Source organism: Balaenoptera acutorostrata, chromosome 15 (assembly GCF_949987535.1).
Source record: "Balaenoptera acutorostrata chromosome 15, mBalAcu1.1, whole genome shotgun sequence".
NCBI classification, from domain to species: Eukaryota; Metazoa; Chordata; class Mammalia; order Artiodactyla; family Balaenopteridae; genus Balaenoptera; species Balaenoptera acutorostrata.
The window spans coordinates 80,193,510-80,337,688 of record NC_080078.1 but is presented as its reverse complement, the minus strand read 5'-3'; the positions used below and the strand labels follow the sequence as shown (position 1 = coordinate 80,337,688).

Here is a 144,179-nt window from a genome sequence, read left to right as displayed (position 1 = left end):
ATTTATTGAGCACCTAATATGTGCAGTGTGAGGACATGGAATTGAAGAAAACAGACAAATTCAAGTAGCTTATATCCTAAGAGAGGGAGTTAGAGTATAAACACATCTGTGTCTTATATAACATCACGTGGTGATGAGGCTATGAAGAAAAATAAAGTAGGCTGAAGGGGATAGATTGTGAGAGAGATGGGGAAAACATGGCTTCTATTTTAAAGGGCAATCAGAGGAAACTATATTTGAACAGAGAAGCTCTGCAAAAGTGTTCCAGGCAGAAGGCAGAGCAAGTGCAAAGGCCCTGAGGCAGGAGCCTGCTTGGTATGTTTGAGGAACAGAGAGGAGGAAGTCAACGTGGCTGGAGCAGAGGGATGGAATGGACATATGATGGATGAGAAGGCAGGAGAGGTGTCAGGAACTGGATCAAGTCAGATCAAGCCACTTACTAAGACATGAGGCAACCATTTTAACTTAATCCCTCTGGCTGCTGAGTGCAATGTAGACTGAGGGGGAAGACAGGGAGACCAGCGAGGAGGTGATGGTAGTATTTCAGGTGAGAAATGATACTGCCTAGAATCAGGGTTGTAACTGTGGGGCAAATGGGAAGTAATCAGATTCCGTATATATTTAGAAAGTAGAGCTAACCAGGTTTACTGAAGGACTGGATGTGAAGCGTGAGAGAAATAGGAGAGTCAAGGACAATTCCAACATGCTGGCCTGAGGAGCCATTTACTGAGGTGCAGGACCACAAGAAGGACCAGATTTTTGGTAGACGGGGTGACGTCAGACATTATGATGGCCGTCATTACTGTAGGTCTGTTGTGTAGCTCTCTGGGGCTCCCTCTCGGAAAGTCTGGTCCCTCAACCTTCCCACTGATTCAGGGCTCCCGGTATCCTGCCAGTAATTTGGCTTAAATTAACCAGAGTTAGTTTCTGTTATTTGCAACCAAAACCCTGTAATCGATAAAAGGGGCTCACTTGGCTCTTAAGTGTCAGCACAGGACCCTAAATACCATTCTTACTGTGTGAAAAACGTGTTCTGAGCAACAACCGACAAATTCACAAATGAACTTTCGGACGCCACCCATTTCTCCACGGGAGGCTGACTTTTCCTCTCCTGGCATCTCTCCTCAGAGAGACAGCTTCTGCCAGTACAAGGTGGGGAAGTGTCAAATACTATTAAAACCTGATTGCTAATTCAAATGCTATTGTGCTTGATATGCTTGTCATGTAAAAGTGCACAATGTAGCTTAATAAAATTGATAGAACTCCCTTTGAAGATATTTTTGTCACAGAGGCACTCAATAAAACTGTTTCCATCAGGCTCTTCTGCCTCTTGGATATTTTGCTAGTGACACATTTTAGTCAACTAGTCCAGGGCCTAGCAAAGCATGTTTTGCAAAGAATGTTGGAGGGGAAGAAGGAGTACTCAGATTTTTCTTTTTTTTTTTTAAATAAATTCATTTATTTATATATTTTTATTTTTGGCTGTGTTGGGTCTTCGTTGCTGTGCGCAGGCTTTCTTTAGTTGCAGTGAGCAGGGGCTACTCTTCGTTGCAGTGCATGGCTTCTCATTGCAGTGGGTTCTCCTGTTGTGGAGCACGGGCTCTAGGCGCAGGCTTCAGTAGTTGTGGCATGCGGGCTCAGTAGTTGTGGCTCACGGGCTCTAGAGCACAGGCTCAGTAGTTGTGGCGCAGGGGCTTAGTTGCACCGCGGCATGTGAGATCTTCCCGGACCAGGGATCGAACTCGTGTCCCCTGCACTGGCAGGCAGATTCTTAATCACTGTGCCACCAAGGAAGCCCTCAGATTTTTGTTTTTATTTCTTGTAATTAGGAAGCCCTCTATCAACTGCCTAACAATACAGTTCATCTGGTCACTGGGAAACCATATCAAAGCTGTTTTGCTTCAGAGTCGTGTGCAATCCAATAAATAACCCACAGAGGTTGCTGTCACTAACTCAAAACTAGCTAACTGTAAATACTAAGTCCATCAATCTGTTCAAGGAAATGTTTCTTTTCTTCTTGCCTATGTCCAACAAGTGTTTTCGGCCTGGGATCCAAGAGAATCACAGATTTGCATTCACTAACAAGATGGTGGACCTTCACTCCCAGCTTTGGACACAGCCAGCATGGAACAGAAGTAGGTAAGTGATTTCTTAGTGATAAAACTGACCAGCCTTGGAGGGATACTGACCTGAGTTTAAAGCTGGGCGGTCTTGGACAAATTATATCATCCTGAAGCTCAAGTTTCACATCTGTAAAATGGGGACGGTATACTCTTGAGTGAGTGGTAGTACTCTTTTGAGTGTAAGTAATGGGAAATTCCATTCAAATGGATTTAAGAAAGAAAAAGGAGATTAACTGACTTCAGTATTTGAAAATATTGAAGCTGGCTTCTAACCCAGCCACATTTGGAAGCTCAAAAATCTCACCAAGACCTGGTGGCTCTGTTTCTTGGCTCTGTTTTCGCCTGTATCAGCTTCACACTCAGGCTGACCAGCTCCATATGGGAGCAGGATGGCAGCCAGGTGCTCCCGGCTTACATATTTTTCTAATGAAAAATAGAATACCCCTCTCCAGCCATTTGACCGTTGGCCCAAATTGTGTCATGTGCCCATCCCTAAGCCTATCCCTAAATCAACGATGCTCTGGTTATCCACATGCCCATGATGGAGCCATAATGGTGTCAACAGTACTCAGATCACATGGATAGACTGTGGGAAAGACATTGTTTCCCCAGAGGGAAATTGTGTGCTGTTACCAGGACATGGAAGAAGGTATGCTGGATAGAAAATGTCTAGTACCAATATCCACTTTATTAGGACTGTTGAGCATTCAGTAAGACAGTATTGGTCTAACACCTGTGTCAATTAAGAATTCTTTTGGTTCGGGGGTGATAAAAATGTTTTGGAACTAGATAGAGGTGGTAGTTGCACAACACTGTGAATGTGCTAAATGTCACTGAATTGAATTCACTTTAAAATGGTTAATTTTATGTTATGTAAATTTCACCTCAGTTTTTTAAAAGAATACTTTTGATTGCAAATAAGAGAAAACCCTGAGCCACTAGCCTAAAAAATAGAGATTTATTTGTCTTATACAACAGGAAGTCTGAAGGTTTATAGGCCAGGGCTGGTCAATGAAGCCCTCAGACCTTTCCTTCTTTCTGCTCCATCACCCTCAGCATAAGGCATTTATCCCCATGGTCACAAGAGGGCTGCTTCTCTTCCGGCCCTCACATCTGTATTCCAGATGGGAAGAATAATAAAGGCAAAAGGACAACAGGGGGAAGGTGGGAAGGGACTGCACGTGTATCAGGAAACTGAAGTTTGACAGAAAGACCAGCTCAGTCTTCCTGACTAGAACTGTGGTAGATGGCCACCCCTGGTTGCCAGGGAGATGGGGGAAGAGCACTTTTTTTATCTGGACACATTGCGTGCTTAAACAAAGTTGGGGTTCTGCTAACAAGGAGGAAAAGAGAACAGATATTAGATAGACAACTAACATTGTCTTCCATGTGCCTGCAACAAAGTAGGACTTCAACAGAGGCCAGTGGAGGTAGAAGGAGCAGGTGTGGTATTGAAATTCTGAAAACAAAAGATACAGTCCTCCTTGTCATTACCTCCTAAAGCTCACTGATTTTTCAGGTGTGAGTTTAAATAGGTTTATTTTTAGTCTTTAATACAAGCTGATTGAATGGGGGAAAATGAAAAGGTAAGTGAAAGAGACCAATAATCCTCTTATACCAATCACTTGCCTTTTTTCTTGTCTTTTCTTTTCTTTTTTTAGTTTTCATTTTAATGAACTGCATCTGAAACAGCGACCCTAACAAAATCTGGGAGGCAGGTTTACCAAATTCCAGATTTACTGCCTTCAAGTCCCCCCAAAGAATCATTATTTGTAAACACTTTATTTTTCAATCCTGATACCTCCCTGTGACTCGTGTGTTCCCACAGTAAATTAACGTACTGAGAATGACTTCTCACTCAAGGTACAATGAAAACGTGAGAAATGGGTTTTAATAAAGAGGGTTTGAAGCGGGTGTCTGAGGGATAGTAGAGGAGGGACTTGGTTTACATCCAAACATTGAAAGGACAGCAGAGAACACATGAAGAATCCCAGTCATCACTCTCACCGTGGAACTTGTATAGCTTGATTGTCAGTGTTTAGCTAACTATAAAAGATGGTTACTGTATGACTAAATGTCATTTACATAAAGTAAGAATTACACTCAGTATGAACAGAAACTTCATTTTCTAATAGAAACGTATTTCAGCTTTTTCTCATGAAAAATAATTATTGTATATTTTTGAAAGTCAAATAATAAAGAAAAACTAAAGATCCTCCTCCTAGTCCCAACCCACAGGGAAAACTGATCAAACATCCATCTCAGGCTTATTTTTTTATCTATTTCCACAAACATACACACATTTTTAAAGCAAAAATGGAATCACATGGTGATGCTGGGCAGGGAACATTTATTTTCTGTGTCTCACATCTTCCCTAAAGAGGGACCACAATCACAGTATCACTCCTGCTCCCACCCCACAGAGGAGAGAGTTACTTGATAGATGGGTGATAGCCATTGGTCCACATTGCTCAGATGGACGGGCTAACATATTAAAAGGCTAATTGCAACTTGCTCCCTTTCTTCTCTGTCCCAGAACCGTGCAATCTTTGAGGCAACAATCTTTGACAAACATAGCTTTTCCCTGGGTGGGCTGTGCCCAGGTGGACGCACTCCTAGAAACATCCTCCAAAAAAATGTTATCAGAAATAAAGCTGACGTTTTTATCCCCATCTACCTGAATTTCCTCTGTACCCATCTAATTATTTCCCTAGGTAAATTTCTAGAAGTGAAACTGCTGGATCAAGGCACATGGACATATAAAGTTAGTGAATTACTTAGCTAGTTATTGCCAGGTTTCTTTCCAAAATATTTATATTGATGGAACTGCAAATGTCTATTTTTCCACATCTTTATCAGCACTGAGCATTTTTAAAATCTTTTCCAGCTCTCTGAAATAAAAATAATGTTGGATTTTATTTGCAATTTTGTTATTACTGAGGCTACATAATTTTTCATGTGCTTAATACATTCTTTTCTGAATTGTCTGAGAAATTAAATTTTATTATTATATAGCCAAGTCCTAATAGACATTTGTTCAATGTCAAATTACATGACAAATACCTCACGAAGCCTCTTCTCCCACCACTCTCAAATGCACTCATCCTAAAGTCAGGATTCAGAGTTGCAGTAGGAACCATCTCTGGCTGTTTTGAGTAGGAAATGATATTTTGTGGTCAGAGAATCTTCATGAGAGACTGAGAATCAGGCTTGGAGGCAGCTCAGCCAGGAAGAATGCCCACAATGGCACGGCAGAACTGCTCCAGGGGGACACTGATGGCCCCTTGCGGACTCAGAGCCTACAGCTTGCACCACCTGCATCACCCTGTATGCTCTGGACACCAGTCCTAACGTCCCTGCAGCTGCTGCCTCCAGAACCTGGATGGGGCTCCCACTCCAATCACCAGAATGCATTCCACGTGGAGCCTGCTTTGTCTCCCTGGCAGGATCTCAGGATCTGCAGTGGCTGTCTGACTGTGGCTGTACAAGAGCTGCCAGGGAGGCTGGCAAGGTGAGCCTTCTATGGAAGGTGACAGTTGTTACAACGTGGAGAATCTCCTGTGCCTGGGAAGGATGCAAAAAGGGTTTGAGCTGCCAAAAAAATGGAGAGTGTCTGCCACAATTCTCGAGGACCTGATCCACATGTTACGGTGCCTTTGGACCTTCAGAAGTTTCCATCTGTTGCATCCAAGTCAGGCAATTCAGAGTCACTCCCATCCCCCAGTACACCTATTATCCCATTTTTATACATGCTGATACCTCTCTCTGGGATGCTGTTTCTTTCTTCTGCCTGTCAAAACCCTGCTGGTCCAGGCTACACTCCATTAAAAATTACGCATAAAATATATTGCAGGATCTGAAGTTTCAAACTGTCTCTGATAAGAAAAAAAAATCAACGTGTCTTCTGCTTCTTTCTTGCTACATTTAGAGGAAGACATTTGGCCCATTCTTCTGGGGAGGATAACTTTCTCCAGGATGGAAGACAAACACCATAAAGAGACCCCCTAAAACAGAGGTACCTGTCCTCCTGATGCTTACGTTATCTTTTTTAAGTTTGCTTAATGAGCAAACAGAAACTTCTTCCTTAACCTGGAAAGCCTGGAATCCTCCCAGCTATCCCTTACCACCATTCCTGCACGAGAATGATGGAGCCCTGTGGAGAAAAATCACCTAACAGTGTTGATTGACATCTCGACAAGTGTAGAAGGATGTAACATGTTTTGATGGGTACATTCCACCTTTTTGACTTTCTCTTCACTACACTGGATGGTGCCTTCTAGAAATGGTGATCAGCCACTTGTATATCCCAAAGACTGAGCCTGAGGAAGGAGGATCTAGTTTCATAGTGTTAGCAATTGGAGCTCCTTTTAACAGGCAATCAGGCCCTTCCCAGATGCTCTCAGGGTAGCGGGGAGGGGCCTCTGCATCCGCTCTTGTCAGCTGAGTCAGTCTCACTAAGGACCCCGACAGCTGAGATGAGTGGACCCCGCATTACAAAATATGCATTGGAAAAAAATACCCAAAAGAAATATGTCAAAACTATAGCAGTGTTTGCCTTTGGGAGGGCAAACTAATAGGATTTCTTAAAGTGTTTTCTGTTTTCTAAATTTTCTACTAGATGCATGCATTTCATTTTCAAACAACAGTTCATCCACTCCAACTACTCCCCACCTTGCCCTTCATCATCACGTGTGAAAGGTCTGCCCATCTCTCAAGACCCATCAGGGATGCCACCTCCTTCAGGAGCCTCCACAGCTGGGTGATTCTCTCTCTGTCTCTCTGTCTCTCTCTCTCTCTCTCTCTCTCTCTCTGTCTCTCTCTCTCTCTCTGGCCTGGCCTGCTCCACCGTCTCCCACTCTTCTGGCTGGGATTAGATTTAGCTGGAGTCTCAATTTACCCTGCCTGCTAGCTGCCCTCTGTGAGCACAGACTCTATTTAACTTATTTTTTTTTAATTTCAAGCCATGACTGGCACAGCAGCTTACACAGATCAGGTACTCAACAAGTATTCAGAGTTGAATTCTCATTTTTTCTTTAATGAAGGTTTACCTCATCAGATTAATGGTCTCAAATGCCACTTCTCTCTGAGAAACTGAATCAGCTTGGGCGCAGTCATATCCTTGAGGAACCAGAGGCTGAGATTTTTCACAAAATCCACACATGGAGGCTCAGGGCTTTCCCAAGTTCTCACAAGCTTCAGGTGATCCTGGAGACCCCCCTCACCAGAGATCCATTCAACAGACCCACCAACATGGGCACCAAAGATATATAAACAAAGGTGTCCCCTGCAGGGTTGTGTGAAATATTTTAAAAATTGGATTCAACCTTAATCTTTGAATATAAATGAAAGAACATCCACAGAGACTATGGAATATTCTCCAATGGTTGTAAAGACTATGTTAGGTCCACACATAGTAAAATAAAAAGGTCGCCAAGACACACTGTTAACTAGAAAAAGCAATATATCAATACATAGGCTATAATTACATAAGGTAGAAGTAATCAAAACTAACAGTTCATTATTTTTTAACATCTTTATTGGAGTATAATTGCTTTAAAATGGTGTGTTAGTTTCTTCTTTATAACAAAGTGAATCAGCTATACATACACATATATCCCCATATCTCCTCCCTCTTGCGTCTCCCTCCCACCCTCCCTATCCCACCCCTCTAGGTGATCACAAAGCACCGAGCTGACCTCCCTGTGCTATGCAGCTGCTTCCCACTAGCTACCTATTTTACATTTGGTAGTGTATATATGTCCATGCCACTCTCTCACTTCGTCCCAGCTTACCCTTCCCCCTCCCCATGTCCTCAAGTCCATTCTCTACATCTGCATCTTTAAAACTGTCCTGCCCCTAGGTTCTTCAGAACCTTTTTTTTTTTAGATTCCATATATATGTGTTAGCATACAGTATTTATTTTTCTCTTTTTGACTTCCTTCACTCTGTATGACAGACTCTAAGTCCATCTCCCTCACTACAAATAACTCAATTTCATTTCTTTTTATGGCTGAGTAATATTCCATTGTATATATGTGCCACATCTTTATTCATTCTAACAGTTTATTTTTAAAGTACAGATACACATAGGAAATGTCTGCAGTCTATACATGTACATGTGAACGGTGATTACTTCTGAGGAAGGAAGAGGATTTTCAGGAAGGGATGAAGAGGGACTATAATGTTTACCTCTATGTTAAAAATTATGTCATGAAATGATTATTGTTTGAATTTTTATGAAAACATATGTTCCTACATTATATGTGTAATTACAAAAATTAAAAAAGAATTGTAATTTCAGGACAAAGTTAGAATTCTCAAGCATATGCAGATGAAGTCTTTTGTAGAACACCATGGAAATCAATTTATAAAACTTTAAATAACTAAATTTTGCATGTCTGCATTATGTCAATATCATATTAAACTATAGCCTTAAACTGTAACAGTTTAAGAAAAATGTAATGCAGTGAAACAACTTAAATTGAGAAGCTCCTATTGATTAATTTACTTTTCTGAAAATCAGGAGGGAAAGTCATAATTTATTTTTAAAGGCGGCATACCTCAGTGTGGTTTCAAGAATACCAGCATCTCATACAGCGTAGTTTGAGAAGCCCAAATCTAAAGAGAAAGGGAAAGAATCTAGAAGAATAGAAAAGTAGGCCATGATTATCAGAGAGCTAAGACAATACAAGCTAAACAGACTGAAATCCTGAAAAACAAATTAAAAGAATGTCCTGGAAAATTGGCTTAGATAACAAAAATCACTCTGGAAAAACCGGCAGAATCACCCACCTAGACCACACTGCCTCTCTTTGTCTTTTCACAAAGGATCTAAGCGGACGGTATTAATATTTACAATAAATTTTCTTTGTGCAGTAACATATATAGAGAAACAATAGTCAAAAGACCTATGGGATTACAGTAATTTAGACTTATGTCTTTGCTTCTATCGTACCATAATACCATGGGGATTTTATACATATTGAAAGACTCGGGATCATGTTATACTTCTTAAAGTGGAATTTCACACATATAAGCTGAAAATAAAACAATGTCTGGGAGAAAATTTCATAACATGCTCAAGAAAAATTGTATCAGAATTCATAGCACTGTAGTCATTTTTTAAATTATTTTTACAAAAAGGAAGAGAATGTTAAATATGCAACTAAAGAGCGCCCTCCAGTGGGAGATAATGTTTATACAAAATACTCAGAATTTGACCTATTTCCAGAAAATGTTGCAATTCAGATTTGCTATGGATAAAAACAGACTATGCTTAGAATATATTGCTTCAAATCACAGTATTCTTTGTTAAAATCATTACATTTCACAATGCTTTTTTCTCTTCAACTATTAAATTAAATGCAATTGGTTAGTCTAAAATATCTTTCTTTTTCTCAAAGCATATCAAGATTGGAAACAATCACTTTTTCTTATTAAAATACCCTTCTTTGTTTAGAAATCCTTGAATCTTGCAAACATGACTTCAAATGAATATAAGATGAGGACACATTTGCCCCTCTTAAAAACTTCTCTTCTTTGGCCTTCAGTACAAATCTGCTGATGCTGACTTGTGGCCTGATGCAGACAGTGATAACGACCAAATTAAAATCCCTCTTTAGGCAGAATTGAAAGGTGCTGAGGAAGCCTACCACAGCATATTTCAGAAAAGTACCCAAGGCTGGCCATCTTTATACAACCATTAATCGCAGTTTTTCCCTATTCGGTACACCAAAGAACTCATCACACAAGTTAACGGGGAAAAGATATTAAACCCTTAAACACTGAGAAGGTTTAACATATGATCCAAAAGACCAACAATAAGAGTTTCACCAAAACAACAAGGTTCTCAGAGAACACAGAAACACTGAACTTTTGAATCAGGAGAGCATTTAGAGTTTGTTTTACTCAGTATCTCACTCTCATGATTTTTACCATATTAACATCCCATCTGTACAGTTATTAGCTTAATATTTGTCTTTAATCAGTTTGACTTTCATTTAAAGACCAAGATCACATACCATAAATAGAAACTAACCATAAAAATAAATTAAATTAAGAAAACAGTAGTATTACATTCTAGAAACTGGGTTTTGCATTGGGGTTTGCTCTCTTTTATGAAAAAGAGGAGGTTGCAAGAGAAAAGAAGTGTTTGGGACAAAATAGCACCCAAGGTAGACTTTCCCATCCATGTTTCTGGAAGGGCTGAATGAATCAGGATTCAGTGCTATTTGAAGCTATGTCCGTGTAGCACTACAATCATCTCTCATTCTGGCAGTGGTCCATGTCCACAGTTTTAGGAAGCTTTCCTCAAACTCTAGCTTCTCACATGATTGGCGAAAATAAAACTCAAGAAGGGAAACTGCCTTGCCCAAGGCTGTTGGAGGGACCTGGCCGGTGTCTGCCCACAGCCCCTCAGGCATTTCCATTGCTGTGCTCTCTAGAGCAGCTTCCCACTGGCAGCGTCCCATCTCTTTGCCTAGGGGCTCCTTCCGGTGGAGGGAGCCCATTCTGCACGTGCACTCAGGGCAGGCCAGAAGTCCTGGAGAATTAACATCCCCAAGAGCAGTTCTCAACAAATGACCAACAGGAACCGGTGTATAAATACCCCAGCTCCCTCTCCCTCCTGTCAGGGAGGCATGCCGTCCACTCTAGCTCCTGGGGTTCCCACAAGGGCTGTGGCTCCCTTTACTCACAGAACTAACTTGCTTGATAGCGCGTCTTTTATTGGCTGTTCTCAGTCCTAGTCTCACTGCCCCATTCCTTTATGTGTGTTTCCGGGGGTCACCTCCCAAATAATCTACTTGCACTTGGATCTGTATCTCAGGGTCTGCTACTTAGGAAACCCAAATTAAGACAATTAAGTAGTAAATGAGCAATAGAGTCTGTTTCTTAAGCCCAGTTTTCCTACCTCCACATCTAGGATGGTCTTTATTTGTCTCCTCCTTGCCATTGCTTCCTTGCCCCAAGGTCTTTGGACTAACTGAGCCAAATCTAAAAAGATGGTGGCCCTCAGTCATGAGTGTGCCAGTTAGAAGGTGCCCAGGGCTCAGGGGGTTCCCAGGAGATGGAACTCGCAGTAAAAAGTCCTAGGCAAACCAAGACCCATTGGTCACCCTAGTCAGCTACCACCTTTCCTGTGTGGAGGGGGCTACAGTTCTGAATTTAGAGACCCCAGCCTTCTGTGTGTAACAAATAGGTACAATCCATAAAACATGACTTCAGTAATGAAGCATCTGGAGTTCCCCAAGTTATGCTACATATTCAAGTGGCATCATTGACGATGCTATACTCTACTAGGTATGCGTTTATTTTCCTGTGTATTAGAAAAGTATTAGGGAAAATTTAGCATAGTAAATCTGTGATTTTATAGACATTCATGTCAAAGAAGATCCTCAGATAGTTATTTATTTTCTTAAGTGAGTTCATTAAATAAAAATAAATAAATGATAGTACACATTTTATGTACCCATGGCAAAAAGTCTTGTACAAGTTTGGGGAAACTGAGCTATCTAGATAATTCTAGAAGTCATATATTTATAATTTTTTAGGTAAATCAAATTCAGTCTTTTAATCTGGTAAGTAACTATCAAATCAATTGTCCTTAAGTAACCATTCCTCTTAATCTATTAAAACTAAGGATTCCTAAAAAAAAAAAGAAAGAAAAAAAAGGATCCCTATTTGTCAGAATCACAGACAAATGAATCCAACAATCTCTATCAGGCAGCATATATCAAAAAGCACATTTCAACTACCCTATTTGGGGGACCCTTACTATATGCAGACAGAAAGATTCAATTACTGAGTGAGTTTCAATTACTGAGTAACTGCTGGGTGCCAGTCATTGGACAATCAGAAAATACATACTGAGCACACACGCTTTGTGGTCCTTTATGCAATAGGGAGGGAAGCAAACACAACCCCTGCCCTTGGGGAGTTAACAGTCAAGAAGGCAAGATAGATGTTAATTCAATACTAGTTACACAAATAAATATGCAATTATTGTAACTGAGGTAAAAAAATAACATTCAGCATGCTGTGTTCAGGTACACAAGGGAAAATGTATCTTTATTTTCTATAACAGACCCCGGGTCAGTGGGGTGGCCAGATGAGGGGGACATGCAGAAATAAAAATTAAAGCTTGCTCATTAAGGTATCTCTGTCTCTTCTGGTTTAAATGCAGCCTCGTTGAGTTCAAAATAGTATATTTCAAGTAACCTTCTCTCACTTTTGGCTAAATGTTGCATTTTTCTGGGTTTCTCCCCCACCTGCTCTGTAAGATCAACTTTCCTCTCTGCAAAAAGGTGTAGTACTCTAAAAAAATTAATAACCCAAGAAGGGACCCTGTCTTAGTCTATTCAGGCTGCTATAACAAACCATAGGTTGAGTGGCTTTAACAACAAGCATTTATTTCTCATGGTTCTGGAGGCTAGAAATTCAAGATCAAGGTGCTGGCATATCTGGTGTCTGAGATCCTGCCTCCTGGCTTGCTGCCTTTTCCGTGTGTCCTCACATGGCTAAGAGAGAGGAAAACAAGCTTCCTCGTGTCTCTTCTTATAAGGACATTAATCCCACCATGATGGGTCCATCTTCATGACCTAATGACCTCCCAAAGCCACCATCTCCAAACTTCATCACACTGGGGATTAGGATTTCAATATGTGAATTTGACCCATAGCAGACTCTATTGATCATTTTCTGTGGCTCTTCTTTCTTGCTACAGAGGGCCACCCTTCACCCTTCTCTACCCACCATTTCCATCCCAGCCTCATGGTCCATGGTCTGAATGTATGCACTCCCCCCAGAATCTCAGAAATAAGGCCACACCGCTTACGTCACAAGGTCACTAATTTAAACTCTACCACTCAATGTAAATAGAGCATCGTTGTTTTCTATAACTGGCCTATTCTTCCTCTAGAGCTTAGCTTTCCAGTATAGTAGCCATGAGCCACATGCGACTATTTCAATTTAAATTGTACTTAATTAAATTTAAATAAAATTACAAATTGAGTTTCTCAGCCACACCAGCCACATTTGAAGCTCTCAATAGCCCATGTAGCTTGTGGCTACTAAAATTGGACATGAAGATACAGACCGTGTCCATCACCACGGTCTGTATTAAACAACCCAGGTCTGGCGCACACAAGAGGGAAAAGCAAACAAACTTGCCCATCACTGTATCTTAGCCTCTTTTAGTTTTAAGACAGTCTCTTCCCATTTAAAGGAAGTTTTTGAGTAAACTTTGTTTTTCAAGGTTTCTCCTCTCTCATCTTCCAGCAGATGGTGTCTGGATCAAAGTCTCTCAGGGATTCAGCAAAGTATTGAAGGTAAAGCTAGACATCCGCAAACCCTGGAACCTGAGGAACTGAGGTGAAAGTTTCTCCAGATGTGGGATAAGGAAGCCCACAGATGACAACTGAGTTATGCCCATTTTATAGGTAAGAAATTGTTGCTCAGAAGTGTAAGCTATTTGCCTAAGGTCACAGAACCAATGAGAGGTGGAGTCGGAATTCAAACTCTGAGATCTCAGCTCTGTCCACTCCATTGCATTGCCTTTTATATTCTTTACAGTGCATTCAATCTCCTTGCTAAGGGCACGACCCAACAAAGTCTTGGTTGATCAATCCTCAAGAGGAAAAATCTGTGCCAGTTTTCCCGTGGTCCCCAGAGTCCAGGACGGGGAGATGTGTATACCTGATGACTCCTGGAGAGCTCAGAGCACAGGCAGCTGGGGTAGGAATAGCCCAGCCACCTGATCACGCAATCCGCTTAAACCCAGTTAGGCCTGTTGTTCTCAGGGTGCTTCTCCATCTCACCAACTCTTCTACTGCTGAGGAGCTTTAAGTGTATTAGACTTGCCCATATAACATCTAGAGATCCTGAATTTTATGTTGTCAACTCCTCATTTTGGAATAGTATTAAATGAGCACAAATCACATGCCAAGCACTGTGATAAGTACTTTCCAAGGTCATTATCTTCTATGGTCGTCACAATAGTCCTTAGGAGTTTATATTATTATTCTCATTTATAGCTGAGGGAATGAAGCTTAGTTTCAGCCACTGACCAAGATGCAAACACAAAGCTGTTTGGTATCTAAGCCATGCTTTGCCACAGAAGGAAATCAAAATTACCTTTGAAGACATACCTCTGAAGTAGAGATCAAAACTGTGGGAACAAATTATAGCTCTGTCAGGCACTCACTGTGAGATTTGGTGCCAGTCACTTAGCCTCTCTGAACCCACAATTCCCAGTCTATAAAATGGGGGTGGGGATGCCTGCTCCCCACTCCAGTGTGGTTAATGAGAAATGTATATGCTCTTTCCATTAGAGTTATTTGGTGGCAAGCAACAGAAACTGTTTGACCACTGTTATTTGGCCAGCAAAAGCAAAAAGGGAATTCACTGGAAGGAGATTTGGGAGCCTCCAGAATTTATGGGAAGGCTGCAAAATGGGGCGTGAACAAAGGTCAGGAACAAAGGCAGGAGCTAGTGCAGAACAAGAGTCAGGGGTCATTACCCTTGGACCATCTTTCCATCTCTGAGTCACTTCACTCACAATTCAAAGTCCTGGGTTAAGAGAATCTGATTTACTGACCTTAGGTCACTTGTCCACCCTTGGCTGCACTGGAATAATTAGAAGTTTCTGGAAGAGACCTCTTTGGCCTCCACAGTGGGAAGTGAGAACCCTTTGATTAACCATGCTCATGAGGGAAAGATAATATCTGAAAATGAAAACAGGATACTGTTGGAATAGGGGGAAAATCCTGGGGTTGACTATAAGATAAACGGTCACAGAAATGTAAAGTAGTGGTAATAGTACCATTTTTCTTATCCTTACCTGGAAGCCCTGCTGTACACATTTGGGGGGGAGGGGGATTGGGGAGGGGCAGTATTTGCTCCCCTAAAGGACTTCTTCACACTCTTTTTGTTTCCAGCATTATTGCAAAAATTTATATACTTAATTGCAAACATAGGCTCTAAGTTTTGATTTATACAAATACAAATTGTTCTCCCAAAAGTATCAACCATAAATAGCAAAAAGATAAGTAAATAAGAGCATGTTAAGCATGAGGAAATCCATGGGCTTCATGACTCATGTATGAAATTCCTGATGATAAAAACATGATCATATGATCATGCATTTTTTAAGGCAAAAATAGTAGATCATGTGGCTAGAATCAATGTGAGCCATGACCATTCAGTTGGGAAAGAAATGTTCTTTTTTAGGTTCAAAAGAGAATGAATCATGGCCTGAAAGTCCAAGAACATAAATTTTACCATCATCATTTACAAAATATTACTATTGAAACCTAGGCCATTATGCAAAAAATACAGGTAGTTCCTCAAGGGGAAATACTTCAAACATTAATGTAAATAATAATGTTTTAAAGTTAAAAATGTTACCAAGAATGCAAGACTTATATACATAATACTTGACTTTTTGTTTTTTTTAAATGCCATTCCAGGAAAAAATGTCTTCTCTTGGGCACATATATAAAGGTTAAGAAATATTAGCAGATCATATGTATTACTAGTTTTGTTTTTCTACCATAAAACAAGAAAAAATGTAAAACAATTAAAAATTTTTTCATGCTTCATCCAAGTGATATGTCAAAATATGCCCAAAAGAAAATATTTTAAATAAACAATAAAGTTAATACAGAAGGCCTCCTACTTCTGTGAATTTGTTGAAGAAGGAAGAAGAAGAGTGGCAGGGGAAAAGAAGAAAGAAAATGAAAAAGAATAAAAAGAACCCGAAGTTGTAATGCTAAAAGAACACCTTTACAACTCAAAAATTCATATTTGGTTACACTGTAAATATTAGAGCCAAACTGAAGTAAGTCACCTCTGAGAATTTTTTTTAATGTTTGATTGACGGTATTTGAATAATCCATTTAAACAAACGCCAGGCCAGTTGAATTTCAAAATGATTCAGCATTGCGTGAGGCAAAACTGTAAGAGGGATTTACTATTTTAAATTATATGATATGTTACTATCAATAGAAGTGTATCCAACATGTGTCTAAATTTTGCCTACACAGCTAGAAAATAATAGATAACAAAAGCTTTTAAGAAGTACACATTCGTATACATATATCCCCATATCCCCTCCCTCTTGCGTCTCGCTCCCACCCTCCCTATCCCACCCGTCTAGGTGGTCACAAAGCACTGAGCTGATCTCCCTGTGCTATGCAGCTGCTTCTCACGAGCTATCTATTTTACATTTGGTAGTATGTATACATATAGCTGATTCACTTTGTTATACAGCAGAAACTAACACAACAATGTAAAGCAATTATACTCCAATAAAGATGTTTAAAAAAAAAAAGTACACATTCATATAAGTTCCATTTTCTATTATCTATTGATACTGTATCTCATGTTCTAATACAGTGGTTGTTCTGATGACACAAATTACACAGAAACTCACTATTTTCCCCCAATTTTACCCATCATTCAAATTCCAAGTCAAAGAAAAAGTTCCTCTAAATGAATTTTAGGACCTCCTTCCCCTTCTGTTAATTTTTTTTCAAGGCATTAGGCAGCTAACAAGAGAAAAATACATTCTATACATTTCACAGTTATTTGAAAATATTATGCTAGTGGAAAAAGCTGTACAGTACTGTCTTTTTTTTTTATTTAAAAAAAAATTTTTTTTTATATGAATGGCTGGATTTTTATTTATTTATTTATTTATTGGCTGTGTTGGGTCTTCATTTCTATGCGAGGGCTTTCTCTAGTTGTGGCAAGCGGGGACCACTCTTCATCGCGGTGCGCGGGCTTTTCACTGTTGCGGCCTCTCTTGTTGTGGGGCACAGGCTCCAGACGCGCAGGCTCAGTAGTTGTGGCTCGCGGGCCTAGTTGCTCCGCGGCATGTGGGATCTTCCCAGACCAGGGCTCGAACCCGTGTCCCCTGCATTGGCAGGCAGATTCTCAACCACTGCGCCACCAGGGAAGCCCGACAGTACTGTCTTTATCAATAAATATCACCCAGTGTAAACACCACAGTGCTTTATCTGTAATGCTTGGACTGGAGGAATAGCATAAGATTTGTAGAGTAAAATCTCCACCAAGAATATTACACTGGGTAAGATTTTGGTGTGTATGAATTAATAAATTTCTTGTCAGTCTGGCCCTTAGGATTACTCTTCTGTCTGAATTTTGGTTTTGTTTTCTCTCTGTCCCTCCCTCATGGAGTTGAACCTGGAAATAGCATCACTCTTGAGCTCGTTAGTTTGATAAACTGGCCTAAGTGTGCAGCGATAGTGGGTACCTCCAGCACAGGAGCATTTATGGGTCTCCAGGGAATTCTGAAAAACACCAGGAAGTGTTTAGGTACTGAATCACAGCCAAGTGTTCTGAATCTTTAATTTTTTTTTCCTATGAGGATGTCAGCATTAAAACATAGAACATGCTTTTCCCACTTGGTTTCTATTACTTGTAAAGCATTCAAGACCTTACAGGCTAGAATTACCTCCTTCCCAGGCAAGAAAACAGGCAAAAATTCTAAGATGCCTTAACAGTCCCTCTGCTGGTCTTCTTTTACATTTTTGACCCAACAATATAATAAAAATGACTAAATACTAAACCTGAGCATTGTGCTTCTGAATCCATCATATTTTTTATCATATTTATCCATGCAGTGTTCTCATCTTTGGTGGTTTAGGTAATGCATGTTGAAATAAATTTCACACGATAACTAGTTTGTTTTCAGATATGACACGTCCATCATCCAAATAACCAGGCAATTATGTCATTGCAAACCTTTGGAATAAATGATTTGTTTTAAAGATGGTTTAGGTTACAGTTAAAAATTAAACTTCACAGCAAAGGCTGGAAAAAACAAGACAAAATTAATGTTTGTAAATAAGAATTTAAAACTGAAATTTGGGTGGAAATGACTTGTTTTGTTTTGTTTTAATTAAGCACATGTATTATTTATGTTGGAATACCTCAGACAACCGCTGGCGGGGGAAAGAGGGATTACAACTGTATTTTCTCAGATCTTAGCTTATCTATCTTTGCTTGCTGACTGCATTAGCATTTTTTAAAACTCACCGCAACAATTGAACATTGAGATAATCAATTGAACATAATCAAATAAGCAAAAATGTAGGTACAAAGATGTTGAATTAACCAAAATATAATATTAACAAATTGGAGACAACTGTCCATCAATAGGGAGTGACTAATAAATTTTAATTAGAGTCATATAATCGGGATATAGAATGCTTTGCAGACGCTTTGAAAAATTGAGCAGATCTGCTTATACCAGTGTGGAAGTTTATCCGTGACACAGAGTTGAAGACAAAAAGCATTCTGCATTCAGTAAGAATAGTAAGATGTCATTTTAAAATAAGCATTCATAGATATATTTGAACATTGCTTGCATTTTTATAACAAAAATATATTATTTGCTCACTGTATTATTTTTCAAATGATTATTTAAAGGGTCCAGAGGATACCAAAAAACCTGTTAATAGTTATTGTAGTGAGCAGGATGTGAGAGAAACACATTCACTCTTTACTTGTGTCCATATTACTCTTTTTAAACAAAAGACCCCATATTGCTTTAAACAACACTCATTTTGTCTATACCCTGGTTCAGCAAAGAATGAAAAATATGTAATTTATGTGAGGTATAAGGGGATAATATTAAAATAGGTGTGAGTAACAGGGACTAGGGAAGGAAAAAGCATGAATATCTAATGAAAGAAATGTAAACTAATATAATAATAATATCTAACTTGGCAAAAAGGGTATTTAAAGTATTTCAGTGGACGGTAGGAACAGAAGTTGGCACAAATTTATAGAAGGCACCTCAGCATTACATAGCATGAACTTCACAAACATTTGTGCTCTTGAATCCAATGTTTTAACTTCTAGAAATTTAGCCTAAGAAAAGGGTTGATGCTAACAGCACTACTTTAAAAAGCAAAGAGCAGGAAACGACCTATATATCTGGTCAGAGAGGATTAGATGATTTTATTATTATTATTGTTATCATTATTGTTATTCCCTTACCTTTATTGATTATAATATACTAGGCATTGAAATATGCTAGGCATTGTTCCAAGGGTTTAATGGACCTTCTGCCATGTACTCTTGTAACAATCATATGAGAAATTCACTGTTTCTTTCTACTTTTATAGGGAAAAAAAACAGACATGAGCTGTTCCATAACTTGCCCAAGATCCGCAGCTAGTGAGGAGTAGAGGAGGGACCAGAACAGATGGATAAGATGCCACAACCTGTGTTCTTAACCAACACATTAATCTATATTCATCTGATGGAATACCAGGTAGCCATTAAATATCGTGGAATATTACTGACCTGGAAAAATATTCATGATTTCTTTCCATAAAAAGGTATAATTCAACAATGTGTATAGTATGATGATACTTTGGAAGTGCACACTCACATACAAACATAGTTTTCTAAAATTAACATATATCCCTTTTATGATCAGAATTAGACATAAAAGAAGTTATTTTTAATCATTTTATGAATGTTTAATGACATAGTAAGCAAAAATAGAAGGTGCCAATTGCATATATTATAAAATATGATCCCAAATGTTGAAGCCCCAAACCCCCATGCCAGTGGGCCTTTCTAATTGATGTCTTCATCTGCCTCTGGCTGATATCTTATACATACACACAAACATACACACCCACGCATGCATACAGACACACACACACACACACAAAGGCAAAAGATGGGAGAGCAATACATAAAAACATTATCAGTGGTCCTCTGAGAGGTGGGATTTAATCTTTTTCATTATACTTGCAAAAATACTTTCCAAATTTTTACAATACAAATGTAGAATTTTTAATATCAGAAAAATGTTATAATTAATACTTATATTTATATATATAATATATATATGTAAAGCAATACAACAAAGCTTTCTCTATTACACATCTATTTGTATTATATTCATAAAGTTGTATTTTGTATTGAAAAAATTCAAACATACACAGTAGTATGACGCCCCATATACTCATTATCCAAATTCAAGGATTATCAAGAATTGTTAAGACTGTGCTGCATTTACTTCAATTTATCAGGAAAGAGCTCAGGAGCAGGGCCGAGTTTAGGGTGAGGCAAGTGAGGCACTCACCTCAGGTAAAGAATTTAAGGAGGCACCAAAAAGCTCAGTAATCAAGATAAATAACATTTTAATGCAATATTTTAAAAAATTAATCCAAAAAATCCATGATGAACAAATATTTAAAAATTAAATAAGGACAGGATGTATCCCTCCACTTGCAAGACTCATTCACCCTAGTCCCAGCCCCGGCTTTTAGAAAGGGCAATGTGAGTGGAGGAGGGGGGGAAGGAGGAGGATGAAGACAGTGAGGGAAAGAGAAAGGGCTCAGTATTCAGAGGCAGGTCCTAGTGCGGGAGAGAGAGGAGGGGCTTGCCCAAAACACACCCAGAAGACTGGAGGTGAGCTGGCCCCCCAAAAAGGGAGGCAGGCTTCAAACCATCCAAGGATTAGGGAGGCGCCCTGAGAACAGTCTGAGGTCTCTGGGCTCTGGTAATTTCTAGTAAGAAATTTTACAGTACTATCAATACCATATCACAGTAGAGAGGAGTGTGGGAGCTAAACCTCAGTCTGCCAGAGCCCCCATTTACATCCACGATGCTTTTCACCAAATACATCTCCAATTAAGGAGCACTATGGAAATACACACATGAAAAATTATAAACTAAGTATAATTACAAAAAGAGAGAGAGATTCAGTTCATCTCTTTGTATCATCTTAGATGATGGCAAAGAATACTATCAAAATTGTGAAGCCTAAATTAGGAAGGATTCTTTGAGGATATACATTTAAGGTAATATTTAAAGAATGAAAAGAAGCACATGTGCTTTCCATTTTTAGCTGCATAGATATCCTGGCAAACAAAATTAGAAGATGGTACAATCCTTATCATGACAGACAAAAACCCTGCCCCCTCTCCCACCAAAAAAATAAGTTTTCATGAACAGAAAGTTCTGGTGATGTGGCCATTGACACCTCCTAGCCACTGGTTGGAAATCTAAGATAGTCTGGAATTTCCCTGAAACTTATGGACCACCAAGTAACAGATGTGGACAAAAAGGAAACTCCCAAATAATACATTTCAGAAGAAAAATTAAACATCACTTCAGAGGTTGAACCTCAGCTCTGACAATATCCTTAATATTTCCTGCACACTTCCCCCAAATTAATAATTATACATATTAGGAAGGAAGCAGACAAATTACTGTTTTAACATAATTAATTTGACATTTATTCATTGTTGTAAAATTATTATTGTCACATAATCATACTTTAATGTGCACATGTCAATAAGGCAGACCAAGGATGAGGATTTTAAATAGTTTTAAGAAGGAAGACAGGGCTTCCCTGGTGGCGCAGTGGTTGAGAATCTGCCTGCTAATGCAGGGGACACGGGTTCGAGCCCTGGTCTGGGAAGATCCCACATGCCACGGAGCAGCTGGGCCCGTGAGCCACAATTGCTGAGCCTGCGCGTCTGGAGCCTGTGCCCCGCAACGGGAGGGGCCGCGATGGAGAAAGGCCCGCGCACCGCGATGAAGAGCGGTCCCCGCACCGCGATGAAGAGTGGCCCCCGCTTGCCGCAACTGGAGAAAGCCCTCGCACGAACCGAAGACCCAATACAGACAAAAATAAATAAATTAATTAATTAAAAAGAAAATCCTTAAAAAAAAAAAAAAGAAGGAAGACAATTAACTTTTATGATTGTTGCATAAACATTGCATTAAGTGTCAAAGTAACACATTGGAGGAATTCAAATGGCTTCATAAAATCGAAGAGTAGGAAAGTCATAATTACACATATCAGAGAATGATTGACTATTCTTTCTACAGAATTCCTTTGCTGAAGATTAACAAACTTAGTTTTTGCCAGAATGTTCCAAAATTTGCACCATCAGTGGGACAGGAGATAAATATGATTCTATTTTAATTGTTCTGTGTTTATTTTAATTTATCATAGAAATATGACGAGCGTGCCAAGCCTGAGACGCCACAGTAGTATTACTTATGATGAACATTTGTTTTAAAAGAAGTGCTTATAAAAAAAAAAGTTCTTATAAATGAAAATAAAACTGTCATTGTATAAGTACTACACAGACTAGAACAGATGGTGTTCAGATATGACAGATATAATGTCTCTGAGCACCCCTTTCCCGTTTTCCTGCACACGGACTCTCAACTTGTACCTACTTCCGGTAGCCCTGCACGTGGGTTTTTTGTCCACTTCAAGCTGCCAAAGGCAGTTTTGCCTGGGATCAGGCAGAGCTAGAAATGCCTTAACCACGCCTTTAACTAATGACCAATAGGCGCAAGGGTATAAACCAGGTTCATCCAATAGAAATATAATGCCATCCACCTGTGTCATTCAAAATTTTTCTAGTAGCTACTTTTCCCAAAAGCACAAATAAACAGGTAGAAATAATTTTTTTTTTTTTTTGGGTGCCTTGGGTCTTTGTTGCCGCGCGCGGGCTTTCTCTACATGCCGCGAGCCGGGGCTACTCTTTGTTGCGGTGCGCGGGCTTCTCATTGCGGTGGCTTCCCTTGTTGTGGAGCACGGGCTCTAGGCACGCAGGCGTCAGTAGTTGTGGCTCGCGGGCTCTAGAGTGCAGGCTCAGTAGTTGTGGCGCAAGGTCTGAGTTGCTCCTTGGCATGTGGGATCTTCCCGGGCCAGGGCTCGAACCCGTGTGTCCTGCACTGGCAGGCGGATTCTTAACCACTGCGCCACCAGGGAAGCCCCGAGGTAGAAATAATTTTAATTATGCATTTCATTTAACCCATTACAGTAAAAATATATCATTTCAACATGTAATCAATATTAAAAATTACTAATGAGGTATTTCACATTCTTTTTTTGGTACTGAGTGTTCAAAATCTAGTGTGTATTTCACACTTACATTTCAATTTGGACTAGACAACATTTCTAGGGCTCAGCGGCCACATGTGGCTAGGGGGCTGCCATATTGAACAGAACAGATCTAGACAGGTGCTATGGAATGAATGTTTGTGTCTTCCCGTTTCTCTTTTTCTGTGTGTCTCTCTCTGCCATGTGAGAATACAGTAAGAAGGCAGCTATTTGCAAACCAGGAAGAGAGCTCTCACCAGAAACTGAATTGGCCATCATCTTGATCTTGAACTTCCCAAACTCTAAAAGTGTAGGAGACAAATTCATGTTGTTGAAGCCCCCCAGTCTAGGGCATGTTTGTTACAGCAGCCCACGCTGACCAAGACGGCAGCTGGGCATGAGCAGCATGCCCCCAGAGCTCCCTGGGGGACTCAACCAACATAAATTTTGGAGGGTACACAGTTCAACCCACAACAGAAGCTGGGCCCTAAACTAAATTATTTGTGTGTCTCTTTAAGCATTTCCCAGGTGGGAAGCCTTGAAGAAAAAAAAAAAAAAATGTGCAACTTGTGCCAGAAATGAGCTGTTATGAGACCTTATTGAAATCTTCTTGATCAATTCTGCTCACTTTTCTTTCTCCTTTTAACTCTAGGCCCGGTCAGCCAAGTGTACACACCAAAGTCATCCTTTTCTTTTTTTTAACTTGAGCCAAATATGCTAGGACACAAGACTAAAGAGTAATGACACCTTGAAGTGCTGAATAAGTTTTTTGGAAAAACAGGTCACATCCCCGCCAACAAAAAAACAAAGCAGACAATGAAATCTCTGGTAAAAATCAAAAAGGAAGTCAGTTGTGATGTTTCAACCATTGAGTCCTCTTTGCAATGTGGTAAAAGAGATTAAAGTCAGTAACCATCACTGTATAACTTTCTTCTGTCTCTGACACCTCCTGGACGTGGCCTCATTAACACCAACTTTATTTCCTATGACTACAGGAGGTCTCAAGAACCTTTTATGTACTGTGGTCAAACAGAAATGCTGACCCAACATGATCTTTGTTTCTCATAATTTTAGTTGAATTTCTGTTACATTAATAGGAGCTTAGGGATTTGAATGCATTTTGAAAACCACATAAGTGATCCTGATATAATAAAACCTTATTTTAATTCAGGCTGCAGGCTTCATTTTGAGTTATTATGTTAGTGAGTTTTTCAAGCACTTCTCCACACCAACCTTTTCATCTGAGGCACAGGCACTAAAATTCCCTTTGTGTCCCAAAGCAGAGAGAAGTTTCCTCTTGCTGCTGTACAAAATTACCACAAACTTAGTGGCTTGAAACAACACAAATGTACTATCTTACATTCATGGAGGTCAGAAGTCCAAACTCAGTCTCACTGGGCTAAATTCAAGGTGTTAGCAGGTCTGGTTCCTTGTGGAGGTGTTAGAACCAGTTCAAAGGAGGATCCAAAGAACAAACACATTCACAGACCAGAGATATTGAATGAATGTGTGAAAAGAGGTGTATTGGTTTCCTAAAGCTGCTATAACAAATCACCACAATTTAGTGACTTTAAAACACTAAGTGGCTTATTAGCTTACAGTTCTGGAGGTCAGAAGTCCTAGAACCAAGGTGTCGGCAGGGCTGCATTCCTTCTGAAGGCTCAATGGGAGAATCCGTTTCCTGGTCTTTTCCGGCTTCTACAGGCTGCCTGCTTTCCTGGGCTCGTGGCCCCTGTCTCCATCTTCAAATCCAGCAGTGTAGCGTCTCCGAATCTCTCTCTTTCTCTGACCTCTTCTTCTATCACCACACCTCCTCCTGCCTCCTTTTTATACGGACCCCTGTGGTTACACTGGACCCACCCAGACAATCCAGGGTCATCTCCCCAACTCAAGATCCTTCATTTAATCACATCTGCAAAGTCCTTTTTGCCAAGTAAGGTAACCGGTCCATGGTTTCCAGGAATAAGGACTTGAACATCTTGGGAAGGGGAGAGCATTACTCTGACTACACAGGAGGAGAGACAGGAAATTTGAAACCAACTTGCCCCTAATACGGTGTCAGAAAAGGAGGGGCGTGTAGAACTCCATCAACACACACACTCCCTCGCTGAACTTCAAATCTCACCTCTACAGAGCCCAGTTCCAGGGGTTCAGATTATATACCTTTCCAAGGGTAAAGCCTTTCCTTAAATTTTTCATTAATTAATACATTTAAAATTTGTTTTAGTTTACAATACAGATAACTTGATCTTCTTCCTTTAAATGTACAGATCTACATATTTTAACCCATGTATAGATTTGTGTAAGCACCACCACAATCAGGATACTGAACAGTTCCATCACTGTCCAAAAAAGACCCTCATGCTGCCCCTTGGTAGTCACACTCTCCCCCCACCCTTTAAAATCTTAAAATCTTTAAAGTGTGTTCACTTTTCTACCAGTATGAGAGTCATGATTTTAGCTTTTCTGAGAATTCTCTTGCAACACTGAGAATGCAGTGAACAAGTGGTAACTGAATCAGCAGCTCCAGGAAAGCCAAATCCTGAGCCGGCAGTGGGAACGGCCAGGAAGGAGTCCGTGTATCCTGCAGAGCCCTGGAGATGCTCAGGAATTAGTGGCACCAGATACCTCTGCAAGCTGGAGGTGAAAGTGTGACCAAAAATAGGAAGAGTGCGCGAAAATCTGAGAAAGAGTCCGATCCCCATTCTCCCCTCCCCCATGCCACATGCTGGGCATCCGACTCCCTTCAAACCTGGTTAAATGACTGGACTTTGTGCCTTTGAGAGGATAAAAGAGAAAGAAGGTCTCTGGACAGGGACTAAACTGAAAATAGAGGGGACAGGGGAAAGTTGACATTCTAATTGCTGAGATCCCGGCCTTCCTCCCCACCCTTTCCAAGACCAGGCAAGAAGGCTGAACTCCTCCAGGCAGGTGAGTGGACAAGAATTCCCTGGAAATTTTGCCCATAAAGAAGAAAACCTAAAGATACTGATATGTGAGTGCAGGGAGGTGGGTGATCGGCAATGACACAGCCCAGCAAGGTCACTCCACAGCGATGCTCAGGCTGCCTCTTTCTAGAAGACAATCGGAGAGCCAAGGAGTACGAGACCTTTGAGGAAAACTGAAAGACACAGGCTAAAAGAACCAAACAGCCAAAGGCAATCCACACGGAGGAAAGCAAAACTCTCTCTCCCTAAAACATTAACATTGTCGATAAGAGAAAATACTGCAGCCACAAAATAAGAATCAGAGGTCTTTTTTTTTTAATTCAGATAACAAGGAAGAGTTCTGGGAAATTAAAAATATGAGCACAGAAATGAAAAACTAAGTTGAAAGCTTGGATGACACAGTTGAAGCAGAAAGCAGAGCAAAAAAAATAATAATAATAACAAGACATGGAACTTGGAGAGAAATGATAATTAAGAAAAGGAGAGGACCAGTGCAGGATTTCCAATGCCAAATACTGGGAGTTCTAGGAAGAGAACAGAGGAAACAGACGGGATGAAAAAAAAAAATCCAATAAAATTCCCAGAACCAGAGGACATGAGTTATTAGACAGCAGGGATCCATGCAATGGGTGGAAATAGACCCAACCAATAAATATCATCATTAAAATTCAGATTACAAAGGGACAAGGAAAGGTAGAAGCTAGTGGAAAAAAATACGAAGTTTGCATCTAGAAGTACAACAATCAGAATGGCATCAGACATATCCTCAACAACATGGTAAACTCAAGGACAGTGGAGCAAGGCCTTCAAATTTCCGAGGGACAATTATAGTTGATCCTCATTATTAGCGGATTCAGTATTTGGAATTTATCAACTCGTTACAATTTATTTTTATCACCAAAATCAATACTTGAGAAGCTTTGGGGGTCATTCAAAGACGTGCAGAGCAGCCAAAAAAATTGAGTCACATGAAGCATGCATTTCCAGCTGAGGCCAACCAGGGCAATGCTCTACCTTCTTGTTTCAGATCTCATACCTAAGCAAGTGGCCTCTTCACAGTCTATTTAGGGCCACATTTTTTGTGTGTGCTTTTTGTTAGTGATTTCAAACTGTTTAAAACAGCCCCCAAGCCTAGTGCTGAATTGCTATCTAGTGCTCTAAGTACAAGAAGCCTGCCATGAGCCTTGTGGAGAACATCGGTGTGGTAGGTAAGCTTTGCTCAGGCATAACTACGAGCTCTATTGGCAGAGAGTTCAACGCTAATGAAGAAACAATACATATTAAATAAGCTGTCTTTCAACAGAAACACACATAAAGTTATGTATTGATGTGTTGATGAAAATGTCATGACCAGGGACTCAAAGGAACCCAACTCTGTATCTCCTCTAGAAGCAGTTGTTCGGTTTTTGCTAATTTGGTAGTCATGGTGACTGCAGGACACAACTAACTCAAACACCAAGAATCAATTAGAATTATAACCTAGGATGTTTCTTTCATTTTTGTTTTATAATACAGGTAATGACTTTTTTCTATCAGTGTACAGTTCTATGAATTTTAACATGTGTATAGATTTGGGTGACCACCACCACAATCAGGATACTGAATATTTCCATCACCCCCAAAATTTCCCTGGTGTGGCCCATTTGTACTCAAAGCTTCCCCTCACCCTTAAACCCTGGCAATGATTGATCTGTTCTCCATCACTCTATCATTTTGTCTTTTACAGAATGTCATATAAATGAAATCCTACAGTAAGGAACATTTTGAGACTGGCTTCCCTCATTCAACCTAATGTTTTGGGATTCACCCAAGTTTTTACAAGTAGCTATCATTTGTTCCTTTACGCTGCTGAGTAATAGTCTACGTAGCCTAGAATTTTAAACTCAAATCAATAAAGTGTGAAGATACACAGATCTTAAAATGTACCTTCCTTATACTTTGTCACAGGAATCTACTACACACACACACACAACAAGGAGAAGTTAGGGAATAAACCAAGAGGTGAAGACATAAGATCTATAAAACCAGGGGATCTGCCATAAGGAAGAAACATAAGAAATTCCCAGGATGATGGTGAAGACAACATCTTAAAACAATAGCTCTTTAGCTGCTCCAATCCACATTGAAGAAACTTCTTCAGAAGATAAAATCGATAGAAGTTGTAAAGTGTTTGAATACATTGAGAAGAGATTTACACAACTGGTGGTGACTAATTCAGATGAATTAATACACGGAAAAGTAAGCAGACAAGCAGAAAAGGAAAATTATTAACTCTAATGAAAACAAAAAGGTGTGCAGAACAGGAAAAGTAATCAGAATACCCTATGGTGTAACTATGACCACTGAATATTTGTCTAAACATAATTACACTGTAATTCCTTCGGGGCCTGGGAAATAGGGGTGGGGAGATCACTCGTTCATAACAAGCCTTGCAGAATTATTTAACTCATTAAAATATGTGCCTTTATAACATAGATAAAAATTAAAACTAAACTTAAAAATTTAACTTGATGAAATATATATATATTTTTTATATAAGGCCCGAGAGAGAGAGAGAGAGAGAGAGAAAGCCATTCCTGATAATACCATCCTTGAAGCGGAAGTCAGTAATTCCCTTCTTTGTCTAAAGCCAGTTCAAATTTGGATTTCATTAACAAAAGAAAACTGACAAATACTAAAGCTATGGACCCTCCACACCAGGAAGCACCATGTCTTCATTGTGGTCCTCCATTGAGCAGCTGGGACGGTGCAGGATGTGCTGAATGTGGTCCAGAAGGTGCTCCACCAGCTGGACGTCCACGTCAGCTGCAGAGCTCGCTGCTACGAACAGTGGCCAAGGCGTCCTGGAGCTGCTGGAGGAGCTTGTGTTCCAGATGCCCAAGGAACATGGTGCCCAAGCCGACCAGCATGGGGTTGGTTGGGGGTCTGGCCAGATCTCCTAGCTGGTCCATTTCCAGGTACGTAGTGGTCCTGATCTCTGTCTTTATATAAGTTGGTTACTTCACTGCGTCCTCAGTTGTGCCTGTTTAGTGGATGCAGGCTACCAGCAAGTGATAGCTTGAACCACACCTTTGTGTTCTGCTGGTGGTAGTTCATCATTATTGTAAAATATACGATATTTCACCTTTAAGTCTGATTGGACTTGAAAGCCATTTGCACTATCACAAGAAATTCCAACATTTACCAGTGACAGGAAAGGATATGCTTGCTGTTAGAGCCTTTAAATAAAACGTTAGTATTGGAAATTTCTGAAAGTTTGTTATAAAAATAGTGTATGTTTTGGGCTTCCCTGCTGGCGCAATAGCTAAGAATCCACCTGCCAATGTAGGGGTTATGGGTTCGAGCCCTGGTCCAGGTAGATACCACATGCGGCGGAGCTACTAAGCCCGTGCGCCACAGCTACTGAGCCCATGTGCCACAAGTAGTGAAGCCTACGTGCCTAGAGCCCATGCTTGGCAACAAGAGAAGCCACCGCAATGAGAAGCCTGTTCACTGCAACGAAGAGTAGCCCCTGCTCACTGCAACTAGAGAAAGCCCGCACACAGCAACAAAGACCCAACGCAGCCAAAAATAAATAAATAAATAAATAAATAAAATTTAAAAAAAAAAAAAAAGACACTTTCATCCACTCTCGTCTCTTAGGAAATTCCAAGGGGTTTTAGGAGCTCCATGCCAAGAAAAGTGGAAAACCAAACACATATTTCTCATTATAAATCACATCATACATGTCCACTGGTAGACTAATCACTAGTGAAAGGAAATGAGTATTTTCATGTATAGCTTAGAAGGAGGCTGGACACAGCCCGAGACAAAAGCTAGTCCTGACCAATGTAACCAGTCCGGCAGCTCCAGTAAACCCACTCCTGTCCATCTACTGAGAGGACTGATGTTATCTATGCCTTGAGGCATAACTGAGAAAAACTCTATGTAAGATGTTGGCAGCCAAAGGCGTCCTAACTGAAACAGGCCAACAAGTCAACCAGTGGTTACAAAACACTGTGGTAAGTGCTAGAATATGGCCACACAGAGGGATCTAGGGAGAGGCTCTTAAATCGACCAGGAGATCCTGAAAGAGATTCCGTAGATGGGGACCTTGAGCTCAGATTAAATAAGGAGATATGATCCTGGTACATAAAGTGAGAAACAGAATTTCAGATGGGAAACAGAATAGAACGCATATGGTACAGAAACTTGGATGAGCTTCAGATAATTCAGTATGGTAGGAGATGCTGGCTTGGTCTGCGTCACATGACCACCTTTGTGACCTTTGGGCTGGGGGGCTGCGATTAACATTCTGTGGAGTAAGGGGAACCTTTCTCAAAGGAAGTCATGGAAAGAAGCAATCCTGTTATCAGAAGTAAGAAAAGGATACTAGGAAGACCAAACAAAAAAGTCCAATAAAGTTAGCTAAATAATAATACACTGAATTAAAACCTAGGTCTACGTATCTCCTGGGTGATACATCATCTGAGAAAAAGTAGAGAACCTTTTCTGTGGCAGACAGCTATCCATCCATCAAAACTTGCCCCACTCCCACTCTAGAAGGTCCACATCTCCTTCAGGGAGACCCCCTTCCACTGACAGCAACACCCATCTTAGAATGGGGAATGAGAAATTAGTTTCTATGACTTTGGGCCTTTGTATTTTGGGGACTATTGATTTTGTTAGCAAGTGTAGCCTAACTAAAATACTTACTGGGACACTTTAATGAAAATCTGGATTATCAATACAATTGTGACATGACTACCTTCTGAATTGGCTGTGAACTTGGATGGGTCAAAAGCATTTAAAAGTAACAAACATTTCAAGATTTTTTTGGCAAGACAAAAAGAATATGATGTTATCACTGGGGTGGGGAGAAGGTAATGTGAGAACTCTGTACTGTTTTTGCAACTTCTTGTGAGTCTTAAACTATTCCAAGAAAAAAAGATATTAAAAAGTATTCAAAAAGGTAAAAAAATAAATAAATATTTTCAAATGTCCACCAGCAGCTTTGGATTCCCACAAGGGAAGGACCTCAGTTTCCCATTCTGTAAAATGAGAATTACAGCAGTGGTTTTCAAACCACAGGGTCACTGAGGGTGTTTCAAAAGCTCAGCGAATATCTGATTTGAATTTTATCTTTAACATATTAAAACTATTTGAAAACACACAGGCCAAAGCATTACATGCTAATTTTTAACACAATGGGGACCCCCGGAAGTTCACATGAACTGTCACATTAGCTCTTTGACATTCAGACTTTGGAACAAAGTGTCTTCTTTGCCATCTATGCATTATATTTGAACTTCTACTGAAACAATAATTACGCATTTTGTAACTACATTGTTCTGTTTTGTTGCAGATAGGTGTTAGGAGTTTGTTTCGTTTTGTTTTGTTTTGTTGCTTAAATTCAGAACTGTATCATAATTAGAGAAATGCAAGTTAAATTTACAACATAGCATTTTTTTTTTAACCCACCAGATTGACAAAGATCAGAAACTTGATAACACTGTGTGAGTTAGGATGTAGGAAAGAGGTGTCCTAACAAGTTATTGATGGGAGTTCTAAGTGCCATTGGAAAGCATCAAAACTTTAAATGCACATACCCATTGACCTAGCAATTCTATTTTAGGAATGTATCCTACAGATATACTCTCTTCTGTACAGGCATAGATACAGATATATATTCATTGCAGCTTTGTCTGTGGTAACAAAAAAACAAACTAAATGTTCATTAACAGGGAATGTTTAAGTAAATTTTAGTATATGTATATACACAATGGAAACCTGAACTCTTCCTAAAGCAATGAGGCAAACCTAGATCCACTTGTAAGCAATATTTTCCAAAATACATTGTTATGCAAAAAAAAAAGCAGGCCGTAGAGTGTTGTTTGCATTATGGTATTATTTGGAAGAAAAAGAAATGAATGGATATACATATACCTTTCTGAAGAACACCCCAGAAACTGGTAATAGTGACTATTTCCTGGAAAGGAAACTGGGGGGCTGTGAGAGGTTGAAGGGGTGCCCACTTCTCACTGTATACCTTTTAATACTGTTTGAGTGTTTTCATGTTAAGATATTAACTATATAAAAGAGTGAAAAAATCGAGCATGTGTATGCTTGCTCGTATGAAATTATCTAAGTGAATATACTATTAAAACACAGGTGTGCCACCCTCAGTTAGATGCCAGGCAAGACTCAAAGCCAGCTCTCATCAAAATAATTGGTTGTATAATCACCACTTAATGCCTGACAGGTTGAGTCTTGATTATATCCTATTACAGTAGGTTTTAGCACTTATTTAACTTTCAAGTGTTTCTTTATTGACCTTCATGTTTATGTAAGGACTGCACACAGTTGTTAAATATTGTTAGTGAATCAATTTTGGAATATAAAAAATTTGCCCCTGGTCTGCTCCAAGATTTCAGATCAGGTTTCAGCGAAAAGGTCAGGAGGGGCTTGCTGGTGTCATCCACGACGTGTCTCCATGCTACATGCCTGGAGCCCACGCCCCAAGACTCTATTCCAATGCATCTGGGTGGTGCCTGAGCTTGTGTGTTCCCAGCAAGTTCCCTTGGAGACTCTAAGGCACTCTCCAGTTAAGAATCACCTGCCGCATCCAGAAAAGCAAGAAGAAAATTATAAGCCCCACAAACCTTAATCCAAACCTTACATCAGAGCCCAACCAGAAAGAGAAAGCAACTTTGAGGATTTAAGTAAAGTTGATGTCAGGAATTGATTCACAGGTGATGAAAGGGCTGAAAGGCCAAATGGGAATGGTTAGGCAACCAGAGATTAGTAACGGCTGGAAGTCACTACTCCTGCTCCCCAGGGAGAAGGCTGGGGACCAAGGGAGGAGGACATATTTTCAGACACCAGGAACCAGTCACCTGCCAGAAGCTGAGGCCACAGTGGGCCCTTCTGGGATCTGGGGCCATAGCAGAGACACAGCCACTGCCACCCAGATAGGGAGAGTGGGGGAGAAATACTCTGGTTTCTCCCTTCCACCCATTAGGCAAACCCAACAGGAAGCTAGAAGCCCCAGGAACCTGGAAATTACAGGGGTCAGCTCCCCTGACATGCAGAGCTGAGCGGAGTGGCAAGGAACGGATCAAAGGGCAACAGACTCAGGGCCAGCTCACCAGCCTCGGTTAAATTTACAGGTGAAACTTTAGGCCAAAATTTTCTGTAGCACTTTTGAGGAAACTGAGTGGAGAGGTTGCTGACACAAGTACTTCTGAAAAATGCAAAGCTAGCCATTCTCGTTAGCCTTTGTCTGGGAAAATAAAGGAGACTAAAAAGGTATTTGCATACCAGTTACCACACAACTTAAATGGAATCTATAATTTTTCTAGATTCTGTCATTGTACCACACTTTTGTCTGTATGTTTACTGAAAAGGGAAAAATGCTCTTCTGTAATAGTCAAAGGTTTGCTTCAATAGTTATCTTCCAAAGTAACCGTGATACTAATCACCCACCCATCCATCACTTTTTAGATACCAGGCACTGTTATAGACGCTGGTGTACAACAAGGAAGAAAATAAAAGTTTCTGCCTCGAGAACTTAAATTTTAGTCTATTGTGCATGGTTGCCATAGGAAACTAAATTTGTTAAAATGTCTACTATCAAAAAAATTTTTGATCACTTGAAATTACAAATGATTTTGTTAAGAGAAGGATATCTTTGCTCACAAAACTTATGACAATTAACCTAGTGACTATGGCCTCATTATTCTTATTATGATTAATATTACCGGAATTTTTAAAATATTGTGTATTTTCTTAGTAATTGAAGAAAGTATCTGGAAATCTCCTGCCAGGAATCATTTAATGAAGGATATAATTCTAATTGATTGACTTTGAAGCATATGCAAATCTCTGTTCTTCTACAGTTTCTGATACTTGCCCTCAAGGATTCTTAACTGAGCTGGTCCTTTATTGGCCTTTTGACTGGAGGAAATTTATATAACCTTTAAGAGGCTCAGTTTCTACATCTATAAACTAGTACGATAGTGTCTATCTCTGTGTTGTTCTGAGGATTACATGACATAGCACAGGTAATACAGGTAATTCCTTGGTAGAGATTTTTAGTCAAAAGGAATATTTAAACCATAGGGGGGGAAACCCCTTTTTCTATCAGAAACATGTTGGAAATTTTGTATAAATACATTTTATTTGAATGTAAAAATTCAAATACATGCAGCACAAGGGCAATGATCTAGGGGAACTGATACTCAGTCTTGATATCAAGAAGTAATAAGGAGGAGTGGAGACTGGGGTAAACTGGAGAAGTCAGGCTTCTCAGACCTAGCCAAGCGCTACCATGTGATATTCCAAGCCCAGATTGGAGTGCCCACTGAGGCAAAGAGATTTTTATTTTTAATCCCACGTTCATTAGGATTTATTGAATGTAAGGGGCAAGGGAAAACAGGTAATAAACAAGTAAATTGTCATCTATCTCTATAGACAGATATACAGATACACTGATGGATTGATAGATAAATACAGATAGAGATATTCCAGATATACAATGTTAGATGTTATAAATTCTAAGAAGATAAAGCAGACCGGAAGGAAACAGGGAGCCACTGGGTGGTGGAGGAGGGACTGCAGGATTAGAATGGGCTAGCCAAGGAGGGCCTCTCTAAGGATGGGAATTTGAAATCAGGACCTGAAGGGGTTATGGAAGGTGGCAGGTGGATACAGAGGGAACGGTAAGCACAAAAGCCTTGAGGCTGGAGAGCGCTTGGGGCTGCGCCTGAGGGAAGGAGAGAGTAGTAAAGAGATGAAGTCAGGCAACCGGTCAGAAAGCAGCGTCCACCAATAGCAGGAACTTCACCTTATAACTTAGAAATGCTCATCCTCGGGCCTCACCCTAGGCGCACTGAGTCAGAAACTCTGGGGTGGGCCCAGCAGTCTCCGTCCTAACAAGCTCTCCAGGTGACAGTGATGCACAAAAAAGTTGGCAGACCCCCGGAGCAGGGGGCTTACAGCGATTGATCCCAGTTGTTACTCAGGCACGTGATCACGGTCCTCCTTATTTCATTAGCTGGGCAGGGGACCCGCCCAGCGCTCTGCTGATTTGCCGGGCGCTGACGCTCAGCCGGGGTTCACCCCAAGCCCGCGGCGCCCCGCGCACCCACCCAACTGCAGCCCGACTCGGTCCTCTCTGCAAACCACCCAGGCGACCCGGGGGCGACACGGCTGCCCGGCCACAGTGGGGACCAGACGCCCAGGGCTGCAGGTGCAAAGGCGCCAGAGCCGGGGAGGCCAAACGCGCCGGCCCAGACCGCAGGGGTGTGAGCGGGGCGCCGGCTGCCGCAGCCCGGGGTGCGCATCCCTCTCCGCCCGTGGTCGCCCAACCCGCGGAGACGCGTGTGCGCCATCCGGCTCCCGGGGGATTCCGCGGGTGCAGGGCTTCGCGGCCCGGGCATCGGGATTGGCCCGCTGCTTCCCCCGGGAGCCGCTGATGCAAAGGCAGGTTGGGGCGGCCGAACCCGGCCAGCGCCCTCTAGGCAGCGGAAGTGGAGCTTGCTTTACATCCGTCCTCCCCGCCTCTCAGAGTTGGGAGAAGGAAGGCTGGGGGGTGTGGAAAAATAAAAGGAAAAGTCCTTGCACCATGTAGACCCGCGCCCCCCTACCCTGGCACCCCGGCCGGCCGGGAACCTCCCAGTCTGCGGCCATGAACGCGAGCAGCGAGGGCGACAGCTTCCCGGGCTCGGTGCAAAGTAAGTGCTTTTCCGGGCGCAGCGCGCGCTCCGGGGCCCAGTGCGCGCTCCGGGGCCCGGGCCCAAGCACGTCTGCGACGCAGCTAGCAGGCCCGGGGCCCCGAAATCAGGGTGACGGCCCGGAACCGGCGTCTCGGGGACCGCGGCGGGCGCGCCGTGCGGGAGGCGCCGGAGAGGGCTGGGGGGGGCCCCCAAGCCGGCGTGAGGGGGGGGCCGCTCTCCAGCCTCCGGAGATCACTTGGAAGGGAATGGTGGGGGAGGGCATGCCGTTCAGTCGTCACCCCCTTGGGGCATTCCCCGCCCCCCGGCGGAGTTTGGAGGTAGATTTGGGGTAACCGCGGCAACGCTGATGGGGAAACTTCTGTCTCGGCGGCCCCAAATTCTGGAAGTCTGAGGCTCGGGGACTTTCACGAGGTCTGCCGGCTTATTGCAAAGCCTTTTCCACATTAAAGGTGGAGATCTGAATGGGGAACGGGGCCGTGGTCGTTTTGAGTTTAGGGTTCATTTTAATTTTCTTGTTGAGGACAGCCTTTTTCAAGCCCATGGTTTCGCCCGGAGCATTGTTTCCCAAAGTGTGGACCAGGGACTGAGAGCAAACCAGCCACCTGGGAGCTCGAGCGCTTATTGAAAAAAAAAGAAAGAAAAAAAAAAGCTCTCTGCGCCCCACCCATCAGGTGGAGGGGTGGGCTTGAGGGGAGGAGGGCGGCCTTATCCTGTGCGATTCTGATGCACATAAAGTTTGAGAACCCCTGGCACCTAGTAAGCGCTTAGCTTGTTAGCTGTTACTGTTTACAATTTTGGAGACATTGTTTCCCAAACTTGGCTGTGTATTCCATGCATAACTTGTGAAAAGTGCAGATTTCCCTAAACCTCAGCCCGCATTCAGCCCACCACCATTGTGACTCAGTATCTCCGAAGTGGGGCTTACACGTGACCATATTTAAACAACGCCCCCCGCCCTGCCCCCTTATTCTGATGCGGAGACAGGTTTGGAGAACTTTTCAAAGATAAAGGAATTCTTTTTGTTGGTGATACGCACAAATTGTGCCCATTGTTTGTTACTGGGTCTCAATTAATACAGATTTTCAGAGGGGATACTTTCAAACTCAAATAGGGCACCTCAGTAATAACCCCACCAGGTGACATGCTGGGGGAGGGGATCCCTGTGCTGGCCTTTTACAAACACCATCTCATTTAATCCTCATAGCCATCAACCATCGTATGAAGCAGAAACTTCTCCCCATTTCTTCCTGGGTATCAGTCCTATTTGATCATTAAGGAATCCTCAGCGATGCAATCACTACATCTCTTGGTTCCTTGTCTTCCTCTCAGCTTGGGCACCTTAGTAGCTACAGGAAGGCAGTGTTCCAGAGGAGAAGAAAAGTGTCCATTCCTTCCATCCATTCCTTTCGTTGTTGGCAAGATGGCTTATAAAACATTACCATGGGGCTTCCCTGGTGGCGCAGTGGTTAAGAATCTGCCTGCCAATGCAGGGGACACGGGTTCGAGCCCTGGTCTGGGAAGATCCCACATGCCGCGGAGCAACTAAGCCCGTGAGCCACAACTACTGAGCCTGCGCGTCTGGAGCCTGTGCTCCGCAACAGGAGAGGCCGCGACCGTGAGAGGCCCCCGCTCACCACAGCTGGAGAAAGCCCTCGCACAGAAATGAAGACCCAACACAGTCAAAAATAAATAAATTAATTAAAAAAAAAAAAACAAAAAACATTACCATGCTCTGCCCAGAGGATCTCTTCATAGCAAGTCAACCAAATTGTATTTCTGCACAGAGATGTCTTGTCTTGGTTGGAAGGGGGAAATTGGACGTAAAGCAAATATTTTACAAATTTTCCAAAAAGATTGTGATGCATGGATGCCAACCATATGTGTACAAAGGTAGTTCTTGTACTGTTTAGACTGGGGAAAATTGGGAATAATATACAAACCTTATAGCCACTGAGAAATTATGAGGTTTGGAAAACATGGAATAATGTGTTGTCATTAAATAATTATTTTATAGAGATTTTAGTGACATAGCACAATGGTTGTACGATAGCATGTGGGAAAAAGATTAATTTACAATGCACTAGGATCTTAAACAATGTTTAACTGAAAATGAATGGAAGAAAATATTTTGTAATGTTCAAGGTACGCATGGGTGGAAAGATTGTGAGTGATTGCCCTCCTTGCTTCTTCTCTTCCAAATTTTCTGTTATAAACATGAGTTTCCTTGTAATAAGGCAAAGAAATTTTTAAAAATAAAAATTAAGGTAGTCATATTAGTTAGAGACTTATTAATTGTATTTCTTTATTTAACAAACATTTATATAGCACTTTCTAATATAGTGCCAGGACTGTGGTAAGTGCTTTGCAAATGTTAATACAGTATTAACTCTTTGTATTATTACTATTGTGAAATAACGCCTCTGTCAGTTAGGAATGAATTTTGCTTACAAGTAACAAAACTGAACTATACTGGCCTAATGAGAAGTCTAGAATTGGTTGATTCCAGGGTTGATTCAGGGGATCAGTGAAGTACGCTTTTGTAGAGATCTTAGCATTTATCTCATGGTTACAGTATGGCTGCAGAAGGTCCTGGCATCACATCTGCATTCAAGGCCAGAAGAAGAGGTGGACAGTGTTAACCATGTCAGATCCCTTTTTATCACGAAAGCCACACTTTTCCCAGAAGCTCCTCCAGTACTGTGCTGGAGGGTTTCCCAAGTATGTAGTGGACCAAGATTATTTAGACTAGTGGTTCTCATAATGGGGTAGGGGGTTGGAATAGTGGGGGCATTAGTTTTCACAATGACTGGGAAGTACAACTACCTTTTAGTTGGGATAGGAGATGGCTGCTGGTCCTTTGACCTGTAGGGTAGCCCTGCACATTGGAGAACCTTCTCACATAAAATACCACTAGTGCCCCGTAGGCAATGATCAGGAGCATCACTTGGGTCTGGGTACATTGCTGCTAGGGCAGAACTGGGATTCTGTTTGCAAGAAGAGGGGAGTGGAACAGATATTGGGCCAGCAACTAGCTTTGTCTGCCACCATGCCCTTTTTTCTTACCATGAATCTGGTTTGTGTTGTAATTTCAAGCTGTTTGGAATTAATCTGTGACTTCCCCTATGTCCCATGGAGTTCCAGGTGGCACAACAGTGCTGGTTGAGCTGACTCCCGACATCCACATCTGCGGCATCTGCAAGCAGCAGTTTAACAACCTGGACGCCTTTGTAGCTCACAAGCAGAGCGGCTGCCAGCTGACCGGCACATCTGGGGCGGCGCCCAGCACGGTACAGTTTGTATCAGAGGAGACGGTGCCTGCCACCCAGACTCAGACCACCACACGAACCATCACCTCGGAGACCCAGACGATCACAGGTATGGCTGGGGGATAGGGGAGTCACTTAGAGTTGGCCTGGCTATGTCCCAAATGCCTCCATAGAACTTGTTAAAAATATAGATACTCATGGCCAAGCCCCTAGGGTTGCTAATTCATTATTTTTAACAAGCTCCACTGGGAAGCCAGCTGCCCAGCCAGGTTTGGGAACCGCTAGGTTAAAACATTAAGTGGTAGCAGTTATAAATTGTTGTCATGTGGTAAACAAAACAAACAGACAAAAACCAGGTTTCTAAAACAAAAACCTATATACTACGAAAAAAATACTCGCAGGAAATAGTAAAAAGGAAGAGGTGGTAAGTGGTAATTTGGGGTGGTGGGAATATGTGTGTGATTCCTGAATTTGCATTATTTGTCTAAAGGGACAAAAAAAAAATGTTTAAATGTTTTTTTTTTAGTTTTTAAATCTATAAACAGGCGTTGATGCCTCCCCTCCCTTGTGCTACCAACCAGGAAAACAGAAAAGTTCATCCTAGTTCTTGGTTGTGTCCAAAATAAATTGCAAATGGATCTAAAATTTAAATGTGCAGCATGAAACTGCAAAAGTACTAGAGTAAAAATTATACACACACAGAGACCCAAACACTTAAACACACACACACACACACACACACACACGCCTATACTTATACCTACTTATACCTAGTAATGTTAATGAGAGAAGTAAGCTGTGCATAAGGCATTAGGGAATGGTGAGGACTGTGGTAAAGTAGAGAAAGCTGCTCTTTGGATCCAGTCAGATATTTGGGTTTTTCTGAGAAACTGAAAAACGTAAAACTTCCGAAATTTTAAAACTTTGTTGGCCAAACAGAATACATCTGTGAGCCTGACTGAGCACACCAACAGCTTCTGGCTTGTTCTCAGTGTCTTGCAAGCAGTTAATCTGGAGCTGAGGTGTGGAGAACATCTGAAGTGGGGGTACCAACTTTCGCCCTATCAGTTGTACATTGGTGTGGTGTCTGAATTTTTCAGCAACAAGCAAAGTTTTGTGGTTGTTTCCTTAATGCCTCCAAAATAATGTTTCTGCTGAATTCCTTAAGCATTGAAATATAATTGATCACCTCACAAACTTTAATAAGATTACCTTGAGGTCTTCCCACTTTCTCCCGAATTTATTTTAATTCTCATTTTAAAGGAAGTCACCAAGAAAATGTTAAAACTGAAAACCACCTTAGAGATGAGCCTGGTACAACCTTCTCATTTTACAGCTGGACAAAGTAATGCTGCAAGTGGGGATGAGACATGGCCAAGGTCCCACCACAGGTTCAAGACGGTCCTGGGACTTAAGTGCTTTGGCCCTTACCCTCGTGGTCTTCTCCCTGAAGACTTCGTGTTGGGTTTCCTGTCCTCAAACACAAACACCCAGTAACCCCACACACTGGGTGTGAAGCCTGGGACACAAGGCCCCAGCGTGAGGAGACCTCAAGGCCTACAGTTTATTTGTGGCCATTGCATCTTTCTGGGTTCCGAGCCTTCACTTATGCTGTTCCCTCTGCCTAAAATACCTTTCCTGCCTGGCTGACACCACTCAACCTCAGAACTTTAAGGTTCGTGACAGACTGCACACAGAGGATCTGGCTTCATCTCAGGACGTTCCCCTCCCCTCTGAATTGCAATAGCCTTGATGATGTCCTTTCTGTTTTCCAAATGTGCCACATTTCCTCAAGCCTGGGAGCCTTTGTAGGTGTTGTTCCCTCTGCCTGGAACTGACTCAATTCTTATGCGTGTGTCAGAGCTGGGCTTAAAGGCATTTCGTCAAAGAGCCCCTCTTTGACAACACACATGCACGTGCACGGTTCTCCCAGACCAGGTCAAGTCCCAGTACTTAAATGATTATTTGCAGAACAAACTTCAAGGTCTGTCCCATCGCTGAACCTTAAGCACCATGAAGTCAGGAGCTGCACCCCTCGTGTTTACTGTGGATCCCCGGCACCTTATTCTAGGCACTTATTCTTTGTGGAGTGAATGCACAGTTGCCCAAATCTCACATCCATCAGTGAAGCTGACCCCACACCAAATAACTGCCCCTTCTTTTGTCCTAGTTCTTTGCTCAGAGATGTTCACCCTCCTCTTAGCATTTCCACTACCCTGCCGTCATTCTCTCTGGCCATGCCTCAGTTTTGCCAACTGCCCTCTACACTCAGGCCAGGCCTGGAGCCCTCTTTGTGCCCAGCTCATGGTGGTACCTACTGCACAGAGCTGACAGGAGCTCCAAGCTCCAGAGACGGACTGCTGGACATTTATCCCAGTCTGCCGTCCTGGCCTGTGGACAAGTCGTTTACTCTGCTTAATATTCCTCACCTGTAGAAACGGGTTATAATGGTACTTAATACTATTAGGTAGTAGAATTAGGTTCCTAATACCTAATATCACTGGGTTATTGTGAGGACCCTGCAATAATCCACATAAAGGACCTGGGACAGTCATCTCAATAAACGACCGCTTTTATTAATGCAGAGATGAATGCGTGGGGTGAGGTTTGCAGGATGCCAAGTCTCTGCCTGACCAAGATTTGCAGGATGCCGAGTCTCTGCCTGATCCAGCTGCTCTCCCTGATTGCGCCTGCATTTCTGCCACAAAACAAGCAGAATCTTGCTTTTTTTCCCTTTCTTTAACACTATTTAGTTTGGTTTTCTGGGCCCAACTTCCCCCAGGTTTGGGCTTCAATGTTGCACTAGCTGCAGTTTCCAGACCTACCTGTGGACCAGGATCCCCAGGGAGCTTGTTAAAGATACTGGTGCCTGGGCTGCACCTCTGAACCCAAATTGCTGAGGCTTAGGCATCTGCATTTTTAACAAGCTTCTGGGGGATTCTGGGCCTCGACCCAGTTGGAGAGTCGCTCACTGCCCGAAGCCACAGTCTGACCCCTCACCCTGGCAGATTCCTCCAGATACCCACACCCAGATATTGTCCAGGGCAGTTTGTCCCTCTTCAGTCCTTGATTAAACCAAACCCTTCCTCACTCAGCTCATATGTCTTGTCTCAGCCCAATAATAGTTGGATGTAAAGTAAAATTTATTCTCTGTCTGCTAGCTTTGAAAGCTGCCTACTGTTTGGCAGTTAATTTAAGAACTTTTCTATAAAAGCAGTAAAATTAGATATTGATGCTGGCAAAAAAAAAAAAAATTAGCATCCTACATGCATTTTCTAAGTTCACGGCTTAAAATCATGGGGCTTTGGAGTCAAGTCCCCAAGTTTGAGTCTTGGCTGCACAGGGCCTTAAGAGCTGTGTGACCGATGCAAATTATAATAGCTCTTGGTGTCTCATTTTTTAAGTGGGGACAAGAATAAATAGAAAGGCCACAGAATTTGGTAGTGAAGAGTCTAAGGTCCTGAGCCAGACTGCCTGGGTTCAAATCCCAGCTACATCACTTGCTAACCAAGTCAACCTTGGGCAGGTGACTTAGGGTTTCAGTGTCTTCGTTTCCCCAGCTATAAAATGGAAGTAATGATGGTTCTCACCTCAGAGGGTCCCAGCCAGGCTGCCATGGGCACCTACATGGAAGACACTTAGAGCTGTCAGGGTTTAGCTCTCATTACTTACCGAATCAGGGGCTGTGAAAATTAAATGAAACAGCACACGGAAAATTTTGCACAGGGCCTGGCTCATGGCAGGCCCCCAGCCAATATGAGTTGAATTATCACTGGACCTAGAATGATCTTTCCCACCTCTTCTGTTTAATTCCCACTTTCTTAGGTCCCAGGTTAAAAGTCACCTCCACCTAGAAGCTAGCTATGATTTCTCCCTCCCCCCCCACCCCACCCCCCTAAGGTTAGGTTCTTCACTGCTTCCTCATCTAGCATGTATCACAGTTGCAATTGATTTGTTATTTCGTAACAAGCAGTCTTTAGCCAGAGAAGTGAATTCAGATGCCCCTGGGGATCAGGCAGTGGCAGCAAATGCAGCCGCAGATCCACTGTGATGGAGGGTGGGCGGGGCTTTGGACAATAAGGAGAGGAGGAGGAAAGCAGCCCCTGAGAGCCAGGAAGCAGCGTCAGCTGGGCCTTGGTGTTGCTGGGAGCTGGGCTGACTCGCTGGTGGGCCGTGCTGTTCTCCTGTTGAACGCAAACAGGTTCACAGAACGTCTGCGTGAGACAGGGCCACTCTGACTGTGGTGGGACAGGATGAAAACAAAACCCCTCTGTCATCATACCTGAGCCACAGAATACCAGACATCCCCTCCTCCCCCACCGATCTGAGTGACACTGCTGCTTTACCTATTACAGCTTTAGCCTTCTCTGCTTCTCGGTAATAGTTGCTGAGATGTCAAATCATAGACTTGTCCCCACTTCCTGACAGCCTCCAATGCAGGCTTCCTTGAACTGTCCCCCCAAAATCATCTAACATGAGCCCCAAGCCTCTAATACTCTTTAAGTCTTTTCTAGCACCCTCTTTCTGAGACCCTCCACAGCTCCCGTGGTATGAGGTTTCCTTCATTATAATGACTAATCAACCTATCCAACTACAGGTGTGTCCCTGGTGGTCTTTGGCCAGAGGTCATTGACCTAGGGAAGACCCAGCCCACCTAGTTGATTTTGAAAGCCTGAAAAAAAAATTCTGAAGGCTCAGTTTGGCCTGTGGGCCCCCAACTAGTAGTTTAATATCTAGTTTACTAGACTGTAAATCTCCCTGGAGCAGGAACTGATCAGTCTTGTTTTCCCGCCACCCAGCACCAGGCCTGGTACATCCTAGGCACGCAATGAAAGAGTTACCAAGTGGATGCAGGAAAGGGCAGCTGTAAGGATTAACTTCGTTAAGGTGCATGAAGTTCACGGCGTGGCGTCGGCCCCATCATCAGGGCCCAGTGAGGGCAGCTCTGGGACTGTCGTGTGTGCCAGATGCTGGAGCCGAGATAATGGAGGTGCTTCCCTTGGAGAATTCCAAGCTCATCAGGGAGGGGAGGAGAATTTAGCTGTAAGACATACAAACCCAGCCATCTGTGACAAGTACAGCCTTGTGTAGAGAGTTCATGCAGTAGATTGGTCCCAACGGGGAAAGCCAAGGGAAGAAATGATGAGTGAGATCAAATGTATAATAGGCCTCGAAAATCTCACCTGCCTTGGGGAGGAAGATGGGGGGCGGAGGGCGGGGAGCATTTCCTCCTGGTGGTCTGGAGGTGGAGAAGCTGATCTTGCTTCTGAAGGCGAGATGTGATAACAGTGGCAGGAGATGACACAGGGCGTGTGGGGCAGCAGCCCTGCTTTGATCTGGCCTTTATCGTGAAGGAGCTGGGGAGCCACTGAAGGTTGCCGAGCGTGTGAGTAATTTAGTGAGACAAACGATGTGATGATTTGCTGGGAGAATCTGGCAATAATAATGATAGCTGGGCTTCCCTGATGGCGCAGTGGTTGAGAGTCTGCCTGCCAATGCAGGGGACACGGGTTCGAGCCCTGGTCTGGGAAGATCCCACATGCTGCGGAGCAACTGGGCCCGTGAGCCACAACTACTGAGCCTGCGCGTCTGGAGCCTGTGCTCCGCAACAAGAGAGGCCGCGGTAGTGAGAGGCCCGCACACCGCGATGAAGAGTGGCCCCCGCTTGCCGCAACTAGAGAAAGCCCTGGCACAGAAACAAAGACCCAACACAGCCATAAATTAATTAATTAATTAATTAATTAATTTTAAAAAATAATAATAGCTAATTCTCATGTACTGCTCATTATGTGCCATGTACTTTTTAAGTACTCTATATGAAGTAGTTTTTCACGACTTAAATTGTTATGAATTTAAATTTAACATTTCATTTTAAAAATTAAATTTTCACAACATAAATTAGGTACTGAGAATTATTATCCCCATTTTACCCATAATGAACTAAAGCACAGAGGAATTTAATAACTTGACCAAGGTGACAGAGCCAGAAAGGGGCAGAATGGGGCCTGAAAGCCAGGCTACCTGGCCGAGGAATCTGTGCACTTGACTTCACCACCTCACCCCTTAGTAAAGTCCTCACTGCAGTGTTTCTCCAAAGAACCACATGGAGTTTTGGTGAAAAATGCAGACACCCAGCCCCCTCCCTTAAGTATACCATCTGAGTGGGTCTGAGCAGGGTCCTGGGAATCTGGACCAGTCAGTGAGTGCTTGGGTCAGTTCAGATGCTTTCAGTTGCTCTTAACAGCACTAAACTACAAGAGGGCTGGATTGTAAAACATTCCTTATCTCAGGACAAGCACGGCAGGGCAGACCCCGGGTCTTTGCATCTTCTTGCTGTCCTCGGCAGTAGTCCTCCTCATGGCCACAAGGTGGCCGCTGCTGCTGCTTTCAGCCTCAAGTCTTCACTCGGCCCTGCCCATGGATGGGGAAAGGGGCGGCTTCGCTTTACCGGAGAGGAAATGCTTCTCCAGAAATTCTAGATCCCATTGGCTAAGATGCCCCGTTCCACTGTCTTGGAAGAAGCCAGGCCAGCAAGGGACAAGGAGGAGGGGCTTAGCAGTGGAATCCAATCCCAAGGCCCCTCTGGACAGCCACACTCCTGCCACTACCCTGTTAGAATAGTCTAGAGCAGGAGTTCTCAAAGCTGGTATGCAGAAGAATTACATGGAAAACTTGTTAAAAATCAGCTATAAATATACCCAGACTGTACCTAGATCTCGGCATCAGAATCTTTGGTACATGGTCAATTTTGAGAACCACTGGACCAGGAGGAGAAAGGCAAGAAAGGATGGAAATCTTTCAGTGGCAGTGTCAGGCACATAGGTGCTTCTTTTCTCAGAATGAAAGTCCACGCCAAGCCGCATATCTTCGCCCCAATTCCTAATTCCAGGACGGGGGACAGATGGGCTGATGTGCTGGGGCAGGTGTGGACCACATTCGGGAAAACCCTTTGGAAGAGCATGAGAAGACTTTTCCTTCAGAGAGAGGTGGATTTTTCTCCCAGGAGGTGAATTCTGAGTTTGCATTTGAATCAAGACCCCTGAGTGTGAGTCCTAAGCATGGCCTATATTGGAAGAAACAGGAACAAACAAACGATAGATTTGACGATATGACAATGAAGCAATTTCCTTAATCTGTAAAGATTGGGACTTCCCCGGTGACGCAGTGGATAAGAATCCGCCTGCCAATGCAGGGGACACGGGTTTGATCCCTGGTCCAGGAAGATCCCACATGCCGCGGAGCAACTAAGCCCAGGTGCCACAACTACTGAGCCTGTGCTCTAGAGTCCGCAAGCCACAACTACTGAGCCTGCACACCACAACTACTGAGCCTGCCCTCCAGAGCCCACGTGCTGCAACTACTGAGCCCACGAGCTACAACTACTGAAGCCCGCATACCTAGAGCCCGTGCTCCGCAACAAGAGAAGCCACCACAATGAGAAGCCCGCACACCGCAACGAAGAGTAGCCCCCGCTCACCGCAGCTAGAGAAAGCCTGCGCGCAGCAATGAAAACCCAACGCAGCCATAAATAAATAAATAAATAAATAAATAAATAAATAAATAAATCTGTAAAGATCATTTACAAGTCAATGAGAAAAACATAAAAATTCAATAGAAAAAAAAGCTAGTAGCATGAATAGGCAGTTCATAAAGAAGGTATATGAATGAATAAAATATAGTGAAAAAGATTCATCTTCACCAATTATTAATGAAACGCAAATTAAACTAAAATGATCTCATTTTGTCCTGTCAAATAGTCTGTGTGATAGCCAAGGTGAAGGGGAGAATGTACATTGATTTAGATTTTCTGGAAGGATCTCATAATTATGAATCACCAAGCAATAAAATGACCATTGCATTTTGACCCGGTTCTTCAGCTTACAGGAAGGTATCCAGAGAAACTAGAGATAAGTTAAAATTTTTGGATAGGTATTATTTATAAAGGTAAACACCTAGAAACCAACTCATTGTCCAAAAGGGGGGAATGGTCACTTTAACTGTGACAACCAACATGGTGGCATATTATGTAGCCATAAGAAATTGTGTTTTGGATGAATGATAACGTGGCAGAATGCTTTCACGTAGCAAAATTGTTTAATAAAATTGCTTAATTGTTTAATAAAAAAGAAAAGAATACAAAACAATTTAAGCCATGACCCCAGTTTTATACTTTTAAAATCTGTATACAAAGGCTCCGTTAGCCATTTGGTCCATCATTAATTCAACCAGTGTCCTCTGAGCCCCTGCACTGCCAGCGTCTGTGTGAGGTTCTGGGAAACAGTGATGGAGAGAAACAGGTGTTGTCCCCACCTGGCTCATCCAACCAAAGGAGGAGAGGATGGTCATTAAATACTTTCCCAAATAGCTATTTAATTACAGTAGAGATAAGTACTTTGGGGGAAAAGTTCGGTATTTAATGAGCATATCATGCAAGGGGGTATACTGCTGTATGGGGACAGAACTGGGCAGGTTTTCTTTTCTTCTCTACACTTTTCTGTCCTCCCTAGATTTTCTACAGTTGGTGTTTACTTTTGTTTTGAAAAAATAATACATTTTTAATTTTAAAAAATAGAAAAGGATTTAAAAAATGGAGTTTTTAAGTCGAAGAAGAGAAGGGAGAAGCAAAGTGGCTTGGGAGACATGAAATCTTCAGCTATTTGAAGAACAGTTTTGTGGGAGGAGCTACAGTTGGCCCATGTGAGCCCAGCGGGTCTAAGACACCAGTGGGTCCTAACCACAGAGAGAGATTTTGGTTCCATGTGACATTCTTACTTTTTAAGCAACAACATGAGTGAATAACTGAACACCCAAGGTGCTCCTGCTACAGACCGGGACTGCATATAACAAACCGCGCGTTTCAGATGCGCACCTGGGCACACGGGCAAGCCAGGGAGAGCCCCGGCGGCAAAAACAAAACCAAAGGCAGGCGTGAGGCTGTGAGCTGCTGGGGGTTGTTGGGGGAGGGCTTGGGGGGAGGGCTGATCTCACTAAGCACTGGACTTGATTATAAGAGCCGTTGAGAACATTCTCCCCTGGGGATAGGTCACGCCTCCGCTGGAAGCAGTTCCCCCCTCAGCAGATCTGGGTGCTTGGGGTTGCCCCTGCTGCCTTCACTTCTGCCGGACACTCAGATTCCCCAAGGCCACTGCCACTATTTATGCCAAATCTGAAGACAGACAAGGGACCCCCCCCAAAATGATCCCTGCATTTGGGTGCCTGACTCCCTGTGCTTCCTGCCGCCTCCCCCGAGACACCAAAAGCACAGGCAACAAAGGCAAAAATGGACACCTGGGACTGCATCAGACTTCTGTGCATCTAAGGAAACAACCAGCAGAATGTAAAGGCAACCTACTGGATGGGAGAAAATATTTGCAAACCATGTATCTGAGAAGGGGTTACTATCCAGAATACTCTTCGTGTTTCCCCTTTGCTGTGACTCACCATGAAAGGGATGCTAAGGCTTACGGTGGAGGGGCAGGTGGACAGTTAGGGGACGAAGCCCCATCAGTCTCCCTGGAGGGCGAGAATCCCAGGCTCACGATCATTCAGGACCCAGCACTTACCTCCCAGGAGGGTTATGGACTTCACAGCTGAGCTGAGCCGTAGGGAGGGTCTGGCCACTGTCACAAGCCCTCCTCACCCCAGCGTCTTCCAGCCTTTTTTTGTTCAAAAAGTGGTAGAGCAGAAAGTTGGGAAGTCATGGTAGCGTGAACAGCCATCCTAGTTTTAGCACTGAAGGTCCTGTATCCCGGGGAACCCTCAGTCCCAGGCAAACGAAAGCAGTTGGTCTCCCTGAGTCTTGATCATTCCTGTTGAGAGTTTGGTGCTCAGTTCTGCTCAAGTGTAGTAACTAACATTTACTAAGACTCAGCTGTGGCCATATCCTGTGCTACTGATGCTCTCATGAAACTTTGCGATAACCTTACGAAGTGGGCACAGTGATTATCCCCACTTACAGGCAAGGAAACTGAGGCTCAAAGAAGTCACGTGACTGGCCTGAGGTCCCACACCTAGGAAGTAGCTAAACCTGGACTTTTATCAGTTCAAAGATACATTGTAACATCTGAAATGGGGGTGCACCTTGGAATCAGTGAGATCGCTGCCAGCCAGGAGGCAGTCACCAAAAAATTGTCTTTGCGTGCTTGTAAACAACCTTGATTGCATTGTCATTGATCACTTTTTTTGTCCCTTTGGCAGAGTTGTGTGCATTTTTTGGAGCTACATTTGTTGGGCTTAATTGCTGTTTGAAATGTCTTCTGAAATATTGCAGGATGATTCAGATAGAAGATGAAAAGTAACTGTGCCCAGAAATATCTGGAAACAGTAGCAGGGGGTCAATTTGATATTAATGAAGCAACTATTTGTTGTTGGAGGGACAACTGTAGTTTTTGCAAAGCAACAACCAAGAAAGATGGAGTCCCTCAATGAGACAAAGCTGGGTTAAGGTTTGCTGCTGAGATGCGTGGAAAAGGATCCCTTACACCATTGGTTCTCAAACTTGAGCATGTATCAGAATCACGTGGGCAGCTTGTTAGAACAGATTGCTGGGTCCACCTGAGAGTTTCTGATTCAGTAGGCGGGGGTGGGGCCCGAGAATTGCCTTTGGAGCAAGTTCCTAAGTAAGTCCAGTGCTGCTGGCTGGGGACCACGCTTTGAGAACCAATCAGAGCAGAGAAAGCAGGAGCAATAGCTAATCTGGCAGAGTAGATGAAGCATCTCAACAAGAGGCAGGTGTGGTTGGTTAATGCATCAAAGAGACTTGGTATGAAGATGGAACATCAGTTTGTCAGACTCTTTCGGCCAGCTTTAAACACAAACCACTTAACTTCCCCCGACATATTTCAATTGAGGAAAATGGAAACCATGATTTTGCTCAAATACCAAATGCTGATAGAACCCAGCTATTCTTTGACATGCATTGGAATGAAGTTGTCGTTGCCAAAGGTGCCCGAGGAGTACAGGTCAGGAACCTGAGTTTCCTATCAAGTATCCAAAGAAATCTAAAAGAATTCATTCAATAAATACTATAAAATGTCTAAGGAATATCTATACATATATAAATACCTAAGGAATATGAAAATATTGCATTATAATGTGTTGAATAGGCAACTTTTAAAAATTTATTGTGTATAAAATAATGCTGCATCTTACAGTCTATGACATCTTAGATTCAAAGAAAGATGATATTTGTTTTAAGAGAAACTGTAACTAACACCTCAGACCTGTGGAGGGAGTATTACTGCTTCAGGCAAAGCCAAAATAGGGAGTAATGTCAGGCCCATGTTGATTTAAAGAAGTACACTCTGTAAGTACAATGGCAGAAATGTCAAAGGTGGTGCCTCAGTGACTGAAGTTTGGAAACAGAATATGACATTGGCTCTCAAAGCCATCATTAGGGCCTCTCAGCCTGACAAGGTCATCTAATGAACAAGCCCCCATGGCTGTATTTACTCCTATTTGAAGCCAAATCTCCATGTGACAATTACATGTAATAAAGGAAGAAAGAAATACATATTCCCAAACCATAAATTTAATTAACAAAGTAGTCAAAAAAATTATAATTGAAAAAAAGAAATTTGAGACTGCCTATTTTACCTGTTATAATGACAAGGTTAAAGACAAAGATGATAAAGATGTTTGGTCTCCTTTTATTCTTTTTTCCTCAAAATTTCAGTAAGAATACAAGGTTTGTTTGTTTGTTTTAGGAGTACTTGTGTTAAAAAGTATTTATGTTTAGAGAGTATTTGTAGTTTTGCCCATAATTCCTTCAATCAGTTCCTTTCCAGTTGTTTGTTAGGATTTTGTGATAAAGCTTATGAAAGTAACTAATGCTTTTGGCTGAAGTTAACAGAAAACCTACCTGGTAAATGGTAGGGACATTTCTTTTTTATTTAGTAAGTCTAGATTTGAATGGTTTTCAGGGCTCTGGCTCAACATCTGGTTTTCTTGCTCTCCCTTTATGGTTACAGAATGGCTGCCACAGATCCAGACATCACGTCCTCACTCCAGCATGTACAAAGACAGAAAGTGGGGCAACCAGGGCAGCAAGAATGAGCGTTCCTCAACTACCTCTCTTTCTGCCCCCACCTTTTTTTCAAATCAGGGAGAAAATCTTTTCCAAAAGCCCTGCAGCAGATGTTCTCTAGTGCCTCATGGGCTAGAATGGGGCCACATGATCACTCCTAAGCAGCAAGGGAGACTGGGAAAGCAATCTTAACACGTTCATTCTCTACAAAGGAAGGTGGGCAAAGGGAATATCTATTGGGTATTCATATTATGAAAATTAATAATCATCATATCTTTTAGTTTCAGCTCCAGAATTTGTTTTTGAACATGGCTATCAAACGTATCTACCCACGGAAAGCAATGAAAACCAGACAGCCACTGTCATCTCTCTCCCTGCCAAGTCACGAGCCAAAAAGCCCACGGCCCCAACTGCTCAGAAGAGGCTTAACTGTTGCTATCCAGGTAAAGGCAGCATCATGTCCTACTTTTGTAGAGAATGTGACATTTAACAGGTCCAGGACTCGAACTCGTGAATTCCTGACAACTGGACGTAGATGTGCTCCAAACTGCTTGGCTTAAAAAAATCAACCCACAGCATTTGCATCATCACATACGACCCGTCTCTCACTGTCTCTGGGCACCATGCACTGGGCTCTAAGACTTTTATAGCCATGGGCCTTTCTTTGAATGGGACTAGTGAAAATTTCCGATTACTGTGAATTTTTCTTTCTGTGCTATAACTTAGGAAGACATCCAGAAAAATTATTCCTTCCTTACTTTAAAAAAAAAAAAAAAATCCTTTAGGGAAGGCAAGGAAAATTTCAGACTTAAGGAAAAGTTGCAAAAATAGCACAAAAAATTTCTGTGTACCTTTCATCTGGATTTCCCAAATATTAACATATTACGTTTGCTTTGTTGTTCTTTCTATATATACATATATTTCCCCCAAAGTTGCAGACATGATGTCCCTTTACCCCTAAGTACCTCAATGTATATTTCCTAGAAACAAGAATATTCTTTTATATAACCACAGTACAATCATCAATATCAGGAAATTAACATTTATACATACTATTATCAAACTGCTGACCTTATTAAGATTTTACCAGTTGTCTCACTAATGTCCTCTGTATCAAAAGAAAAACTGGTCCAGGATCCAGTTCATAATCACACACTGCATTTAGTTTTCATGTGTCTTTAGTTTCCTTTAATCCTAAGCTTTTGTCTTCATGACCTTGACAGTTTTGCAAAGTACAGGCCAGTTATTTCATATTGAATAAAATGTTCGTCACTTTGGGTTTGTCTGATGTTTCTTCATGATCAGATTTAGGTGAAGCAATTTGAGCAGGAAGCACAGACGAGATATTATGTACTTGGTACCTGGTATCAGGAGCACACTGATACCTGTTGGTTCCGTTGTTGTGGGATTAACTTTCATCACTTGGTTAAGGAAGTTTCTGCCAGGCTTCTCCATTCTAAAGTGACTGTGTTTCCCTCTGTCATTGATCTTTCCTTGCCTTCTTAAGGTTGCCAATTCAAGACTGCCTATGGCATGAAGGACATGGAGCGTCATTTAAAAATCCACACGGGTAAGTGTTTCACACACATCCCTTCTCTGTGCTGGGAGCTGGGGATCCGGACAAGTCAGACACATGATATGATGCAGAACCTCACTGGTCATCATGGGAATACAAACACAAACGAAATAAAAACGAGATGCTGTTCCTACACATGCTTTTGGCAGAAAATGTTTAGAGCAATAAAATCCAGTGCGGGAACAGATATGAGAAAACTTAGAAGTGGAAATGTGAACTGACAGACATTTTAGAAATTGATCTGCCAGAATTAATTAAAATTTAAATGCACATATTCTTCTCATTTGGAGGAGATGATCCTGTAAGTAAGTGCGTGTGTGTGTGTGTGTGTGTGTGTGTGTGTGTGTGGTGTGTAATGACTGGTAAACAGACGAAGAAGGGGGAGAATAGTAACTTTTCATTTATGTATCTTTACGCTGCATCAGTGGATACCTGAGTGTGTTAGTTTTGCAATTTTGAAAGGGGAATTTAATAAATACTTTTTTTAAAGGAGAGAAAAGGATTGCATGGAAAAAGAAAACCGTGATTATTTCTGGTGATTTTAATTTTCTCTAATGTATTATTTTTATGTCTCCCAGACCTTCTGCATGGAGAAGGAATTGCTTTTAGACTATTTTTAACGAAGTATTAGATGCTCATAATTCAGATGATACAGTCATATATAAATTCAGTGAGTGTCAATGTGCATAAGGGAGGGACACTGAAATTTGGCATGGGCATCCCTAATTGCCCAAATTCTGCTACTTAGCCTCAGATAAAATATCCGGAAGATATAAAATGTCCAGCAGTTATCTCTGATATTCCTTGGCCACGGCCAACGATTGCCGTGTTGCACTGGGATCACCATCATGTCTAATCAGCCTCACAGCGTCATGTCATTTGGATTTCTTCTAGTTATCAGAATCTGAAGTTATTAAGTTTTAGGTATTGATAAGCATTCTCAGTGTAACAAGCAATGAATCTCTCCTGGTGGGTGCCCTGTGTTGAAGTTCCATCAGTCACACGTGGCATATTCATCATTGTAAGAGTAAAGTGCTGTCATTATTCATGATAATTGGGGAAGCATTATAAAAATATAAGTGAGGACAACACCCTGGAGTCCATCGCTGCAAATCTTCAGGAAGCAGCCTCTACTCACAGTTAGCCAAGCTTGGGTTTGTAGGATGGTTTCTGCATAACTGCAGCATCTCCGTCAACATCTTCAAGTCAGAGAGTTGACCAGGTGTACTTAACCTTAGTTACTTTCGGAGAAGAGGGCGTGGCCAGGAGCAACAAGAGTGGGGCTTTTTACCAGCAGAGCTGGCCGAAAACCATCCAGCTCCACCGACGTCCGGCGTCTGCTCGGTGTTGCACATACACAGGACGGCGCCCACAGAAGCTGTTTAGCAGCTGACAGTAATGAGAAATTATTGTTCCTGGATTTTTTAATTTGACTGTGAACATTTTTAATAATAAAATTACAATCTTTAATACACTTCTAGATGTATTCTTAAATCCCAGATGTTTATTCTATGAGGATAGTGATCAACTTTGGCTGACAATTGATTTTAGCACTTAGCTCTTTAGGATTTGGCCAAAATACATGTTTGATATGTAAAGTAAAGAGTGAAAATCCTGACTCACAGCCCACATCCTTCTCATCTGACACATGCCCAAAAGTCACCAGTCTTAATAGTCCAGTGTGTCTCATTCTTAAATTTTGGCATGTCTATACCAGGCTTAAACACACAATTTACTTTTTCCATATCTTATTAAGTTAATAATATATACACTATCACTGCAACTTTCTGTTTCTCCTTTAATGCTGGATGTCTTTCTATGTCCTTATGCATGTATCTACTTCATTCTTTTCGATGGCCAAGTAGGAAATTGGTTCAATAATTTATAGTACATCCATATAGTGAAATACTTCAGCCTTAAAAATCATGTTGTAGAAATTTAATGATGTGAAAATGATTGAAATTATTTTAAGTGCAAGAAAGTAGTCAGTGGAGAGGCAGTGTTGCATTTGGCTAAGAAAGCAAGACTGTCCTGGGTTCTAATCCCAGTTGTTGAGAGAATTAAGTAAAATCATTCAGAGGCACAGTACCTTTCAAAAAATAAGTGTTTAAATTGATGTTGGCCAAGAAGGTTTTTATACCCCAAAATGTACCCACACACATACAAGATAATTGGAAAAGTATACATCAAAAAATTAGCAGTTGTTCACGCGTGGCAAGTTGACAATGTGCGTTAGTGAGTACAGATTAAGCTGCTGTAGCAAAACAGCCCAAACACCAGCTCACACAAGGTAGGGGTTTATGTCTGTCTCACGTAACTGTCCAGAGGTAAGCAGGTGGTCTAGGCAGGTAGGCAGCTCTGTCCCCATCATCCAGGGACTTAAGTTCTCTCTATGTATCACAGTACGTTAGGTTACGTATCCACCATCTGCAGGTATGCTGTCCTCACCTGCTTGTTCACCCTCATGTCTTGGTAACAGCTGGCAAGACAGGTGGAAAGAGAAAAAGTAAAAGGCAAGCCATTTCCTTTTACGAAAGGGACACATTTACCTTCTCTGCCATTTGATTAATGAGGACTTCATCGCAGAATCACCCCTGGCTGCAAGTGAGGCCGAGAAATGTATTCTTTGGCTGGTCAGCCGTGAGCTCTACTAAAACTTAGAGATTCTGAGTTTTAGGGTGTGTCTGTTATGAAAAAGAATAAAGAACTAATGGGTATGAGACAATGTTTCTTATTTTACTTAGCTGTACTTTAAAATTTTGAGTTGCCTTCTATTTTAAATTGATAAAGAATTCATCTTCAATGTAGGAAAAATTAGAAAATACTAATAAACAACATAGAAGAAGCAATTCCTCCTCTCCCAAGACGTTAGCTCTTTGCCCATCATCCGTGTAGTTTTGGGGGTGGGGTTCTAAATATTCTTGGGTGACTGTGTCTTACGCTTTTCATAAGGCAGTGGGAAATAAGCCTTTTTCCTTTTTCATCTTGTTTCCTGATGCCGTCTGTGCACGTCTGAAGGAGACAAACCCCACAAGTGTGAAGTCTGCAGCAAGTGCTTCAGCCGGAAGGATAAGCTGAAGACCCACATGCGGTGCCACACGGGCGTGAAGCCCTACAAGTGCAAGACGTGTGACTACGCCGCCGCGGACAGCAGCAGCCTCAACAAGCACCTGCGGATACATTCCGACGAGCGGCCCTTCAAATGCCAGATCTGCCCGTACGCCAGCCGCAACTCCAGCCAGCTCACCGTGCACCTCCGGTCCCACACAGGTAAGTCCTTCACGTGGTCCTTACACTGCGCCCCCAACTTCCTGTTGCTTAAATCACCAGCGCCTTCAAGCACTGAGTCACAACCTAAGTAAAGGACCTGGGCACGTTAGTTCATTCCATGGTTTGCAATTTTGCTTTTCATCTGCTCAGAAGTCGCTTTCTCTGTAAAATAGGGAAAAACATCAAGGTTGTAACTTTATACATATCTTTATGTAGCTTTAGACCCTATTCACGAGTACTTAATTGAGGAGGTGCGCTAAATGAAATATAGATATAAGCAATGCATTTTTAATCAATGTCTGCATAACGTATGGTTAGGCATTTCAGTCATCTTTTAAAGACTACTCTTATCAGTTCAGCATGGGACAGCTTGATGAGAAAACTCAGCTGAGTAGGTAACTTAACAAATGATGTATGTTTTCCTTTTAGCAAGTGTGTCTCTTAGCTTTTGATACAATGGTACTGTGTAACCACCACAAAATCTCAGCAGCATATTATAAAAGCATTTATTGCTCACATACTTCAGGTCAGCAGGGAGTTGGCTAGACATTCCATTGATCTTGGCCGGGCTTAATCACATGTGTGGGAAAGGCTGGGTGTCCGCTGACCTTGGCTGGGGATCTGCTGGCTGTCTCCTTGCCTTGGCTGGGGCAGTCTGGCTCTGCCCACATGTCTCATAGCCTCCCTCTGGGCTACTCCAGGTTTGTCCTTCTCATGACAAGGGCAGACCTCTGCATGGAAGACAAAACAAGTATGCCCCAATGTGTAAGCTCATTTTGAGCCTCTGCTTGCATCCCATTGGCTAAAGTAAGTTAAATGGTTGGGCCTGGTGTCAAGGGGTGGGGCTGAGCTCACCCACAGTGGAAGGTCATCCCAGGGTTACATGGCAAAGGCCATTTTTGCACCAGCCATCATTCACCAGTTCACCCCACCATCATTCACATCTCTCTGACATGCAGATGCATTCATGGCCTCCCAAGACCCACACAAGCCTAGCCAGTCATAGGATCAGGCTTAAAGACGAGGAACTTGCAGCCTCCATCAGGTATAGATATGGCTTCTCTTGACCGAGAGCCTTCTGCAATAAAAAGACAAGCTGTCTGTCCCCACACTCCCAACATGCGGTGGTGAAACGCAGCCAGGATACTTATAATATTCCTGCTGTTCCAAAGGGGAAGAACAGGAGGCGCTTGGCAGTCACTGGTGCACAGATTTCTGAAATCCCTCTGGGCAGATGTTTCTAGGTGCCCCCACTCTGGGAACAGGGAATGTTTCTTGATTAGGCATTGACTCGGCTGCCTGGCTTTTGACTCTGCTCACTGGAGCATCCTTTCGTCACCTCCCTTAACCACTTCTGAAAAGGAGTGGAAAATGTGCCTTTGAGAAGCTTTCTCGGCCTGCTTCCTGCCTACCGAAAGTTGGGATCTTTTTAGATTTTATTTTAGTCGAGACTGACAGCTTTGCTGATAGAGCTATCTTAAAAACGTTGTGAGTTTCCTGTGTATCTGTGTGCCAAAAGCCACACCCATAATTCTTTTGGAGACTTGCCTTTCCTCTAAACTCAATTATAGGCACTTTTGGCAAATAATGTTCTGTAGGTTGAAGCCGGTGAGACTTTTAGGAATCCTTGTCCAGCTGAGAGGACTTCCTTGGCACCAACTTTATTCTTTTGGAGATTTTAACAAAGAACCTTAGGCTTACACCCTTCATTTCTCATTCGTTCTTCCCTCTGCGATCAGTTCTCTGGATATGATCTTTGTCCCCAGGCTTTTGTCTTACTTTGAAAATCTTTTGCTGGTTGAAGATGGGAAACTTCATCTAACCCAGCACATCTTTGATTTTCTGTATACTCGCTAACTTCCATTTTGAAAATGGCCAGTTCTTTTTTGAATTTGTCTGTTTCTTGTGGGACCTTATCATATGCAGCTTGTAAGACACTTTCACTGTTCGGCCTAGAACTAATGAATCTCTTTGCTCAAGTCCAGAATTCAGTGGGTACATTTTCTATCTTCTAAGTTACGACAGGCGACAGTTTTCCCAAATGCTTGCCGTGAAATGTGTGCACTGCCACTTTTCCAGCCTTTACCTGCCCCCCAAACCCAAAGCTACGTATTTCAGTTTTCTGTTACGGCAGCGCTCTGTTTCTCGATGCCAATATGTGTATCAGTTATCTGTTGTCACAATAATGCAGTGTAACAAAAACCCCCACAGAACCTCAGTGGATACAACAACATGCCTTCTCTGTTCATGTTTGGGGATCAGCTGGGTGTCATCTGGGCAACTCTGCTGGTCTTTGCTGGGCTCACTTACAAATCTCAGAATCTGCTGGCTGTGGGCTGGCTGTCCACTGGCCTTGGCTGAAACATTCCAGCTGTGCTCCACGTCTGTCGTTCTCCTCCTGGGATCAGCGGGCTAGGACAGGACTGACCTTCTCCTGGCAATGGATGACAGAGGTACAAGTGAGCAAACCCCGATTCACAAGCCCATTCAAGCCATTACTTGTATCAAGTCTAGTTAACATACCATCAGCCAAATCCAATGACGTGATAGAGCCTATTTTATTAGGGGTCATGGCAAGTCATCCTGCCCCTGTCGGGAGAGCATGCATAATTACATACATGGCAGAGGCCATGGCTACAGGGAGCGATAGGAGGTGGGGAGGTCTGGGGACATTAATCTACTACAGCAAGTTAAGACATTGGCATAACTGGCGCCCATCTGATTTTCTTCAGAAATCTCCTCAGCCTAATTTAGAGGCGCTGAAGGATTCATTTAGGGAAGTTGTTCAGAATCATCTTGACTTAGGAGGGTAAACTTAACCATTTCATTTATAATAGCATCTTTAAGTTGGTCTAGAAAAAGTGTATTTTCTAAAAATTTAAATGTATGCTGTTTATGTAGTATCTCCGTGGAATGTTCATTTCCCTTTTATAAATCTGTGGCACTTGTAAAATTTTACAAATTGTAAAATTAATAGGATTTTGTCTTTACCCTTCCATCTCTTTGATCGACTATATTGTCTCAGTAGCAACCTAAACTCAAGAAAGATCTGTCAGCTTAAATATATCAGTTGCTTGTTCACGGAGCAACATTCATTAAGTCCTCACCAAGTACCAGACACTGTGAGGGTCAGATAGTGGGCAGGAATGAACGTGGTCATTAGCTTTGGGGACCTTATGGTCCAGTGGGACTGGTACTGACCAGTCTGCCTCATTTAAGAAATAAATCTATGGTGAAAAGGAAAAAGAAGATAATGATGATGAAAAGATTTAAACCCTTTGCCTTCACGTCAAAAAGTGTTGTTAAGCTCTGCGACTCAGCTGTGAGATTTGGTTATCTGGTTTTTCTGGGTTTGACCTCTGCTAAATTGCTTTTAAGAAAAAAAAAGGCAAACAGATCGTCACTAATTTGGGCAGTGATGTAACTGGAAGACCTAGTAGAACTTTCTAGAGCAGTGATTCTTCCTCTGAGTCCACAGACACCTCCACCCAGGGATCCATGAGTAGAATTTAGGAGGACCCTGAACTTGGATGAGGAAAAAAATTACATCTTCATTTTCACTCATCTTACTGAAATGTGGCGTGTCCTTCAGTTATGAAAATAGGCATCCAGCCTGATTACAGTGCGTGTGAACTTGTCGCCAGTAGAAATCACAGATCTTTTTTTTTTTTTTTAATTTTATTTATTTGTTTATTTATTTTTGGCTGTGTTGGGTCTTCGTTTCTGTGCGAGGACTTTCTCTAGTTGCGGCAAGCGGGGGCCACTCTTAATCGCGGTGCGCAGGCCTCTCACTGTCTCGGCCTCTCTCGTTGCGGAGCACAGGCTCCAGACGCGCAGGCTCAGCAGTTGTGGCTCACGGGCCCAGTTGCTCCGCGGCATGTGGGATCTTCCCAGACCAGGGCTCGAACCCGTGTCCCCTGCATTGGCAGGCAGACTCTCAACCACTGTACCACCAGGAAAGCCCACAGATCTTTTTATAACATGTTTTTGATAGATCAAAACATCGTTTACACACTTCTCTATTTAGAAATTGGTATAGTCACTAGACCCACTGCTAGAGCTTGTTACTTAATGCACACACATTGCCAAATCACAAATTTTTTCTTTTAATTTTTTAATAATTTTCAATGTAATTAGTTTCTTTTGTATTCCTTTTGATTTTTATTTTCGTTTACTTTGTGCATTTAAACATTACCCAGAGAAAGCGTGCATGGGTTTCACTAAACCACCAGAAAGGGGTCCGTGGCATATAAAAGGTTGAGAGCAACATTATAAGGCAGAAGTCAGCAAACTTTTTCTATGAAGAGCCAGATAGTAAATATACTTTAGGCTTAGCGGGCCATACAGTGTCTATCACAGTTTACTCACCTCTGCCAGTTGTAGCATGAAAGCAACCAGAAACAACACACAACAAATGGACGCGGCTGTGTTACAATAAAACTTTATTTACAGAAACAGGCTGTGGGCTAGATTTGGCACACAGTCTGTATAGCTTACCATTCCTTGTTCTAGAGTTTCACGTGAATGATCTCAGTGGCATTTAGTCATGCAACGCATTGTTTAGTTTGGGGCTTCTTCCTTTTCTCGAAGCTTGTTTAATTTGCTCCATCATTAATTGCATTTATTAAACAGCTCATGGTGATGTTATAGGTCTTATACCAAAAAGCCAGAACACAGTCCCACTCTTTGGAGCTTATGGTAAGAAAGCGAACATTAGTCATATGTACAGATAATCACCTAGCATCCAAGAATACCAGCTTTGGCTACATACTCTAAGATGTTAACCAGTATATGACATTCTGGAAAGGGTAGAACTATAGAGACAATTAAAAATATCAGAGATTTCAGGGGTTCAGGGAGTGGGGTTAGGGGTGAATAGGTAGAGCACAGGGCATTTTTAGAGAAGTGACACTATCCTGTATGCTACTGTAATGGTAGATATGTAATAGTATACATTTGTTGAAACCCATAGAAATACACAAAACAAAGAGTAAATCCAATGTCAACTATGGAGTTTAGTTAATAATAATCTATTAATATTGGTTCATCAGTTGTAACAAATGTACTGCATTAATGCAAAATGTTAATAAGAGGGAAATGACGTGCAGGGGAGAGAAGGAGCATATGGGAACTCTGTACTTTCTGTATAATCTCCCCAAACCTAAAACTGCTCTAAAAAAATAAAAAGTCTTTTAATTAAAAAGAAAAAAAAAAAGAATACCCGCTTTGGAATCAGCCTGGGTTGGAATCCAAGCTCTGCCACGTACTACCGAGTGACTGGAAACAAGTGATAGAGTCGCTCCAGGCCTCAGCCTCCTCATTTGTACAATAGTGTTGAGAATAATATTGATAATAGTACCCACCTCATGGGAATGTCGGGATCATCAAATGAGACCATTCTTGTGGAATGCTCAGCAGGGCGCCTGCCATCCGGGAAGCCACCGAAGAACCTTAGCTGCTGTTGTTTTCCTTGCTTAAACAATATTGCAATGGGCGGGGTCACCAATTCGCTTGAATTATCAGATGATTGGGACTTGGCATTCACTGAGGAAATAAATTTGGAATATCATGTCCTTTCAGATGTTGCAATTTCGCTTTTCCTGTTCATCTTTCACCGAACATGAATTAAAAAAAAAAAAATCAAGCAGCTGGATTTTGTAACTTCACAAGTAAAGAACGCAGCTGGCAGTGTGGGATAAATAAATTGTGCGCAATAAACACGTCTTTATTAATAAAAATCTGCATGAAGTGTAAGCTGGGCGTTTCAATCATTGTAAAAAGAATATTCTGATGAGTGAGCATGGAGCTGACTGATTTGAAAATGTGCCCTTGAATCTGTTACAACATGTAACTCAACCAAAATCAACGGATTATGCAAAATTATACAACCGTGAATGGTTCCCTAGCAGAGCGAACACAATAACCATAGGAACGATCGCTTGACTGTTTTCAAGGATATACTAAGTATACTCACAAATCTTAGTTTTTTTTACTGGGGACAGTTAAATAGCTTGATTTTCAATCTCCGTTTTTCTTCTGGGTGTTATAATGGTGGTGGTGGTTTAAGTTTGGGAAAAGGAGAGAAGCCCCCGACCCCTCTTTTTTTTTTCTCCCAGGGGCTGCTAGGACCTGCAGTTAGAAGGTCTCCACCCGCCTGCCTTGGTATAAGCGATTTTCTGGTGTGTGCTTCGGGGGGATCCGCTATGGTTGTTGCCTGCCTGTTCTTATCGAAACTCACCTTGTGTTGACAGGGGACGCCCCCTTCCAGTGCTGGCTCTGTAGCGCCAAGTTCAAAATCAGCTCGGACTTGAAAAGGCACATGCGCGTGCACTCGGGGGAGAAGCCTTTCAAGTGCGAGTTCTGCAATGTCCGCTGCACCATGAAGGGGAACCTCAAGTCGCACATCCGCATCAAGCACAGCGGGAACAACTTCAAGTGTCCACACTGCGACTTCCTGGGGGACAGCAAGGCCACGCTCCGCAAGCACAGCCGGGTGCACCAGTCCGAGCACCCCGAGAAGTGCCCCGAGTGCAGCTACTCCTGCTCTAGCAAGGCCGCCCTGCGCATCCACGAGCGCATCCACTGCACCGACCGCCCCTTCAAGTGCAACTACTGCAGCTTCGACACCAAGCAGCCCAGCAACCTGAGCAAGCACGTGAAGAAGTTCCACGGCGACGTGGTCAAGACCGAGGCCTCGGAGAGGAAAGACACGGGCCGGCAGAGCAGCCGCCAGGTGGCCAAGCTGGACGCCAAGAAGACCTTCCACTGTGACCGGTGCGATGCCTCCTTCATGCGCGAGGACTCGCTCCGCAGCCACAAGCGGCAGCACAGTGAGTACAGCGAGAATAAGAGCCCGGATGTGACTGTCCTGCAGTTTCAGATCGACCCCAGCAAGCAGCCCGCCGCGCCCCTCACTGTGGGGCACCTCCAGGTGCCCCTCCAGCCCAGCCAAGTGCCCCAGTTCAGCGAGGGCAGAGTCAAAATCATCGTTGGCCATCAGGTGCCCCAGGCGAACACCATTGTCCAGGCTGCGGCGGCCGCGGTGAACATCGTACAGCCCGCCTTGGTGGCGCAGAACCCAGAGGAACTGCCCGGGAACAGCCGGCTGCAGATCTTACGCCAGGTCAATCTGATCGCCCCTCCTCATTCCTCGGGGTGTCCGAGCGAGGCGGCGGCGATGCCCCAGCCGGCTGTCCTGCTGACCACTCACGACCAGACGGACGGAGGCACTTTGCACCAGACCCTCATCCCCACGGCCCCGGGCGGCCCCCAGGAAGGCTCTGGCAACCAGACTTTCATCACCAGCTCGGGCATTACTTGCACTGACTTCGAAGGCCTGAACGCTCTGATTCAGGAGGGGACCGCTGAAGTGACTGTGGTCAGCGACGGAGGCCAGAACATCGCCGTGGCCACCACGGCTCCGCCCATATTCTCCACCACCTCTCAGCAAGAATTACCCAAGCAGACTTACTCCATCATCCAAGGAGGCGCCCACCCAGCTTTGCTCTGTCCGGCGGATTCCATACCAGACTAGTGCTTATAAAACAAAAGAAAGGGGGAAAAAGGAGTGACCAAAAAAGAAGTCAGAAATGGAATTCTGTAAGAGGTTTGCCCTTAATGTTTTTAAGGATTGTTGTGAAAACACCCCGCCCCCATAATAAATTGTAATTTTATACTGCTTACTGAAATTTTTTTATGCTGCGATAATTTTGAGACCTCTGAATCGCGGTGTTCTAAGTGCTGTAGAATCTTAAATACTACCAAGATGATCCCGATTAGGGGTTGGAATGAAATGAATTGAGTAGTGAATACATTTGTTTGCTTCCAACTTGATTTGCCAACTCTAATAAAGGTTTTTTCCATCTCATTAAATTTGTGTAGTAAATGGTGCTTCTCAGCCTCTCTTAAGTCCCCGTTCTGAAATACCCACAATGTTTGGGGTAATAGTGTTTTAATACATGGATACAAATCTATTGGCATGAAGGACCATTTTCTACATAATGTTACATGGATTTTTGATCAAAAAAAAGGTTTAGCGTAAATGAGGGAAAAAAAGGAATGGTTTCCTAATAAATTGATACATCATTAAAACATAACAAATGTTAGTGATTCTTTAGAGTCACAGTATGATTTGGGTTATTGGGGTTTGAATTATATAATTAAAGAGAACTTGAAGAAGCAAAGGTTCTTAGTCCTCTCTCATAAATAGTATATAAATGCCTTACCTTCTTCACAGTCAAATCAAATATGTGTGGTGCCTAAAGTGACCCAACTATCATTTTTATTTTGAAACTTCAGAGTGACAAACCTGACGTTTCTGTTTAGATGGTAATATAATTAACCTTTAGGTTAGGTTAATTATAATATTAACCTTTAGGACAGTTTTCTAGGATGGCATTGTTTTAGATAGTAATATACGTGCAGTCCCAGGGATCAGACGAGAGGGACTGGAAAAGCACCTGGGTCCAAAGCATGGGCTGTGTTGAGGAGAGGGAAGTTCAAATTTCAGTCTGTTTTGAATTGAAATGCTGTGTGATCAGTAGGTGGCGCCAGAGAGCGATCTCAAATTACCCGTGCTTGGATCCAGAGACCTGAATTTGGGTCTTCATCTCTGATTTCCAGCTTCTAGCATTATCTTCAACTCAGGGTGGGCTCTTAATAAACACTGCGTAAATGAAACATGCTGTCACAGAGCATGAGCAAGGATTGGTGAGGAGGGGAGGTTACTCTTGTGAGAGAAGCATATTTAAAATGTGAGAACACTTTAGATACATTTTTACCAGAGTAACCAACATTTTAATTTTATTCCCTAACACACAAACTTATTAAAATTCTCATGCATATCAATTCACTTTTACATAAAGATATTATTCCCTCCCGCTTTTTTTTCTTAATAACAAACTAAGGAAATATGGAAAATGGTGATGTTGAAAACCTTGAGAATTGCCTGTTAAAAATAGAAGGTCAGCATCCCGTAGGATACACATACAGGGACTTCCCCAGAGAGCCAGTGGTTAAGATGCGGTGCTTCCACTGCAGGGGATGCGGGTTCCATCCCTGGTCGGGGAACTAAGATCCCACATGCTGCGCAGCGTGGCCAAGAAAAAACAAAAACACATACATATATATATATATATCCTCAAGCTGGGCTTTGTCTTCTTTCTTTTTATTTTTGATCCTTCTTCTTCGCCAGAAATTATTTTCGTATCAGCAGTGATGATAACGCATCATAACTATGGTTTGGTAAGAAATCAAAAAAGCTTGCAGCTTACTCTGTTAGTATTTTAGTAATTTTATCACTTTAGAATTATTGCTTGCAGTTCTTTAGGAAACTATTCAGCCATTGGATTTTACCTGGGAAACTTCTGTTGTCATGAACCTGTGTTCTACATCTTTCTTTTTTCCCAGCGTGCCCCTAGTTTCAACTTTTAAATGATTTTTTTCCTGATTATAAATGTAATGTGTATTCAAGATACAAAATATGGGAAACACGTTATAGATCTTCCTCGACATACGAACGGGTTATGTCCTGATAAACCCATTGTAAGCTGAAAATATCATTAAGTTGAAAATGCATTTAATACAGCTAACCTACCAAGCATCATAGCTTAGCCTCACCTACCTTAAATGTGCTCAGAACATTTACATTAGCCAACAGTTGGGCAAAATCAGCCTATTTTAGAAGAGAATATTGAATAGCTCATGTAATTTAATGAATACAGAAAGTGAAAAACACAGATTGGAGGGGTACAGAATGGTTGTAAGTGTATCAGTTGTTCACCTTCGTGACCCATGGCCGACTCACTGCCACTGCCCAGCATCGGGAGAAAGAATCAGACCACATAGTGCTAGCCCAGAAAAAGATCAAAATTCTAAGTATGATTCTCTTGAATGTGTATTGCTTTTGTACCATCGTAAAGTCAAAAAATTGTTAAGTTGAGCCATCGTAAGTTGGGGACCATCTGTATGTATATTATTAAGAAAAATTTAAAAGTCACTAATAATTTTACTCTCCAGATGTAAAAATTGTGACCATTTTAATGGACTTCCTTCTAATCTTTTTTTTCTATGCTTGTGTATGTTTTCTATTTTTTAAATTAATTTAATTAATTAATTTATTTATGGCTGCATCAGGTCTTAGTTGCGACATGTGGGATCTTTCATTGTGCTGCGGGCTTTGTTGTGGCATGCAGGCTTCTCTCTAGTTGTGGCGTGCAGGTTTTCTTTCTCTAGTTGTGGCACACGGGCTCTGTAGTTTGCGGCACGCGGACTCTCTCATTGAGGCGCGCGAGCTCAGTAGTCGTGGCACGCGGGCTCAGTTGCCCCACGGCGTGTGGGATCTTAGTTCTCCCACCAGGGATTGAACCCGCGTCCCCTGCGTTGGACGGCGAATTCTTTACCACTGGACCATCAGGGGAGTCCCGTATGTATGTTTTCTACTCCAGTGACAGAGTTGGGGTTGAACTGAGCATACTATTTTCTTTTTATATACTATATTTCTCTTTATATCATTATATCTCCATGGAACTGCTGCCCTCCGTATATACATATAATGCACATACACATACATGCATATACATACACACACATGCATATTTGGATTTTTTTAACAAACTACAACAGCAAAACTTGTTCCTTGTGATAAACTATATATAGAATTGTACAAAAACCAAGCCAATAATCTCCAGCCTATTCTCACCCTACCCAAGATAAGTAAGGTCTCTGTGTTCATACCAACTTAAAAGATAACCTAGAAAAGGCTTCCCCTTATTTTTATAGTAATTGTATCACACTATGTACATTTCTCTCTACCTTGCTCTTATTATTCCATTTATTAACAGTACTGTGTGTCAGTACAGCTATGCCTAACTTTTTTTTTAAGCAAACGGTAGACTATGACTTACCATGTTATAAGCACCATGCTTTATTCACCCATCTCCATATTCATGGGTATTTTGGTTGTTTTGGGGTTTGTCTGCCATTACAAACTGCCACAGTAAACATCCTACATAGTTCCTCTTATTCAGTTGTGCTTTCTTTTCTTTCTGTAGGTTAGCGTCCCCAAAGTGAGTTTCAATGAGTTTCTGTAGTTTGTACTTGCATTGATTCAGATGATTTTTTCAAAACGATAGTCTCATTGGTGGTGTGGGCTCCAGCTATCACGAATCTTGTTATCAATCTTTTGAAGTTTTGTAGGTCTGATGTGTGAAAATGGTAATCTGGTCTTTGTGCGTTTCCTGAACTGGTGTTTTGATCTGCATCTCTGTGACATCTCTGCATAGACTTGTTGATTATTTGCATTTTTCTTATCTATGAACTTTAAACTCATACTCTTATTTTTCTCCTTGGGCTGCTGGGCACCTGGGGATGTGAACCCCATGTCTGTCAAATGGTGCTGAGTTTTCTCCCCTCCTATCCTTTGTCTTTTGACTTTCCTCATGGTGCTATTTCCATATAAAAATAATCATTTTGTATGCAGTCAGATTCTTCTAGTGCTTTATTTGTGGCTCCTGTAGTTTCTAAGAAAGTCCTCCCTTCCCTTGAGGTTTTTTTCTTTAATATTTTCATTATTTGTTTTCAGTTTCTGCAGCCAGAATTCATATTTATGTGTGTATGATATAGGAGTTTAGCTGCCCAATTATACCAGGACCATGTGTTAAATAAAATATTATTTTCCTTGGAACTGAAATCTTAATTTCACCTTTAGATGAAGTTCCCAAATATACTTGGCTCTATCTCTAGAATCTCTGTTTTGTCTCACTGATCTTTATATCTTCTCTGGGTTGCCAACATTACATATTTGATTATATTAGCATTAAGGTAAGCCTTAGTATCTTTTAGACTTGCAAAGCCTCCCCGTAGCTATTATTTTCCAAAATTTTCTTAGCAATTCTTAAATATTCATATTTCTAAACAAACTTCATTTTGTCCATTACCCCTCCCCCCCACAAAAAGAAAACCTTTTGCGGATTTGTATTAGAATTGTATCTGTATGGTTACATGAACTCATGAAAAGAATGACTTTTTAAAAAATGTTAAATCTGGGACTTCCCTGGCAGTCCAGTGGTTAAGACTCCACGCTTCCACTGCAGGGGGCATGGGATCGATCCCTGGCTGGGGAACTAAGATCCCACATGCCACACGGTGCAGCCAAAAAAATAAAAAATAAATGTTAAATCTTCCACCCAAAAACTTTTCTTTAAACCCTGTTGTAACCTATAGTTTTCTTCATATACAGTCTATTCTTATTAAATAGGGCCTGTATTTTCTTGTTGTTTTGAATTCTATTGTAACTGTAAATAGGATTTTTTTATGTTAAAATAATTATTTGTTGCAAGCATAGAGAATAGCTATATTTGGTATACTTGTCTATATTGTACTACCTTAGAAAAAAATTTTTATTGACAGTAAGTATTTATTAGAAACTCTTGGTCGCTGATAAATATGACTTATGATGGTTGTGGTATAGTCACCTCATTCCCAGGTGTTTTTTTCTTGTCCCTTGCAATACTTATACTACTTATTTTGCAGTCTTGTCCTATTGTATTAGTCAGAACCTCCAAACAATGTTGAAACAGCTGGCATCCCTGTTGCATCTCTACTTTTAACTTGAATGGCTTTAGAATTTCCCAATTTAATATAATATATGCTATTCCTTGGGTGACAGTTTTTATAGTACTTAGTCATTTTCTTCTCCCATTTTCCGAGTTTTTATCGAGGTGGGTTGCTGATTATTGTCAAATATCTCTTAAATATCTCTTGACATAAATATTTGGGTTTTGTACTTACCTATGCTGATATGTGAATTAGTGTAGGACATAGCCTGGTACTGAAGCCTCTTGCATGCCTGAAACAAACCGTCTAGATCATGTTGGATTATTCTTCTAATACATTCCTAGATTTCATTTACTAATATTTTCCTTGAAATTTTTATAACCATATGTGTAAGTGCAGATGAATGCTGGTTTTCTTCTTTGTTCTCTGACTTTGCTTGTTTGTTTGTTTTAGGTTATGTTACTCTGAAAATAAATTGAGGCTCTTTCCTCCTTTTTCAGTGACCAGCAATAGTTTGTTATTTCAGGAATTATCTGTTTATTTTCTGGGCTGATACCCTTTTTCATTGTACATTCTTAACAAACTTTCTATTTTTTTCTGTAATTAATGGTCTATTTGGACTTTATGTCTCAACCTGATAAATTTTGGTAATACATACTTTGCAAAAGAAAAAATCATTCATTTTGCTCTGTAATTCCACTTAACATTCTCCTAAAATTATTTTAGAATCTTTGGCTTTTTTTTTTTTTGATCTAACAGTGCTCTTGTTACTTTTTTTTTGGGGGGTGGGGTTTTGGGGGAGTTTGGGGGGCTTTGGGTGGGTTGTGTTTTGTTTGTATTTTCAGTCTTCTCCTTAGGGAGTTTGCCAGGAGTTTATCTGTTTTGTCATTTATGTAAAAGTAAAGCTTTTGCTTTTATTTATTCTCTCTTTACTCCTCCATTTTATTCATTTCAGCATGTATCTTTATTAATTCTTTCCCCTGCTTTTCTTTCAGTTTATTTTGTTAGTCTAATTTCCTGTATTAAGTTCACTTATTTTCAGCCTTTAATAATGGGAAAGCATTTAAAGCTGTATATTTTCCAGTATGACTTCACCTATGTTAAAAGATCATTTTTTTCAAAGTTAAATCATGACTGCCATACAAATATAAAATGAGCATGTGTTAGCAATTTTATTTAATTCATTAATTAATGAGGAAATCAGTGAGTTGTTACAACAGGTTTGAAGGAGAATTCAATGAATGCTTACACAGGCAATCAGGAATGCTGAAGCAAATTTACAGACAGATGCAAAACTGGTTAGGGTCTACAGGGCAACCATCAGTTGCATTCCACCCACAAAGTGTGTTTACATTCTTATATGTTTTTTGCATTATTATATGTTTCTGTAACTCACAAAGTTGTAAAATATCCCAAAAACACTAAAAGGCATTGACCACTATAGAATTAGATAACCCAGAGCTGGGATATGACGGGACAACCAGTAATCTTTTTTTGCCTATTTCCAAGTCTTTCAGAAATTTTCATGACATCCATATCCCTATAGATTTTTATATGAAGTGTCCTTCTTTCATAAATTTCTAGATACTTCATTATTTCAGTTTTAGGGTTGGTTGGTTTGTTCGGTAAGTCAGGGGGATAAAACCCAAGAGTTATATAAAGGTTTATTTCTTATTTTTCAAGTAGTTACAGTTTGTGAAACTATATTTTCTTTTTTGGTTTCTAATATTAATGAGTTTTGATCTGAGAATATGACCTGTAAAATATGCGCTTTTTGTAATTTATTAGTTTTCTTTATGGCCATGTACATGACCAATTTTTGTAAATGTTTGGTGGAGATCTATGAATCAAGCATGTTGACTTTGTTATTCAGATTTTCTAAACCCCTCTTAGTTTTTGTCTGCTTGATAAATTTTGAAAGAAGTATTTTTAAGCCTCTTACTATGGCTGTGTTTTTTTATCATGCTTTTCTTGTATTACTGTGTTTCATTTTATTATATTTTGTCATATGTTGTTTGATGCATGTAAGTTTGTGGCTACTATGTGTTCTTTGTCAATTTTACATTTTACCCTTTAGTATATGCCAGATCTTTCTGTTTAATAGCTTTGGGCCTTAAATTACACTTTATTTAATAACAGTATTCTAAGTCTTATTTTATATTTTATTACATTTGCTTGGTTTATCTTTCCCACTCTGTGGTTTAATATCTTCCTTTAATAGCATCTCTTTGTCTTTGGTTGGAGAAGTCAAACTGTTTGCATTTCTCATAGTAACATATACTTGGTATTATTCATTTCTGTCTTATTTAATATTTACTATTTATTAAACTTTGTAATTTTCTCCTTTTTCTTTTCTAACTTTTCACTTTGTTCTTGAAAGTTCTTATATGTTTCCATTCTGCTAATAGTTACTTTCTAAACTCTAGCAATTATTTTTAAATCGATTCCTCTATTGCTATATCAGATATAAAGATCAACTAGGCCCCAACCTTTCATTAAGAAGTCTCCTCCTCACAAGAGGAGGCCGTTGGGCCACATCTCTTTCTACAACCCCTCTCTCCAAATCCTGGGTGTTGCTGAGGTAGCTTATGAGTTTACTTCCAGGCTTTTTTTAAGTTTTGCCCTACAGTATGTCTCTTATGTTCTAATTCCCAAATTACCACATCCACTGAGATTTAACCAAAGATTACAACATTCGTTGTTCACCATAATTTCTTATACTCTTCTTCCCGTATTTCACATCTTTACTCTGAGTTTATCCTTATTACGTTAATTTCTTGAGTATATTCCTTAGAAAGGGCACATAGGCTGGTATTTCTTTTGTCCCAGCAGATGAATGATACCTTTGCACAGCAGATTCTTTTCTCTTCAGTAATCTTTAAATTCTGTTCTCGTGGAGATGAGAAGTTTGATACTTATCTGATCCAATTCTTGAATGCCCTAGATCCAGCGACCAGCAAAGTTGAGACAAAATGGTAATGTTGCCAGGAAAAAAAGTTGGGAGGTCTCTCACCTCAGCCAGTCAGGTTGAGAGAACCAATCTCTGAAATTTCCAGAACAGAGGGAGAGGATTGAAAATGGGAAACATTACCAATCTTGAAAAATTTTTGTTGTTCATTTCATCCCACTACTCAGCAACAAAATTATGGTTCTATAAATTGAAACACATTTTTTATTCCCTTTGACTGTAGGGCTCCAAGCTTTAAACATTTCTTTTACATCAATTTATCATTCAAAACAACTTTTTGTTGTTGTTATGTTGTAAACTACATAAATATATTACACATTTTTGATAAATAATTAAAATAAGCAAAAGTATATCTTAATGAGATTGATAGGCCTAGTTTTTAATCAGCTTATATATCTGTGATGAATATTACTTTAAAAAAATTTTTTTTTACCAACTGCTAGAATGAGATACAGATCTCTTTCAGCTATAGTCCCAGTTTTCTTTTTTTATTGATGTAAATGCTGAGAAGTCTCATTCACATAAATAAGGATAGGGACATAGAAAGTGTATTGTTACAGCAATGCTTCTCAATTATTTTAATTCCTTCTGAGTTAAATGCCAGAAAATCATACAATGATCAATCATAATTATTTGGGTCAATTTCATTAAAAGCAAAGAACTGAAAACCACCTGGGGTTTCTTTCCCAGTCATGGAGCAATTACTTTCTCAACCTCGGCACCATGAGTCACCTTCTGGGTGTATTCTTAGATGATCAGTTTTAGGGAAAAGTACACATCAAAGTTGAGGATCTGAGAATTGATTTCCTCAATCATGCCCATACACGTCTTGAGAAATCTTTGTATATTCCCCAAATACAAGAACCCCAGCTGAAGACCCTTGCCCTGGAGCAGGGTTCGGCAAACTTCTTTGGTAAAGGACCAGGTAGATGCCGCGGAGCAACGAAGCCCGTGCGCCACAACTACTGAGCCTGCGCTCTAGAGCCCGCGTGCCACAACTACTGAGCCCGCGTGCCACAACTACTGAAGCCCGTGTACCTAGAGCCCGTGCTCTGCCACAAGAGAAGCCACTGCAATGAGAAGCCCACGCACCACAACGAAGAGTAGCCTCCACCCGCTGCAACTAGAGAAAGCCCGTGCACAGCAACGAAGATCCAACGCAGCCAAAAATAAAGAATAAATAAATAAATAAATAAATTTATTTATTTATTATTTTTTTTATTTTTTAAAAATAGGACCAGGTAGAAAATATTCAATATTTTTCAGCTCTGTGGGCCACATGGTCTTTATTGAAGCTCTTCACCTCTGCTATTGTAGCATGAAAGTAGCCAGAGACAATAGTAAAGGAGTGGGTGTAGCTGTGTTCTGATAAAACTTTATTTATGGACATTGACATCTGAACTTCACAAAATTTTCAAGTGGCACAAACTATTATTTTTCTTTTGTTTTTTTCCAACCATTTAAAAAAAATGTGAAAACCATTCTTGGCTCACAGACCACATAAGAACAAGTGCGTTGGACCATAGTTTGCCAACCCTTGCCCTGGACCCTGCACATAATAGGTACATAACAAATATTTATTAAATAAATGGTACTAATGATTTTCAATGATAAAAAGCTAACATTTATTGACTCAGGATATACCAACACAATGCTAAATGCTCTACCTAATAATCTCATGTAATCCTCCCAACATCCCATGAGGGAGGATTGCTATTATTACCCACATTGTGCAGAAAAGATGTTTCCCAACTTGCCTGGTTTAAGAATCACCTGAAAAACTTGTTAAAAATGCCCACAGCTACAGCCCAGCTTTGGAAATCCCAATACAGCACATCTGGGTGGGACACCGGAGAATCTGTATTTTAAATCTAGGACCTCTGGCTATTTTTCTGATCCAGACAATATGGGAAATACCACAGTAAAGAACCAGAGGCTCAGAAAAGGTATTGTTATGATTACCCAGGGTCACACAGCGATTAGGTGATGTTTAAACCAAGAGCCAACACTCAAATCACCTGCCCTCGTTCTAATCAGCATGTTTTCTCTAGTCATGACCTTCACCCAACTTGCTAAATCTGGGCTTCTTTGCAGGAATTCATTTCCCCTCTACTCCCACCCACCCCTGGATCTCCCTGGAATGTTAAGTGGGACTGGGCAGGCCTTGCTGGGGTGCCTGCCACGCCCACCCCCAGATGTGAGTTACAGGCCTGTTTCGTTGCATGTCAGTTTACCACTGTAATTTGGGAAGTTCAGAGTTACTATCTTTGCTCTGAACTTCTTATACACACCAAAATATTTCAGTTTTGTGTCCCACATTATTCTGCTGTGCTTGATCTAAGAAGTCAAAACATAAGCCTGCTAGCATCTAGTTTTACATAGGTTTTCTTGGGGAAACCAAGAATTCACGGGTTGTGTCCTAGAACAGGGTTATTATATTGATACTTCTTTGGGGGGTTTTGTTTGTTTTCTTGGCTTCAGAAGGATTCTCTGAGCGATAAAAACTGAATGCTTACAACTGAAATTGATCTTCGGTTCATCAGCCAGAATTGGATCTTCTGGAAAGATTTCAGTTGAAGATCTGGAATAAAAACTATGATAGCTTCTCTCCCCTGCCCTTCTGTTTCCTTTACTGCTGTGACACTGTCCTGTCTTTAAGAGGCTGTGTGAGGAACAAGATTCGACCCAGGGGGCTCTCCACAGCGGGACTGCCTAATCTCAGGCAGGAACTGCAAGGCCCATGACTACAGCCTGCAGAGACGCTGAAGTCTTGCTTAAACCGACCCTTCACGCTTTAAAATGCTCTTCCGCACTTCCAGTGACATGGGGAAACAGAGCAAGAAACAGGTCACGTGACTTGCCCAAGCTCACTCTGCTGGTCACTGGTCTTTGCTTTTGAGCCCAGGTTCCTACCTCCTTCCTTCCCTCACCCCTCCTTCCCCCAGCGCTGAGTGTCTGGCTAGTGGGTAATAAACAGAGGCAAGAGTACCCATTCCATTTCCTTTGCTTTAGTTTTCTCATTTAGCTTGGTGCTTCCGACTTAATCCTGGCATCATGAGAGCAAAAGAGGGCGCCCACGAGTCCCCAAGCCAGAGGACAAACTCTGAGAAAAGGCTGTGGTTTAGTATTGAATTATTGGGAGCCAGCAGGGTCCCACTGCCACTGTCCTGGACTAGGGGCACATTGCCCCTTCCTACACACACACACACACACACACACACACACACACACACAGAAAAAAATAATATATATAGAGAGAGAGAGAGAACGAGAGAGAGAAACTTACATTTTACAACTGTGTGGGCACAAGGATTAATATAATCTAAACTGGATTATATTAAAATGTTTTTCTTCTGATTTTAAAACAAATTAAAGCTCTTCCATGGGCCCCTAATTGGAGATGTCAGCCCCTGGGGGTGGGGAGATTATAACCAAGACATGAGGAATGTTAAGAGAAGTTTTCATTCTACAGGGAGAAGAGACAGGTTGGGCAGAAAGATAATTACTTATCTTGGTTTTGCCTAGTTTGTTTTTTTATAACAGCTTTATATTGAATTCTATTGAGATATAATTCAAATGCCATAAGAAGAATTATATTCTTTTAAAGAATATAATTTAGTAATTTTTAGTATATTCATAAAGTTGTGCAACCATTACCAGCATCTAATTGCAGAACATTCTTATCACTCCAGAAAGAAACCCTGTACCCGTTAGCAGTCACTTCCCATCCCCGCTCTTCCCAGCCCCTGGCAACCACTAATCTACTTTCTGACTCCGTGAGTTTGCCTCTTCTGGGCATTTTATCAATACATAATTGGAATCATACCATATGGGATCTTCTGTATCTGACTTCTTTTACTTAGCATAATGTTTTCCAGGTTCATCCAGGTTGTAGCATGTATCACTAGTGCATTCCTTTTTTATGGCCAAATAATATTCCATTGTGTGGATAGACCACATTTCATTTATCAATTCATCGATTGATGGAAATTTGGGTTGTTGCCATTGTTTGTCCTAGTTTTAAAGATACTTGTGTATTCAGGTTTTGGGAATTATTTGTGAATCTTTGTCATGATACCCACTACCTACTGAACAGTTACTCTGTGTCACTCACATTAACTCTTTGAACATCCCCATCAGCCCTGTTCAGGACCTCTTACGAGCGTCATCATTTTAGGGTTGGCGAGGCTGAGCAACAGAATGGGTGAGCAGCTGGCCCTGGGCCGCACAGCTAGTCTAGTTGATTTGGTTGGACTCACACGGTGATTAAGATCCCGTTCTAGATTCTGATCCTGCCAGAATCCCCTGTTGCAATCTAGTAATGGGCGGGGCACATTCATCCATCTTTGCATGAAGACAAAGACAAAGCAGTTGATTCTAGCCCAGTGATCAGTATGAAAATAGTCAGGCACCGCAGGGAAATGACACACTCTTCTCTCAGATAAGTAGCAAAGGTGGAGCCTGGCCAAGGAGCTACTCTGTTCTCTTAGCAAACTAACGTTTATTGAGCACTTACTACACACCAGATATTTGCTAAGCATTTAACTGTTGTGCCTCCTATAACCAGCTCTCAAGAAACCAAGAGTGGACCAGAGGAGAACTCCGAAATTTCTTCTGACCCAGTATTGGCATCCCTTAGTTCTCAGGAAACACATCCATCCATACATACATCACATTTACCTTTTTTTTAACACATATATATAGATATGTACTTGTATTTTTTTTTTAAAGCTAAGAGAATTTAGCACCACCAAACCAGCTTTACAACAAATTCTTTGTTGTTGTTGTTGTTAAATTTATTTATTTATTTATTTATGGCTGTGTTGGGTCTTCGTTTCTGTGTGAGGGCTTTCTCTAGCTGCGGCAAGCGGGGGCCACTCTTCATCGCGGTGCGCGGGCCTCTCACTATCGCGGCCTCTCTTGTTGCGGAGCACAGGCTCCAGACGCGCAGGCTCAGCAGTTGTGGCACACGGGCCCAGCTGCTCCGCGGCATGTGGGATCCCCCCAGACCAGGGCTCGAACCCGTGTCCCCTGCATCGGCAGGCAGACTCTCAACCACTGAGCCACCAGGGAAGCCCTGTACTTGTATTTTTAAAACACGATTTCTTAGGATAGTCAAAATGTTTTGCAAATTATAAGTAAAATAGTACTTTTGAATATTCTTCCTTGAACCAATCTCTTTATTTTTTTCCAAAAGTGCTAGCTATAAAATTTTAAAAGAATTCCTTTAGTTAGTTGTTCAGTTTTTAATGCTGATTTTGTGGTTCTTAAGTAGTGATGAGAGTCATTTATCTTGGGCTATATTTTTCTGGCATTATCTTTCCCTGAGCATTACTTCGCTGAATTTTGAGGGTGGAATTGGGTGATATTTAGTTATTAGGGAAAGGGAGACAATAGGGCGAATGTTCCGAATGCCATCAGCTGCTTTGGTTTTGTGAGTTGATTGGTAGGTTCACTCCAGGTAGGTGTATAGAACTTTCAACAGGGCCCACGGAGCTATGAGGACACTAGATTCTATGACTGAGCCACTGCCTTGAAGCAGCTTATGTCTAGATGCCACTGTTTCTTGTCTTGTCATTGCCTCTACCAAAACTGTGGATCTTGAGGGCTCAGACTGGTTCTAACCATGCTAACCCCTGGAAGGAAGTGTTCAGCAAATGTTCACTGAACTCATTCATTCATTCAGTGTTTCTCGAGCACCTGCTCTGTGCCAGGTGTGGTTCTATAAACTTGGGAGGTATCAAGAGCAAACAAAGAGTGATCCTTGCCCTTGTAGTCTACCTTCTAGTGTGGGGAAAGAGACAGTGCATAGAGAACAGAACACATATGTACATTTTACAGTGTCTTAGAAGGATAAGTGCTGTGGCATGGGGGGCAGGGTTTGATAGGGAAGAGGGGTTGCAGTTGTATATAGGATGGTCAGGGAAGGCCTCCCTGAGAAGTTAAGACTGGACTGAGGGAGGGAGGGAGCCATGTGGATATCAAGAGGGAGAGAGTTCCAGGCAGAGGGAACAGCCAATGCAAAAACCCTAAAACAGAAATGTGCCTGGGGTGTTTGAGGTTAATGTGACCAGAGAAAAATGAGCAACAGAAAGAGAAACTGGTAGAAAGTAGGGTTGGGAACAGTATGATTCTGTTTTTTGTATTCTGCCATATTTTAAAATAACTAAAACAATAACAACAGTTGCATTCATTCAGCAAATACTAATTGCATATGATGGTAGTGACACAAGGCAGGCAGGGTCCTTGCCCTCTGGGATCTGACAGACTAGTAAGGCAGATGGGCAAGTAAACATTTGTCACAGTATATGAATGCTCTATCAGGGGGACATAGCAGGATGACAGGGAACCCATATAACCCAGGTTTGGAGGGCCCAGGGGAGGCTGCTCATGGAAAGTCAAAATGATAATTGAAATTGGGAACAGAGAAATGGGGGGTGAGCATTCTTAGGTGGGCTGGAACACATGAAGCCCTGGAGGAGAGAGGTCATTTGTAATCGGAGCATTTTTCTAGAAAGGAAAAGGCAAAAAAAAATGTGCCCCTTGGAGAATGTTAGCTCCTGGGAAGGTTGTTTATTTCTAGAGAAGCAACACCACATTTATACCATTTATATAAAGTGATCATATAGTCCATCATCCAGAATGGGACACCTTTGAGAGTGAGGTGGCAAGCACTATGGGTAATTATGCTGGGAGAGCAGGTGTAAGTAGCCTCCAATATGCCCTTAACCACCCTTACCGATGGAAGGCCAAGCCCAGAAGCTGTAAAATAATGCCTAATGCTTCTCCCTAGTGGTGGAATGCAGCAACACAACACAAGTCAAAGATCAGAGTTTCCTATCCCATGAGTCAGTTTTCCAAGAAAAATAACAAGTCACGTGCCACAGAGCTGATCAGAGTTTGGGTTTTGACCTAATGCTTTAGAGATAAATTTATTACTATAAATGTATCAAGTCTTTATCCATCTGTTTATTCTTTGCTGTGTGATTGTATTCCTATTTTCAGTGTTAGTGGCTGTGGTAGATTAGATTTCTGTTTCCAGCCCAACACAGCCTCCGTGGTACAGAATCATACTTATCCGCCCTTGCACATTGGTATCATGGTGGGTAGAGTGGCTTCCTGGCCCCACTGACTTTGGGTGAATCTGTGTGATTTGCTTTGCCCAATGGAATATAGTAGACCCGATGGGAAGAGGGGTTTTAACTGTGTCTATACAGTTTGGCTCATCCTCTTGCTCTCACGTGACCTGTCATGAGAAGAACATGCTGTGTGTAGCGAAAGACCCCAGGAGACACGAGCAAACATGTGGAGTTGACCTCAACCCAATCCAGTAGAGCCACAATGACTCACAGACACATAAAAAAGAACATAAATATTTGCTGTCGAAAGCCACTGAGATTCTGAAGTTGTTTGTCACACAGCAAAAACTGACTAATACAGGAGACTATTAGTAAACGTACTCAACTTACCATTGTCTACTGAATTGCCATTTCCAGTGTTTAGCGTTTACTTGAATGAGTGAAATAATGTTTTCCCTGCAATACCACTTTAAAATCACTTTCAACACAAGTATGATGAAAAAAGTATTTGTCCTTGTAAAATCTGGATGCAAATCCAGCAGGTCTCTTCTTCCCATCTTGTCTTGCATCCTTTTTTTTTTTTTTTTTTTAAATTTTTGGTCAGTTCCCTTTCATAGGAGAGAGAAAGGAAACCTGCCCAGAGGACTCCCCACCCAATCTACCCAAGACCTGTTAGTCTCCATAAGGGCCTCTTTTGTTAGAGGCAACATTTTCCTCACTGGCTCTGAGACTCAGTGCCTTCCAAGAGAAGATACATGAGAGGAATAAAGTGCTGGAGATGCCTCAGCTTTTAAGAGACTTTACACCTTTTCTTAAAGAGGATTCCATTCATTTTGAGCTAACTCTAAGTTACCATGTGTCTTCAGAAAGATTTGCAGAGTTCAGATTAATTTGAAAGATTGGTATGCTGAAGGCTCAATGAGAACTTAAATTTTTTTTCAGTATTAAAGTTCTTGAAAGTTAGCAAATCGGCAGTCATCTTTACAGAGCTTCTTTCCACCTAATCCAGTGTAGACAGCATAGATACACCCAAATTACCTGTAAGCAGGTGAGTAAGTACTGTCATTCAAAGACCTTGCAAGCCTGGGTTGTACAGCAGGCCCATGGAGAAGTGGAACAGTGGATGGTAGTGGTTAAGAACAAGGGCTCTGAAATCAGAAAAAGGTGGGTTCAAATCCCAGCTCCATATTTTCCCAGAGATATGACCCAGACAAGTGACCCAACCTCTCTGAACCTCAGTTTCTTCTTCTGCATAATGGGGATAATAACAGTTCCTACCTTATAGTGTTGTAAAGAAGGATTAAATAAAATAACACATGTTAAATAAAATAATACATGTTAAGATATAGAAAACAACCTTGTGATACCAAAGGGGAAAAGAAAGGGAGGAGGGACAAATTAGGGGTGTAGGATTAACAGATACAAAATAAAATAGAGAAGCAACACAGATATACTGTATAGCACAGGGAACTGTACCCATTATCTTGTAATAACCTATAATGGAATATATCTGCAAAAACACTGAATCACTATACTGTACACCTGAAACTAACACAATATTGTAAATCAACCATCCTTCAGTTTAAAAAGAAAAACAAAAATAATAATACAGGTTAAGTGCGTAGCACATAGTAGGCAGTCAATTAATGTAGCCATATAGGTAGCAGCGCTAATGATCTGCTTTCTCAGTTTTTCTGTATCTTTGGTTAAGCCGTCAGTAGCTCACCTGTGTCATCATCAGGGCTGCTCAGGGTCCACCGGCTTCCTGTGTAGAAGACATCTGTCGTTGTGCTCATCCAGGTGGAAGGCAGTGTCCTACGCCCCACTGTACAAGCCGGTGAGCATCAGCTACTCCCACCACTTCCCTGCAGCTTGAGGACAAGCACAAGCCCTGGGCTTGGCCAGTCAGGTATTCCTGCCTAAGACCAAGCAAGCAGCACAAACCATAGGGAGGTATTAAAATTCATTCACAGTAGCAGCATTTCAGCAGAGGTTTAAACAGTGTGTGATGACGGCAGCAGCGGTTTCTGGGAGCAGTGGGGCCCAGCTTAGGGCCTTCCAGCATCAGCATCAGAGATGTGCCCCTGCAGCATCCCAAACAGACGTCCTTGCAGGGCACCTCGTTCTGGCCTGCCTCACTTTCTGCCCATCACCTTAGCTGGGCTCTCAGGTCCCTCACATGCTGCCAGTCAATCAATTCCTGTTCTGGTTCAATTGCCCAGCAGTTTCTGTTGCTTGTAATCGATGAACTCTAACTGCTACACTCCCAAAGAGGGAAGCTCTGACGGGCTCTATTGTCATTGACCAATAGTGAGGACTCCAGTTGGGCAGAATTGGGGGCCATATCAGCGTAGAAGTCATTGCTTTAGACTCAGCCTTTGCACTTAGCTAAAAAGCCAGCTGAGATGTTTTCAGTCTAACAGTGCAACCCTTGGCACCTTTAAGCAGAAAGATGCCCCCGCCACCACCATGGGAATTCTCCTTCCTTCTGAGAGCCTGATGGGTACCAATGCTTCAGGGCTGGCCTTTGACTTCATTATAGAAGGGGAACTTCTTAAAGGAAAAATGTCCAACAATTTTTTTTTTCCATAAAACATTTCAAACATACAGCAAAGTTGAAAAAAAATGTTTGGTGATCACCCACATTCTTTCCACAAAGATTCTGTCATTAACATGTTACTCTTTTTGCTTTATCATATATCTCATTACAATATTTTTAATTGAAAAACTAATACATGCAAAGAGTGAAAAAATTCAAACAGTCCAACATGGTATATGATGAAAAATTATTCTCCTTTCCACATCAGATCCCCAACTCACTTCCCCAAAAGCAATCACGTGTTTACATATGCTTATATGTATAGTTTTTGTTTCTTCTTTTTCCTGATTTCCTTTTAACGGCCCCTTACTCAACTTACCGTATTGTCGTTTGCCTTTCTTTTTTCTTTCATTTAACAATATATCTTTCATTCAGGATTCATTCATAAAAGCTTATTAAGCACCTACTCTGTACCAGGCACTTTTTCCATAAACCAGGCACCCTGAATGGGTGGAGTAGTTCTGCTCTCCTCCCTCAGGGCCAAAAATTCAGAAATCATCCCATGTCACCTCATGTGAAACTAGTTAATTCTTTTTTTTTTTTTTTTTTTGGCTGCATTGGGTCTTTGTTGCTGCGCACGGGCTTTCTCTAGTTGTGGTGAGTGGGGGCTACTCTTCGCTGCGGTGTGCAGGCTTCTCATTGCAGCGGCTTCTCTTGTTGTGGAGCACAGGCTCTATGTGCACGAGCTTCAGTAGTTGTGGCACATGGGCTCAGTAGTTGTGGCTCGTGGGCTGTAGAGCGCAGGCTCAGTAGTTGTGGCTCACGGGCTTAGTTGCTTCGCGGCATGTGGGATCTTCCCAGACCAGAGTTCGAACCTGTGTCCCCTGCATTGGCAGGCAGGTTCTTAACCACTGTGCCGCACCACCAGGGAAGTCCGAAACTAGTTCTTTTTTTTTTTTTTTAATACATTTATTTATTTTATTTTGGCTGCATTGGGTCTTCGTTGCTGCACGCTGGCTTTCTCTAGTTGCTGTGAGCAGGGGCTACTCTTCATTGTAGTGTGCGGGCTTCTCATTGCGGTGGATTCTCTTGTTGCGGAGCATGGGCTCTAGGCGTGCGAGCTTCAGTAGTTGTGGCACGCGGGCTCAGTAGTTGTGGCTCGTGGGCTCTAGAGCGCAGGCTCAGTAGTTGTGGTGCATGGGCTTAGTTGCTCTGCAGCATGTGGGATCTTCCCGAACCAGGGCTCGAACCCATGTCCCCGCAATTGGCAGGCGGACTCTTAACCACTGAGCCACCAGGGAAGCCCAAAACTAGTTCATTCTTATAGGGACTTTTAAACCAGGGCTTAAATGCCTATAAGACCCAGGTGATAACAAAAATGTACGAAGGTATCTGCAACACAAAACAATAAACATTTGGAATCCCTGGCGGTCCAGTGGTTAGGACTCTGTGTTTCTACTGCAGGGGGCATGGGTTCAATCCCTGGTCGGGGAACTAAGATCCCTCATTCTGCATGGCAAGGCCAAAAGAAAAAAAAAAAACAAAATTATGATGTAACAATAAACATTTGACCACCAGGTGTGCAGGAGATCAGAAGTTGGAACTAAAATGTATTAGTTCTGGGAATTCTTGGGTATTTTCTCTGCTATAAATGAAACTCAGCTATTCCACATTTGGTTGGTTGGTTGGTTTCTTTCTTTTGTTCGGCACCTTGCCCTCTATTCTGTATCTTTTACACACCTCATGGTTTCTACTTCCCTAGGGTTTTTGCTTCCTCCTGATTTTAGGTGAGGGTAGTTCCTCTCTGGCCTTTCTCTATAGCTTGACCACATATTTCCAGCACTCTGTTGGTTACAAGGAACAGAAAACACACTAAAACTTGCAGAAGTAAGAAGACTTCCTGGACAGATACTAGGTTGTTTCCAAAATCGAAGAAAGAAACACAGGTTTCAGGGCTGCTCCCCGGACGTTGAAACCTAAACCAGGGAGATGGTGGCGTGTAGCCTCTTTTTTCATGATCATTCTCTTCACTGCTGGCCTTTGCTTGTTCTTATTCTTTCCTCCTGCAGGTGGGTTTTCTAAACTTGGTAGAAAGTTATGGTCACTGTTGGCAACCCCAACTTAACATAAGCCCAATGCAGCAAATTCAGAGGGCAGTCCTTCTGTCTCTGCTTTTGTACCTAAACACACCAGGAATGGTGTGCCCAGTGCCAGAGCACATCTGTGGTCAGGCAGACACAGTGGGTTAGGCTGAGCCCATCCTGGTCAGTGGCCCACTCATCTGGCCATCAGTGGCTTTCCATAAGTGGCACCCCTACCAGAACTAGTTCTCCAAAGGAAGGAGGGTAGCATGGTTAGACAAAACCATGAATATTCATTGCCAAGGCCCTGAGCCTTGGATCCCTCTGCTAACTACCTCCTTCTCTGCGCATTTTCCAGATTTTCCTTCGGGATCCACTCCACCCCCTCTTTCAGCCTATATGCTTCAAATGGGGCTAACACACCCCCTTCATGAGGGGAGGGCATGTATCCCATGCTTGGCCAATCATAGCACCCCGTCACCTTGGTCAAAGTTTTAAGTCCAAAAGCAAGGGTTAGCAAGTTTATTCTATAAAGCAACAGAAAGAGTTGCTGGTTTCAGCAGAAATAATTGATAGTAAATATTTATCATCTCCGTTGTAGCTACTCAGTTCTGTAGTTCTAGCACAAAAGTAGCCATAGATAACATATAAATGCATGATGCTCTGTTCCAATAAAGCCTTATTTACAGAAACAGGCAAGTGGGCCAGATTTGGTCCACAGGCCATAGTTTGCCAAATCCTGGTCTAAAGGATGGGTATATCTATCACCCAAACCAGTCAGGCACAATGTAGGTATTCAATAAAATATAGAATAATGGTTATTACATTTTTAAATAGTTTTTAAAGTTATTATAGTGTAAGGGTAGTAGGTAGATGGCTGCCAATAATAAATAATAATAACTAATAAACTTGATTCTTTACTATTTGTCAATCCCTTTACATATATTTCCCTTTTAATACTCAGAAAAATCATTTGAGGTAGGTAGAATTATTATCCTCATCTTACAGATGAGGAAACTGAGGCTCAAGGAGGTTAAGAGACTTGTTCAAAATCACACATCTCTGAAGAGCTGGACTCTGGTGAGATAATATATGTAAAATATGTTCTAAAATGCTACTTAGCACATGGTGAGCCTCTGTGAATACTCACTCTTGTCATTGTCATTGTCATAGTCATCACTACCACCACTGTTGTTGCGTCTCAGGTTAGGAGAGGTTGAGTAACCTTCCCAAGCCAGGCCTAGGATCTGCCTCTGGATGTGTCCAAGTTTAAAAGGGAGAGAGGGGAAAGGAGAAATAGGAAATGGTTTAATTATACCCTACTTGCTATACAAAGCCTTTGCATCTACTCCCTACCCATGTCCTATCTCCAGCACTCCGCCCACCTCCAGCCAGACCGAGGTTCCTCAAAAGTGCCATAGCTGGTCTTTGCACAAGCTGTTCCCTCTGCCTGGAACCCTTTTCACCTCATTTCTCTGTCTGCCCAAGACCTGCTCTTCTTACACCTCTGGGGTTATGAATCTGCCTCTTGCAGGAAGCTTTGCCTGACCACTGTGTGAGTCTTTTTTTTCTTTTCTTTTCTTTTTTTAATACAGCATGTGTGAGTCTTTATCACACTGTATTGTAACTGTCTGTTTTCTTATTTTTCCTCTTGATTACTCTGTGACTTCCTTAAAGGCTTACTGTTGCCTTCCTAGAGGTTAGTATCGTACCTCACACCCAGATAGAACCCAGTTAATGTTTGGTAAACAAGTGAATGGTTCTGGAACAAGCCCTGGTAGAATATGTCAGTCAGGGAGACTGTATGCCGTAAGATATGGAACACGAAAAGAACCTGAAAATGACAGTTGGTCTCGGAGATTTCAATGTCACCAGAAAAGGATTGGAAACTCATTTTTCTCAAGAGTAGGTAAGACAACTGACCAGCTCAGGCCTGCCACACCCAGCCCCACATCTAGAAGCTTAGAATTCCTATTCTTGGATAACATTCCTTTACAGTTCAGGAACTTCCAAACCTGTGGGGGGTAGCAGGTGAATTGGAGGCTGTTTTCACTATAAAGGTCCTGATCCACATTGTTGCTTATACAGTATCCTCTTCCAGTATTTCATCTCATCATTTCAAATTCTAATCCATGAAGGGAAGGGGCTGCAGTGGGGGAGGAGAAAGGAAAGAGGAGGAAGAACTGAGGATCTGTATCGTGGTTATTTCCATTTTCAACTAAGACTGTGCCCTAGTGACTTTTTAACTAGCTTTTTTTTTTTTAATTTTTGAAGTTATATATGCTGATGGGAATATAAATTAATATGGCCACATTGGGATAGAGTTTGTCATTTCCTAGGAAATTTGAACGTAAGCATATGCTCTGATCCAGGCATTCCTCCCACACTGCATTTCTCAAACTTACCATGCATGAGAATCACTAAGGGATCTTGTTAAAATGCAGATTCTAGGCTTAGAGAAACTTACACATGTGAATCAGGAAAGCTGTGCAAGAATGTTCATAGCTACGTTGCTCATAATTACAAATTGGAGACCACCCACTGGCAATGAAGGTGTAGATGAAGTGTGATACATTCACAGGGTGACAATGAATGAACCACAGCTGCCTGCAGCAACCTGTTGACTCTCACAGGCTTAAAGGAGCAAGTGAAGGAAAATTAGTCATACTGTTCAACAAGTGGCAACACTAAGCAACATATTTAGGTGACAAAACTATTTTTAAATAATTATTACACAAAATTAGCGATCCTGGAAGAAGGTGGCAGAAGGAAGGAGAAGCTGATGGATAGGAATATGTGAAGGACTTCTTTAGTACTAAGAATGTTCTGTATCTTACGGTGCTGATGGTTACTCAGGTGTTATTCCTTAAATTGCACATTTATGTTTTATACATTCTTGTATGTGTGCCAAATTTTAAATTTTCAAACTTAAAAGACTGTAAAAAGGTATATAGCAAGATGTCCGTCACTCAGACAACTACACCACAAATACTGCTGTCCTGTTCCCAGAGATAACTCATGTTACCAGCAACCTGGTCTCCTCTGCATTCACAAGTTTATGTGTGTATGTGTGTATATGTATATATGTTAAATTTTATATAGAGAGATACTGTTACATATATGTATTTACAGACATATATACACATACACACAACAGCATTGTTTGTGTTCTTTTCTGTCCTTTGAATATTTCACTTAATACATCTTGAAAATATTCCATCAGTGCACAGAGAAACACATTATTCTTTTTATAGTCATAAAGAATTTATTCTATTTTATGATAGAACCATAATTTAGTCATTTTAATTATTAATTTTTAACCATAAAGTAGTATGTGAACACACTCCCTATTTTTAAAAAATGTGACTAAGGATAATGTTCTCTTATGCATACCTGTGGAAATTGTAGGTTCTCCAATCCTTCCCCTCTGAATCTACTCCCTGCCGCCACCTTGCTTAACTCACAGCCAGTGTGCATCCTGCCAGGACTTTTGCCCTCTGGATTTTCATTTTCACCACTGAAAACATATGTGGACTTGAATATGTGTTTATATCTATGTAGAACTTACTTTTCCTCTTCAATGCAGTATATCTGGAGCTCTAGCCATCCCTATAAACATAAAACTGGCTGATTACTTTTATTTGCTGCCTGGTATGGCTAAACCACAGTTGAATCTAACCATTCCCCATTGTTGTACACTTAGGTTGTTTCTCAAGTTGTTTGCGATGACAGTAGTGTTGCAACAAACATCCCTGGACCTGTCCCCTTGTGCACATGTGCAAGCATTTCTCTGTAGGAGAAGAGATGGAAAGCAGAACTGATAAACCATTGGCAGGGCATATCTAGAGATTGATTGCCGGATTGCCCTCCAAAGTGGCTATAACCGTTCACACTCCCACTAGCAATGCATTAGAAGACTAATCTCCCTGCACCCTTAGTAAAAGTAGATGTTATCAGCAGTCTTAATTTTTATTGAGCTGATAGGTGAAAAAAAGGAGGACTTTATGGTGAATATTCATTCCCTTATAGTTAGTGATGCTGAATGGCTCTTATAAGTTTGTTGCCCAGAATCTGCATTTAACACGATCCCCAGGTCATTCTTCTGCACATTAAAGTCTGAGAAGCACTGGAGTCAGAATCTGCATTTGAACAAGGTCCCCAGTGATGCCCATGCACAGTTTGAGGAGTACAGTGGGGGAGGAATAGCTGGATCACAGCATACGCTCACTTTTACTAATATGTGTGGGGTTGTGTTTATCTTTTCTATTCAGACAGGATATAAAACAGTCCTTCAATGTATTTTTAACTTGCACTTCTTTAATCGTAAGTGAGCTTGGACTTTTTTTTTCAAATTCTTACAGGCATATTTTTCTTCTCTGGAAACCAGGTAGTCACTGAATCTTCTTACTTTGCTTCAAACACACAAAAGCTGATCTCCTGGGGGCTTTTGCTGTTATGGTTTTCTCTCCCTGGAACGTTCTCTCCCTGGTTCTTCCCAGGGCTGCCTATTATATTCAGGTTTTAGCTCAAAGGTCACTTCTAGCGAAACTCAGGTACCGCCCCTACTACCACTCTTCATCTCCCCACCCCGTTTCACCTTGACCATGGCCCCCACCCCTATCTGAAATGACCTGCACACTCGTTCTTTCCTTCCTTCTCTGACTGCCCTGCTGGATCTTGTTTGTCTTGCCTACCCCTCTATACCCAGCACCTGGAACAGAGCCAGGCAACAGTCTGGACTCAAATTATCATCAGATGAACAAATAAATGAATTCTTGGCAGATGAAGAAATGAAATTTGCTCCTGTCTAGCTTTACGCCCCACTGGGGCATCACTTTTACCTGGATAAACACTTCTTGATTCATTCCTGTATCCACAGCAGAAAATACTAGGTGGTAACGACAGAAGTCAAGTGAGGTGGCTTTAGGAGAACACGACCCAAGCAAGGTGCTCAGCCCCACGGGAGGCCCAGGACAATCAGAGAGACAATTATATTTTTATCTATTTCTCTTAAAAAAGAAAGCAATTACTTGACCAATATTAAATAATATTGTAGTACTCATTTAATATATAGAGAGAAACTGGTATAAAGGCATGGAAATCTGCAACTCAAGAAGGGTTGGGTAATGCCAGTACAGGCTTGTGTGCTTCCAATTTATTCCCACATAAAACAGAATATCTGTCCCAAGTTCATTGGAACCACCAATTTTTTTGTTTTTTGGCTGCGCCACACAGCTTGTGGGATCTTAGTTCCCCAACCAGGGATTGGACCTGGGCCCTCAGCAGTGAAAGCGCCAAATCCTAACCACTGGACCACCAGGGAACTCCCAGAACCACCAATTCTAGATGAGCATTAGCTATTTTTACAGATAACTGTAACTCTTACCCTACTATTATAAATAACTTAACATTTAGAGAGTACTGCCTCTGTAGTAGACATTGTTCCATGTACTTTATATATATGTATTCATTCATCCTCACAACCACCCTGGCTGTATTAGCATCGCCATTTTACTGAAGAGAACACTGGGGCACAAGGCAGCTTTCTCAAGGTCACATGGTAACAGAGCCAGGATTCTCACCCAGGCTGGCCCCAGTCCATGTGCTTCGTAATGACATGATACTGCCTCTGGAATCTTTGTAATGCTTTGTAAGATGTCGAATGACCAGGAGAATCTTCTGTATAATTCAGAGGTACACTTCACCTCTTGGCAAAATGCTTAAGTTATCAAAATTACAAATATACTCCGTTTTTATTTTACAAAGGGACAAGCGTTGAAAATTTATTGACTTTCTTTTTGAAGAAAGGGAACTACCTAACAACCATTAAAAAAAAAAAATCAGGATACAGGTGATATACCATATAAAGAATGAGAAAGTAACTAGTTTCCAAGAGAAACATGCTATGGAGTGAGTATTTGAAATGCATGTTTGGCCATGATTCCCTTGTTAGGTGATTTTCTTGCTGAAAATAATGAAAAGTTGTCACCTGTAAAAACCTCTATCTGCGTGTTTAAATTTGGCAACAGAATTTCCTAATCTGTTTAAACATCTTCCAAATAAAGAGCTTCAGTGGGTTTGAAATCCAGTTGTTAAAGATATAGTTTAGGTTAACCTCTTCAGGTTAATTTGTAGAAGCCCCAGCTTGATTATCAGGGAAAATGAAAATTTACGAGCTGGATTGCAAAGAAAATAGTCAATTTGTGTAACCGGTGAATGGGATTAAAAAGGGAGAACCATGATTCAAGCACAGCCAATGATACTTTGTTTTTTTCTACGTATCCTGTGAGGGTTTTTTTTTTTTCTCTTCAGTTCTTCAGTGATAACCCTTGAAATCAAGCCATTAAAACCAAACATGGTAATAAAATTAATTTAGGACCATAACGTTGAATGGATGTACTGTAAAATACTAAAACAGTGCCTTCAAAAAAGGAAGCAAGTTTTGTTTTTTTTTAAATTTATTTATTTTTTATTTATTTTTATGGCTGTGTTGGGTCTTCATTTCTGTGCGAGGGCTTTCTCTAGTGGCGGCGAGCGGGGGCCACTCTTCATCGCGGTGGGCGGGCCTCTCACTATCGCGGCCTCTCTTGTTGCGGAGCACAGGCTCCAGACGCGCAGGCTCAGTAATTGTGGCTCACGGGCCTAGTCGCTCCGCGGCATGTGGGATCTTCCCAGACCAGGGCTCGAACCCATGTCCCCTGCATTGGCAGGCAGATTCTCAACCACTGCGCCACCAGGGAAGCCCAGGAAGCAAGTTTTAATCTGTTGCTGTCATTATATTTGTAGAAAATATTGATAATTTACTTTGCCTTTTGTTGAAATATATTCAAGGAAAATGCAAATCAAAACCATAGTGAAATATCATTGTATGTCAATTTGATTGGCAAAAATTAAGACATCTGACAATACGGAGTGTGGTAAAGGGTGTGACTCCAGGGTACCTCTTACCTTGCTGGCAGAAGTGTAGATTGGTGCCTCCACTGTGGCATCATTTCTTACATAGTCACTTACAATCCAGCCAATGTATACATTCATTTAAGAAACTGACACTTTTTAGAAAGATCATAGCTGCATTATTCACATGGCAAAGACTGGGAAACAACCCAAGTGCCCAGCAACAGGAAGGCAGATGAACCAACTGTGATATTTTCACACCATGGAATATTACACATCAAACTGGTTGAACAACAGTGATAATTTGGATGATCTTAGCAATATAATAAATGCGGGGGAGGAGTAATTACTGGAAGATTACATGCCCTTTTCATGAAGTTCTTTAAAAATTAAAATTTAAGGAATACATGTAGGTGCAAAAAAGACTTGCTAAGAAAAAAAAGCAAAGGAATGAAGAATGAAGGGTTTAGGTGGATGGCTATTCAATTCGGGGAGGGGATGAAGGGGGATATATGAGAAATGCAGGTTATGGTTAAGGTCCTAGCTTGGGTCAGTGAGTTCCTTGGTATTAATTATATCGTAATAAGCCAAGCAACAAACAAGCAACCAGACAAATACAGGTCAGCGACAGGTCAGGGATGACAACGGGTCTTGTACCAAAGATTGGTTAATCCAGTTGTGTGCACCTGAGCTGAAGAAATTATTTCTATCCATAGCAAATACAAGCACACCTCAAGTAGTAAAAAGCGGTATCAGATGCCTCCCAACCTCCCGGCTGGGTGCATTTCCTTCTTCACCTTCCCCAGAGGCAACCACTGGCCCCTAGAGATCCTTCTGAGACATTCCAAAAGGTCACACGATAAACAGAAGCACACACGTATGTTTTGAAATGGCTTTACATATATGTGTACCTAGACACATATACACACATCCCAAAGAAAACTTTAAAAGTTGCTTTTTAAAAATTTATCTCGAAAATTTAACCTTGAGTGACTTCACCTGGCTTTACACAAACATCCCTACAATCAATTCACAACTTGAAAATCAACGGGAAGTTTGAGGAAAACAGCTCCTTTTTTAAGAAATATAAAAAGGCTCTTCTTGCAGACAGTCCCCTAGGGTTTGTCAAGGGTAACCTCCCAGAAGGTGAATTACAGGACGCTGCGAAACCCCACAGGGCCGGAGCAAGCCACGGCAGAAAAGCTCACCGCGGCGATGTTAGAAATACGGATTCCCAGTCCCCGCCCCCCGGATTCAGAGCTGAACACGGGTCTTTTTTAACCAAGGCTCCCACGTGACTCTCAGGTTCGGGCAAGCTTGGGGCACAGCCCCGCCTTAAGTAACTCCCCAATGGAAGAAAGTAAACATCTGGGGCTTGTAGGTGGCTTTCTTGCTCCCTGTTGGATGTCGTTTACCTGGTGCAAGGAGGGGTCCCCTCGGGTCTCATCAGGGGCCCAGTCAGTCTGAGCACGAACACCAATTAGCTCAACCCCCCGAGGACCACGCCTCAGTCACCTGCTGGGCGGGGCCCGCGCCCCTGTTGGCCCCAGGCCTCTTTCCTCCGTGTGGTCTCAGACCCCGGGCGCCAGAGTGCGGGGGCCGGGGGAGAGACGCTGCATGGAAATGCAGATGCCTGGGCTCCGCCGCCTGAAGCCAAAACTTCCGGAATCTGCATTTTTAACCAACTCTTCCAGGACCAGTAAGTTCACCCTGCCGTTGGAGACGCACTAGCCTCATTTAAATTTTAAATTCGAATATGCAGCCACGAGTGGAGGTCGTGCTTCTCAACCTTGGCTGCCCTTCAGAATAACCTGGGGAAGCTTTTTAAAAATATTATGTCCACCAATGCCCAGGTTTCAGTCCAGACCAATTAAGCCAGAATCTAAAAGCGCGGTCTCTGCGGCAGGAGCCGCAACGGCATCACCTGGGAGCTCGTTAGAAATACAGACGCTCAGGCCCCACCCCAGACCCACTGAGTCAGAATCTGCATTTTAACGAGATCCCCCGTGATTCGCGCGCACATTAAATTGGAGGAGAGCCGTGCTTCTAAAATTTTAATGGGCAAACGAATCACCTGGGGATCTCGTTAAAATGCAGACACGGTTTCTCAAACTTAAATGTGCATGCGAATCACCTGGGGAGCTTGTTAAAATGCAGATTCTGATTCAGCGGGTCTGGGGTGGAGCCCGAGAGTCTGCATTTCTAACGAGCTTCCCAGGTGGTGCGGGCTTCCCGGGTGTGGACCGCGCTTCCCCAGGAGTCCCGAGGTCTTGGCTCCGGGCCAATCAGCCGTCAGGGCTCTTGATAAATCGCCCTGCTCGGCTGAGGAGCAGAATTGCCGGGACATGCGCGCTCCGGCCGACGGGGGGGGAGGGGGGAGTAATTTCCCAACTCCGGGAATTGGTTGTGTGAGGCTGGCCACTCGTAGGGACGCGCCAGAGCCCTGGTCCTCACGCCATGTCGCGGCGCAAGCAGGCCAGGCCCCAGCATCTCGGCTCCGAGGAGCCGCAGCCAGAGCGCCAGGAGTTCGCCGAGGCGGCCCCGGAGGTGCTGGGGGAGACGGGTGAGTAGTGCTGCGGACGCCCGGCCCGGGGGGCTGGAGGCAGTTTCTCGGACGTTCCCCGGAGCCGCGCGGGTGCGAGGTCCCGGCCACCGGGCGTGGAAGGGCGGGTGAAGCTTCCAACCCGAGTTCTGGGGCTCGGGCCTTGCTGACCCCGCCTTTGTGAGTTACACACACACACACCCCCCCTTGTAAATTCACCCTCCTCGGGTAAATTACGTCGCTCCCCGAGGGGATTCCTGCAGCCACTCCCCCTCCCCCCAAGCGCTATGAAATGACGGTTCATCTCCCGAACACGTTGGAAGGATGCTCTGAGACCCCTTTGGAGGCTGTCTTCGGGGTGCGCCGGCACCCGGGTGCCCGACCTCCTTGGCGCTGGGCTGGGGCTGAGCGCCTGTAAGGTGGGCGCTCCGAGACCCGCGCCCCAGGCGTTTTCCTGAGGGATGGGGGGGGGGTCTGAAAAATGTCTGAGCTTCTGCCGGGTCCTGGGGCTAGGTGCTGGAGAGAGACACAGCAACGAACAGGGAGGATAGAATTCCGACCCTCCTGGAGCTTATTATGGCCCAGTGGAGGCGAGAAAGATGGCACATGAGATAAAGCGGTGGAACGCGAGGTGTGTTAGGGCTGAGCGCCGGGGGGAACATCGAGCTGGGAGGGGCTTGGGAGGGGGTTGTCCCGGGAAGGCCTGTCCGTGTAGGGCGCCGTCGAGTAAAACTCTGGAGGTCGTGAGGGAGCGAGCGGTGGAGATGGCCGAGGGAAGAGCATTCCAGGCAGAGGGAACAGCAAGTGCAGAGGCCTCGGGCGTCAGCGAGGCTGGAGCTTGGAGGCGCGTCCGGTTGAGCTTTTGAGAAGTGACGGGAGCCCCGGGCTCCGATAAGGACTTGGACTTCTACTGGAAGCGAAGTGGAGCCATGTTGGGGGCGGGGAGTGAGCAGGGCAGTGCCGCGGTGGGATTTCACCGCGGCTGCCACCGGGCTAGAGGGGCTCCGGGAGAAGCCTAGGGACCCCGGACTACCCTAAGCCCCCGGGGCAGTAGTTCTCACCCGGTGGGCCTTGGGGCCTCTGCTTCTGAAGAGCCTGCAGGTAGGGAGCTTCTAGAACTCGCTAAATTCTCAGGCTCCCACCACCCCCTCCGCTGCTGTAATCTCAGGGGTGGGGTGGAGTCGGGACGCTGCATTTCTAAGGCGCTTCCCCTTCTGATTATCTTGCACTCAGGTAAGACAATGTAGGTTCCTAGTTGACGGTGCCTCTGCCCTCCACCTTCCCTCCCGCCCGTGGGTAGCTGCTGCCTTTTGCTTAGCAAGGGGGTAGCGAGAGGAGTTTTTAGCAGAACTTTCTTCTCTTCTCTCCCTCCCGCGCATTTTCCTGGCTCGGAAAGGGAGAGGGGAATCTAGTCTCTTCTGCCAGAAGGATCAGACTTCCAGCAGCAGGTCTCTCTGGTGGGCTTTGATGACCATACACTCCCAAGGAGGTAGTGGAGGAGAGCAGAAGCTTAACAAAGTCATCCCTAAACTAATAGTTTGGCATCACGCTTTAGTTTTAAATACAGTCCTAAAAATAAAACCAAAGAAAACCAACCCTTTAGACAAATAGTAGCTAATTAAACAAAATGTTTCAAGAAACTCTTAACATTGCCTTTGGAGGGAACTGGGTAGCTGGGGAGTGGGGTTGGAAGGAGATTTTCACAGTAACTTTTGGATTATAACTATTAACAATCTATTTATTACCTATTCCAATAAATAAATAAAATTTCTTTAAAAAACAAAAAACCTAAAGCTTGGCTGGATGGAACCACTATAACCAAAATATCCTGTGTTTGTGCTCAAGGTCTAGAGTGGCGATAGGTGGGTGGAAGCGGAGTGGGGTTCCACCCTAACCCTAACCCGAGGGTGGGGTTCCTGGGGTGGGAGCAAGGCTTCTGCTGATCCTCTGTAAAAGAACTGGGGAGGTATTGGGGATGTTGAGTCCTTGGGGGAAGCGATTATAAAAGACAATTCCTGAATAAACCCGGGCTGTTCAAAGTGAGTGCCGTGGGCTGCTTTTTCTTCCTGCAAACAGCGCTTGGAGGGCACCTCCTGGAGCCTTGCCCTGTGTTTGGAGGGGTTGCGGAGGGTGTTCTGTGTTGTGCAGCACTGTGGGTGCCAGGGCATCTCAACACCAGCCGCCACTGTGGGGAAAAGCAGCCTCGCAACTGACGTTCCCCCTCCATGCATTTTAGGTCTGTTATGATGCTGAGCTAGAAGCCCGCCTTTTTTTTTTTTAAGGTTGGGCCACTCTTAATTTGCAGATGACATTGCAACTCACCTAGCTTTTGGAGGAGATAGAACAGAGCAGGTCAGTTGGTAGACTTCAGTCACTTCAATCATAAGAGGGGCAGGAAAACAACCTTACCGAAGGAGCATCAACAGTTTCTCAAAGGGTTATTGAGTTCTGTCAGATGCGGCCCCAACCCCATCTTTCAGACTAGAAGGGTCTCTGCCCCAACTGTACCTTTCTCAGGCGAGTAGGCTTCTGACCTTCCTTGCTTTCCTGGATGCTTAAAATTGAAGGAGGAAGTCGCCTTTAGAGGCTCTGCATGCCTCTGCCGTAGTCTGCCTTGGTGACCCTTTATAGCCTTGGGCACAGTTTTCTGATAGCTTTGACCCATCCGTCTCCCTTCTACCTGTCTTCAAACTTGCATTGCTCAGTGTGTTTTCCACTCCCTGAGAATCTGGTGGCTCGTGTGTGTACACATCAGTGAATAAAACCAGTAACGTTTATATAGTGCTGACTTATGTATAAGGTTCTTTTACGTATATACATTAAAGAACTTAATCTTCGTCTAAACCTGTGAGATGGGGGCCATAACCCTCATTTTACAGATGTGGAAACTGAGGAACAGGGAAGTTGAGTAACTTACCCAGGGTCACACAGCTAGTAAAGGATAGAATTGGAATTTGGAACTTATCACCTGGCTTCCCAGTCGGTTTGCTAAATCATTGTGTTTTAGAGCCTCTCACTTAGATTTCAGCTTTTCAGTCTTCCTTGGTTTCTGTGGGATTAAAAACCCTCAATAGTTTAATGGCTTTCTTTAACATGTGAATTGCTAAACAATGCAAGGTTTTGTGTCTTCCTCTGAGGGGCAGAGTGATGGACTTCAGATCTGGCAAGTGTGGGTTCTAATTGGCTGAAACCATCTAGCCCTGCGGCCTTGAGCAGCATCTCCTCCAAGCCAGTATCTCTTCTCGAAGAGCAGAAATTCTCAAAATGTGGTCCCCAGACCAACAGCATCAGCTGGGAGCTTGTTAGAAATGAAGAATTGCCAGCTCCACTCCAGACCTACTGAGTCAGGAACTCCAGAGGTGGAGCCCAAACCACCTGTACCTTAACAAGCCCTCCAGGTGATTGTGATGCACAGGTTTCTGAGTAGTGCTGGCTTGGAGTTATACTTCTGCCAGTTTAATGAGCATAGGCATCACCTGGGGATCTCATTAAAGTGCAGATTTCTGTAGGTCTGGGACATGAGATTCTGCATTTCTAACAAGCTCTCAGGTCACGCTGATGTTGGTGCTCTGAGGACCACCCTTTGAGTAGCAAAGGCTTAAAGAGTAGTATGAGGATATCACTTGGAGTGCTTTAAAAAGGCAGGTTCCCGGGCCCACCCCCAGTTAAGTCTGGATGAGCCTTTGGAAACTACATTTAACCCGCAATTCAGGTGATTCTGATGTAGGTGTGGAGGCCGTCCTGTTTATCATAGGATGTTTAGCAACGTCCCTGGCCTCTGCCCCCTAGGTGCCACTATCGCAAACGTGTGCACACGATCATGACAATCAAAAACGTCCCCAGGTATTGCAAAATGACCCCCAGTTGAAAGCTACGGGACTAGGTCAGTTGTTCAGACCCTGTTAAGGGGCTTCAAGCACCACAGCTACTTGGATGTGATACCTGCAGTCCTTTACCTGAAGCCCTGTAATAGCATTGACTCAGTGGAGGCCGGGTGCTGTACCAAGACTTTACATTGCTCATCTCTTAACTCTGAGGCAGGTCGGTGATACCTTTTTACAGATAACCTTTCTGAGCCTCAGTTTACTTACGTTGCCAATAGTCACACAGCTAGCACGTGGCTAAGCAAACCCTATGCCTGCAACTGAAGTCCTTATCAACGTGTTCTACAGCTTCTCATGGTAAGAAGGTTTACCTTAACAAACCTAGCAAGAAAGATGGAATCCACCTTCTATAACTGGGGCCAAAAGTCCCTGACCTTGGCCTGTAATTCATAAACTAGTTAATATATTTTTTAAGACTTAAGATATTGACAGCACCTCTTTTTACCTTGGTCTTAAATCTATTTGGAGAGAAATCACTTTACAATCTTCTAGGAGTACTTAGGCTTTGTTATAGAAATTTTTAAACCTGCATATTAGATTGAACCATATGAAATTATCTGATCATTTTGGCCCACAAAAACAGCAGTTTCACCTAGCTTAGCCTTACTAACAGAGAGAATGATACAATGAACTTCCTGGGCTAGACGCTCAGTTTCAACAACTAGTTACACGTGGCCAATCTTGTTTCTTCTGTGCAGCCATTCCCCTCCCTGGATTATTTTGAAGCACATCAGACATATACAACTTATAAATAGCCATCCCTAAACTACTAGAATGCTTTTAAAATTTTTAATTTCATCTTCACACCTTTTAAAAAGAAAAACTTCCCTTATCAAACTTTCAGTTAGTGTTTGCACTTCCCATGGCCTTAAATGGCTTTTACAATATGTTTAAATCGGGATCCAAAAAGGTCCTGATACTACAGACCATCTCAAATCTTTTAGTCTCTGATTTTTTTTTTCTCCTCCTCCATCTTTCAAGTTGAAACAGTGGCATTTTGTCCTGGAAAGCAGTGGCACTTGAAGTGTGGTCTGTGACCTGTTACTGAGTTGAGTCAAAATAAATTCAGAAATGGAGAGTAAGCACTTAAAAACAGCTCGACATCCAGCTTTCTGTCATATCTAATAATGTTTGGGCTTTTATTGTCTTATTCCACTTTTCTCATAATTTGTCTTTATTTTATAAAAAATACTGGTCTGATGGCTTGGAAATTATTCTATGTACCAGGTCTTCCCCACGTCGTTTAAGAAGCGCTGCTGCAAAGTTTTGCAGTCTGGATCTTGGCAGTTGGGTCCCTGTCAGGATACCATGTTCCTTTGTCCCATGTACTTGCTGGAACTTGGTAAAGAGGAAGAGGATTGTTAAGACCAGAGTGTGCATGGCTTCTAACTTGTGATGTTTGGGTTTTTGTTTTTGTTTTTGTTTTTTTGTGGGGGGGGTGGTAGGTGAAATAAGCCCAAACCTGCTATAAGACTTACCGTGGTGCTTATATTTGAGAAATTAAGTAACACTTACTATTGTCTCAATTTCAGCTTCAGAACTAGATAATGATGTTCCAAAACCAACTTATCCCTCCGCTGACAGCAGTGATACCCAGAAAGCCCCTGTCACAGCTCTTCCCTCCGAGTCAAAGGAACAAACAGCGACCCTTGGGGAGAGGACCTTCAACTGCTGCTATCCAGGTAAAGAGTAAACTCGAGGCGCTGAGCCCCTTCTCTGTATGGGGCTCAGTCACAGGAGCTCGGCATCAGTTAACTCACTGACTCAGCATGTGACTTGCCAGAATTTCAGATTCCTGGTAGCTTTCCTCTTTGAGGTTATTTATATTAAGGGAACCTGTTTTTCTTTTCTAGGTTGCCACTTCAAAACTGTTCATGGCATGAAAGATTTGGACCGCCATCTAAGAATTCACACGGGTAGGTATCCATTCATTTGCTCAAAACTTGAGTGTTGAAAAAAACCCAAGGATGTGGATATGAATGAAGTGCTGGGCGTATAGTGGCGAGCAGGACAGAAACAGTCTGTCTGCCTCATGAAACTTCGTCTAGTGGGAGGGTCTGGGACCTAAAAAGTCACAAAGGCAATAAGGGTAACTAACAGGTGAGGGGAAAAGTACCGGGACTGTAGTAGGGGGATTTGATCTAGGCTGGTCATGACGGGCTTTTCGGAAGAAGAGACTCTTACATTAAACTGTGAAAGATGGCTGAGGGACTTGCCTGGTGGTCCAGTGGTTAAGACTCTGTGCTTCCACTGCAGGGGGCACGGGTTCGATCCCTGGTCCGGGAATTAGATCCTGCGTGCTGCATGGCAAAAAGAGAAAGAAAAAAAAAGATGGCTGAGTAACCAGATGAGGAGAAGGAAGGGCTCCAGGCAGAGGGAACAGTGATGCAAAGGCTTGGAGGGAGCAGGAGCTGAATGGGTGTGAGATGCAGCTGGAGAGGCCGGTGCAGGGAGGGGAGGGGGACACCGCGGCCTTGTGGCCGTAGGAATCTTAGATAAGAGCAGTGAAGTTGCTTCTCGAAGGTGCCTTCAGAGCAACCAGCTGCTGAGAATACAGGGAAACCATACGTGCTGGAGCAAAGGAATGCGTGATCACGAACCAGGCTCTGCACACTACATACGGCCTGTTGTCATGCCCACTTGTCTAACTATTATCTGTGGCTGCTTTGTTACCAATAATGTAACAGCAAGCCCATGACATATTAACAATTTTATGAAAAGTAACTATTTTCTGGCCCTACAGTGGGGTTATTGAGTAGTTGCTGGAGACTGCATGTTGCACAAAGCCTAAGATGTATTATACTCTCTGGTTCTTTACAAAAACTTGGCCAACCTCTGGTCTCTAGTGTAGACTCTATAGTAGCCTGTATGAGTTGGGATACTGATGTCTTTGCTCTCAGAGAAACCAAACTAAGTGACTTAAACACAATCAGATTTATTTCTCTCAAGTACAATTTAAGAAGTAAATAGTCCACAGCTGGTGGAATAGCTGGCAGCCTAAACATACAGCTTCGTCTCCCGGTCCGAGGCAGCTGCTCTAGAACTCAGTCTCTCAACCAGTGGGAAAAAGAAGCAGGAGGAAGGGCTCACAGCATGCCTCCCTCAGGTCATGCCCCAGAAGCAGCATCTCCTGTGACTTAGCAGGATAATGAGGAGAACTTAGTCGTGGCCACGTCAGGCATGAAGGGGGGCTGGAAAATGGCTTCAAGAAGGGCAGCCATATGCCCAGCTAAAACCCTGAAGCTCCATCATTAAGAAGACAGCTTTCTGGACAACTAGTCTCTACTGGAAATGGGCGTCGTGCTATGGAAACTAGACAACAAAAGGTCCACTTTGCCTGGGAAGGGTGGATCATGAAAGGCCTCCTAGTGAAGCCTTGAAAGACAAGGCTGCCAGGATGATGTTGGTAAGAGCATGCAGACTGTGGGAGCCATTTGAACAAAGATGACCCCCCCCTCCTCCCCAGCAGGGTGGCCTGGCTAGGCAACTTCAAAGTGGGTGACTCTGCCCTGAGGATAACTGAGCGGTCCTCCATTGGGGCGGTGCTACTGCCATCTAGTGGGTGGGGGCCAAAGGTGCTGCCGACATCCTGCAATGCACAGGACAGGCCCTGCAAAGAATTGTCAGGCCCCAGTGTCAGCAGTACCAGGCGGACCTAGAGAGCTAGGCAGGGGCTGGATTAATGTTTTATTGAGGCGATACAGAGCATGATGGGGATACAGAAAGTATAAGGCAAGGCCCTGTCCTTGGTGGGGTTCACTGAGTCAGGGATGCATATGCAGGGCAGACCTGTGGTCCTCTGGTAGGTGTACACTTGAGCTGCTTCTCTGGATCCAAGGCAACTGCTCTACTTCTCTGAATCTCTTACCCAGTGGAAGGTAGGAGTGGGGCCTGGGAGGCTCACAGCATCTTTCCCTCTGGGCATGACCCAGAAGTAGTATCCCTTGTGACTCATGGAATAGTGAGTAAGCAACTAAAGGTTGCATGAAACCAAAGTATTTCGGTCCTGTGACAGTCCAAGCATGGTGGCCGGGCCCCGTGGTTTCAGGGACTCGGGCTCTTCTTTTGTTGCTTTGATATCCCAGTGATGTAGCTCTCCTTGGTGTGGTCTGAGATGGCTTACTGCACCTTAAAGACACATCCTAGAAGTTACACACATCATTTGAGTTGACGCCCATTTGGCCAGAACTTAGTCACATGGCCACTCTTAGCTGTGGAAATGAAGGCCGGGAGCTTGAAATCTTCAATCTGTGTGGCAAGTGCCCAGCTACAAAGAGAAGGTTCTATTACCCAGAAAAAGAACTAATATAGACCAAATGACATCTCTGACCCAGCTGTTAGTGGGAGGCAAGGATGGCAGTATATGTGTGGGTGATCACTTAAGGACCTTTGCCAGATGGGTAGAACATTGATTTCCCAGACACTGTTTGAGATCTTGTACACTTCAAAACTGAAGATCCCCAAAGAGTTTTTTTTTATCGACAGTTACTGCATTAAAAGTTAGAACGAAAACTTTAAAACATTTATTCATTTAAAAACAGTGGACGACTTCCCTGGTGGTCCAGTGGTTAAGACTCCATGCTTCCAGTGCAGGGGGCGTGGGTTCGATCCCTGATCAGGGAACTAAGATCCCACATGCTGCACCATGTGGCCAAAAAAATAAGTAAATTTTTTTAAATTAAAAAAAAAAAAAAAGGGGGCTTCCCTGGTGGCGCAGTGGTTGGGAGTCTGCCTGCTGATGCAGGGGACACGGGTTTGAGCCCCAGTCTGGGAAGATCCCACATGCCGCGGAGCGGCTGAGCCCGTGAGCCGCAATTACTGAGCCTGCGCGTCTGGAGCCTGTGCTCCGCGGCGGGAGAGGCCACGATAGTGAGAGGCCCGCGCACCGCGATGAAGAGTGGCCCCCACTTGCCGCAACTGGAGAGAGCCCTCGTACAGAAGCGAAGACCCAACACAGCCAAAAATAAATAATTAAAAAAACAAAACAAAACAAAACAAAAACAACAGTAAGCTCATTATATATAAACACTTCTATGAAAAGTAACTATTTTCCAAAACAAAATGTGATAAGTAACATTGTATACACATTTGCAAACCTGTCTTAATAGCTGGATTCTCATCCCTCTATTCCAGTATACAGTCTATTGCCATGTGTTCCTTTGGGGTATATGAAGAAAATCTGGCCTCTCATATAATGTAATTGGAAATGGAGGAGTATTTTGATAACCTTTTCAGATAATACTACACCAAAATACAACAAATGATAGTTTGTTAAAGACTAGTTGCTGTATAGAATTTGCAGTCATATCCATAAAGTTTTCAAACTGTTAAGTTAAAATCCATTCGTTAGTTTGTTTTCCACTTTGAATGTCTCCTACTCAGGCTTGATTTGACAGTCATACACTGGACATTTGGGAAAATGTAGGTTTTGCTAACTTTTATAATTGTTCCAAACGTTGACCCATTTCATTGTAACCATAGGAGAAAATCACATTTAATATTACCAATCTCATCAGAAGTATCTAAGAACTAGGATGCTGCAGGCCCAGGGTAATAGGGATATATGTTCTGAAATCCGAACTTTTCTTTTAGAATCCAGAAGTTAACCTCACAGTATCATCATTAACGTTCCTTGACATGACAGTCTCACTTAGTTCATATTTTAGAAAACATCTGCCAAATACCAAATCTGAAAATAATCATGGTTTTTCAGTTCTTTCAAGTCAAAATGGTGCAGCATAAGAAAAGCACCCGGGGGCTTCCCTGGTGGCGCAGTGGTTGAGAATCTGCCTGCCAATGCAGGGGACACGGGTTCGAGCCCTGGTCTGGGAAGATCCCACATGCCGCGGAGCAACTAGGCCTGTGAGCCACAACTACTGAGCCTGCGCGACTGGAGCCTGTGCTCCGCAACAGGAGAGGCCACGATGGTGAGGGGCCCACGCACCGCGATGAAGAGTGGCCCCCGCTTGCCGCGGCTAGGGAAGGCCCTCGCACAGAAACGAAGACCCAACACAGCCAAAAAATAAATAAATAAATAAATAATAAAAGCTTTAAAAAAAAAAAAGAAAAGAAAAGCACCCGGTTTTCAGTGCAATCGTCCCACAAGCACTTGTTCTCAAGCCAACTGGCGTATTTTGGTTTACAGCAGACTTTTTTTAAAATGTAATTGACATTTTTAATAGGGAAATTTACCATTCAAATTTCAAATATACTAAATAAGTTAAATATTAAAGTCTATGACTTACTAGCAAATATAGGAGGACAAATTTATGGGGGAAATAGACAGGCAAAAACAATTAGCAAAGACCACAAAGACAGATTAAATATGACTAAAGTTAAAACTTACAGTAAGATACCATTAAGGAGTTAAGACAAGTGTCCTACAAGAAATTTGTAACATGGGGCAGAGTTCATCTTCAGAACACACAAGGATGCCTACAAATCAAAGATCACTCCAATGGAAAAGGATTTGAACAAGCAATCACTTAAGAAATAGAAGTGCCAATATTCACATGAAAAGCCCACATGGAATAAAGTCCAAAAGAAACAAGTACTGTATTTTCCTCAGTGGGCTAGCTGAAAAGTACTAAATTAAGATTGTGAATCACAGAGCATCATGTATCACCTGGCACTTAATTCAATCATCCCCACACCCTGCCTCCCCACCTTCCAAGTGGGGATGTGCTTATCTTTAGGGAGGAGACTGGGATTAAGGATGGGGGAGCGAAGGGGGACGTAGGAACTGGATAGAGTGCTGAAAGGAGCAGGACTAGTTACAAAAGAATTTTGTGTGTTCTCTCCAGGCCCCTTGCTGTCTTAGTTATTCTAATAGTTCAAGTCGATTCTTCTGAATCGTCCAGGTAGATTATCATATGCAAAGAGTGAGTTTTCCTCTCTTTCTGCTTGATCAGGAGTGCCTTGGCCTTGGTGCTCTGGGTCAGAGTTGAAGAGTAGTGGTGAAGATAAACCATCCATATCTTACCCCTTACTCTAATGAAATATCTTGATTTTTTTTTTTTTTTTGTGGGGTGGGGGCTGTGCTGCACGGCTTATGGGATCTTAGTTCCCTGACCAGGGATTGAACCCGGGCTCTTGGCAGTGAAAGTACTGAGTCTTAACCACTGGACTGCCAGGGAACTGTCTTATTTTTATTTTTTTAACCACCATTTGTGGTTCGAGTCCTAAGAATTCTCTCGAGATCATTTATCATGTTAAAGAAGTTTTTTTTATTCCAAGCCTTCTGAAGTTGGTTTGGGGGCGTGTTTTGTTTTGTTTGGGTTTGGGTTTTTTCATCAAGAATGATGATTGAATTTCACATGTTCTGCACTTAAGATGGTTCTCTGGCATTTAGCCTCATAAAAGAGAGTGACTTCCAATGTTTGTATTTTTATCCCACTCTATATTTCTTCACTTGGTATGGATATCAGGATTAATCTATCATGAAGTGAGTTGAGGCATTTTTTTCTTTCCCTCTGTGATTAAACAATTGAACATGAAAACACTTTTGCTGGAAAATTGGGTAGAACGCGCCCACAGTACTCCGTTTATGACTTTCTTCCAGAGGCTGGAGAGGGTGTAGATTAGGCTGTGATGACAGTGTCCATCTCAGTGGCCACTGGAGCCTGCCCTGCTCACCCCTGTGTCCCCAGAGTCAGTGGCAGCTCTGCGCCTTGTGGTCTTCTCACCAGGACCTGGCTGGTGGAGCGACCGGTCTGGAATATGCCAGATAAAGGCGTTCTTGACCTTTTTTCTTGCTGTGGACTCCTGGCAGTTTTGTGAAGCTTACGGGACCCTTCGCAGAACAGTATTTTTAAACATAATAAAAGCACATTAAACTATATTTAAGTACAATTGCTATCAAAGTGTTCATTGTGTGATATTTTAATACACTAAACCCTTACTTTCCTGAAGTGTGGTACAGACCAGAAAGGTCACCACCACCTGGGAGCTCGTTAGAAACACAGAATCTTAGTCCCCACCCAGGCCCACTGAATCTGAAACTGCATTTTACTCTTTGTTTCTATGAGTTCTGCTTGAGAAATGGGGAGATGTTGGTCAAAGGGTACAGACTTGTAGTTATTAGAGGAATGAGTCCTAGGGATCGAAGGTACAGCACAGTGACTGTAGTTAACAATTCTGTATTATATACTTGCAAGTTGCTACGAATAGATCTTAAATGTTCTTACCACAAAATGGTAAACTGAGGTGATGGAGGTGTTAAGTAAACTTATTGTGGTAATCATTTCTCATGATATACATGTATTAAACCATCACATCATATACCTTAAACCTACACAATATCATATATCAATTATATCTCAAAGCTATGAAAAAATCTGCATTTTAATGAGACCTCCTCACCCGAGATGATTCATTGGCACAGAAGCACTGAAGCTCTGCAGTTAATTTTCAGATCCAGTGGCTGGTCTACTATCTCACTTGTGAAGTAGTGATGAGCGTAAAGGGTACTGAGAACTACAGCAAGTAGAATGTGGTCTGAACATGGCTTATGTCTATTAATGGGGGTCTCGGGTACCATTATTATGGTTTGTTGACTACATCCATAATTGGAGGAAATGCTAAACTCCAGTTAGAGGTAATGGAGATAAAAATTTAATCCTTTCCCATGCAAGGTCTTGGATCCCCTAAATTGTATCCATGAGGCCCAAAATAAGAACCCCTGCTCTGGTTGAGAATCCGCCTACCAATGGAGGGGGCACGGGTTCGATCCCTGGTCCAGGAAGATCCCACATGCCGCAGAGCAACTAAGCCTGTATGCCACAACTACTGAGCCCGCGTGCTGCAACTACTGAAGCCTGCGCGCCTAGAGCCCGTGCTCCACAACGGGGGCCACCGCAATGAGAAGCCCGCACACTGCAACGGAGAGTAGCCCCCACTCGCTGCAACTAGAGAAAGCCCGCGCGCAGCAACAAAGACCCAACAGAGCCCAAAATAAATAAATAAAGTAAATTTATTAAAAAAAAAAAAAAAATGAACCCCTGCTCTTCACAGGGAATAAGCCAATATTTTATAATAATATAAGTGGAATATAACCTTTAAAAATTGTGAATCACTATGTTGTACACCTGAAATCTGAAATATATTGTACATCAACTATACTTCAAAAAAAAAAAAAAAAAAACCAAACAACCCCTGATCTGGAATGTTACAGGTCATCTTGGGCAAGAGAAGCGAGTGTAGCCAACCAGACACTGGCTCTTTTTTGTTGTTGTTTGTTTTTGTTTTGTTTTGGCCACACTGAGTGGCTTGCAGGATCTTAGTTCCTGTACCAGGGATCGAACAGGAGTCCCAACCATTGGACCACCAGGGAATTCCCAAGGCACTGGCTCTTCAAAGCATTTGCCTAACAGTGACTCATCAGTTTTGCTCCTCTTCCATTGGGCAGAGCCAGTCACACGTCCAAGCCTGCAGTGATGGGACCATGCAGCATAATTCTCCTGGGAAGGACAGTGAATATTTGAACAATAAACAATTCACCTTGGGGCACATCTCGGACATAGCAGTTTTTCTAAATTGTGATTGCTCCGTTTTCTTTCTTGATTCAGACTGTAATTTTATATCTTCCTGGATGATCACCATTTTATTGAGTCTTCTAAACTGATTGGGGTAAAGTCCTACTTAATAATCATGATTGAGTTTGTCTATTTCTTGTCCCCTTTCTCCTTTCCAATGTCTCAACCAGGTACAATTTTGTCCCCCTCCCCCCAGGACATTTGGTAATATCTGAAGACATTTTTGACTCTCAGAACTGGGGAGGAAGGTGCTACTGGCATCTAGTGGAAAGGGTCAGGGGTGCTGCTAAACATCTTACGTGCACGGGACAGGGCACAGTAAAGAATCACCTGGCCCCAAATGGTTGTAGTGGCGAGACTGAAAACCCTGGCCTATTGGTATCTTTTCTTTGAGCAAACCTCCCTTTTTAACAGCCGTTTTTTGTTTTTATTGATCAAGTGCTGTTCATCTTCATTTCTTCTAGTTTCCTGAGTTGCATATGGTTCGCTTGCTTTCAGCCTTTTGTTTAAAATGAACTGAAGTTCACAGACATTCTTCTGGAAAGTGACTAGGCTATGGGCTTTGATACGTGGAGCTCCCCCTGTTCATCTCTTGGGAGTTTGTAATTGGATTTTGATTCTTGAGCAAAAGTTGTTTTAAAACATGTCCTACAATTTGCAAGCTTTTCTTTGAAAAACCTTTTGTGAAACCTTGTTAGATTCATAAGTTTGACTCACATCTACTTAGTGAGTTCTGTCTCCTGAGTATAAAATTTTTAGTGGCTTTCACCATGATTTGTTTTGCCTAATATTGATATTTCTGATGTCTTTTAGCATTTTCCTAGAGTATTTTTCTATCGTTTTCTACTTCTCTGCCATTTTTATTTGGGTATCTTAAGAGTATTAAGCTGACTTTTTTTTAAAAAAATGTAATTGACATTTTTAATAGGAAATTTAATCCATTTGTTTCTTGTACTAAGTGATGTTTAGTTTGATATTTACCTCATTTTGTGTTCTGTTGTATCCCTTTTTTTATGATTGGTTCTCTTTGGTGGTTTGGAAGCAGTACTTTCCATTTCATTACTTGTATCCCACATCTTACCCACTTACCTTTTTGTTGTTGTTCTGACGTACACGGTTCAAGTGTGATACCCTGCGTCATCTGTCAACTGGCTTTATTTTTTCTTCCCATGGAATGCTAGTTCAAGTACAGGATATAATTTCTGTGGAACTTTGCAGATACTGTTCCCATCTTGCTACCATCCAGTGTTGTCTGAGGAGTTGTGTGCTCATCTGGGCATTTTTTTCTGAAAGCTTTAAGATCTCATCATTCCTAGGCTTCTGACACTGTCCCACAATGGCTCTAGATAAGCCATCTTAAGACACATGTCTGGGGAATTCCCTGGAGGTACAGTGGTTAGGATGTGACACTTTCACTGCTGGGGGCCCGGGTTCGATCCCTGGTTGGGGAACTAAGATACCGCAAGTCGGGTGGTGCAGCCAAAAAAAATTAAAAAAAAAAAAAAATCCATGTCTGTTTTTAGTGTTGAAATAATTATTTTCTTTAACTTCAGGTTCTTGAGTTGGGCATGCCTTTCTGTTCTGACTTTCCCCAAGCATTTGGTTATTGGGTAGATTTTTATTTGGATGTGATCAGTCTGGAGTGGTTATGGGGGGATGCGTGGAACAGTTTGGTGGCGATGTTCTGGGCTTGGGGTTCTCTGCTCTCCAGGGTACCTCTAGGTACTTGGGGCCTTTAACATTGTTTCTCCAGCCTAAGCACGCTCACTTCCTAACAGCCTGGGAGGTAGACACCATTGCTGCTTGTGGTTTAGTACAAGTAAGGGAAGGATCAACCTGACCATTCTCCATGTGGTTTATCAACTAGTGAGCCAGAAAGCTGTTCCAATACCCTTCCACCTGCCCCCTCTGATCTTGAATACTTCTTTCTTTTTTTTTTTTTTTTTTTATTTTTGGCTGTGTTGGGTCTTTGTTGCTGTGCACGGGCTTTCTCTAGTTGTGGCGAGCGGGCTTCTCATTGCAGTGGCCTCTCTTGTTGTGGAGCACAGGCTCTAGATGCACAGGCTCAGTAGTTGTGGTGCACGGGCTTAGATGCTCTGCGGCATGTGGGATCTTCCAGGACCAGGACTGGAACCCGTGTCCCCTCCATTGGCAGGCGGATTCTCAACCACTGCGCCACCAGGGAAGCCCTGATCTTGAATACTTCTATGATCACTCTCGTTTTCCCAAACAAGGTTTGGCCTATGATTTTCTTTCAGTCTGATACTATCTCTGTGCCTTAGGAGCCTTCAGAAGTTCTGAGCCATGAATGAATAGCACACCTACTTGTTTCCCAATGTGCTAATCTAGACCTCAGTGTCTTCCTATCTCTGGGCATTTGGTGAGAAGGAAGAAGCAGACCCCTAGGCTCAGGCTACCACCTTGGTCACATCTCTTTGCAGTCATCTTGGTAGAGAAAACCCTTAAAACCTTGACTCTTCCTTATGTGTTTGAAGGAGACAAACCACACAAGTGTGAGTTCTGTGACAAGTGCTTCAGCCGGAAGGACAACCTGACCATGCACATGCGGTGTCACACCAGCGTGAAGCCCCACAAGTGTCACCTGTGTGACTACGCTGCCGTGGACAGCAGCAGCCTCAAGAAGCACCTGCGGATACATTCCGACGAGCGGCCGTACAAATGCCAGCTCTGCCCGTACGCCAGCCGCAACTCCAGCCAGCTCACCGTCCACCTCCGGTCCCACACAGGTAAGTCCCACACCTCGAAACCTCGGTGCCTCCCTTGCCTCTAATTCCTTAGTGTTCATTTAGTTAAAGCACAAGCAACTTAAATGACTTCAGGGTGTAAGTAAAGAAATTTGGAACTTCTGTGTTGATTGTGAAGTTTGTGGTTTCTTCTACCGGGACAACAGCTTTCAGTAAAACATGAAAGTCTGACAGCTGGGTTCTCTAACTTGACTACATAGAATACCACTGGGGATGATAATCCAATTCAGCAGTCAGGAAGCAAAGGATGTATCTCAATAAAAGTCTGATGTATAAACTAAGTGTTTCTGTCATTTAACTTAAACTCTGATTGCGTGGCTTAATTCAGAAACATGTAGCAAAATCACCTGAATGTAACTGTAAGTCACAAACTTCTAGTTCTAGAAATTAGACTTTGCAGAAAAGCTTTTCCTTCCCTTCTTTGTGAGACCCCGTTGAAATAACAAGATAGAACCAACCAACCCAACATGGCACAGAAAAATGGGCATTGGGAGGCTCATAAGGAGAGTCGTAAAATGAGAATTTCCAGTGAATTCATGGAAAATGGCAAGCAGACAGGCATATACTGACATCTAAAATTGAGTAAAGAAAACTGTGTCCCAGCAGACAAATGGGAGGTAGCTATAGTGTTGGGAGCCAATCTTTCCAGCCAATTTCTCTCTGCGTTGAGCGTTCTGGACTTGGAACTGGTGTGTAGGCTGCAAAGGTCAGAGTTCAGAGGAGAAGCTGAAGCCTATTAGCAAAATGGTCTAAACTATCCAGTAACAGGTAAAACCCATGACACCTATGTCTAATCCTTAAACCAGTCTACTCCTCCTAACTGTAAAATGTCAACTATGGATTATCTCATCATCTGCAGAAAATGAGTGGTATGAAATGTGCCAAATCTAACAAATAACAAATTCTGGAGATAACAGAGTACTTGGGTAACTTACAAGAATTTTTCAGTTTTCTTTGGTATCTACCCACCGGCAGAAATGTTGCATCCAAGAAGAGTTTTATGAGGAAAGGTAGTCAGAACAAAGAGGTATGAATTGAATCTAAGGTTGCTGGCTATAAAGTTAAACTTTCCAGAGACCAGGAAAAAAGTTGGAGAACTGATGATAAGAAGATAGAAGTCTGGTTTCTGACTAGATCTAGGAAGAAAAGAGAAGTGAGAAAATCAAATGAGAAAAAATTTTCAATTCTCAGGGACCATGAGAGATGAAAGGGCTTACAAGATGCCACACAGGACAAAGGGCATGGCTGGAGAGATCCATACCTAGAAAGACTTTTCAGTAATATTGGCTTCTCGGAGATAGTGGAACAGTGCCCACAAAGTTGAGAAATGATTTGGTATATAGACTTCTATACCCAACCAAACTATCTCAAGTGTGAACGTAGACTAGACAACAATGCGCAAGGACTTGAGACTTCACTCCCAGCCACCAGGCTAGTGGAAGTTACTGGAAGATAAACTCTAGCCAAACAAGGGAGGAAACAAAATTTGGCATGAGATATTTGATATGTGAAGATCTGAATGAAGCTGACTGGGGTTGCAATAAAGGGAAATATCAGGATGATACTTATATAGAAGGTTAAGAGGAAATTCAGCAAATCAGAAACTCAAAATCCATGTAAAATGTTACATAATTAAGAGATTGGATGGCTTTTGAGATGATGGTGAGGTTCTTTTTTCCCTCAATGCACAAGCCAAGAAACAGGATAAAATGTGACCCCCAAGTGAGCATGTAAGAAAAGAGAATTAAGGGAAGGGCAAGATAGGGGTATGGGATTAAGAGATACAAACTACTATGTATAAAATAAGCAACAAGGATGTACTGTCCAGCATGAGGAAATATAGCCATTATTTTGTAATGACTTTAAATGGAGTATAATCTATAAAAATATTGAATCACTATGCTGTATACTTGAAACTAAGATAATATTGTAAATCAAAATACTTCAATGTAAAAACAGAATCAAGGTGAACTTGATACTAGCCACATGATCAACTGGCCCAGGTGGAAGTGGACGTAATCCCAGTGCAGAATTTGGCTCAGGTGAATGTCACATACCCAGTCATAATATACATTACCTGTGGTTTGTGTCTAAAGTTTAAAGCAACTAGTTAAAGCATGGGAATTAAGTCAGAATGCAAACCGAACTTAAATGTAAAAATAAAGCTATTTCTCGAGCAGGGAGAAGGTAGTGTGACAAAGAGAAAGGAATCCTTAAACCTCTCAAGCTGATGAACTAAAAGTTGAAGCTATTACTCATTTTAGAAAGTAAGGCTAGAAGAGTCAAAATCACAACCAACAATGCAGGAGAAGTTTGGGAAAAGGATGGATATGTAGGATAAGTAAGAATCTCATCTTTGCATATAGTCAGCTGACAATGATATTTAAAGTAACAACCTCCAAAAGAACTAAACCCTTAGCAGTGCCTCCAGGGAGTACAGAGGGGGCTATGGCATTTCATGATTTGTCTTCTCCTGCTGCCATATTCATGGGTTAATTTTATAAATAAAATTCATTCTGCCATTGTGAAACTACAAAACTTTAATAATACAAGCCAGTTAACTGATGTAATAATACAGGTTAAACATTAAAGTGAGCACGTTTGTAAGTCTTAGCTTGATTTGGAACAGTTGTATGTAACATAAACCACACCTCTTCCTTCCATGTCCAAATTTGAGATGTCAAGTGAGTTTAGATCTGAAACGGAAGTGTCATGAAGAGTGTGGACTTGGATGCCATGATGCCTGGATTCAAATCCCTGCTGTTTGGCCACGGTCAAATAACTTGACCTCTCTGAGCCTCCGTTACCCCATCTATTAAAATGGGGGTAGTAGTACCCACACGTAGGATTGTCGTGAGGACTAAGCGAGCTAATATACGTGGTTAGTGGTGGTGTTACCAGGTGACAAGTAATTGGAGTTCAAAGACCCAGCTACCTCTCTGCGGCCAGGTGTTCTGAGGTGTGTTTGGGGGGAGTTCTGTGTTGCCTGCCTGCTCTAATGGAAACACACCTTCCGTTGCTAGGGGACACCCCCTTCCAGTGCTGGCTCTGTAGCGCCAAGTTCAAAATCAGCTCGGACTTGAAAAGGCACATGATCGTGCACTCGGGGGAGAAGCCTTTCAAGTGCGAGTTCTGCGACGTCCGCTGCACCATGAAGGCGAACCTCAAGTCACACGTCCGCATCAAGCACACCTTCAAGTGCCTGCACTGCGCCTTCCAGGGCCGGGACCGGGCCGACCTCCTGGAGCACAGCCGGCTGCACCAGGCCGACCACCCCGAGAAGTGCCCCGAATGCAGCTACTCCTGCTCCAGTGCCGCCGCCCTGCGCGTGCACAGCCGGGTCCACTGCAAGGACCGCCCCTTCAAGTGCGACTTCTGCAGCTTCGACACCAAGCGGCCCAGCAGCCTGGCCAAGCACATCGACAAGGTGCACAGGGACGAGACCAAAACAGAGAACCGGGCCCCGCCGGGCAGGGAAGGGCCCCGAGAGAGCGGTGGCCAGCACGTGGCCCAGATAGTGACCCAGCGGGCCTTCCGCTGCGAGACCTGCGGCGCCTCCTTTGTCAGGGGCGACTCTCTGCGGTGCCACAAGAAGCAGCACAGTGACCACGGTGAGAACAAGAACTCGGGCTTGGTCACCTTCCCGCCCGAGAGCAGTGCCTCGGGGCAGCTGGGCACCCTGGTCTCCGTGGGGCAGCTCGAGACGTCCCTGGAGCCCAGCCAGTGCCTCTAGTTCCGCCAGGGAGGGTGGGCAGCCGTCCGGAATGCCAGACACGCGCCCCTGCCTGGTCCCCTGCACTCAGGCCGTCGAGCCAGACTTGAGTCACCAGCTGCGGGGACACCTGCTCCAGCTTAATAGGCCCGCAGAGGCCATGGCCCCAGTCACCGTGGCCTGAGGGCAGGCAGGCGCCAAGGCAACGCTGTGGAGACCCTCCCCCATCCGTGTCCCTGTCTTCCCTCCAAGAATCGTCTAAGCAGGTTGTCTCGGTTCCAAGGTGGGGGGCGTCCATCGAGCACTGCGCCCTCCAATAGGGATAGTTTCTTCGCGATGGATTCCAGTTCTAAAACCGATCCATCTCTGATGGAATTATGAAACTAATCAGACCACATGGAAAAACTAATACTACACTCATCTGTAGAGCGGGAAAGGTGAAGGCGATGGCGGGGTACCTGGAGGGTCTGGGGTGGCCGGAAAAGTTCTGTTTCTTAACCTGGGTGGTGGTTTATGAGTATTCGCCTTCTACGTTTTTTGTGTGGTTCCTTTTATCTGTTGTCTTATAATAAAAAGCAAGCTCATCTGTAGAATGGTGTAAGAGGGACACTCCATTTTTATGGTCTCCCATAGACAGGTTATGGTGTGGGGTTCTGCGGCGCTGCCCCGGCCCCATAGTAATTTTCTCTATAAATGCACGTAGGAGCTCTGTGTCTTAGTGCTGTAGTGAAGCGAAATGCAGTTTGATCTGTAGGTGGCGCCAAAGATCAAGCTGACGCTAGCTCAGCCTGTAATTGTGTGTTGTGAAATTCAACCTTGGCCTACTTCTGTTCATAAAAAGAGATGAGGGGCCCAGTGGGTCCTGGGCTTGGTTCTGGGACATATGATGCGTGGGAAAGCCTGAGACTAGTGTCTTTCATCACAGTAAGCCCTTGGTGTTTGCTGAACCAACAAACGAGAAACCCCAAACCTCTTGTAAATGGACATTTCACTTGACGGAAACTTAGGAGGCCATGGAATGCCAGTGGATATATAATTTATCCAAAGTTGCTTTGTTCTTTTCTTCAAATACAGTCTTTGTTTAATACAAATTCTTGTGTGCCCTCATCAAGCTAAACATCTGTGCTTTTAAAACATTGAATAGATCCATTGTTTTTGATAAACTAGAAACAAGGATGTGAAAACATTTTTTTATAGATTGTATGCAGGGGACTATGTCACTTATGAAATAGAGGTACAGAACTTATTTTAGAAATTTTGTTTGAACAAATCTGATTCCATTTAAGTCTGACTTCAGGCGAGTTATAACGCACTGTTGGATCTTTTTGTAAGAAGAAAAGATGAAAATGATAGAGAGAATTAATCATTTCTTTGCTTTAGAGCTATTTTTGGTTGTTCAGAAGTGTTTTGTTACTGAATGCTGGTGCATTGTACAGATTCTTTTGTCACCTTTCTGCCGTTTGTCAAAGAGTCTTATCTGTGTTTCTGTTCTAGTAACAGAAGGGCTGTTGACCTTTCAAGTGGGAACCGATAGATCGAAATCGTAGAGACATTGCTTGTACTTCTGGTGTTATAGCTCTTCAGATAAACAGGAAAAATATCAGCCTCTTTAGAAGACATTTTTTCACACCTGTATGGGCATCAAGGGTCTTGGATCCACGCTGGTATCACAGCAAATTTGGTTGCCCAGTAGAGCGGAGGTCAGCAAAAAGTTTGGGATCAGATAGTAAATATTTGAGGCATTATGGAGCCATTAGGTCTGCTTCGTGACTAAGCTCTCTGCACAAAAGCAGCCAGACTATAAGAAAAAGAACATGTCTGTGTTCCAGCAAAACTTTATAAAATGAGGATGAGACTTAAAATATACAGCTAATCACCAAATAAAGCTGGGAAGCAGCCATAGTAGGTAAGAGGCCACTGACATGGTTTCTGCACCCAGCTCTGTTTCGCAAGGTCAGTATGGATCTGAAAGGGGAAATTGATTAATGAATATGTTTGCAGTTTGACGTCACCTGGACCAGGGGTTGGCGAACTTTTTCAGTAAAAGACCAGATAGTAAATTTTGGGGGCTTTGCTGGCCTTAGTCTCTGTTGAAACTACTCAACTCTGTTCACCTCTGTGGCACAATCACTCAACTCTGCCATTGTCACCGAAGCAGCCGTAGATAACAGGTAAGTGAATGGGTATAGCTGTGTGCCAATAAAACTTTATCTACAAAAAGCAGGCCATGATTTGGAGGGCCATCTTTTGCTGACCCCTGAGCTGGGCTATTGAGTGCAAGCAACGGGGTAATTGCTGATGGGTGAAAACAGGAGAAATACTGAGAATGCCAAGTTTCCTGGGATCCCTTTAAGGAAGGTACAGCTTCGTGCAAGAGATAGGCAAGTTCCAGCTTAGGCACTGGGAAAAGCTGCGTCCTTTTGATCCTTAGGCAGTGTAGCTATAAAATCTCCAGTGAAGAGTCCAGAAATCAAGATGTTACCCTCTTGCTCTCCTCTGATTAAGGTTTCTTGCTGCCTTCTAAACATTGCAGAACATGAATTTTTTGTTTGTGCCTGGGTTTAATTTCTTAAAAAAGTATGCTCCTCAATTTCTGTTGCTGTGTTGTTGTGAGTCCTTACTCTGAGCCAGACACTGTGCTGAGAACGTGACCTGTGTTAACTCATCTACTTCTCCCAGGTGCCATCCAGAGCTGGAACTAGGGTGAGACAAGGGAGGCACTTGCCTAGGGCACTCAAAACTCAGTAAGCACTCGTTTTAAAGCAGTATTTTTTTAATTGGAAAACTATGGCCCACAGGTCAGCTGCTTTGTTTTTGTAAATGAAGTTTTATTAGCAGTTGGCCTGGGAATTAAGGCAGGACCATGCAGGGGCAGACTTGGGCCTATCTTTAAGAGTGTGATGTTTTTGTTCATTGTGGACTTTTCTGCGTTACGTTTGGTTTTTAGGAAAATTGCATTAAAATAGTCACCTTGATCAGTGAGATTTTTGGTACCACTTTCTATTTGCACCAGAGGGGATTGCCTCAACCACCTCACCCTAGTCTCTGCCTCTTGTTCGGATACAAAGGTGAAGAAACTTCTAGAACAGAGTTGGGTGTCAGTCCCAGGCAGTGTAGCTCCAGAGTCCACATTTTTAACCAAAGCACTAGGCTGGGTTTCCAATTTTAAAGTATACATATTTTGTTAGAGTAATAAGTTGATCTGAGTAAGGTGATGACAGAACCATCCAAAAGGAGCCTTCTTTTGTTAAAAGGTAACAGGGTTGAGGAGAAAGGAGGTAAGAACAACCCTGCCTCTGGCACTACTGTCTAGCTGACGTCCGGCTAGAGATTTTGCCTCAGATTCTCAGTTTGCTCATCTGTAAAATGGGCCATTTCAGGCATTTGGCTTAATGATAAAGTCGACTGGTTTAAAACACCAAAACAGAAATTGGCTCACCTGTGTGTCTTTTTCTCGTTTATTTTGTTTGGGGCCGGGGGAATGGGGACAACCAAGAACTAGTACCATGACCTTATGACACTGGACATCGTGGTTTCTATCTTACTTCTCAGCCCCGCCCCGCATCTTCAACACATGGTCCAAGGTGGTGGCAACTTATCCAGCCAAGATAGGAGGGGGAGGCCATCCTCCCTCTTCTTAGCACTGCTGGAAGGTTGCACGTAAACTTCTGCTCACCTCTCCTGACTACCTGGCTGGTCATATGCCATGGCTGTTGCAAAGGGTGCTGGGAAATCGTGGCTCTGGAGTAGCCTTGCCGAGTTAAAACCCTGCAAGGAGATGCTGAGTCATGAGTATTCACTGCCCCTGAGCAATAATGCAGGCTCTTGAAGGCTGGAGATGACTTTGCTATGAAACACCTGGCGCAGGTCCTGAACACCCAGGGTATTCTGTACATGAACGTTTCTGTTTTATCAGGGCTTTGTTGGGGCACCCTCTGTCTGTTCTTTGTGCATATTGGCCCATGGCATTCTTCCAAGGCTTTCTGTCACTCTAGTCCGGTGGGTCTCAACTGTGGCTCTGGGCTGCAGTACCTGGAAAGCTCTGAGGTATTTGGAGTCTGTCTCTGGGGGAAGGGCCTGGGCATCAGTACTTTCTAAAATTCTGCAGGCGATTCTAACGTGCAGCCAGCTGGGAAGAGCTGCTCCAGTGAAGCAGCAGGGCTGTCTTCACGCGTGCTTGCCGTCTGCGCAGTCACGTGGGGCCTCACACTTGGGTGCATGCTCTGCCTTTGCTGTCTTGGAATTCTTAATTTTTGAACAAGGGGTCCTGCATTTGCATTTTGCATCAAGCCCTGCAAATTACGCAGCCAGTCCTGTGAGGAAAGAAAACATGCCTAAAAAGGGAGCCTGTGTGCATCACTGGTACAGAAGAGGTCTCAACTTTTGAAAACAAGACTCCTGGCTGGGGCTGGCCAGCCAGGGCCCTGGGTGGGAGGAAGAAGCGCCGTGAACCATGAAGTTCAAGCATTTCCCTGCCGGATTCCATTCAAACCTTACGATGAATGACATTTGTATTTGCCGTTACAAGAGAAAACTAATCTTCAGAAAAGTTAACCTGCTCAGGGCAGCTAACACAGGAAGGTCAGACCCACGTGTGCTGGACTCCCGTGCCTGTGTATTATTTGCAGCCTGACTCTCCAGTTAGACTAGGGTGTCTTCCACTGGCAGAAGTAGGGGAATCGGGGACGGAGCGATTTGAGTTCTAAGTGTCGAGGCAGGAAAAGGACAAGATCTTTTGCACGAATGGTGAGGTCGATAGTTGGATTGGAAAAAATTTTGAATATGGGTGTTGTTGGATGATCGGAAAATGTCCCTAGGCTGTCTGCCCACATGCTGGGGGCAAGTATTGCAGGAATGACCCATGTTACATACCCCCAACAGGCAGGTTACAAAATGTTTGAGCAAATTTTGCTTCGATACTGATCGTTGGTGATAACCGCACTTGAACTCCCAAGAGTATGAGTGGCCACCTGAGCCTGTGCTCAGCCTCTCTCAGGGGCCACGTGGCTAGGATCTCGTATATGCCCCACCTTGAGATGCTTCTGTTTTCATAGAGAAGAAAATGAAGGTAAAGAACCCAAGTCCAGCAGTTGGTCAGGATTAGAACCAGTGTCTGCGTCCTCCAAGTGGAGCTCCTTCTAATACCCAGCACCACCTGGTTGGGAGACCTGCCTTAAGGCCAGTTTTCTTCATTGCTTTTTGAGTCATGGACCCCTTTGTCAGTCCAGTGGAATCTCTGAATCCCTTCTCTGAGTGATGTTTAAAAGAATAAAACAAAATGTATAGGTTTGCCAAGGAAAACAGTTATATTGAAATAGTTACCAAAATATTTCTTGGATTATGAGCATTTTTATTAGCATTATATTAAATGAAGGCTGTAGCAGCAGACCTAGTTAATAACCATAGTTGACCCTTGAACAATGCGGGGCTTAATCTTAGTCTAATTTATAGTCGGCCTTTGGCCTTGCATGTCCGCAGTTCCTCCATGTTCATGGATTCAACCAACCACGACATGTAGTACTGTAGTATTTACTTTTGAAAAAAAAAAAAGAATCTGCGTGTAAGTGGACCAGTGCAGTTCAAACTGGTGTTGTTCAAGAGTCAGCCATACTCTTAATTTTGAAGGAGAGATGCGCATAAATGTTATTTCAAGATAGCTACAGCAACCAGAATGTTATATGAAAATAGCTGATTTCTTTTGCTGACTGAATCACTGGTCCTGTTAATGCTTCTGTGGTTTGGTACCTACATCCCAAACTGACAAATGCTCAATTTCAGTTAGAGGCGAGTGAAATAAGATTCATCTTCCTTCCCATCCAAATCCCTGGACCCTCTAAATTCTATCCATGGTCCCTTTGCCACTAGGTTAAGACCTCTGATGCTAATGGAATTTCTGGGGTCTGGTTTTCTTGGTAAAATTTGAACTTGCAGTTTTTTCCATCATAACTAGATCTAGTAGCACCAGCACTTAAATATTTACCCCTGCCTCCCCTCACCCACCCTCCAAAAGACGTTGCATTAGGAGGGATTCACCGAACAAAGCTCTTTGTAATGCCTACGTACAGCCCTTTTCTGATAAACTGTTCTTAAGATGGCTCAATTCTCACCTGTTAGTTTGAGGGACTTTGGCCTATAGAAAATAGACAGTGTATGTTTGTCAAACAATTCTGAAATTCTCGAGGCATTACACATACTCACGTGCTCTCACACTGCACCACCTATTTCTGGAAAGGTCACAACGGACTGGCTTCAGCCTAAAGCTAAGGGTAGGGTTTTTACCCAAGGCTGAGAGAGTAACACATGAATAACAGCAGATAATTCTAGTATTCAGCCCAGGATTGTCTGCACTTGTTCATTTTAAGCATCCTGGGAGGGAAATGGTTATTTCAATTGTATTGGTGGTTACTTGTGGATTTGAAACAATCTACCTTCATTTCTTTTAGTTTTGATAAATGATCCCTTTATATTTAAGAGAAATTCACATCCTGTGTGTAATTCTTTCAAAACACATAGACATCTCTAGATTTTGAGAAAAAACTGGACATATTTGCCTCTTATTTAATTGTCCATTTGTCCCTCGTTGCAAGAAGACATTTCTAACATTGATATCTGAGGGAATCAATGGTACGGACATCGTTTAGAAATTGTCTTTAAAAGAAAAATCTTTATTCCAGATACTCATTTCTCTCCTGACCCTAGCCCAGTCTCCAGCCCAAAGGCCAGCAAACTTTTCTGTAAAGCTGGTAGGAAATATTTTAGGCTTTGCGGGTGGTACGGTCACTTGCAACTGCTCAGCTCTGGCCTCACAGCACAAAAGCAGCTGGAAATGGTACGTAAAGGAATGTGCGTGTGTTCCCGCAAATCTTTACGGACACCGAAATTGGAATCTCATGTAATTTCACATCACAAAATATTTTTAATTTTCTCAACCGTTTAAAAATCTAAAAAACCTTAGCTCGTGGATTATACAAAAACAGGTGATAGGTTACATGAGAAACACAGGGCAAAGTATACAAGGGATCTCTGTTACTTTTATAACTACATGTGGATCTACAATTATCTCAATAACAATTTCACTTAGAAAAATAAACTAACAGGTAGTTGGCTAGATTTAGCCCCCAGGCTGTAGTTTACTACCCCTGCCAGTCAGAACAGCTTATGAAAATATGATACATAATTTTAAACTGCTCTGTTTCTTGATTGTTTTTGACATGAATGGAATGTTTGAATAGGATTTTTTTCTGACGTGTGCTGTCTCCAAATATTGGTTTTATATTACAGTTCAAATACAAAAGCCTTAGCCATGTAGCTGTTGTAATTAAAGATTCTAGTGTGGCTTAAGTATCTAAGTGATACTAAGTAAATTTACATTTGTCAAATGTTCACTTAACTAAAAAGCTCAGCATACTCTCTCCGAAATATGAAAGTCATTTATAAGAAGCCCGGCAGTCCTAAAATGTTTTCTTTTAAAATAATAATCTTGATTTCTTTTTAAAAAATCAAGCAATACCAGGGGATGTGCAGTGAAAAGTCTCTCCTTTCACAGCCCCTCATTTTCCCTTTCAACAGGCAGTCACCATTAGCAGTCGGTGTCTATATCTATAAACGTTTTGGTTTAAAATTTGTCATCATGGCTGTCTTTTGGGGTTGGCTTCCAAAAATCATAATGATAGTAGCTGCCAGTGCCAAATGGTGCTTGAACCTCACAAACATCTTGACTCCATACAGCAACTCTCCCGAGTAGGTGACGCTGGCCCCATTTTACAGATTGAGCTCTTGAAGGGCAGAGTCATCGGACACAAGTGGGTCAGGGTGTTTGCATGGTTTTGTGGTTTGATGAAACAAAACCCTCCTGATGCTGAGTGGCTGTTGGTATGGAGGTTGGATGAGACATTGGAAAGATAAGCTACCTTCTGGTATTGAAAGCGTTCTGTTCTTAAGAACTGTCACTATTGTAAAGTGACTTTGTCTTCTTATTACAAAAGCAACATGTGGTCACTGGAGGAAACGTAGAAAAGCAAAATAAAAATTAACCTGTAGGGGCTTTCCTGGTGGCGCACTGGTTAAGAATCTGCCTGCCAATGCAGGGGACACGGGTTCGAGCCCTGGTCTGGGAAGATCCCACATGCCACGGAGCAACTAAGCCCGTGCACCACAACTACTGAGCCTGAGCTCTAGAGCCCGCGAGCCACAACTACTGAGCCCGCATGCCACAACTACTGAAGCCCACTCACCTAGAGCCCATGCTCTGCAACGAGAAGCCACGGCAGTGAGAAGCCGGCACACCGAAAACGAAGAGTAGCCCCTGCTCTCCGCAACTAGAGAAAGCCTGCACACAGCAACGAAGACCCAACACAGCCAAAAATAAATAAATAAATAATTTATTTAGAAAAAAAAATTAACCTGTACTTTAGCCATCACATCATCTTGCTGTTGGGGTGGGGGGGCACCTCCAACCCAAGGCAGGTAAGGAAGTTTTCCATCGTCAGTGCTATGATGAAAAGCTTTGTGGAGAACTGTGGAATGCATCCTTATTTCCTGAAGATGAGCTTTGAATGTAGCATGGTAGTTAAGAGCCCAGAGGCTGCATTCAGAGTACCTGGTTGGAATTCTGGCTCTGTCATTTCGTTAGCTGCATGACCTTGGTCATATTAAGACCCTCTGTGCCTCATTTTTTTAAATCTATAAAATAATCGTAGTACCTACCTCATAGAGTTGTCATGAAGGTTAAATAAGTTAATCTAGGTAAAGAGCTAGAACAGTGCCTGGCACATGCTAAGCCCCAGACTGGACTAGCTAATCATAATTTATATTTTTTAATGAGTAGTTAATACTGCCAACAATTCTCAGTTACACAGGAGTTTCCTTAATCCTCAAATTGGTATGTGTGACTTTGGAATTAATTACATATTTTATGAATTGGATTTACCTTCTTAATAGTAATTTCTGATGCACCTACTTGAATCAGGACAAACCTACACAGACCTTGCCGTTTATCCTCTTCTCTTTGGTCAAGTAAAAAATGCCCGTACTTTGAAATTAAATGGACGTAATAAGTGAACACAATGGAATAGAAATCACCTCTTCGTTGTAAACAAAATTTAATTCTACAGCCAGATAGTGGGAAAGAGTATTCTTATGCCTTGCTAGGGGGAGCTTTTGAGGGGGACCAATTTGGTGATATCTACCAAAATATTAAAATGTGAGTTCCCTTTGACCCAGCAATTATTCTTTTTTTTTTTTCTTTTTTTTTTTTACTTATTTATTTATTTTTGTTTGTGTTGGGTCTTCGTTTCTGTGCGAGGGCTTTCTCCAGTTGTGGCAAGCAGGGGGCCGCTCTTCATCGCGGTGTGCGGGCCTCTCACTATCGCGGCCTCTCCCGTTGTGGAGCACAGGCTCCAGACGCGCAGGCTCAGTAGTTGTGGCTCACGGGCCTAGTCACTCCGCGGCATGTGGGATCTTCCCAGACCAGGGCTCGAACCCGTGTCCCCTGCGTTGGCAGGCAGATTCTCAACCACTGCGCCACCAGGGAAGCCCCCAGCAATTATTCTTATAGGAGTTTCTCCTGTGGAATTAATTCAAGTATGCAAATGAGTATGTTCAAGGATGTTCAGAGCAGCATTGTCCACAAGAACAGTTAGCAGGATACAACCAAATGTCCATGAGAACAGGGCTGGTCAAATGATGATACAGTCATGCAGTCCTGGCCACGCATCACTAAAAAAAAAAAAAATGTGGTTGACCCATGTGTGTTGAGATACAAGTGGTTGAAGGTCAATTATTAAGTAAAATTAAGTTGCAGAGTACTCTGTACAGTTTAATCTCCATTGGTGTTTTTTTAAAAAAGTTATATACATGAATATTGTCTTAAAGGACATGAAATAACTTTAATGGTGGCCGTCTCTGGTAAGTGAAGCAGGTGTGGGAAAGAGAGGAGAGCTTTTATTACTTTAATAAAATCTATTCTGTTAGGCTTTTTACAACAAGCAAGAATTACAAATAAAAATAACTTTTAAATTTATCTTAGAGGTTCTCATCCACTTTGCCAGCTTATTCACTTTGATGCCCAGTTCTAAATATAAATGATACATTAAATGTGTAAAATCCTTTGGAATTTAAACATTCTATGAACATGTCATCTCTTGTGTTTTGCTTCTTCTACACTCTTCCTCCACACCTATAGCCTCCTACCCACCTTTGGATGCTTTTTAACCTCATTTTCTGGAAAATACTTGGGTAGCCAACCGAAAAGAGTTCTCTAAATGCAGTTTGTGAATTGCACAGAACAGTCTTTCAAAATGTGAGCATGGAAGAATTGATCACCTTCAGGGGTTTCTTTGTTATTTTCTGGCATTCTAACTTCAGGATAAAATAGGAATTTACCCAATTAGAGCAGTAGTCATTTCAGCAGCTGACCTTGTTTCTGCCAAAAAAATTCAGTCACAGAGTAGATCTCTTCCCTGATTTCATCTGTAACTCACCTTGCACTCCTGTGCTTTCCTTTAACAAAATATTCTCGGAGAACGTGACCACACCTCTGAAGAACAGGGAATATTGTGCTGGGGGCAATACAATGCACTATTGATATTTCACTCCAAAAGAATATATTGATCTTAATGTTTTAATTTAAAACTATTGCAATACAGTCAATCATTTTTATCATATTAAATTCATGCTTATAGAAAATTTGGAAAATACAAAATAATACAGAAAATTACCTATAATCTAGTCCCAAATCCATAGGCAACAGTTGCTAACATTGTACTCTATTTTCTTAGTCTTTTGCTCTGCTTAGTATGTTTTTACATCATTGTGTAATACATGCTAATGTCTGCACAATTCGAAATTTTTATTTTCCCCTCTTTGTAACCTAATATGGCATTTCTCCATGTTGTCAAAACTACGTGTAAATGTTACTTACCATTACTCCCTTGGTGGACATTTGAGTTTCTTTTCATTTTTTTATTCTTAAAAATAATGCTACTTTTAGCATAACGCATAAAGCTCTTTCCATATATAGCATTATTCAGCTAGATTCCCAGAAATTGAAATACTAGGTCAAAAGTCATGAACATTTTAAAGGCTCTTGCTAAATGTTACCAAATTGCTTTCCACAAAGGTTGTACCAGTTTACCCTCATCAGCAATGCTGAAAGGCCAAGTTGACTTTCTCCTTCTCCAAAGCTGTGTATTATTTTGTTAAGTACAATGCTAATTTAGATAAGCTGATTATCATTATCGCATTAGTAACTTTTAATGGCATTAGTGGAGGACTTTTTAAAAATCCATCCATGATCGTATTTTTGCATTAGTTAAGTGATGTGTATTAAATTTTAAAATGGCAAAAAATACCACAAGTGTCCTGATGACCAGGTATCAATTTGCAAGTATAAAATCCGCCAACCCCTTAATCCAACAGCAGAGTAGGCACTGTATAGACATAAAATCACTTGAAATTTCACCACTAATAATAATATATATAATAATAAAATAATAATGTCATTATTTAGCACATAATTAGTGCAGTAACCAGCAAAAAGGAGAATTATTAAAAATCTGGGTGGTTTGCCCAGGGATGTTGGGAATTTATACCATGTGCCTTGATTAGTGTAATCAATATGAAATACCACTTGTATATAAGTCGTAGCACTTGGCAAATGCTGTAACTTCTAATTGGACGATGACGTTCATGATGACCAAAGCTCCCAGCATAATTAGTTCTTGGTGATAAGTCTGCTTGAAAACTGCTGGGCAGGGAACCATTTCCAATGGATTATCTTTCACTGCTAATAGCCTCACAGACTGTTTCTGTTCCTATATTTAAATGTAACTCTTGAAAGCTGAACACGGCTGTGATCAAGGAAGGGGATGGGGTGGGCACCACAAAAAAATAAATGCAGAGCTTTGCCGGATTTTCAGTAACTGAGGGCAACCTATAAATTGGAAATGCTGCAGCTGAAAAGCTCATGTCAGAAAATGAATGGGAGCCTTGGGATGGGGTGGGGAGATGGAGGGAAGCAATTCCTTAAAATTGAACATATTTAAAAGGAAGGGAAAAGAAATGCTTATCTAGTGTCTCTTAAGGGCTACTCCTTGTGCCCTCATTGCTGTATCATTTAGTTATTTGGGAAAAGATTCAGGATTGCTGCAAAGTAGCTTAGTTTAAGAATAGCCAAAAAGGGGTGATATGAATAATCCTTCAGTAATTAAGGGCTTAAGAGGGCATGAAGATTATATACCATTAGTTGATTTCATTTTTTTTTAAACATCTTTACTGGAGTATAATTGCTTTACAATGTTATGTTAGTTTCTGCTGTATAACAAAGTGAATCAGCTATACATATACATATATCCCCATATCTCCTCCCTCTTGCGTCTGCCTCCCACCCTCCCTATCCCACCCCTTTAGGTGGTCACAAAGCACGGAGCTGATCTCCCTGTGCTATGTGGCTGCTTCCCACTCGCTATGTTGATTTCGTTTTTAAAGCAGAAAATCCTGGTACCCCACATTCCTGTTTTTATATCTGTAGAATGGGATTCTGTAAAATCTAACTGAAAAACTGGCGCTAAAAGAACAAAATCTTTAATAATATGATCTTACCCCCAAATGCCTGTAATGATGCCATAGCTAACGTGAAGATTATATCGCAGATTGTATACCATGATACTGTTAGGAGAAAACAGAAAAGTTGACACCTTCAGTTCAGAAATATTTACTGAACACATGCTATGTTCCTGGCATTGTGTGAGCCATGGAGAGACACGAGAGAAGGACATCAATATATGATTTTATTCCTTTCAAGTAATTGTATTTCAGCTATTGCTATTATAAAAGTAATACATGATCATCTGAAATAGATTTAAATCTTACATGTAATTTAAAACGAAAGATGGAGGGCAACTCAATAAATGTGGCTGGGGAAATTTACTATCAAGCTAGAAAAAATAAAGTTAGATTCCCTGCTGTAGTTACAAAAATAAATCCCCCTTGATTAACAAAACCTGAACAAAACTGACAGTTGTGGAAGAAAATACGGAGGAATATATTTTTAGTTTATTCAAAAGACACAAATACCATCAAAGAAAAGAGATTCGACAGCTCCAAATTTAAAACACTGATAATAGTAATAGCAATAAGGCACCAAATAGCAAATTTAAAGGCAAGCAGGATACTTGCCACCTATTTTAGACAAATTATTAACATCCAGCATGCACAAAGATCTCTTTCAAATCACTAAGAAAAAGACAATCCAACAGAGGAGAATATGGCAAGGGCTAGGGACAGAAAGATGGTGGGAGAGGACAGACAGGTGGTCAGACCATTTGCAAGGGGCTGACTCAAGAAAATGGACTTGAAAAGGACAGGTGAGCTAGTCTCCAACTGTTAAGATCGGCAGACCTTTACAGTTGGTGATACCAAGTGTTGGCAAGAGTGGCTAAAATATAAAATATGGGACTTGAGGGTCCAGTCCTTGTAATATATGACTTGTATGTTGCTACCTTAAGCAAACACACTGACTTGGACAAAATTGTAAGCCCTCCATGCCTGGTCCTGCCCTGGGCTAATTGTGGAACGAGTAGAGTACAAAGCAGAGGCCCTGCAACTGTGATTAGAAGCCTAGACTCACATCTCAGGCCAGCTCTGCCACTTACTGGCTGAGAGGCTGGGGGCAGTGACCCCCAAATACCTTCACTTCATCCTCACACTGTAAGATCTTGAGCAGGTTCATTAATTTCCCAGAAACTCAACATCCTCATCTAAATGATGGGCACAGGGTTAGTGGGAGGATGAAGTGAGATAAGGCATTTGGCCCCTGGCCCAGATCCTGACACGGTAGGTACTCACTTAATGATGGCTGTAATTGGAACTTTGTATTCGATCCCCCATAAATTGTATAATACCTGTGACAGTAGACTCTGGGACAGGCACAAAATAAATACTAGCTAATTCTAGTGTTTTGCCTCAGATATTCACAGGAGATTCTCATTTTAGATAATAAATCAAGATATACATTTATATATCTTGTATGCAATTCAAGATGTATACATTGGTATACATTCATAAACCTGGCCTCCCCTGCTGGAATTTCCCCTGCTCCCTTCTGGAAATTCAGGAGTGAAGTGTTGCCCAATAATACAACTCCTACGGGACGTATAAAATAGATTTTACTGTGTACAAATAAATGGGTGTATAGACAGACACAGATTGCTCAGGGATGATTATACAGTTCATCTTCAGTATTAGGGCATTTTTACTTGTATCTATATCTTATCTTACTTGACAACAATGCAAAGCAGAATGTAACTTTTTTTTCCCTTTTCTTCCTCCCAACACACGTCTTGATCAGCAATCCTGTTCATCATTTCTCCAAACCAAATCTTTTTTTTCCCTGGAGCTTTAAACGTTTTTATTTTGAAATAATTTTAGATTTAGACAAGAGTTGCAGAAATAGTAGTTCCCAGAAATACCCTTCACTGAACTTCCCCAAATGTTAACATCTTACACGAGCACAGTACAACTATAGAAATGAGGAGGATAACCTTTCTACGATACTGCCGCCTGATGTCCGGACCTTATTCAAAATCTGCCAGTTGTCCCACTCAGGTTCCTTTTCTGGTCCAGGATCCCGTTCTGCATCCCACGTTCATTTAGTTGTCCTCTAACAGATCCTCAGTTTTTCTTTGTCTTTCATGACCTTGACACGTTTAAAGAGTACTGACCAGTGTTGTATAGAATGTTCCTTAATTGGAAATTCTTTGATGTTTCCCACGATTAGGTTGCAGTTATGCAACTTTTTTTTTCAGGAATGCCACCCATGGCTTTTTTCAGTGCATCAGGACTTACCTGAAGTCAATGTGTCTCATTACTGATGATGTTAACCGTGGTCACTTGGTGAAGGTGGTGTCCATAGGGTTTCTTCATTCTGAAGTTACTCTTCTTCCCTTTGTCCTTAATAAGAACCCTGCGGGGGAGATTCTTTGAGACTATGCAAATATTCCATTTCTCATCATTCTTTTGCTCACTAACTTTAGCATCTAGCCACCGTTCTTGGCTGTAACAATTATCCCTGTGGTGTTTGCTAAATGGTGATTTTCAAATTCTATCATTCCTTTCACATTTGTTAATTGGATTTTCTGTAAGAAGGCTCTGTCCTTTCCCCCCCATTTGTTTATTGACTTATATCATTTATTATTCTCATTGCTTATTTAGTTTGTTCAAATCACTCTAGATTTGGCCATTCGAAGGTCCTTCAAGTTGGCTCCTGTGTCCTTTCAACATGGCCCCATAGCTTTTAAAGCACTTCCTTACTTTCTGGTATCGCAAGATGTTCCAGGTGCATCTTGTGTATTACCTGTCCCAGCTCTGAGATTAACTGTTTCTCAAAGGAGCTCTGGTTCTTTTTATTGGAGAATAGTATTTAATCGTGATCTGCACACTTGTGTATCCATTGCCACTGGGTGTCTCTAGACTGTATCTATCTTGCATCTTCCCTCCTCTCTCCATCCCCACCACCATCCCCCTGGTACAAGTCATCATCGTATGTCACCTGGATAACTGCCTCTTTATGGATCCCCCTACTTCCAGTCTTGCCTTCCTCCAAGCCATCCTCCAAACAGTAGCAAAAATAGAATCTTCAAACATTAGCTGGACACCGTCATTTCCTTGCATAAAACCTTTGCCGGGTGTCAAGATTAGGTCAGAATAACTGAAATCACTCTGTCTTCAGACACAGGGGGAACTGAAGCTTTGCTCAAGGCCTGCCATGTCTTAGCACAGGGTTGGCAAACTTCTTTTGTAAAGGACCAGAAAGAAAATGTTTTAGGTTTTGCAGGCCACTCAGCTCTGCTCTTGTAGCACAAAAGCAGGCATAGAGGGCTTCCCTGGTGGCGCAGTGGTTAAGAATCCACCTGCCAGTGTAGGGGACATGAATTCGAGCCCTGGTCCAGGGGGATCCTCCATGCCACGGAGCAACTAAGCCCGTGCGCCACAACTACTGAGCCTGTGCTCTAGAGCCCACGAGCCACAACTACTGAACCCACATGCCACAACTACTGAAGCCCATGCACCTGGAGCCTGTGCTCCGCAACAAGAGAAGCCACTGCAATGAGAAGCCCACACACTGCAACAAAGAATAGCTCCTGCTCACCGCAACTAGAGAAAGCCCGCGCACAGCAACGAAGACTGGCAGAACCTGGAACCCATGGGGAAGGGGATTCTGGGAAATGCCAAAATGGCAACAGAGAGATTAGCCCAGTGGCTTTCACGTTCCCATGGACTGAAATTCCCTCCATACCGTGGCTGCTTTCTCCCCTTGCTCACTGCACACACTCCACTATGTTCTTCTCTCTCAGTTCTTCAAACCTGCCGGTCTCTTTTCCACCTCAGGACCTTTGCACATGCTGTCCCACTTGCTTGGAATGCTCTTTTCACCCACTTTTTGATCTTTTTTATCTTTTAGATCTCAGATGAAAGGGTACTCTCTTGGGGAGGCCTTCCCTGACCCTTCTATTTAAATCGCCTCCCCTTTTAGTAGAATCTGTCTTATCTCAAAGCTAAGGGACCTTAGCACCTTAGTTTTGTTCCTTGTCACCTCTCCAAGATTTAGAACAGTGCCTGGCACACATAGGTGCTCAAATACATACTAAATGAATGTAACACTTAGCATGATTGGCTAACATTTCACTTGCCTTATATACTATGTTGATTGATTGTTGATCTGCTTTCTATATCCATATAAGCTCTTTTAGGGCAGAGGTTAGGACTCTAGCATTTATTGCTTATACCTAGCCCCTAAAATAGTGCCTGGAACATAGTTGGTATTAAGTAAATATTTATTGAATGACTCTCACACATTTTAAAAACCTTACTATGGATAGTAAATACTAGATAATCATGGAGATCAGGTAAAATTACATAGCAAAATTTTCTTTTTATTAAGTATGTTCTGATGTGCATTCAGTGTCTAGACTTCTCATATTTTCATGTGGCAACCCATCCAAGGAGGGGAACTCTGGATTTGGAAGGTCCCCTCCAAGTGTGGGACCAGTGTGCCCTGTCAGTTCTTTGCCTCACCTTAAGATGTCACTAAGTGACTTGGCCGTGGCTTCCACTGGCTGTTGCTGGAAGAGCTGGGAGGTCAGGCCAGGGAGGGAGGAAATGACCTGGTGTCATGAGCAAATCTCCCACTTCCTCCGGCGCCTGGCAGACAAGGTGACGAAGTGCTGATGTGTCCCTCCTGCTTTACGGGGCATTCATTAGCACACCTGATATTCCAGAGCCCTGGAAACCTGCTTTCTTCTACAGCCAGAACTTTAATAAATCAGGCCAAGCCAGATAAATCATGTCACGTCACCATTGACTCCATGGTCGTGGGTCCAGCACTGTTCCTAGGACACTAGTATGGACTCACGTGTTCAGTAATATTTCTGCTTTCAGGAAGTGGTGGGGGAGCTGATAAATACAGGAAAGAAAGAACTAAAGGTAACAGAAAAATCCTAAAAACAAAGTGGTATTCTGGATTGGATCCCAAAGCAGCGAAAAAGAACGAGTGGGGAAAATCGGTTAAACACAAACAAAATGTCTAGTTTAGTTAATAGTGTTGTACCAATGTTAATTTCTGAGTTTGTTAACTAGGAGAAGCTAGATAAAGCATATCTAGAACTGTACTATCTTTGAAATATTTCCATAAACCTAAAAGTAGTTTTAAAAGTGTACAAGGCAGTGTTGGCTTGGATAGCAGGGATATGTTTTGTAGGCTCCTGAGGCAGTGAGGGAATTCCTGAAATCGAACAGACCTGGGATGAATCTTTACCTCTACCACTTACCAGCTCTGTGACCTTAAGCAAGTGACTTAACCTCTCAGAGTTTTAGTTTTCTTATTTTTTTTTTAAATTTGTTACATGTGTTTAATCTTCTCCTCCACCACTTTAAATTTATTTATTTATTTATTTATGGCTGTGTTGGGTCTTCGTTTCTGTGCGAGGGCTTTCTCTAGTTGTGGCAAACAGGGGCCACTCTTCATCGCGGTGCGCGGGCCTCTCACTATCGCGGTCTCTCTTGTTGCGGGGCACAGGCTCCAGATGCGCAGGCTCAGTAATTGTGGCTCACGGGCCCAGTTGCTCCGTGGCATGTGGGATCTTCTCAGACCAGGGCTCGAACCCGTGTCCCCTGCATTGGCAGGCAGATTCTCAATCACTGCGCCACCAGGGAAGCCCCTAGTTTTCTTATTTTTAAACAATGTCCATGTCATTGGGTTGTTGTGAGGGCTCCGTGAGATAATATCTCCTAGTATGGTACATGCACATCATAAATTCTCAATAAATGCTAGCTCTCCTTTCTCTGGCATTTCAGAAAAAAAAAAAAGAGCAATCAGTTGTGCTTAAATATTTGGAAAATAAATAACAAGAGGTGAGATTTGTATTAGGTCACCAAGGTTGGCTCTTTTGTATTAGAAAAGCAGGAAGGGGACGAGCGCCCCACCTGAAAGTGGGCCAAAAGAATCACATTTGGTCCGTTTTTAAATCTATGAAAAGTATTTCTTAAGCTGTTGAAAGGCATTTTGCTATTAAAACTGGTCTTAAAAACTTGTGATTTTTTTTTTTTTAAACTTGTGATTTTTTTCTAAGATAAAATTAGAGATGAGCAAAGCAACACTTGTGAAGGTTATTCACTGCAGCACCGATTATAAATGCAAAAGATTGGAAACCACTTAAATGCCACCAAGTAGGGAAGAGTCTGGCTAAATAACTTATGGTTCAGCTATTTCATGGAATTCTCTGAAGACATTTTTAAAAATAAAAAGCAAGTGTCTGTCTGTATATATACATATATATTTATATGACATAGTCATACTCAAAGATGCATTGACAAAAAAGAATAGGGTACAGAATGTGCACACAATATGCTATCATTTATATATCAAAAAGAGTATATGTTAGTATTTATCTCATATATACATCCAGTATCTCTGGAAAGATACGCAAGAACCTGGTAATAGTGGTTGCTACTTGATCTGCACCAAAGAAAGGGACCATCTATCTTGTTAAAAGTCACATCCATCTTGTTAAAATGTTACTGCCAATAAAATTTTACATTTTTTTGTTTAGGAATGTTTAGCCAGAATTTATAACATACTTCTTCAATATATTTTTTAACTTTTTATTGTGGAAAATTTCAAACATATACAGAGGAGTGAGAATCATAATGATCCTCCCTGTACCCATGACCCAGCTTCAACAATGATATAACTTCTGTTGCTCTGATTTTGTAGTATAGTCGCCTTGTTTTCATCAATTACACAAAAATTAATAATTGTAATAGTGACTCAGTTCTGACCAAAGGAAGTTAAAGTTTTTAAACTTATATATAAATTTCCTTGCTGAGAATTTTGGTAAGGTGATCAATAAAAGACTTCTAAGCAAAAAATATTTATTACTTAATATAAAATTCCACGAGGATGTGGAATTGAAGTGCAAATTTAAGGAGAAAACTCCTTAAATAATGACATAAAATTTCAACTATTAACGAACAGCTTATTCATGTATGATTTAAGTGGGTGACAGTGGAGGTCAAGGATACATGATATTTAGATTATTTTCAATACATTTAAAGAAATTATGTAACAAATAATTATAGTGCCAGAATCCTTTTAAGCGGTTTAAACATAGGAAGATTTAGATATAAACTTGAAAACATGTAAGGGAGTACATACTTTTAAAAAATTATAGAGTATGAGAGAAAAACAGTTTGAAGATCACAGCTCTAGACGACCTGACGTTTATTTCCAAGTCTCAGGGAGCTGTTGTGTTGATGGGATAGAAGGTCATGCCTGCCTGAACCCCGAGACAGCAAAGGGAACCTGGAACCTGAGATTGAGGTCTGATCAATGTGTCTCTTTCCCACTATCCATCATGAATGAGTTGGATTATTTCAGGAATGCAAGGTTGGTTTAACACTTGAAAATCAACCAATTTAATTCCCCCATCTAAGCCTAAGGTCACAGATGTTTAAGTCCCCTTGGCCATTGTATATATATAGAAATAAACACCACCAGCCACCATCCCTTCCTTTACTTATCAAGCAACCTGTTGAAAGCAACCTGTTTTCTCTTGAAAACTTTTTACTTTCTTCAATGCGTGGATAGTGGAGGGTGAAACACATGTGTACTCTAACCAACTACCTTGAAAGAATGGTGGCCACTCTCTGTCTCTTCTCCCTGGCTGCATATTCTGTCTTAACACAGTGTTCTTCCAAGAGTGGCTTGTTTTCTACCTGCAGTTGGAATCCCCTGTAGATTCCTGGGCCCCAGCTTGGAACCACTGAGTCAGGCTTTCTGGGAATCTGTGCTTTAAACATCTCCCCTCTCCCCAGTACCCTAAAGTTTATAAAATGCCATTCTAACTCACTTTCACTCTTCGCACTGTTCAGAAAATAAAGTCTCTATTTTATTTCCACACTGGGGCCTTCCCTAAACCCTGTCTTGGCCTTTCTGCTACCTGACTGCTCCTCCTCTGACCCCTTTGAGGGTTTCACTTCCTTCCTATATTCCCCCAAATCCCTATGCTCCCCAATACATACGCCTCCTGCCCCGTTCTCTTCAGATTTCAGTTGCCTGCCTTTCTGCTGTTGATTCCCAAGTTCCCATCACTAATCCCAATGATTCCCCTAACAGTAGCCAGCTTTACTGAGTACTTACTGAGGAATGTACACTAGACCTTGACTTTGATTAGCTCATTTATTGCCCAGAGGAGCCCTTTGAGACAGGTCATCATGATCACCCTCTTACAAATGATAAAACAGAAGCTCAGAGGGAGAAGCAACTTTTTCCAGCTTGTAACAATTAAAACTGGGTTTTGAACTTGGGACAGTCTGACCTCTTAACCTCTCTGTAGATACCTCACCTGTGCTCCAAAATGCCTGACACAGAACTTGGTACCTTCCCTTTGCATTCTCTCTCCCCAACTCCTAGGCCAGATATCTTCTGTTTGCCCTTCCAGAACCACAGGATGTAACCCCATGTCCTGAGTCTTCACATCTGGAAATACTCCCTGCAGATCTCTAACTTCATCCTTTTACTCTCTTATCTCGCATTTTTTTGCCACTCACTCTCCTATTACTAAAAATGAAGTACAATGAAGATCTCTCAAAAATTATCTGAACTTAGTGACAGAACCAGAAACAAAGTAACATGTCCAGGTATGGAGGCTTCTCTACTTGTAAACAGGATGTCGCTGAGTCCATATTATGCAAAGTCTAAGTGATGGAACACAGGTAACCCTTGTTAAGGTGTGAAGTGAAGGTGTAAATATAACCTTCACTTTCTTTTCTAACCTAATCACATACCTCTTCTTCCCCACATTTGACTCTGTCATTGCTTTAGTATTTATCAAAAATGAAGAATTAATGATCATAAACCCTTCAAAAATAAGCACAAATAGGAAAATGCGGTAGACCAGAAGGCTGATCATGGTGGCTTTAGTAATCAATCCAGCCTAAAGATTTAATCCCTCTAAATGTGCCTTTTAGTTTTTTAACTTGGATTATTTGTAATATCGATTTTTTTTTCATATAAAAACCCAGAATTTAGCATTCTCTTGAGAAATCAGACAGTCCAGCAACAGCAGGTCCACTTTCCTACATGTCAGTAATTGGTAAGGGCAGAATGTTGACAGTTCTCTTTAGACAGGGCATGGGCTCCCCAGATCACTGCATCTCTACCATGGCCTGTCATCTGTCTGATTCTGCCCCTTAGTGTCAGCGGCCCTTCATCTTCCCACTTGGCGTTGTTTGTTTAATCTAGCCTGCAGTCTCCCTTTAGACTTGGGCAAGAGGAGCCTCTGCCCTGGACTCCTCACTTTTGTGGCTCTGAATATAAAACACACAAAAAAGATATTTGCTAGTCATGGGCAAGTCTGCCCCTCAACATCTGGTACTCAGCAGTGGCATTGTTCAACCCATGGCATTAAACAGGCACGCTTGTGACTGACACCGTTCAGACCCCAGGAAACACTTCACATCTCTGGTCCTATTCTGCAAAGCAAAAGGCACTTGCCTCTGAATGCCTTGAAGGTTTGTTGTCATACTGCTGCCAACATCAGACAACACTGCTTCACGGTGCATGGAGGATTTGAGCACGGGAAGCACTTAGGAAAGAGAAAAGACGACTGAATTAACTGTCGAAGCCTTCTCCCATGCCATAAATGCATCAGATACTTGTATAGCCCATCTCCATAGCAATACCAGAGCAACCCCTTTCTTGTTTCTCATTGTCCCAATTCATTATTCTAGAGGTGCTTACAAAGAGCACAGTATTTGTACCAGTTACACATGGCAGCAGAGGACATTTTGTAATATTAATTCATATAACTCTTCAATTTGCTTATACCTTGGTCCTGATGTAACAGGCTTAGATTCTCAACATTGGCAGCTAGATGAACACTGAATGCTAAAATTGAAAGTAGTTTTATTTTTATAATGAATATTTAATGGGATTTAACAAATTCTTTTAACTATATATATATATTTCAGCTTTGTTTAAATAATTTTTATGTAAAGCTTGATCTCAATTATCATTTGTATTTTACCTTTCCATCTTAAATAATTTTGAACGTTTTGGTAGACAAATATTTTAAAACATTTGTGAAGTATTTATAACATCTAATTTTTTAATGAGTATTCACATTTTTTATACTTTGATAATTGTATTTGATTTTTTCCCCCATTTTTTAGATGATTATTGACAAAATCAGGGGTCAACAAATGACGGGATTTTATTTCGAACAACCTAAGGGCTGTATTTACCCCATGAACTAAGAATGGTTTTTATATTTTTAAAGGTTTGTACAACAAACCAAGAAGAATATATGAGAGAGACCATATGCAGACCACAAAACCTAAAACATTTATTATCTGAATCTTTACAAAAATATTTTAGGGGCTTCCCTGGTGGCGCAGTGGTTGAGAATCTGCCTGCTAATGCAGGAGACACGGGTTCGAGCCCTGGTCTGGGAGGATCCCACATGCCGCGGAGCGGCTGGGCCCGTGAGCCACGGCTGCTGAGCCTGCGCTTCTGGAGCCTGTGCCCCGCGACGGGAGGGGCCGCGATAGTGAGGGGCCCGCGCACCGCGATGAAGAGTGGCCCCCACTTGCCGCAACTGGAGAAAGCCCTCGCACGAACCAAAGACCCAGCACAGCCAAAAATAAATAAATAAATAAATAAATAAATAAAAATTAAAAAAAAAAAAATTTTAGTCTTTGGTCAGTAGAATATAAATTATGTAAAAACCTGACTGTAACTATACATTTTATGAGTCTACTGAAATGGAAGCAACAAAAAGAAATGGGATAAATAATAACTTATGAATTATGTTTGTTACTCATATGAATATCACAGGCCCATCAACAGAACACCCAGATATGTGCAGTAATAAGTAAATTCTCTCCTCTGTGGTTGTTTGCAGACTTTGAATCATATATAAACAATAACTTGACACATATGTTTTGCTTTTGTCATTATGAATGTATACGTGTCAAAGTGGGAAGATTAAATGTTTTGAGATTTGTTTAATGACTTGCACACCTCCTGGCATACGGTGTGCGGGCCATGACCCACAAATGTTGTTGGCAGATCTGCCTGTCCGTTTTCCTCTGCCCGCTGAGTGCATCTGAGTTTCAGTATTGCCTTAGCCTAAAAATTTTGACCAGAACTCAAGTGACAGATCCCAGTATCTATCGCCCTCTGTTGGTGTTGAGCAGAGTTGCCACATTTTTGCTTCCGCGTGGAGTTGTGTTCAAATCCAGAAAAGCTCGGAGTTGAACACATAACTAGAGGATTTTCTGTGCTTTGTATTAATATCCTGGTTACATAATAACTTCAAAATACTTGAAGCAGCAAAGGTGCTTTATGAGGCAACATTTTTTTTTTGAGGCAACATTCTTATCCCAGAAAAAAAGTCATTTTGTTCAAATCCTATCTTTCTTTTTACTAATCATCATCATGTGCTGCAAATGCTTTGGGCCAATGTTTCCATTCAGTCTCTCAGGCCTTTTTATTGATATTATTTCGACACCAGGAAAGAGACACATCTTCCAGTTAATTGATGGAAGAAATAACACGAAGTCAAAGGATGGGAAGGCATTGATAACCCCAAAGAAAGGCTCAATCCCCTCTCCACTGGAGGCAAAATAAGACAGAAGGAGAAGGGGGAGGAGGAGAGGGATGGTAGGGGAGGAGCTGGGAAGGGAGGGTGAGAGAGGATGCCTCTGGGCTCTGACCCCCACTGGGTCCTTATCAGCTGCCTCTACCTTAACTGCTTCCTCCTTAACAGGCTTTCACCAGCTACGCCGGGTACTTTCTTTCAGGGTGGAAAGAGGTATTGCTCCTTTTAAGGGTGAGCCTGAGCGAATCGGAGCTTTGGAGTCTTTCTCCTGAAGCCCCGCTGACCAACCCCCAAGTGCAGGCTCTCAGTGGTCAGACCCCACTCATGAGAGCAAACAGACCACCCTCCCTGAGGGACGCCCCTGAAAACGTTTGCGACCTGTTCTGCTCTGGGATTGGGTCCCGAGAGGTTCTGCAAGTGCAGTGAGGGACTTGTCTCAGCACTACAGACGCGTGCCGAGCAGTATCTGGATCCTGTTCCTTAAAGGAATCAGGAACGTTGCTCATCCCACATTTGAATCTACATCTGACGCTTAGCTTATTTTGTCCTGCGTTGTAACTACTCAGACATTTTCCTAGAATTGCATAAATTAGTTCTTGCCTGTGGCTTTCAGTTTCACACCTTTTGAGGATCTTTACCATAATCCGAGAACTAATTTATGCAACTCTAGGTTATTATACTTCTGAGTGTTCCTTTTAGGGTTCAACCTATAAAAGCCAGAAAGGAAAAAATAAAAAGTTTGGTCTAAGAAATTAAGAAAGATTTTCACTTTTGCTGGGGAGTACGCTTAATTCTGCAACTCACTTTTTAAAAATACATTGAAGTAGTATTCTAGCACACTTGCTACATTTTCAACATTCCTAAAATCGCCCACAGTACTTTTTTTTAAAAAAACCCTCTAATCACATTTCACGTTGACTTTCATTTTGTCACTTTGAATTGGGGCAAAAGGTCTCAAGATCTTTTCTGTTTTCTTGTTTTTGAAAATAGCAATTCCAAAGGAGGGGCCTTTTTCCCCATACAGGATTTTATTTTTTAAACTCAGATCCACTGTTCTGACATGCTAAGACATTGGAGTCTTTTTGTGCCTATACTTTCCCTTAATTCCATCACTGACATATTTTGATGTCTGTAAACCCAACAGAAGGAAGGGTCCCGAGTAACCAGATGTTAAATCAGTATAAAAAAGGAGTTGGGGGGTCTTGGGGACACTGACTCCTCTTCAGAATCCCCTGAAGAGAGATTGACCATTGACAATTTAAATCTTCAGTGCTTTATCTCTTTGTTTGAGTCTCGGAATGCCATTGATACCTTCTTTGTATTTATAATTGTTTTAATTAGCCACCCAGCAGGGGCCCCTCTCCCAGCTGGATTATGGGCAGCGCAGCAGGACCTTACAACCCAGTTAAAACAAAGCCCAGACTTTATGGCTCGCTTAATTTCTTTTATCTGTATCAAAAATTTTTGTTCTTTTTTCTCTTACTATCCCTCATTTTCACTCTTTTTTCCCCTCCCCCTCGTGTTTGTGGGGGGCAGGAGCAAAAAGCTTAGACTCCCAAAATGGCTTTGCTTTTGAAGAATCAAAGAATTATGGAAAAACCTCTACAGTGAATATTTATCAGCAGCTCACATCTCAAGGAGGAAAATAGCGCAGATGTGCTTGTCCCCTGGTCTTCGTAACATGCCGTAAACCTCCACCGTGATTGTATCTTGAGCATTATGCTGAAATTGATGTCGGTTGCTAAACTTTAGTGGGTGGAGGGGAGGGGAACGTTAGCAAAAAGGCTCCTCTGTTGTCCCTGGTGTTGTTTGTTCTATTTGACCACATCCTTCTTTTGTGGATGGAAATCTGGAGGATCAATTATGATGCAGATCTGACACCATTTCCATTTGTGGGAGCGGCGGCGTGGCCAGGGATGTTTGGACTTTTGGAAATTCTTACATTGTTAAGATTGTTTTTCCTCCACTTTGAACTGGATGCTGCTACTTTGGTGTGATCACGAACACACTGCCTGACCCAGAGCATTTCATCAGAAGAAACAGAAACATAGGGCTTGTTTGTGGCTTTATAGAAATTGCCAGGGCCTCTCTTTATTTGTGAATCTACAGAACTGCCAGTCTACAAATTAAAACAGGACTGATCCCTGTGGAAACATGCATCACTGCTAAAAGTAATCTTCCTGCACTATGCTGCAAATAATCTAGTTTAATTTTTTTCTAATAATACCCAAAGTAACTTATTTGCATTTAAACAGAAATGATAGCTCCAGTTTTCAGATATGGAAAAGGCTTTGAACTGGCTTCTGTGTTTCTGTACAAAGGTCTTAAATGTTGTTGAGCCCTACCTTTATTTCTAGAACTTTCCAGCAACCAGACAGGGTTGGGAGTGGAGGGGTGTTGTTTTCAGTTTGTGTGCAATTATGCAGTATTTGGGTGTCTTGAAAACCAAGGATGGTTATAATTAAAATTTTATTGTGTTACCTGGATTTATTTTTGGCTTTGTAGCCAATCAGAGACCCAGACATTCACTTGGCTTTGTAAAACAGCAAATATCACAAAGACCATGAATAAATACCCATAGCAATTTGTTGGGTGCAATTGTAAGGCTTTGAAATTCAATGACAGGATTGAGAAGAGGCAGGAAACCCTGCGTGAGCTAGAGGCCTAGGGGTTGGGAGACTCTTGCAGGAGCCTAGTGTCCTTGAGGGGCACTAAATTACTAAAGGATCAAAGAACGATGCCCAACATTGTCACGTGCGACATATGTATATATTTATGTTCATGAAGATAGTATAGTTTGATAGTTGCACAACATCACGAGTGAGCTATGCCTCTTAATTATACACTTTAAAACAGTTAATTTCATGTTAGGTGAATTGCATGTCAATAAAAAATAAAGTGAGGCGATCTTACTGTCTGGCTTAATCCCCATAGGATAGGACCCCTTTGGGATCCATGTTTTGAATATTCATCTCATTTCGTATCGAGGCAAGGGGACTCGACTCACCTAGAGTCACCCTCTAGTGACAGCACAGAACTAGAGACTTAGAAATCCTGCCTTTCTCTAGTGCGCTTGCTCCATCAAAATGACAAACAACAGCCTAGTTTTCTACGTGTCGATTTACAGGTTTTGTGGATGCTTGTTTGCTTGCTTAGATGGTATTAGAATGGGCAATGTGGCGCTTAGAAGCCAAGCAGATCTGTGCTGGGAGCTGCTAAGTACTTGCTCTGAGCCCCTCCTCCTCCCCACCCGCTCCCCCCTCCTCCTCCCCACCCGCACCCCCCTCCTCCTTCCCACCCACACCCCCCTCCTGTGCTCATCTCCACCTGGGGCTGGATCTCACCCAGCCTCCCAGGGCTCCTGTGTGATTTCCAGAGCCAGCCCAAATGCAGTGCGTTATAAACATTCTTTATAGTGTATCTGTCATGAGCCAGACCTCAGTAATGGAGCATTTTCACTTCTATGATGATGATTATAATCGCTGTCATTTTTATTCCTGTAAATGTGACAACATTGACCCACAATCAAAGGCAGAGAATTCTTTTCAATGTAGAATATGGTTCAGAGCGTCAGCAATTTTAATCTGTGTGCAGATTAAAGATAAACAGGAATATTTTTAAAATCACTTATTTGGGAGATTTTTATTCCCCTCACAGATGTTACTGTGAATATCTGTATGTCTGTATAAGTATATACATATCCATACAAGAAATCCCCATCACTGTAAAATATTATATGTTAGCAAAGGCATGGAAGGAAAAACGCTGGAGAGACCCATGGTCCCTGGAGTGGGTGGGCTCATAGTCTTTCCTTTCCATGGAACGTATTTCGTAACGCTTGATTTTTTGTTTGTTTGCCTTCTTCATCCTATATCACCAGTCCTGGAAGCATGCCAGGCACAAAGTAGACGCTCCATACATTTTTTGTGGAATTAATGTATATAGTAAATATGTAACCAGGAAAGCAATGAAGGGAATTACACAGAATAAATTTTACGAAATCACCGCTTTATCGCAGTAAGGAAAATACCCTATGATAATATACTCGTCAAATTTCCAACAAAAGGTGTATTTCCAACTTTATTTTTCACTTTCTTTTTTCTTAAGCCTGAACTGAAACAACAAAAGGCATGTTTTTTGCAGAACCTATTAGAGGCACTGAGCTCCTGGTGGAACAAGCTGGATGGTTCTTGTGCTGGCTAAATTCTATTAGCGGAGGGCCACGCCGGTGGGTTTGCGTTGCCTTGCGAGCTTCAGACGATTTCGACTGCACCTCCTGAAGTCCCTCTTCGTGACATCATTCACATCTGTGGCGACTTAAGCCTCCTGTTTCTTTGAAAACGGAATTTGAGAATATGAAGGGTTTATACTCTCTAAACTAATTAGCAGTGACCAGTAACTTGAGGAGGCCAACGTGCCCTCTAGGACACTCAGTTTACCTGGGGGTCTTGCCAGGTCCATCCAGCCATTTCTAGATACGTTACCAACCCCAGTGAGGGAGGAAGGGAGGCGTGCACGTTTTTAAAATAGAGAACTAATTAAGTATAGTTCTTCCAAGATTTCTTTTTGTGTGATGTGACCTGGCAAACAAATGTAGCATCCGGTGTTTGAGAAATGGATTTTCAAGGAAAAGGTGGTGCTTTACGGAAAAAAGTTTAATTATATAAAGCAATTAGTGAGATCGATACATTAAAAGAGAAGACAATAAGTGGGTTTTCTTGCATAATTGTAACATACAAACTATGTATTTATAACATACGTAAATAATATAGTGTGGTCCATTCTGATATGGAACAAACTTGAAGATATAGTAAATAAAGAAGTCCAGGTATAAAATGGTGTACATAAGAACTGAAATTCGAATGGCTAGGATGGCAAGAAAAGCCAGCAACTTGTACGTACCCACTGAACCCAAATTGGCATTTGTCATCAGGATCAGAGGTATGAGGGGTGTGAGCCCAAAGGTTCGACAGGTGTTGCAGCTTCTTCGCCTCCATCGGATCTTCAATGGCACCTTTGTGAAGCTCAACAAGGCTTCGATGAACATGCTGAGAATTGTGGAACCGTACATTGCGTGGGAGTACCCAAACCTGAAGTCAGTAAATGAACTGATCTACAAGCGTGATTATGGCAAAATCAGCAAGAAGCGAATTGCCGTAACAGATAACGCGTTGATTGCGCCACCTCTTGGCAAATACGGTATTATCTGCATGGAGGACCTGATTCCTGAGATCTATACTGTTGGAAAACGTTTCAAAGAAGCAAACAACTTCCTGTGGCCCTTCACATTGTCTTCTCCACGAGGTGGAATGAAGAAAAAGACCACCCGTTTTGTAGAAGGTGGAGATGCTCGCCACAGGGAAGGCCAGATCAACAGGCTTATTAGAAGGCTGAACTAAGGTATCTACCATGATTATTTTTGTAATCTGGTCAGTTAATAAACAGTGACTGCTTTCAAATTGAAATTAAATAAATAAATAAAATGGTGTACATAGTATAACAAAAAGCATATAGGTAGGCAGTCGATCTATACATATTTGCTTGCAATTGCGTGGAATCTCCCTGGAAGAATACATGAGAAACTTATAAAAAGCCATGATTGGTAACAGTGCTCTTCTGAGCCATATTGGAGCTTAACGCAAAAGGAAAAATCTGTAATACTGACCTTGTTTTTATTTGAAATTTTGATATTTTTGTTTGTCATGGATTTTTTCCATTAATTTTGGTTTTAAAGTATTACATTAAAACAGTATTTATCTTGATTACTGAGGTTTTGGGCACCCCCTTTGCATTGTGTGCCCAAGATGAGTGAGAGACCTCTTCACCCTAGTCTTGGTTCTTGCTCCCCTTCATACTGTTTGACTTTATTTTCACCACATACAAATATGGCTTATTCAAAAATAGGGGAAAAATGCATTTAGCCACAAGTGGTATTTGGAACCCTTTGCAGTCATGGTTCTTAGTCTTTTGGGGGTTATAGATCCCACGGAGAATCTGATGAAACTACAAACTCTGCACATACAAACTATATTCTGCATTTAATTTCAAGGAGGCCGACAGACCCCCCTTGAGCCCCATCCAAGACTTTTAAAGAATACAACTCCAATTAGAGAGGTTACCAAGAGGCCAGACTTCCTCTTCAACTAGTGTTCTGATTTCCCCTACATCCTCCCTACCGAAGAAAAAAACTAAATGTCTTATTTCTATTTTTCATGTCTTTTTAGCTATTCCTTAAGTGATGGGGCGTAGGTTGTCTGTCGTGGGGACAAATAACATATTCCTTGTTCACCAGCTCATCTCTACTGTTTCTGTAGTTATTGGCAGCGTCTCCTGGGATCTGAATAATTCCCACCAAGTGAAATGATATGTCATAGGCCAGGCCCCAAAGTAAAAGGGATTTACTCTCAATTTATGTCACATTGAAGGGCCGCCCTCCAATACATTACTCAACAAACTCTAGACCTGGTTTCTCCACTCCAGCACTACTGGTCTTCTGAGCTGCAGAGTCCATCGCTGTGAGGGCTGCTCTGTGTGTTGTAAGATGTTTAGCAGCATCCCTGGACCACTAAATGCCAGGGGTACCCCCCCAGCTGTGATAACCAAAAATATCTCCAGACAGTGTAGGATATCCCCTGGATAAAATCATCCCTGCTTAAGAACCACTGGGCTAGGGAATTCCCTGGCCGTCCAGTGGTTAGGACTCCACGCTTTTACTGCCGAAGGCGCGGGTTCAATCCCTGGTCGGGGAACTGAGATCTTGCACGCTGCATGGTCAGGCCAAAAAAAAAAGAAGAACCACTGGGCTAGACTGTGCAAGTCATCTGAAGATTTGGTGACTGTTTTCCAGTTTTTCATCTCACCAACTTTTGGTGAGATGCTTGCATTTCTTATAGTAATGATTAATGCACTGGGTAAACAACATGAATGGATAACTTACAGATCTGTAGAAATGTTAATCCTGAAGTTCTGTCCTTTATACAATCAATACTATTGTTTTTTATGAATTCTCAACCATGGAAAAATTCGTAAAGACCTTCCCCTCCCTCAGCTGGACTCTCCTTCCTCCTCCTAAAATATCCTCTTCTGCTTCTCCAGCCCTAACTCCAGGAAGTTAAAACACAACCATTTACCTGTTACAAATGACTAGCTAAAGTAATCCCCAGTCTTTATGGCCCCCAACTTTACTTCCGAAGAGTGTTTTTACCCAGCCCTAGAAGGTATTACTTTCTGCTCGAGTGTAATTAAAATCCCAGTCATCTATTCAAGAATGCCATTGCCAGTAAGATATTAATTGTGTCTTGGAGCTGGAAAGTATTCTTCCTAACAGGACTTAATGGAGCGCACAGATCCAAGAGACATTCGTAATCATTGTCCCCTCCGGATATATGACACTGGGGAGATGGATCATTCACTTTCACTGTTTTAGGATTTAATGGAGGGTAAAGTTTTTAATCTACTTGTTGGGAGCTTAATATTTCTAAGAAAGAAAAGACGTCTTACAGTCTCAAGAACCAGGCGGAAGTCTCTTTTTATTTTTTTTATTTTTTTTTCGTTGAGTTTAAAGACCTTTTCTGGGTTTTCTTGTGGGGATTTATTCGTCATTATATTAATTCTAAACAACGTTCATTTTTCCCACTCTTCATTACCAAATA

General features: G+C 42.3%; 2 protein-coding genes across 4 annotated transcripts; both read left to right on the top strand.

The window, feature by feature from the left end:
- The first annotated feature begins 35,091 nt into the window (after positions 1 to 35,091).
- On the top strand, positions 35,092 to 115,687 carry ZFP64 (ZFP64 zinc finger protein). 3 transcript variants are annotated; one of them, XM_007185286.2, is made up of 9 exons: positions 35,092 to 35,677; positions 38,816 to 39,055; positions 51,253 to 51,414; positions 52,479 to 52,541; positions 55,566 to 55,817; positions 97,892 to 98,041; positions 98,213 to 98,275; positions 108,388 to 108,639; positions 111,681 to 115,687. In XM_007185286.2, the coding sequence occupies exons 1-9, from the start codon at positions 35,632 to 35,634 to the stop codon at positions 112,388 to 112,390; spliced, it is 1,938 nt and encodes a 645-aa protein (XP_007185348.2). In that variant the 5' UTR covers positions 35,092 to 35,631; the 3' UTR covers positions 112,391 to 115,687. The 3 variants fall into 3 exon arrangements, with proteins under 3 accessions (XP_007185348.2, XP_007185347.2, XP_007185346.2); XM_007185285.2 differs by lacking the exons at positions 97,892 to 98,041; positions 98,213 to 98,275; positions 108,388 to 108,639; positions 111,681 to 115,687 and adding an exon at positions 62,069 to 63,495 and having other exon boundaries at positions 35,108 to 35,677; positions 38,822 to 39,055; XM_007185284.2 differs by lacking the exons at positions 97,892 to 98,041; positions 98,213 to 98,275; positions 108,388 to 108,639; positions 111,681 to 115,687 and adding an exon at positions 62,069 to 63,495 and having other exon boundaries at positions 35,109 to 35,677.
- A 12,007-nt stretch (positions 115,688 to 127,694) lies between these two features.
- LOC103016720 (60S ribosomal protein L7-like) lies at positions 127,695 to 141,926 on the top strand. Its single transcript, XM_057529727.1, has 3 exons — positions 127,695 to 127,703; positions 128,829 to 128,843; positions 141,348 to 141,926. Exons 1-3 carry the CDS (start codon positions 127,695 to 127,697, stop codon positions 141,924 to 141,926), a joined length of 603 nt encoding a protein of 200 aa, XP_057385710.1.
- Positions 141,927 to 144,179: the final 2,253 nt, after the last annotated feature.

Bases quoted from the DNA above. Each gene is read 5' to 3' on its own strand.
- ZFP64 (XM_007185284.2), top strand. From the start codon at position 35,632: ATGAACGCGAGCAGCGAGGGCGACAGCTTCCCGGGCTCGGTGCAAA. The intron at 39,056-51,252 runs GTATGGCTGGGG...CATATCTTTTAG, and splicing joins GGAGACCCAGACGATCACAG to TTTCAGCTCCAGAATTTGTT. The intron at 52,542-55,565 runs GTAAGTGTTTCA...GCACGTCTGAAG, and splicing joins TCATTTAAAAATCCACACGG to GAGACAAACCCCACAAGTGT.